Raw genomic sequence first — 144,179 nt, forward strand, 5'->3', positions numbered from 1 at the left:
TCCAAGCACCGTGATGTTCCAGCACTTTCTTTCATGTTCTTGTGGCTTTTTGAAAAGAAAATAAATTTAAGAATGTCTCCCTGTTCCACTTTCACAAAACCTGGAGCTTTTTCAGGAGGAAAATGAGAAATATACAGTATGTGCTGCTGTGTGAAAAGTAAATAATGGAATGAAGGAGGGGGAAACAGCTCTTCTCACCATGTTCAACATGGAAGACCAGGTTTTCGTAGATAAACCTGCAGCTTGTGAGCGTGTGTGGTCGGCAGGATTTCGGTTTGCACCTCAATTTTGTTTACCACCCATGAAATTGCAGCAGCTTCTGGAAATAAGGAGGGACTGACTCATCTTTTTTTAAGGCTGATCACTTTGAGCTCAGGTATCAGCCCAGGTATTGTGGGGAGGGAAAAAAGGTAAAGATTTAAATAAAGCTTTATACTGTATAGTTTAGCCCAGATACTTTGTAAAGGCAAAGCTGCTTACATTTCTTGCTTACAAGGGTCAAGATAAGAATTAATTATAACTGCATCTCTTACTTCCTTGAAATATCAACCAATAATAATCATTTTATAGCTTTAGCTATAGTATAGTGTTACTTCCAAACTTATCTACCCAATCAAGTTTAAACATTCAAATAGCTTCAGTTCAACAGTGAAACCAATGAGAGTAAATTAAATGAATTTTTTTTATAATACAGTCTGTGATATCTCACCCTTACTGAGTTATTGTATATAACCCTATAGAAGGTCTCTGATCCAGTGAGTTGCCTTAAGCTTAATATTTGTCTAAAATGCAGAAAAATGCACATGATTGGATAGAGGATTTACGGATAGAGGATGTGTCCTGTGCATGTTAAAAAAAAAAACTGCATTGAAGTTAGTTCTTTTTACACATTATCAGTTATTTTACAGTTTTTTTTTTAATTACCCAGCCCAATAAAACACATGTGGACCATCTTCACCAGCTGACACCCTCCAGTAAAACATTAACCTTGTATTTCCTCTCTATATTCATCGCCTTTGCAGAGCAGATACAACAGCATCCATCTTTTTATTCTCAGCTTATCACACATGTGTAAGTAATACATTATGTTGCTTTTTTTGCTGTACCAAATGATATCACTGATGCCATGCGTCACTGTCGGGCACTGCGTGATGCATAATCGATAAAGGCCACATTCACAAGGGTCAGTTTGTGACCTGAGAACTAATGACAAATCAGAAGACAAATAAAGAATGTCCGACATCCACGCTCTCAGATCTGGATTGATGTATACAGCATCATCCAAATAAAATGTTCTTGTTTGCTGACATTTAACCAGTCTGTTTTGATTTGATGTGACACTGATCAAGATGAACACACTGACTCAACCGTGAACACACAACACTGCTGCCTGATAAACCAGACAGAGACATAGTATTGTACAAGTAAACTACAGACAAGACAAACGGGGTCACGAGGGGTCAGCGACATCATCATGTCAGTCAGCAGTCATAAGCTCTTATCCACTGATGTTACTGCAGCAGTGCAATTCATTCATCCTCACATAATCTGAACTGCTGAACCAAATGTTAAAAACAAAAAAACAATTCTCCTTTCAACTAACACTCTTTCACATTTTTATTTTAGCTGTTATCTAATGAACTTTTGCTTTCAAAGTAAGGCTTTTGTTTCTATGCTATGAAGCTCTGTGACCAAGACCAGACATGGCAAAAGTACACAAGTCTTTAATCAAGTAGAAGTACAGATGTTCTTGTTTTAAAAGACTGGTAAAAGTACTGACTGCACTTTATTACTCAAGTTAAAGTAAAGAAGTTTGGGCTCTGACATGTACTTAGGTAAAAAGTAGCTTTTACTATTACCTGTTTTTCGCTGGTAACTGGACCTCACATTATATTAATACAAATATCCACTATATAGAACACAAGCAAAGAAAAGATGATGATGATCAGGAATGTCTCTGTTATCAGTCATGTTTACATCACTGACTCCCTCTGTCTCACCCACCTTAACCCCAGACTTTTGTTGCCTTCTGACTTGTTCGTTAGCTTGTTAGCTTTGTAAACTATAGTCTACGTCTGTGGTGTGTGAGAGCCAAAAGATGATACACCAGTGGTCAATTGAAAAAGCTGCTCAATGACAAGAAAGTTTGATGGGCTGAAAACGGCGCAATAAGAAGAAATAATATTGATCATGTCACCAAATAGATTGAAACTGAAGTAACGAGCCTGTTTTGAAAATGTAACAAGTAGAAAGTACCGATATTTGTGTAAAAAGTAAAAAAAAATAAATAGTGAAGTAAAATACTGATACCAGAAACATCTACTTAAGTACAGTAACAAAGTATTTGTACTTCATTACTTCCCACCTCTGACCGAGACTCAGTCATATTCATTTCTTTTATCCTCCACATGGCTTGTGTCTGAAGCACATTTGACACATCCTCTTAATCTGCTCAGCCTCAGTAAGGCATCCTTCCTTATCAAGTGGGTTATAATTAAAGTGTAAAAAGGAAAACCAAAGAAAGATCTTGGCAACTCATGAACACAGGTTGCTTTTCCTTTCAATAGAAACACATCACAATTTGACCTTTACCAATGTGTCTGTCTTCTCCAGATGTTACTCTAAACTCAAACGAGTCCCTGGAATGGCACAATGTGGACCTAAGTGCTATAAGAACTCCAATCCTCTGACATTACGACATGCTAGCTTTGAAACAACACACACATACACCTCAGGTCTCAGAGATAATGCCAGCATGTGTGAGGCAGGAGCGCTCTCTTAGGACATACCAGGGAGCTGGCTTCACTGATAACCTGTGCTGTGTGTGTGTGTGTGTGTGTGTGTGTGTGTGTGTGTGTGTGTGTGTGTGTGTGTGTGTGTGTGTGTGTGTCTCAGTATTTGTCTTTATTTGTCTTGGTGAACAGTTTGATTTCTCAGAGGACCACACACATTCACCCTTGCTTTTTTTATTATTTGCTGCTGTGAACGGTTGCTGCATTGAAATCTCCAACTCTGCTCTATTTTCTCCATCAATCTTCCATTACACACAGAGTAGAGCTCTGCACATAAGATGATATATCTTATTAATGCTGTTTATTTGTAAAAATAATAATAATGAATAAAATCATAATGACTAATACACAATTAAAGGATTCATAAGTGAGATGTCATTTTAGACTAAAGTTCATTCATTCACAGTCTACCTAAGAAATCCCTCAATTCGTCAAAAAGCTCTAAAACCTGAAATAAGTGTGTAAGATATTCTTACCTGGTAGCTATTCCGTACAGATAAAGTATGTCAGTCACTTTTGGCCAGGTGGGAGCTGCAGTTTCTTCCAGTGAAAGGTTGAGAAATTGAGAAAATTGACAATGCTTTTCAAAATCCCAGAGACTGAAATTTAATTTGTGAGTTAATTCAAATATGATCTCAGTGACACTGTAAAAGCATTAACTGGTAAGTCAGCTATTTTGACTGGGCAAGATAACATTAACTACATTAAATTCTGAATATATACTGGTACTATTAATGTTGACAGGTGTGTACTGTTAAAAAAAAAAGTTAATCAGAAGTATTCATACAGCATTGTAATTGTATTTTATTTGGCTGTATAGCATTTTAACAATAACATGTACAGAAGAAAAATATATTAAAACAGAATTAACAGTATATAATACTAAAAGATCCCTCAAAACCCACCTTTCATGGGAAAAAAAATTTAATCTGTAGTTTGAAATAGCAAATATAAATGTTCTAAAGGGCAAAACATAACCGCACACACATACACACACTTGAAACTACAGTACCTACGCTCGATTACATGTGAATAACCCTACAACCCTAAAACATGGCCCTACACTGAAACTATAGTCATGATACCCCAGTATCAGTGCTGGCTTAAACACAAAAGGGAGATCTGATGTCAATCTAAACCACTAAACTACTTCAACGGCACACACACACACACACACACACACACACACATACACACACAAAGATTGATATGTGTGACCTCTCTGCCTTGCCCTCAGACAGGATCAGAGTCTCGTCTTGCAGGAGTTCCGTCTCTCCGTATCTGTTCATCTTAACATGCAGAGGTTCCTTTTTCTGCCGCTCTTATTTGGATTAATGACAGAGGTGGTAAATTACTCCAAACCCCAAACCCCCCTGGCTTGCTGGACACACGGTTTGAGGGAAGGAAAGGAAGCAATGCCACCTGCTACAGTAATTATCAGCTTAACAAAGACTGAAAGAGGTGTGTGTATGTGTTTGTGGGGTGTCAAATGCAGTGTCCAGTTTTCTACTCAGGTTTTTGAGCTTCCTCTGGATTGCTTTGGATTTGATTCTCACTTCCTTTTTTTTTATACCACGAGATAGCTGCGGCAGTGTTTTCTTTCTTATTCTTCCTCACATCTCACAGATCAAAAAGCGTGTCCTCTGGCTTGCTTACTAGCTGGATGCAGCCACTAGGGAAATTTTTCAAAGGCTGGAGTTTAGAAAGTGAATTTTCTTGGTGAACAACAAAACATAAAAGGCAGCCACGGTGGCAGATTAAACAGGCGCTGCTCTGGCTCAGCAGCTATCTCAATTGACCTATATAACATTTCTCCTAGACGTGCGGCTGCCTTTAAGGCTTTTCATTTCAACTGTTTAGGAAGATTTCCTTACGGGTGTCTTTCTGGCATTACTTTTGGAATGAAAAATGACGGTTTATGATTGTATACGAATATAATCAGTGGCATTTTGTGATGTGCAGTGAAAGCAGAGTCACTTTACGTTTAAGTTCAAGTTTACTTCTATATCACTTTTCACAGTGGACATTGTCTCGAAGCAGCTTTACAGAGTTTAGGAATTTACACATCACAAAGTGAATTATTTACTATTACCAGCACATCTTAAAGTGTCTTATGCCTTTTTGTCCCTCACAGCAGTTTGCCACAGTTTTCGTTTCACAATTTTGTCTATTAATGATCGACTTGTTAAACTTTGAACCATTTATAGTTACAGTTAATGATGACTGCAGGACTTCCAGTTATCACTTACTTTTCAGCAGCTACAAACAATCGTTCCTTCGTCAACCGCTCTATTTTTTTTTCTCTTAACAAGACCATAAAACACAGCTTTTCATGCTACAGAGAAAGCAGAAAATGTAAGTCAGGAAGACTTTAACGTAGTTAAACTCCTGACCTTTAAAGCCCTTGCACAGGAGACTGTCCACAAATATGAAATAAGCATGTACGTACAGGATGCTTTCCTTGTCATGCAATTTTTTTTTCATAAAAATAATTTTTTTGAAAATGTAGTCTTGTCCATCTAAATGAGTTGTTACAATAGTCATGATCAGGCCTTTGATTTCAATTACAGCAACATTTTTACAACATTTATATCACAGCACGCATATATATATATATATATATATATATATATATATATATATATATATATATATATATATATATATATATATATATATATATATATATATATATATATATGTGTGTGTGTGTGTGTGTGCTGTGATATGTACACACACAATAATGTATTGGACTTAGACCTCCAGAGACAGAACTGAAATAGAAGTCACTTCAATTATAAAGTATCTTTTGTTATTCAGGAAATGGAGGGTGATGACTAATTTAAAGTAAAAAGGTCAGGATTTAACCAATTTTATTTCAAACCCTATTTCTTTCTCTCTCTCTCTCACTCACACACACACTCTCTCACTCTTTCTTAGTCTTTCCCTCTCATGGACACACACACACACACACACACACACACAGACACACACACAAATACACATGCTTCATCATTAATTCACAAGACATCAGCTGCACCTCCCTCTCCAGAGCCGCTCTCCATATCTCCTCAGGTTATGCATATTTATATACGCACCAGCTCCGTTTCAGCACATGTCATGGTGGTGAATGTTTCTCTTTCTAATGAATGCGTTCTCATCTTTCCATTTCTCCTCTCTCTCTCTCTCTCTCTCTCTCTCTCTCTCTCTCTCTCTCTCTCTTTCTCTCTCTTTCTATATATCTCTTCACCCACACTGCTAGCATATCTGTATGAATTAGGGAAGCTCCTGGAGAAGAGAAAACACTGTTTGCACACATGTCAAAACAGAGTGGCAATATTCCAAACAGCTAACAAAGCTAAGCTAATTCCTCTCCTCCTCTTCCACTTGCTTTTTCTTCCACAAATGATGTTCCAATTTGATTGACTACAGTTCCAGAAAAGAACGATTGTTTTGTTCAATATTTCTGTGGATTTATCAGTTGGCTGAGGAGAGCAGGAAAACACACTCACACATATTGTATTGTTTCCTAAGGTGTGTGCTTCTGCCATCTAAGCCCACAGTGATCACATGTAAATGTTCTTGGGTGGATAATCTCAGACAGCATCCAGACGTGATAATGAGATTGATGATTAAGTTGAATGAAAATGCAAGGGCTTTGTGAATAAGTTGTGTTTGAGAAAACAAGGCAAGTGTAAAACCCGGAAATCGGACGAAAGCCTTTGAGTTCCTTCCTTTTTAGTATAAATAAGGAAGTGAGATTCCAGTTTACTCCCGATTCCGGGTCTTTCTCAACTGAACTCTTCACATGCCATTTATTATGTTACTTAGAGGACTTAATTGAATTCAACTCATATTATTCTGTAGCTATGCTTCTCAAAGTGGCATCCAGGAGCCAAAGCCAGGACTTATTAAAAAAGAATTTATTGCAGTGGTCGAAATCACAACTCACCATTATCAAAGTGATTAGGTTTTATTGAGTTATAGTCTAAAATAGGTCTAAAATAGGTCTATAAATATAGCCAATTGATTCTAATAATAATTTTAGATCAAATGTTAAGGAATAGCTCTATTTCACTGTATAAAAATAACACTAAACATTTAAATAATGAATCTAATATATGAATAGTAGAATTATATTCATAAAGCCTGTACTTTGTTGTTTTTACACTTAAATTTGGCCCCTGGCTGCAATAAAATTGAGAAACCTAAGTATGATGTTTGATTTGTGGAATAAAGAGGGTTATATTTGGGTTTGGTGATTATATTCAAGACGTTTTACCTCACCAGAAAGAAAGCAAAGATAACACATTTTCACATTTTTCTTTTTGTTGAATTGTACAACTAAACACTAGAATTAGTTTTTCTGTCCATATCAGAGAGACTCATAAACTTCATGTATGTGCACCCCTACAGTGGGCGCATCACATCTTACTGTTAATGGTAGCTTAAGGTTGACATTATTATTAAATATTAATACAGCTAGCCTTTTTTTTATGTTTTGCAGAATTTTATAATATACACAAATGATAGCAAGAATACAAATATACAGTGCAGCGAAAGGCAGAAATGTCACCCAGATGAGGATGGGTTCCCTTTTAAGTCTGGTTCCCCTTTAAATTTCTTTCAAATTCAAATTTTACATTTTATTTGTCACATTCACATTCATACAGAGTATAACATATAGTGAAATGCTTTTTTGACTGTCTGACTTGTAAACATGGAAGGAAATACAATATAAAGATAAAAATAAGAGTAAAGTAACATAAAGAATAAATAAAATAAAGTATAAAAGTATATTAAAATATAATCTGACTATAGAGTATAAAGGTTAAGGATATATATATATATATATATATATATATATATATATATATATATATATATATATATATATATATATATATATATATATATACTGTATATATATATATATATATATATATATATATATATATATATATATATATATATATATATATATATATATACTGTATACACATACATGAATTAAGCAGAAGGGACGGATGGATGAATATGTATGACAGATATAGACAGAAGTACAGATTATAGTGACCCAGTATGATTGTGAGTGTCATTAAAGTGTCCATGTGCTGATATAAAATTGTAAAAGTGAAATAGTATAAAGTGATGCTGTGCTAGTCCAGTCCAGAGTTAGAGCGGCTAGGTCCAGTGATCCACTAGTGCAAGTAATGCAAATAATATTGAGTGATTCTACATAATTGTAAATAATAGTTTAATAAGATTTCTCATAACACTTTAGGAAGTTTTCCCTTGCCACTGTCACCACTGGCTCACTAATCAGGGATAAACTTAGGAATAACTTAAAAACTAATTTATGAATTTAAAATGTATATTTGGAATATATTTATTTATGTTATGCTGCTTTGGGGCAATGTCCGTTGTTAAATGCGCTATATAAATAAAATTGAAATTGACTGGAATTAATCTATTATATGAATTATATTTCACATCCATATACAGCTATTTAATGTTGTGGTCTAATGTTACCTATAAACATGCCATCCACACCATATTTAATTTTTTTTACTCTCTTGAAATAAAAATTGCAAAAATATGCAGCTGTCATATTTCTAAGTGCTGACTTGTACTTTAAATGGAGGATCCACCAAACAAGTCATTGTATCAGCTATAATAAAAATAGTGGATTATTGTTAACCTGTGTTGAATTTTACTAATCACTATTAGCTGAGAGTTTAGGAAGTGAACTATTTTTTGCTGGAAAATAAGCCAGGAGAAATCAGCACAATTGTGCCTATTACAGTGTTGCTGTCACTGAAAAGTTACTTTCTTAAACATTGTTTGTTGTCAGTAAACGGAAAAAAATGTTAATCTTCTTCTGAACAGAATGAGGAATGTGGTGAACCGCTAGGCAGGGCTGAGGTTACTAAATCACTCTAAGATTTAAGAGAAGGAATTTAGATGGAGTCACCCTTTGCGTTTATGAGAGCACACAAGCCGACCTTTAGATATTTCCTTTGTTTTTGTTTTTTCCATTGCAAATGCCAGTCACATGGGTGAGCTTTTTATAGTTTCCTTTAAACCAAAATCTGAATTTATATTAAAGGCTCTTTAAGTTAATTACTATTTTATTAGCAGTAATCTTTTGCAAAAATACACAAAACAAGTCTGTCATCTCGATCCAATTTTGCCATGTATGACATTAGCTTACAACTGGCATCCAGTATTTTTTCAATATAATTGAGCTGAACATATAATGTTTACATTGTCAACATAGACATCAGGACAGGATCTACCTACACAAACTTGGAGGAATTAATAAATCAAATAGTTTTTTTCTTTTCTGTAAGGTTTGTATTAAATGTATTAACATTAACATGCCTTGGTTTTTCAGTGGTAACTTTGTGACATTCAAGTCGAATTAACAAAATCTGCAGGGCAGCCTTCAGGGGCAGCGAGTGCTTTTGTTCACTGCTAATCATTCCACATAAATGTAGTAAAGATCATTTGAGATATGCAGGAAGAAATCCTGTAAATGGGCTCTGCATTGTTGCTGCGCAATCACCGTCATTTCAGATATGGCTACTGTAGACCTTGTGAAATTACTCAGTCCCATTGTTCCAGGCTTCTATTCCTCTCAAGAGACATCACTTCACTTAAATGCACTGATGGAAAAGCCTACTCCAGACCCACTCTCTCTTCCTCTTTCTCACTCTCTCTCGTTCTCTCTAACACGCAAACACACACGTACTTCCCATGCTATTTGTAAAATGAGTGTAATTACCCATAGCGATTGGTCATAAACGAACGTGTCCCTTTGTTCCTGAAACATTACTAGGTTGAGATGGCAATTCTTAAATTGAAGTGCTCTTCCCAATCACATCAATGTATGTAGTGAGATTGGATTGTCATTTCTGTAAAGTCTGAGCTTTATTCTCCATTGCTGTGTTATCACTCGTGATTTATAGGGTCAGGTTTTCACCCCCCTTTTGAGTGCATTTCCAATCTCTAAAAGGAACAACATCTGCCAAGCAACTGAAAACAGGCCTTTTAACAGAGCGTACAATAGAAGTAGATTAGATGGTCCAGATGAGTTGTTGTGATGAGCGCACACTGAGTGCTGACTGCTGACTAAGGCATCTGTATTTCCTTCATACAGAAAAACAAAGGTCAGTGACCTAGGGTGAAACGTCACCACATAGGAAAACAGTAACAGAAGACCCAGGAGGTCAGGCACCTCTGTAAATCATCAACCACAAACCACAAGTATTTATTTCCTGACATTCTTATTTGGATATTTATTTCCTGTGACTTACAGGAAACTTTCAAATGAAATGTTAAATTTAAAAAAAATTGAATTGTTAAAAAGCTTTTTCCAGCTTGTATTGTTATTCTACATAGCATACAGGCAAATTCCTTCGATTCCAAAAACATTATCATGCATTCAAGTGTACCATGGAAAAATTGACTGTATAAGGAAATTAGCTGGCCCTCAGGCAATGATGGGATTTAAACTTATAAGCATCTGGTCATAGAAACGTAAACACTGAACTTAATCCTGCCCTCTTTTTTTAAAGAATGTTTTTCATTTTGGTTCATGTTAAATTTAAATCACCATTGTAGCCTGGAAGGTATTTAGACCAAATCCCTGACGGATTAGGCCATGTAGAGCAAATATTAAGCCAATATAGTAATGACATTATACTTTATGGCCTTTAATATTACACCAAGGAACAAATGAGATATTCTGCAAATGCAATTGTGTCCTATATGCTAATTAGGGGGGGACTGCTTAGTGTGCTTTTTCCTTCAGAAAGAAAATGCTACAACAATGTACATTTTATTACCATATTTTTTTGTATCTTTAATATAATGTATCCCTCATCTGAAAATGTCAAAAATTTTACTTAAAATAAATGTAAAGTGCATAATATGTAAAGTATGCATAGTAGTATGTCTTTAAAAGCAAAAGATAAACACTAAATGCAGAAAAGGAATAGAACAAATAGACAAAAACCTGTAAAGATTCATGCTTCTCACTGTCAGAAGGCATCCTATTTCTGTAAGCAGTGCACAACCGATTTATAATATATAGAAAAAGGACTACATGGTGGACATTCAAAAATCAAACCCAAAAGCAGGAGAATCCTTTACCGCATCCCCCCTTTCTCTACTCGAAGGACCCCTAGAGGCGAGAGCAGCGCGCGTGCCCGTGCTCGTGCCGATGCCCAGGCTGAACTGCTGGTAAACCGCACAGCACTGAGAGTCTGTTTCCCTCGGTTTACCTCCAACCTGTAATCTAAAACATAATTAGAGTGGTTCAGCACGCTGAATCAGGTGCACGAGATAGATGCAGGTTGGAGCTAAACTATAGAGGACAATCACAGCTCTGCAGGAGGAGGTTTAGATGTCTGTGCATTGCACAATAGTCGCTTATACACAATAGTGCTGCACAATAAGCCATGGGTAATCGGTATGTCGAGCCTGTTGAGGTGTTTTTGCATTGATATGCATTGCATTGTGGGGTCGGGGGAGTCTTGGGCATTGCTTGGCGCAAAGAATGCGCGCGGCAAAGCTCACTATTCTTTTTTTTCCCTCTCTCTCTCTCTCTCTCTCTCTCTCTCTCACTCTCTCTCTCTCTCTCTCAAGCTTTGCTTACTCTAGCCTCAAAGAACTTAATCAACTCGGCTGAAAGTGGTTTATTACGTGCAGGACTGATGGGATTTGCATACTGCTTGTGACTAAGGATCCTGTCTGAATCGATTTGTCAATCATGACTCATTGTTTGACCGTTGACAAATATTGGGAAGACAGTTGGCAAATACGTGTCTGAACATTGAGCAGTCTTTAATTACACTTCTGCCCCTGGTCTGTCTGATCTACTGCGTGACGATGTGGCAGCTGTCAGCCGGGAAGGTGGGTTTGTTGTTGGAAACGCGCCTGGCGCTCCTCAGTGTGCGTCTTCAGGCTATTAAGGTTTAGAAGAAGTCACCATTCAGGTCAATGTACCTGTTTGCAGCTGGCAACAAATAATTACTTTTAGGTGTTCTCTCAGTTTTTAGGACATTCTGTATCTTTCTAAACTTAACCATTGTTGCGTTATAATTGCACAACCGTGCGCTTTACTAGTTAATTATTATCTCGTACAAAAGTTCAGTGCGCTTATGCATGTTTTGGAATATAGACAATTTCTATATAGATGAACACCATATGATTTTCCAGAATGACAAAATACATACCTGTATAGATGTATTACAGCGCCACCAACCCACTCCAGGGGTGTCATGAATTGCTTAATTCCTCTTTTACCACTGCATTTTTCAACACTGACAATGATGTATGTATTAAAGAACAGCATGTGCATTTTATCCATTTAAAGTTACAGGTAACATTGTGGAACATCTGGGAAACAAGTTCCTGTCATGACTTACATTATTTTAGACAGTCAAATCCATGTAAACACACCAAAAAAAAAAATACAGCTTGTGCTGTTTCTAGGAAATTGGCTGACAGTTAGTTCATATATGATGATCAACACAAACAGGTAATGTAGGAATAAACAGTGTTGTGTAAACTCTTTCCTCTTTAGCTGTGAGCTTTGCCCATTGACAGATTAGCAAAAATTCAAACGAAATGCTCTGTATCTTCTGTTACAGATCACAAGTGCAAAAAAGTGTTGCGTTTTACACACTTTTTTCATGTCCCACATCATTCAGGTCTTAAAATGGCACTGCTTGAGCTATTTGAGATAGAGTGCAGTATGTGACTTTTTGTGTTAAACTGTCTCATCATGGCACAGAATGGGAGCAGATAGACGGTGGAAACAACTATGTCTATATCTGCTGTGTCTACCAGTGATGGCAGTTCTACAGTTTGTCTGTGTTGCCTCGTGATTCTGTTCTGTATATTTCAAGTTGCTTGTATTATAAGGTTCCCTCTAGGTGTTTCGAGATTTGGGATGTCAAAATTTTGACATTCCAGCTAGCAAATACCAAAAATACTCAAAATTTGCATCAGAGATGGTCAGGGAGTCAGCATCGGTGGATGTAATGGCAGATTTATATTATTTGACAATGCAACCAAACAGACACTTAAAACAATGAGCAAGAATCTGAGCTACAGGGCAAAATATACTCTAGACACAGAGCTGCTTAGAAATTAAGGCTGTTAAAAATGGGTGAAAGGAGTGACAAGTAAAAGTGATTAGGACTTTCTGATGTGCTGAGATTGATGGAAAATATATTTCAGCACTCTTTGAGTTATGCAATAACATTTACAGCTCAACAAAATCTAAATTATAGCAATTTACATGATTACAATTGTAAATAAAGAACACTTATAGACAGTAGCCAAACACAGATATGAATTTCTTGAATTATATACATTTTAGAGTGCTTGCAAAAAGTAATAAATAACTCCTGGAGAATGAAGCAATAAAGTTGTGGTTAAATGATTGAACAAAAAGGTCAAAACTGGGGTCAGAATTTTCACATAGGAAACTATGCATTGTGCAGTGAGAACAACCTGCATACTCCATATAAAACGATGAATGGCTCTACGGCTGTCACAATAGGAAGCACTTAAAGGTCTATACAAGTGTTTCCCCATTTCAAAGGCTTCTAAACTAGAACTGTTTCTTTAAGCCTTTTTTTTTTTTATTAAACCATAAAAGGAAATCCACCTACTGAAGAAATCTTTTTGTTTATGACAGTACATCATGTGAGAATGTTCATGCCATTTCCATGAAGTAGCCTACAGTCTATTCATATCTGAAGTTAATAAGCAGGTCTTGTTGAACCAACTTTTCCTGTGGATCCAGGCTACTTCTGTGCAGACTTATGTAGTAAATAATCTCATGGATTATGTATGGATGTATAAACAATTAGAAGAGATTTTGTAGTGAATATCAGGAACATACTTACCTTCATCCGGGTGGACATTCAGTGCCACCCAGATAAGGATGGGTTCCCTTTTGAGTCTGGTTCCATGTCAGGGAATTTCTTCTTGCACTTTTACCACTGGCTTGTTCAATAGGGATACATTAATATGTACTAATGTATAAATTCATATTTTAGAACCTATTTCATTTTTCTGCTTGGGAGAATGTCTGTGGTTAAAAGCGCTCTACAGACAAAACTGAACTGAACGCATTACGCCACCTGTGGTAATTATGATTATGGTCACCTGTGATGATGTTGGTGTATTCTACTCTTTTGGCACGAGCAGGACTTGGACGTAGCCCATGTCTTCTATCTCTCTGTGTTTATAAAAACAGTGTGTGTGTGTGTGTGTGTGTGTGTGTGTGTGTGTGTGTGTGTGTGTGTGTGTGTGTGTGTGTGTGTGTGTGTGTGTAAGAGAGAGTCAGTCACAGGGACATGACAAGCTTATAAACACCGACTCGGACCCAGAGATCTGCTGAGTGTTGTGTTTGCTGGGTTTTTGGAGCGGATGGAAGCGCTTTCCTGGGATTTAGCTCCTGCGATCAGAGGACCACATTTATGGGATTTTTAAGGATATAGCAAAGGCAAGTTGTTATTGATTTACTGCAAATGAATGGGCTGTCGGATAATACCGGGTAGTGAGGTAGGAAATAACACCGGTTTGCCGTGATTGTGGATGGACGCGTTCTCTGTTAGTGCTCCAGCTCTTTATGTTCTTCTCATACACCAGCATATAAACCCCTCCAACACGACGGTATGTGTGCGTGCGCGTGTATTGTCGTACATCGTCCCTTTTTGTCCACAGTTGGTATTTTAGGAAAGCCCTCACCTAGAGGAGTGTCGAGGAGAATCTAGGTCTGTTGCGCTTGTCTAAAAATACCAGCGTCTCCGTGCGTAAATTCCAAATAGCGCATCAGAAAACGAGAAAACGACGACTTGTGGCTCTGTGAAGATGGAAAAGGGTGGAAAGGATTTTGTTCACTCGATGCATAAAATTTAACCATGTAGCTGCATTTCACAGGCACTTTTGCGTAGAATGCATGCAGGAGGATCTGGAGTGCGAGTGAAAAATGCGTCTAGGATTCACAGCATCACTTAGTTGTGATTGGAGTGAAATTTCTTTCTTATCCTCTCTATACACCATAGTGATAGGCAAGGCAGCCGGGCACTGTCTTATATAGTCCGTGTATACACACACACACACACACACACACACACACACACACACACACACACACTCACAGAGAGAGAGAGAGAGAGAGAGAGAGAGAGAGAGAGAGAGAGAGAAAGAGAGAGAGAGAGAGAGAGAGAGAGAGATGGGAAGGGGGGATCCATAAGGGTGGGCTTTGCATATTTCTAATGAAACCAATGAGAATGCCCAGATCCGAGCAGCAGGGCGAGGGCAGAAGAAAAGCGACTGCAGTTTAGAAGGGGTGTGTGTATATGTGAGTATGTGTGTCTTGTGTCTTGTGTGTGTGTGTGTGTGTGTGTGTGTGTGTGTGTGTGTGTGTGTGTGTATCAGTCGGCTTTAAGACGCTGTCATTGCAGTGCAGTGTGCCAGATGTGTGTGTCACTAGCTCGCCTCTGGTCAGATAGTTAAGGACTGGGTGTATAGCGCGCGGAGGTTCTCGCATCGTCCGGACGCATTTCGAACCCGCTTTCACAGGCGTCGACCGGGTGCGCGCACTTTTTCCTTCTCTCTCTTTCTTTCTCTCTCTCTCTCTATCTGTGAACGGGGGATTTACGCTCATCATTGGAGAGGTCGCCGTGTGTGCTGTTGTTGAACAGGCTCTCGTTTCTCTCTGCTGAAGGAAATGGCAAGTCGGGAAAGGGAGAGAGGCGCGCGCCGGCTCGACAGCGCAGGAAACCGGAGCTGAACGCACGCGCGCCGGGCGCCCTGTCTCCTGTCTGGCTCCTCAATCCGCTTCTCCTGCATTATTATTATTATTATTTTTTTATTATTATTTTATTTAAATTTCTTTTTTTTTCCTTCCATCAGAACGACGCTCCAGCGAGCGGATTTTTTTTTAATCACAGAGGATTCTTCTTACTTGCATTTTTTTTTGTAAGTGTTTTTCTTTCTTCATTATTTCCAAAAACAACCACAAGGACGCGAGGATGCATGTTGGATTAGCGCTGATCCTCTTAACGGGAATCTTTGTCAAAGCAAGAGCCATCAAGCCTGGTAAGTGACACCCGATCATGCGTGTTTATTTATGCGCAGTGTTTGGGTTATGGAGGATTTCGAGGGATTAGACTGTGAAAACTGCGGGATGTTGAAGAAAGGTGTGTTTTTTTAAGAGAAGGATCGGAGCTGCTCACCTGTCCGACACACTGCCCAACTTTCATTAAATATATTCCTCCATCAGGCGCATCTTAAAAACAGCGAGCGCGCAAAATCGAGCTTGAGGTTCAGGAGGTTTTAGATCTTCTGATTAGATACAAACTCAGCGATCGGTTATAAACACCGAGATCAGTTTTGAACCCCGTGATTAGTTTTTTAACTTTGTGATCAGCTATGAACACCGAGATCGGTTATAAACACCGAGATCACTTATAAACACGAGATCAGTTATAAACACCAAGATCAGTTATAAACACCAAGATCAGTTATAAACACGGAGAACAGCTTTGAACCCCGTGATTAGTTTTTTAACTTTGTGATCAGCTATGAACACCGACATCGGTTATAAACACCGAGATCACTTATAAACACCGAGATCAGTTATAAACACCAAGATCAGTTATAAACACCGAGATCAGTTATAAACACCGAGATCAGCTATAAACCTCGTGATCAGTTTTAAACAATGATCTGTTCTAAAGCCCTGTGACCAGTTTTACAAAAAACAAGATCAGCTATAAACACCGTGATCAGTTTTTAATACCGTGATCAGAACACACGGATCAGCAATTAACACAGGATCTGTTCTGAAAACTTTGATCTGTTCTAAACCCGTGATTTTTTTTTTTCATCATGATAAGTCGGGGAACCCCGTGATCTGTTCTGAACACCGTGATCAATTTTGAATCCTGTGATCAGACATAAACACCGGGATCTGTTCCGAACACCGAGATCAATTTTGTATCCTGTGATCAGACGTAAACACTGGGATCTGTTCTGAACACCGTGATCAGTTCTGAATCCTGTGATCAGACATAAACACTGGGATCTGTTCCAAACACAGTGATCAGTTTTGAATCCTGTGAACAGACATAAACACCGGGATCTGTTCTGTGATCAGTTATAAACCGTAAATTTAATTCAACGTCAGCGTTATTTGTGTTTCTTTTAACAATAGACATTGTCCCCTAAAGCAGCTTCACAGCGTCTAATCTTAAAACTACTCTAAATCCTTAACCATAATTCCATCGCAGCTTCTTCCTTTCACGTCCAATGAACATTTCCACAAATTGTAATGTATATATATGTTTCTCACACAGACTCGGGGACTTTTTTGTTGTTCTGTTTTGCAAAAAAAAATTTTTTGATTACTTCTAGTCACTACTTAGTAGTTTAGTAGTAACAGAAACGACCGAACAAACAACAAATTCCGTGTAGTTAGATGGATTATTAGTTATTTCTGGTTGAAAATCCCGCATTACAGACTGTAGGATCCTGTTAGTTCATCTTCAGCTTGCTAAAAGTTATTCTAGTTCATTTTATCTCCAAGTGAAAAAGACAAAGTGAACAGAAATACAATAAAAATTTGTCCAAATGTAATCTAACAGGGAAAGATATACAGGATAATAATAATAATAATAATAATAATAATAATAATAATAATAATAATAATAATAATAATAATAATAATAATAATAAAAATAAAGCATACGCTCCATATTTACAATGTATTGTATATTTTATATATATATATATATATATATATATATATATATATATATATATATATATATATATATATATATATATATATATATATATATATATGTTTGGTAGCTGTCGTTTTTCTTAAACATCTGCTTTGGTTTTGCAGATGTTTTTAAGAATTATGTGTGGCCTTGTTCATTCAAACAGTGGGAAAAAAACCACAAACAAGAAATAAAATAGATTAAAACACTAAAAGTGTTTCTCGTCACTTGAAGTGGAGACGTATTTATGATATAAAAAAAAAGTGTTGTTTTATTTGACCTTGTTTATGTTTGTTTGTTTGTATGCTGAAATGCATTTGTACTATTTGGATCATTAACGAAAGAGCGCTTTTCTCTTCTATTAACTGTTCCTACTGATTTTATTAGTCGATTTCGGTTTCCTCCACGTGTTGGGTATTGTGTCGACTTTTCACCGTGTTTCTCAGTTTTAGACCAATGTGGGGGAAACATCCGGATCACCAGTGCCAGCTACCTGACCTCCCCGGGCTACCCAGCCTCATACCTGCCGTCGCAGAGGTGTGTGTGGGTGATCTCAGCTCCAGCACCGCACCAGCGCATCCTCATCAACTTCAACCCTCACTTCGACCTGGAGGACCGCGAGTGCAAGTGAGTGTGTTTGTGTGTGTGTGTGTGTGTGTGCTTGCGCTCGTGCGCCTCCGCCTGCTCGCATGTGTGTATATTTGCGCAGTGAAAGGGCGCCACCTAGCGACCGCTTCTCCTCACGGCCCCGTGGCTGCTCTATACACTAAAGTGTTTCCTGGCTTATTGATTTTGGCTGCTGTGTGTTCAGTAGATGAGTGGTGCATATTAGTTTTGGATGGATTTAATGCTGTCGATCTGTGATGAAGTCTCGGATAAGTGCTTTTACTCTGCTCTTATACAAGTTCAATGATTTTTTGCAGCTATGAAATGCTGTTTGTTTTTGCCGAGCAATTTAGCAAAGATAAAGAAAGAAAGAAAGAAAGAAAGAAAGAAAGAAAGAAAGAAAGAAAGAAAGAAAGAAAGAAAGAAAGAAAGAAAGAAAGAAAGAAAGAAAACACTGCTTTATAAAAAAAAAACGTTCTTTTTTTTTTTTCCAAGCGCCAATTGCATCTTGATGAAGTGCTTGTGTGACTAAAGAGAGCTGAACGCTATCAGTAACGCGAGAGTCACGCTGTAGTCTTTGCTTAGGCGTGCCGCTCTGTCACTCCGTAAATCTTGCTTTCTCTCACTCTCTTCTCCTTTGCTTCCTTTGTTTGAGCCAGAGGGTTCGACTGGAGAGTGGCATTTGAGGACTGTCACCATGTGCTTGTCTCTGTTGCACCGTCCTCTCCACCCAGATAGTCTTCCGCTCTAAGCCTTTTGTGTCCACAGAAAACCTTGTATTAATGGCACCCTTTATCAGAATCGTTACCTTTTTACAGCCCTGAACCTACAGAGATTTACAGCTTCTGATGACCCAGGGTTGTCTGTTCAAAAGGGGATCGTTTCTTCTCTGGGGTCATGTTTCCCTACCCAGAGACACACACACACACACACACACACACACACACACACACACACACACACACACACACACAGACAGTCTTTTAAATGTGAGCTTCTTGTATAGATTGGAGTGAAAAAGGACACATGGTCAAGAGACAATGCTCCCCTAAGCTGCCTAATGAAATTATCCAAGAATGAGTTTCCTCTGTTTGAATATGCTGAGTAAAAGAAACAGTGCTGGAGGCAGTAAGTGGAAAAAAAATGCATTCTGTTCTCAGTTTGGAAAAGATTTTAGACAGCAGCCTTGAGCAATTCCATGCAGTCTACAATAAGCCATTACTGATATTTATGCTTGATCAAATTTGCTACTTGTATACACCCTTGCCTAAAACTGTTGTACATTAATTTGTTTGTTACTCCATTTTTTCTGTGAGTGGATGTTATCGCTAGCTGTACATGCCCTTTCACCGAGCGCCCTCATTACATTTAGAGAAAGGCATAGTGTTTTCTTAGTCATTTGTTCAGTCGTGGCATGTAAACCGTAGTATTAAAGAATATCGTTGGAATGAGGTCTGTGAAATGTAATTAGCTTACACCCTGTCGTTTTGAAGAACATCTCGCCAACTGTGCATCTTTCACCATTTTCTAAACATCTGTGGTCTTATAGTTGATTTGCAAGATGAAAGGCCAAAGTTTAGTTGGGTTTCAGTTCTGCTTGGACGATCTCACCTTCTAAGTAGAAAGGGAATTGCAAATTAGTGTCTTTTCCCACTTAGGAGAGCCACAGATGGAGACATCTATTTTTTCACTAATGCAATTTCAAGTAGAGATGGGCATCTGTTTGGTGGGTCTGGTGTCTGCAGATTAGGGATTGTTTTCTTGACTTTTGCTTTCAGCTGAACACACATTACGAGACCTCGCATGACGGAAACCGTTGATGTCCAAAATGGATTTCTTATCAGATGGAAGCTATAGAGTGAGTTGTTGCAGTGATGTAATTAGCAGCATATGGAACACACATGTTCCTGGTGTTCATGATATGTCCACTATCAACAAAGCAAACAAGAAAAGCTGTAGAACCAGTGATAAAACCTGTGCGTAAGACAAAGTGAGAGAGAGAGAGAGAGAGAGAGAGAGAGAGAGAGAGAGAGAGAGAGAGAGAGAGAGAGAGAGAGAGAGACCCAGAGTGCACTCCGTCAAAAAGATAAGCACTTAAGTGGCTCTCGAAGATGGATCGTTCTTTTTTTCATGTTTGTATTCCTTGTCTTTTCTAAGAACATGCACACCCATGAAGTTTGTGGAGAAAGCTGATCCATAGAGACAAATATTTGAACTGTAGTCTTTTCACAGCGGTGAGCTGCCACCCACATGCCTGCCTGAGTGAGCAGGTTTCCTCTTAGTCTCCTCTGGGGGGGTTTATGCATGTGTTCAGACCTGCCGATTTTAAGCCAATTCTACTGCAACAATTTTGTCTGACGACCTCCCCAACCAACACACACACACACACACACACACACACACACACACACACACACACACACACACACACACACATACACTTGCGGACTCCAGAAGGACGCGGTTTGAATGCAAAGCTTTCACTCGAACGCCCATGGGAGATGTGAGACAGCTTTGCTGGTTCTGTCAGACTGGGACCTTCAGTATCAGGCTGAGAAATAGCTCTTGGCAAGCACAGCAGGTCTATTAAAGCTGGTCGAGTGTCTCTGAGGCTTGGCTCTTGGCACGCTGCATGGTTGTATCTTGTTTTTGTGTCTGTCGTGTCAAAAGCAGTATTCTCCAGGTTCACGCAAGACACGTCATGGATCACTGATGTGTGCAGATTTGCTGACCAGCTGCAATTTTGACATGTTCTGTTTGCACTTTCAGGCACCTGCTTTTAAGAAATGAGGGGACACAATTAGAGAGAGATGAATGAAAGAAGGGGAACGAATCAGGAACGAAAGTAGCGTATGCAGCAGAACATGTCTAAAAATCTGGATTTTTCCAACTGGCAGTTGAGCTTTGTGAGTGTGTGTCCATGTGGGTGCTGGGCGGGGGTGAGTAATATTCAGGGAATGCACGCTTTAGAACAGCCCATTGTAGAAGAAGTCATTAAATGTCTCCTTTCCTCTTAGTGTTTCTGAAGTTCCTGAGACCCCCTGTTGCTCAGCAGAAACCTAACACTCTGAAGCGCAGTCTTTTCTCTGTAACAGGGCCTTGGCTTCTACGCTGTCCTGCTGGTTCAGCCCACAGAGCAGCACACACCCCGCTGGCAAAGCAAACGCCCTCCACTCGGCTCACACACAACACACATCCTGCCACTTGGCTGATGGAGAGGAGGCTGGGATGTGGCACGGCTTTGATTTACAGAGCCCTGGATAATGTAGGGAGATGAATTTAAATGAAACATAGGCCACAGGTTGCTGTAGGCTACAAACCTCCCGCTGTGGATGGGAATCAGTTGGAAGAAATGCGTATAGAGTTTTGTTTGCATGTGTGTCAAAGAAAAGCTCCTTCAGGCTCTGCAACAATTCTCATAGCTCTGTGAAAAAACTTCGATTCTTAATGACATGATAGGGATACATCCGAAGTCTTGTCCTTGCCTGATCGAAACCAAGCCTCTGCCTTACCCCTTAGCATGAAGGAATAAACTTGCTTTTTCAATTTAATAATTTAATTAAATTTATTTATTTTCCACCCAGACATGTCCCACACGACCATGTTACATAGACCTGAGCAATATGATGATAGCAGTGTATATGTGCAAACCTATTATAGTGTTTAAATCATTAAATGCTTTAGATCTTAATCTTTGACAGCCTTAAAACCCCTGCCGTGTTGCCAGAACTCGCTTTCTCAACTCTTTCACGCTCTTGCGCAACCGAGAGCAATCTGGACAGCGTGCTCGTTCATAAGTGGTTGTCACGGTGGTAGAACTAAAGAAGACAGGAATGCAGTGTGTCTCTTTCATCCTGCGCTGACTGGGCTTTATTTTTTTTTAAATACAGGGAATGCTCTGACCTCAGGCCCACGGAGGAGGACTGGGCTGACAGCAATTGTTTCTGATACTTCTAGCTCGGGTTAACAAGCGTAAGCTGTGTAGAGTATCAGGGAAGCTGTGGGATCAAACGCAGGAAGGATTGCGCTGCGTCTGTTTCAGAGCAGCTGGTGGGACGGGGAGAGCAGCTTTCGCCTTGTTTTAGGGAACTAAAACAGGCAGAAGGTTTGAATGCAGCCTCCTGAAGACATGCTACAGTTGTTTGTTCCTATAACAGCGAGCACGCAGCGTGAAGCTGAAGTGTTGGTCGGCTAAATTCGATTGTGCAGCGGGGTGAAAGCAAATTATTAGGCGGTGGGCGGTTGGCAAAGGCGCTCGCTATAGCTATGTCTTTTTCGTTATTGGTCCCAAATCAGATTTATGAGAGCACACATACGCTCACTCATGCACACAACACAGCTGAAGAGGGGAAATCCGCAGAATAATTGCGGTTCTGTTTTAAAGTCATGTGTTTCGATAAAGTGAATAGGCCACATTCTGTCTCTCTTCCTTTTCCCCCTGCCCTCCTTTTCTCCTTACACAGCTCCCCTCCAAGTAGGACAAAGTCCTCTGGTTAATGAAAAGGATTAAAGTGCACTCTGTGTGTGTGTGTGTGTGTGTGTGTGTGTGTGTGTGTGTGTGTGTGTGTGTGTGTGTGTGTGTGTTTGGACTGGGGTAGCTAGCAGTGAAGTGGTTCACCTTGGCTGCGTGTCGGAAGGACAGGCTGATTGAAAAGTGCTCTCTGTCTGCGACATCTGCCGTCCTCCCTGCTGCTCTGTCAGGCTTGATTCATGTGCGCCTCTCTCTCTCCCTCTTGCCATTTCGCTGCTCAGCGTGAGCGGATCCGAGAGCTTGAAAAGAGGAAAGAGGCATGGGAGGTGCGGATAAGAAAGAGTGAAAAGTGTTCAATGGAATATTTAAGGAAAAGTGAAAAGGGGAGGGTGTGGCTGCGAAATGTGCCGGGGGCGGGGTGGGTGAGAAAAAACACAGCAGCCAAAGTCCTGGTTATTAGTATGCATATTAGAAATAAAGACAAAACAAAGAAAGTGAGAAAGGAGGAGTGGAAAAACAGACCGTTGTGCATTTAGGGTGTGACGGAGAAACGAGCGTGATGAATTCACGAGGATGAAAAGAATAACAGTCGTTTATAAAATATGATGCGACTCCACGTTCCCCTTCCCAGCTCTGTTAAAACTCATAAATCTCATTCCTGAAGTTTTTCAGAAATATTATAAAAATTCAGGAATAAAATATTTAAAGAACGTGGGGAGCTTTTTAAAGGAGAGTTTTGGCTTACACTACTCAGTTCTCTAAAGTTTCCGCCAAAAACGAGTCGGACATTCCGTGTCCCAGACTTAAGCTATTCAAACTTAGTGATTCCTGCTGCTTATTCGATTTTCAATCCCTTGCTGGCTCATCAAAAAAAAAAATGAGCGTTGCAAATTTACATGATTAAAGAACAACTAATCCCTCAGCTCAATCTAGGCCTTACTTGTTCTTCCTGCTTTTGAGATAACAAGGGATATCGATGTTAAACCTGTAATTTAATTCTATGTCCTGTTCAAGAAGCAAAGCCTCTGAGCTCATCTTGATAGCATGTAGGTTTATTAGCAACAGGTTTTTCCTTCTGCCATCCATCTCTATGCGCAAATTTTTAGTTGGTCTCTTGGCGAGGATGACTCCAGACGAAAAATTAATGAGGTGTAATTACGATGCATGAAGCGTTGAGTCATTGAAGCTGACTAAGAAGACCCAGAGCTCCCTAGTGCTTAATGCTTCTTCACCCCTACACTAGGTCAGAGGGGCTCTATGTGTCGGACGTTAATTGATGTTGGCCTATAGGAGTGCTATCACGTCATGTTTAGTTTGCCGTCAGGATTGCAAAAGACCCTTTGGGTTTGATTGATGAGGTTCAGTAATGCGATTACCATATCAAGACCAATATTTGGCTTGTGTTTTCAGGTTCACAATGGGATAGAGAAAGGTCTTGAAGACAAAAATGTATGTAGTGCTTTATTTTTGATATAGAAGGACTTTCACTTACCTTTCTCTGTGTGCAACCGTATTTTCACCTATCCTTCGCTTGGGCTGTCCATCTTTATTTTTCCCCTCCCACATTCAGCGGTTGAGTCTGACAACCCTCGACAGACAGTGATGGATGTTTCTAAGGGTCCATCTGATGAAGTCTCTATATAGGCTCTTTGCTCAGACCTCTCAAACACTTAATTTGCTCTTTTCTTTCAGCGCTCACTCTTTTTTTTTTCATTGGGAGGGGGTGGCTGTGAGCAAAGGGTAAAAATGAAGCCACACTGAAAGTCAAGCCCCAAGGTGGGATGCTAGTGTTCTCATATCACGGCTCTTCTTGTCTTTTTTCCGCTTCTTTTCTCTTCTCTGGTACATCTGCCAGTCCTGCTGAGAAGGCTACACTCATTAGCACTCGCGAAGCCTCCAAGTTGGCAAAGCACATGAGGGATTGGAAATACAATAGGTCGTTTTGCCCTCCAAAATTTGGCACCAGGTTTGGCACCAGCCCATTGATTAAATGGCGTCTTATCGAGCCACACACGTATATTCTGTATGTATGTATGTATGTATGAATGATGTATGTGTGTGTGTGTGTGTGTGTGTGTGTGTGTGTGTGTGTGTGTGTGTGTGTGTGTGTGTGTATATATATATATATATATATATATATATATATATATATATATTATTTTTTTTTTTGCACACACACATTCACACATTGAGCAGAGCACACCAGTTGCAGCGGATATGAAGCAGCTCTTGGCACCTGACACACTCAGCAAGGCTGCACTTCACTATCATTCCAAGCCTGGATGAATTCCTCATACTGGATACTGAAAATAGAGAGGAAAGAAGAATAACACAGAGAAAATGAAAAAAAAAAGCCTATTATTCACAGCACTGGACACTGAAAACAAAAAATTCTAATTTAACATTGCCCATTGTTCTCTCTTCCTTTCTTAGTGTCAAATAATCAAACTTCTAAAGGAAACGTTATGTAAACGCATGTTTACATACTAGGGTTTTATTTTTTAAGGATGTTGAGTTTTATTTAACGGAGGGTGGAAAAGTAAGGTGTAGGTCCGTCTCTTTATGCATCTCTTTGCCTCATTAGACATTTGATCTTTGTAAGAATATATTTAGTTGCAGTAGTAGTCTTTTGCTTCACGCAGTACACTTTAATAGTAGATTATCAAAGAACCCCACTTCTCACCATATCATTTGTGATGGTCCAACGGACTTTGTTGTGTTGTCCTCAACATTCTGCTTTGATGTGGAAATCAACTCGGGGATTAATTTTTAAATGTGAATGGAGTTAAATTATTTAAAATGATTTCAAAAACAAAAATGTTTGAAAAAGAGTGTGTCATGTTAACAAGCGAGATTATGTCATTTGGTATAGTCTTCTTAAGCCATTGGTCTTTTGCACGTATGCATGTTTGTGTGTGTGTGTGTGTGTGTGTGTGTGTGTGTGTGTGTGTGTGTGTGTGTGGGTGTAGGTCATTATGCCCTGGGCCCCGGAATTAGGCCTGACACTATCCTGTGCTTGTAAGTTATGATAGTGACCCGGTCAAAGTCACAAAGTCAGAACACTGCCCCAGTCCACCCTCGCTGAATGACTGATCCCTGAGGAAGAGGTGTGGATGGAGGGTTCATGATGAAAGAAGAGACATTCAAGTATACGTCTGTTAATTGAATAAGTGCCATGTGGTTTAAACGCTTACACCACCCTCTCCCTCCCATAGCCATCCATTCTGTATAGAGATGAAAAAAATGTGAGAAAATAGTGACTGAATTAATGAGTGAAAGTAGGCTCAGAGAGGAACAGGACACCAACCCACCCACAGCCTTAGGGTTATCCCTACGTTTTTATTCATTAACCAAACACACACTCTTTCTGTTCCTCTTGTTTTCTCTTTCGCTTTCTTTGCCCCTTTCCCCTCACCCTGAATCTTACCTCTGGTTGACCTCCTCTATTTCTCGCTGACATTATTCACTCCAGTGCTCAGAGCTGACTGGGCAGGGATGCGCACAGAATAAATGGATGTTATGATGTTATTATTTACTTGCTTTTTTATGGGGTCTCTGTCCCTGGATGTTATACATGATACATAAAAGTCTATAGTCTTGGCTTTACGGTCTTGTATTTGTTTGATCTGAAACAGCCTCTTTATTTAATCTGTAGCTGAACATCATGCATTTCATTGACAACCATTTCTGCATGCTGTATTGTTACATCCTGGAAATACAATGGACATAATTGGGATAATATTTCAACAAGTTATACAACATAGTTCTGTAAAAAGGGGAAATATCAATACAGTTTATAAATTATTATCAAACGATTAAAAAAATAGAGGATAGGTTGGTATGAAACCCTTTAAATTAGTTCTGGTGCCATCAGAAGTCACATAATTAGAAGAAAAGAGTCCAACTGTGTTCAATTAAAGGCTCCTAGAGTTTGTTAGAGCATACCTAAACAAACATCATCAGCGTTTGTTTATAAAGACATTCCAAACTTGAAGATCCTGTGGCGCATCATTACATCCATGATCACAGAAAAATTGAAATGTTCATGGGAGTGAATACTTATGCAAAGCTTTGGACTGGATGTCTCAATTAGTTTCACAATTTATTTATTTATTTTTTTCATTTCTTGAAATTAGTTAAACAATCATTTAAACACAATTATATTAATAAGTCTCTGAATACTTTCTGTGCTGCTGAATGGTCAGTGTGACTTGATTATGTTTTACTGACCCTTTTTCGCTTCCTGAATCACCCTCCCTCTGGGTCTACATCTCCACTGGCATGCTGTGAAAGCAGGTTCTGACCACAAACAAGTAGGCCTGTAGAGAAGCTCTGTGTGTTCAGCCTGGGGCTGGGTGTTGCCATAGGGAAGGGGATCCCTGCCTCTGTATCTCCTGCATTTCCTCTTCCTAATAGTGTTTTACATTTGCCTTCAGTGCAACAACAACACCCTTGTTTAGAGCTCTGTACATGGCCTGGATATAACCCTTCTTTTCTATGTCATGTCAGGCCAAATAAGTTCTTACAAGACTAGACTAGAGTTGCTTGTATAAGTCTTGTATTGACACTGTCGATGTCATTTATTGTCTAAATCATAGTGGATATTTTGTTTACATATACCACAATATAAATAACTTTTTTTCAATATAATGACAAAGATTTTAAAACAAAAACTGCGATAACTTCCAGTCAACTTTCGATCATAATTTATAGTGAAAGCAATATCCCTTTGTCATTTATAGCATGCTGGAAACATGACGCAGATTTCCCACCGCTTGATTTTTTTTATAAAAAAATGGGTTCACAAGTGGACACACATCTCTAACGCTAACATTTTATCCTAATAATCCTAATGAATCCAATATTATTGTATAAAAGCGTGTGGTGTTGTGGCGGACTGTAACACACAGGTTAAGGCTGTAGCTGATCTTGTCCCGTTTCTCATCATATCCTGCTTTTAAGTGACAGATTGATGTTTATCCCGTTCTGCTCGGGGGTAGATGACGGGACTTCCTTGAGCTTTGGCAGCTGTTTGTGTGTTTGTGTGTGTGTGTGTGTGTGTGTGTGTGTGTGTGTGTGTGTGTAGCTATCAGCAAAGCCACTTGAAGTAATGTGATCTTAAAATCTCCCATTCTGTGCTCATTCTCTAAAATGTATTTTCTTTTAAATGTAAATGTAAAGCCGTTCTATTCCCCAGCGGTGCTGCTAATTAATGGTTCAGGCTCTTTTTAAAGGTATGAATGTGCGACGTAATGGCAAAAGAGTGCACTTTATGGTCTAATATTCCATCTGTGATTCCTAAAAAGTGGTGCAGCAGGTTTTCTGTATTTCAGGAAAGAACACTAGAATACTGGGTTGGAAATCTATCTCTTGACCCCCATAGTACTCTCCTTTATTAATTTAGTGTGATAATCCTCTATGTTTTTTTCATAGATGTGATATAAATGAGCACAGACAGAGCCAGTGTTGTGGTACCGTCACATTATAGAGTGAAACCCTTTCAGCAAATCCGTTTCTGTCTATCCCTGCCTTTTTCGTCTGCTTTGTCGTGTCACTCATTTCTTAAGAAAAGGTCCTTCTGTGCAGTATTTAGGCTCATAATTACCCATTAATACTTAAACTTCATTAATATGATTGTTGCAAATCGGAGGATCTCTGTAAAGTGTAATTAGGTAGGTAATGAAAGCAGGCATGCTGAATCCATCAATGCTAATCATAATTGCTGTTTATGTAGGCATGGGGTGCAGTCTGCTGTGCTGCGGCTGAAAAAAAATAAACTCGCTCTAAAAATATGTTTGAGGCCAGAAGAGCCATTGGGCCTCTCTGCAGCTGTGCCTTTTTTTCGCTTGAGTAATATTAAAGTTACATGGCTGTGATAAGCGTGGAACCACTTTAAGTATCTTCACCCCTCTTTAGCACACACACACTCTTTTGGCTGCCCACTGAATGCTTTGTACTCGGTTTTAGAAATTGGGAAAGTGCTATGCAGCCCGGCGATCTCTTGGGAAAACATTAAAAAGCATAAAAATACAACCGACTACATCAGTGTGGACCTTAAACGAGCGGCCAGCATGTTACTTATTGCAAAGGACACCTTCGAACTTTTGAAAAGCAGTTCGAGTTGGTCATCGAAGTCCCCTGTGCAGTGGCAGATGGAGATAGCTGTAGTTAATCACGCTGTCAGGCATCATTCTCCCAGGTGCAGTGATGTCCCATCACTCCACTTCATGTCCATCACAGTAACATGGGGACAGACAGCTGTGAGTTCCTTATTGAGCTAACCCGAGTGTTTTAGAGCTTTTGGACAGATTGGTCAGAAAATGCTGATAAATGTTCTGTAACATCAGCTCTGACATTTTTGCCCTCGTTCTAATACTGTATTATTCTTCTTGTGGCAGCAGACCATTGATAGGGACTTGCACATGGACGATCCACATAACATAAATCTAAAATCATTTTTGGGGTTATTTAAAAAAGAATAATCCTGTAATGATTGAAATGGCATTCTGTAATGGGACATCCAGTGACTGCACTTTGCAAATGTCAGTAGGACAGCAAAGTCCACAGGACAAGGACTCACAGTTTTGTTTTGTTTTCACACATGACTAGCTGCATTTTGTCTTATTAACTTTAAAAGAGAGAACTACCGAGGCTTGGAAGGGAATAATGTAACAGGAAGTAACAGATTTCACACTTTACATTTGTTCACATTGAGGGTCAATGATGAATGAATTATGCAAGTTTTGTGATATAAGAGAAACTATGGGGACATGATGTCATAGGAAAATAAGCTACTTAACTTAGGCTACTTTAGTCCATTATTGTCACATATACTTTACAGCATAGTTAAATTATTACATTGCATATCCCAGCGATGCTGGGGTCAGAATGCAGGGTAAACCATGGTACAGCGCCTCTAAAGCAATGAGGGTTAGGGGCCTTGCTCAAGGGCCCCAAGAGTGATAGCTTGGCGATACTGTGGATTGAATCCCAGGCCTTCCAATCAGTAACCCAGAGCTTTAACCACTGAGTAACTACTTTCCTGATATTTTATTTAATTATTATTTACCATAATTTTTGCCTATTTATTATTTATTAATAAATTCTAATAATTTTATCTTATTTCTATTACATTGATTAAGGCTGAAGGTGAAATAAAGTTCTGGTAGTATTCACTGTCACACGATCTATGTTTCTTGCAATGTCATGTCAAGAGGCTTCCTTGTCAAAAATCTTAGACATTTCAAGATAAATTTCTACTTTCTTGGTAGACACAAGAGTTTGATCAATGACATGTGCAGTAGCTGGAAAGCGTGGATCTAAAGCAGACATGGCCGCTCTGGGGTTTTCCAAAAGAAAAAAAGATCAGATTCAAAGACAGATCTTTTGCCAGCATTTCAAAGCTAACCTTTGTCTTCTCAGGGTTTGTTCCAGCTGGAAATTTTTATAATACATGCAGCAAAGCCATGCCAAGTCCTTCAGAGCCTGTCAAATATTACTTCACGGCATTCTGAACTCATAATAGATGCTTAAGGCGTAACGTTTAGCATAAGTGTGCGCTTTTTGACAGCTCAACACAAGAGAGTTAGCCTGAAAGATTGTTTCAATAAGGTCACATTACACCTGACCCCCATCAATGGAAATGGCTTAAGTGATCCGTAGAGTTGCATAAGCCGGGAAATTACCACCAGTGTAATCATATTTCACGTCTTTGGTTGTATTAGCGGGTTTGAATGGCAGTGTTGGGGCTGAGACGGTCTCTCCTTCGCCCCGGGTCTGTGTTATATTGTTAGCCTGTGGTTTATTGTGTCTTCCCAAGGCGAACGTGAGACAGAGCTAATGTTCTCATTTAACATTACCGGATTGCCTGCACTCCAGACTGGCTAATACATCGCAGGGCGCTGAAAGGAAGGTCATGGAGTATTAGATGCATCCCTTTTTTTTTTATTTCCAGTGTGGGCTGTCTATTTTCACAATTAGCATAGTTGCAGGAAGTGGTGTAGCTAACACTGTGTGCCAGGGAGAGGTGGGGGACAGGTGTTAAACCCCACCAAAATAAATTTCGGGTCCAAAGGGCTATGTGTGTGTGTGTGTGTGTGTGTGTGTGTGTGTGTGTGTGTGTGTGTGTGTGTGTGTGTGCTTGTGCAGGTTGGACCAGTAGACAGTCTGAAGGTGGTCTATACTGACAACTATTAGACAAATGGCTATCAGTTTAAGGGCAAAGCTGTTGTCTAAGAGGACGAAGGGGAACAATGAGAGCGAAACATGTTAAAAGCAGCATGTCTGCTGTGTCCTCTGGGCACGGAAGCTGAAACAGGCAAAACGCATCCAGGGCCAAGAGAGAGATACAGATTTGGGACTAGAAGCAGGTGCACTGGAGTGCTGTCTAGGCTGAAAGATCACGCCACTCTGTTTTGATGAGATTGCTTGGCTCTTTTGCTTCTAGGCCCCAGGGAGCGATTCCTTCTTATAAAACAGGCCTCGTTGCTTGCTTTCACTCAGTAAACGCCTTACACTCATCATGCACAAGCTCCATACAGAACTAGAGCCCTGCAGGTGTGTACGAAAGCATATTAGCCAGATCCGTTTCGCATGGTGAACTCCGTTTATCAGAAGAAAGCCAGTCTTATGCCATCAACGGCTCTGTGAACAATCCGGTAATGCCTCCCAGATGATCGGTATCATAACACTTTGAACTCGGTGCTCCTGCAGAACAGCTGAGAATGAAGGAGAGCGGATGTACCAGCTCTCTTCTCGAATGTTTAAAGAAAAAAAGAAAAAAATGGCAAAACAGGAATGTGCTTGGAATGTTTCTGAAACACGTTTCTTAAGAATCCTCATCTACAGCATAAACCCAGAGGCAATATATCCATCTGCATGTCATTACAGTTGAATCACACATCAGCTTTACAAGGTCCATGTGTAAAGACAGCTCATGGTCTGCTTCGAAATTCCCTAAAAGTGCTAGATTTTTCGTGGAGGTGTGAAGATGTAGCATTCAGGCAGAAGGAGTCTTGAAGCTTGCGTTAGTGGTATAGTTATGCTATCTATGTCTGGATAGAGAGAGTTGTAAGAAAAAAGCTTTTTTAGGCACAATTCTTGGTATCAACTGATCTGCTGTGGACTGCCTGAAGGCATTAATTTTGTGGATGCTCAGCAGTATGTGGTATAAGTGCTTGGGGACTTCATTTGTAGTGTGTGTGTGTGTGTGTGTGTGTGTGTGTGTGTGTGTGTGTGTGTGTGTGTGTGTGTGTGTGTGTGTGTGTGTTTATCTATGTACATGCATTTGGGGATGAGGTTGTGCTATAGGGGAATCTCAGAAAGCGTGGAGGGAGAATTATTCGACAAGGTAGAGGAATGAGAAGGGAAAAGACAGGCCTGAACAAGATTGATGCTCTCTATCCTGTGCCTGCAGCACCACTGGTGCTGATGGAGATTTTTCTCAAACTCCGGCATAAAGAAACCAGATCACACTGCCCCCCTGGATCAATCTGCCACTGTCATTCCCGTGTTTCCAGGCAGTGTGTAGATTTTGGATAGTGTGACCAGAAAAGATCTCTAAGCAGCCTTTGATGATGCACCAAGTTCAAACTGGAGGGCATAATCCTAAGAACATATAGAAGATCACAAATCATGTATTTGTTTATAATGACTTCTATTGTCTTGAAGCATGATTGCTATAAAGCAAGAGAGACCTGGAAGTTTGAGGCTTGAAAGAAATGATTCAGAAATCTCGGAAAAAGCCCAGAACTTTTGTTGTTTCCAGAACAGACACTGGTAATGGCCTATTTACTGGTAAACAGCAAGTAATAAATGAAAGAACATTCAAAGAAAATGGCATCTTATTTTCGACACCACTGGTGCTAAATCCAACCATAATGCTGAAACTGTCTCACAGCCTAGAGTGTCTCTCTCAGAAGTAATAATGTGTAAGGCTTAGCCTCAGAAACACATTTGATACCATGATTTCCATTACCTTTTATACTCGTAGCAAAGCCATAGTTAGATATTGTAGAGTTATCATATACTCTGTATACTGTGTTCTTATTTAATCTGTATAGTCTCATATAGTCTGCCTATAAGATAAGTCTATAGTGTTGTTATTTATGTCCTTACTGTTGAGACTCACCAACAGCTGGAATCAAATTCCTTGTGTGTGTCAACACACTTCGACAATAAGCCTAATTCTGATTCTGATTTATGTCTCTAACTACTGGATACAGGAAGTTAGGGAGCTAGATAACTAGCTAATCTAATCATGCACTGTGACTATGGGATTTAATGCAATTTTTTAATATAACTTTGGAGCAAAATGTTCTTTAATTTGAACGCGTGCATAGACCCACACACAATACAGTAGCATGGTGCACACAGCAGAATGTTTAAATGAACCACTCCAGAAAAGCTGTGTGCATGTAAGACTATCTGTGTTATGTATAAGAGTCTGTTGAGTGCAGTCCAAAAAAACTGTGTGTATATGAGACATGGAGTGGCGTTTACCATTTATGCAGTATCTCTGGGTTGTTGCAGTGGTAAAGACTGTAGACTGGTGTAGGAGTGCTGCTGTCTGTTCTGAATGATGAGCTGCACTGAGTCTACTATCAGAGCATCCAGGCGCACACACACACACACACATAAGGGTGAAGTCATCGCTACATTAGCCACCACCCCAGGGGAGCCAATTTCGGAGAGCTGCACACTTCTCATATTCTCAGTCACACACACACACACACACACACACACACACACACACACACACACACACACACACACACACACACACACACACACACACACACAATTATAGCACTCCAGCCATTCAGACACCACATAAAGTCTCAATACTGACAATATGATGGACATCTTTAAGAATATTTTTTACATTTTATAAATTTCATTCAGAACTGGATATTTTTATACATGTTTGGGCATGTTTTAGCTGACAGATTGTATCTGTGTGTGTGTGTGTGTGTGTGTGTGTGTGTGTGTGTGTGTGTGTGTGTGTGTGTGTGTGTGTGTGTGTGTCTGTAATGAGCTCAGAGACATCACATAGTCTATAAGTGGGAATGCATCACACCAAAAGCCCCAGCGGTTCCACGATCCGCCTTCTGCTAGCAGTTAAAGGCATCACAGGTGATTAAATGTCATGGAAACCAGATCTTGCTGCCAGCTGTATCAGACCCACACTACCCCCCTTTATATAAAATGTAATATTACTGTTGAAAAAAAGCGTTTTCATAAAACAAAACAGGAGCACTTGAGGGACAGAAGTGGGCCATCAGCTCACAGTGCTGTATGTGTTCCAGTCTCACCTCGCAGGCTCTGACAGGACCTCCCTCTCTTTCTGGTATTGTGTTACTGACACAAGATCCCAGAGTGTAAGTTTGTGTTTCTGTCTCGCTTTTGTGTAGACACGTGCGTCTGTGTGTGTAACAGACTTCCGAACTGTTGCTGACTTAATTAGGCGGTTTTTCACGTCAATAGCTGTAGGGCTGAAATTCCATTTCAGCCTGGTGTGTGTGTGTGTGTGTGTGTGTGTGTGTGTGTGTGTGTGTGTGTGTGTTTTTATGGACAATCCAACCCAAGAAAAGAAACTAATTTTTGCTTTTGTTTGATAATATCATCAATAATATTGGCACCCCTAATTAAAATGAATGAAAATCTCTAATAGTTTGACCTAATATTTTACCGTGTTTATTTGAATATAATTTTTTTCCCAAAAAATATATTTCAGATTTTGTTACATAGACATTATGAGATATGACATCTGACATTTTTAAGAAAAAAAATTGTATACTTATTTGTAATGTAAAACAATTGTGAATAATTCTGTTGCTTTCTCTACATTCCTGATAAGACCCAAAGATGATCAGACATCATGCAATTATTTATAATTATGCTTACTTTTGCTTTATTTTACTCCTAGTAGCACACTGACACACACATACACACACAAACAAAGGCATTCTAGGAGCTTTGGCATGGAGCAGCTGTGTGCATTGTTTAGAAAGCTGTGAGACATCTGCACCGAGCACATGTACTTCATCACTGAATGCTTTCTGTAACTCCTCATCCTGCTAAAGTGGATTAACTGTAATTTAGTGCCAAAAGTTTGATTTAGTTGTCAGCATTGTTGAGAGTTCAGCAGTTCAGTAGTTCAGTTTGGGAGAGTCGGCAGCTGCAGCTTTAGTCATTGTAGGTGTTTATGTGTGTGGTGTGTGTGTGTATGTGTGTTTATGTGTGCAGTGTGTGAGCATTCCCTGCACTCATCTCAGCTCTAAAAGTGGGACACTAGGTGATAGATAGACATCTCTCTGTTAAGTGATGTGGCTTTAATGGGATGCCAGATTGTTTCACATGGCACCTAATTAAAGTAATTAGAAAAAAAAAATACAACTCAAAGACTAAACCACTTAAAACTTTTTTTACCTATACAACAGCATTGTTGAATTTCCAGGAGCTCAAACAGGATTGCTAACTCAAATCGCATATGTTTTATTAATAGTAACTGTAAATGTGTGTGTGTGTATATATATATATAATGACTGTCATTCTCCAGTTAATAATAAAAAAATGATCGCTGTCAAATTGCTGTGATATAAAAGGAATGAAGCACTTGACTCATGGCCTGTAATAAAAAAAAATGTGCCACATCCCAATCTTTTTTATTTATTACTTATATAAAAGTATATAAAACCGACATGTTAATAGTGTGGTAAAAGAAATAGTTTCTAGCCAATTGGATTTGATTGGAGCTTAAAATAATAATAATAAAAAAAATATCTTCTCATTTAATAGCTTGATTTTGTCTTTTCATTGAGTATTAAAGTAAACGCAACTGTTATCCATTTGGTCTTTTTTTTTGGGAATGGGATGCCTGGATATTTCAGTGTAATTCTAATTATATAATAAAATCACATAAGAAGTCATGTATTTTTTCCTTTTTCTCTGTAGATACGACTATGTAGAAGTGAGGGATGGCACCGATGAGAGCGGGCAGCTGGTGGGCAAGTACTGTGGGAAGATCGCTCCTTCTCCTTTAGTGTCCTCTGGCAACCAACTCTTCATCAAGTTTGTGTCAGACTACGAGACGCACGGCGCTGGCTTCTCCATCCGCTACGAGATTTTCAAATCAGGTATGTCAGACAAATCGTCTTCAGTTGGTTTTCTTTCTGTCATGTATCCTTCTGCGTCCGTATGACTATATGGGTGGTGCACTTCAAACTGATTCACACTCTGTCTTTATTTGTGCTGTGGGATTCTGAGGATTGTGTTCCTGGCATGCCACTTAATCAATGGATAAGACACAGCAGTAAGAAGTAAAGACTTTCTCCTCTTCCTGGTTCTAGTGCCTGAAGAGATCAGATCACATGATAGTTCTGCGAACATTACAAGTTCCTTCCTTTAGCAAAATCATATCTTTCCGTGCAGCGTCCTGCTCACTTATTTGTTGCCGGTACGGCCTCACATACACATGAACGCACACAATGGATGACTTATCAGATGAAATTTCCTGTTGTTCAGCCCACCTTCCTGTGTTTAAAGGACAAGCAGGCATAAAGTCAGGGTGGGTGTGTGTGTGTGTGTGTGTTGTTGTGTGTGTATCTGTGTATCTGTGTGTGCATGTGCTGTGAGACTATAACCCTAGCGAGGTGCAGCAGATGCCACTTTTGTTAATTAACCCCACTTGCTCTTGGGCTTTTTCATTTGACCTCATGATAAAATGGATGCTTTAGCAGGGTTTCTTTTAATCTTTATAGTGAGTCTTTGGCCTTTATTGTGCAAGTGTGAAGCAGCTGGTGCAATCTGCTTTTTTTTTTTTCCTTCAGTCACAAAGAGGGCACCACCAACCAGTACACATACACACCATCACACTCACTGAATAGAAGAAAAAGTCTAAATAAATCTAGATAAAAGAGTCTGACACACTGTCATGTTAAACACACAAATATTTGTGGGAAAACATTTTACAATTTTAAAAACGGTTTACCTCAGAAAGTAAGAAAAATGAGAATCTGTATTTAAAGATTAAAAGATTAACTGTGGCAGAAGAGCATTATGAATATTTTAACAGTAGAATTATGTAATAATTTTATTGTGAAATTCACTGTTTGAGGATCTGTAAGCATGCTATTTTTAATGGCCTCATGGTCTAATCTTTGTAGGAATATCATTTATGGCAGAATAGAAAGGTAATAAGACTACAACATTTTTTGTGGCACTTGAGCTGTAGCAATATTCAGACCATTACACAAAAAGGCAGCAAGATCTGAGCCTTTTCCAATTACATTAAGGCTGTTTCCAATAAAACAATGCCACAACCACTCTAAGTTAACTTAGACCTATAGTCTATTTAATTATTAATCATAAAGCCTATACCCAAGTTACTACTATGAATAATTTTGTAAATAAATGTCTTGTGAGTAAGACATTTATGCTAAAAGTGTAGATTTGCTGACAGGTCGTGGGATTTTAAACGGTTATGAATGAGCATATTGTGTGAAAGTTAACTGCTTTGAAAAAGAAAACTGTCTATATATTTATGGTATATAAATAAAATATATTTTTTTATATCATTCAGCTACTTTAAACCTTGCACATTAACCAGTGAGAACTTTAAAGATGATAATAATGATAGGTATACAGACTATAATAATAGAAACATCTATCTATTAAATATTACACAAAAAATCTCTCCCTCCAGGCACAACTTTCCCACATTTAGCTTTGCAGACTTATAAAGATCTGTGAAGTTTGGTTAGCGTGTGTATATGTAGTGGTGAGGGTGCACGATCTTTTGTTCTGTATTTTGTTCTCCGTTCTCTTGTTCTTGTTTTGTTAGCTTATCAGCACTTGTTTGTGCTACTGCTCCTGTATGGATGAATAATGCTGTTACACTTGGAGACGGCAGTGTTTTGCTCCGTTGCTACTGTCTAGCAGTACGTGGAAGCACAGTTAAAAAAAATCAATTTATATAAATCTCAAGAGGATGAGAGACTCAGCACTGAAATAAGATAAGGGCAGGAGCAAGAGTGTAAGAGGGTGAAATGAAGCAACTTTCAGTCACTTCAGACATCTCATGAAAGCAGAAAAGCAAGTACGAGAGATTAAGGAGAAACAGATTAGCAAGCATTGGATTGCCAGTATTAGCAGACTAGCGTCAGGTGTGATACAGTTTATGTGTGTGTGTTTGTGTGTGTGTAAATCTAATGATTATACACAGCTGTTAGGATGTGATGAAAGTGCTAGCAGGTGTGCACGCATTCAAATGAGGCAGAAAAGTCCCAACTACAGTGATTAGTGCAAACAGTTTAAACAGTTTTTTACAATTTGGACAACTGACCTGTCCAAGGTCACAGACTCTTTCTGTCTTTCTTTCTCCTGCATAAACACATACACAAAGGACCTATTAAAGGCTCAGTCACACATGTTGGCAGTCTTCCTTGGAGCCGTAATGTGGTAGAAAGTCTTAATTATTCACAAAACAATCATTAGCATGGAAAAGAGATGAGGGAAGCAAAAAGGTCAGTTAGATGGGGTGTGGAAGCAGGAGGTGGATTGGAAATGTGCAGGTTGGAAATTGGAAAGAAAATACTGTAAAAGAAAATATTCCTTTGCATAGCATAAACAAATCTGATGAACATAGAGAGCTACAGGTTTCTTAATTAGCAAATGTGGACACAATATTCTCTGCTGGTTGAAATAGTGCGTTAGTGTTAAATGTAGCCCAATGAAATGCGAACAGCATGAAATGTTAACTAGCCTTGCTGTCTGCTAGACAAAGATTTTTTTTTTCAAGAGGGTGTAATGCATGTTGCCCTCAGTACCTCACCTCCACCCCCTCACCAACACTCCTGCAGAGAGAGATAGGTAAAACTGTTTACAATCTATATTCAAATACGCTCTGCACATTCATTTATTTCATTCCGCTTGCTGGTGTGTAATATGGGACAGATGCTCCAAACAATCACCAAATCCCTTTTCCAGGTTTATCCCAGGTTTACCTCCCATCCCAAACAGCTAATATGTTCTTTATGGATTCCTTTGCTTGCACATCTCTTAAAAAAAAAAAGTAGGCACTGTACTTATCTTGTCATCCCGTCTTCCGCGAGCATCTCCTAAAAGTACCCCGAAGTAGAAAAGAAACATACGCTTTCAATTGAAAGCTCAGTACCGCATCAGTCCTGGTAAAGCCGGCAAAGAGGCCAGCTTCGCTTCACGGTTGATGATGGCTGGCAGGAAGGGGTAAGAGCACGGATGGATGGATGGAAGGATGGATGGGTGGGTGGGTGGGTGGGTAGGTAGGTAGGTAGGTAGGTAGGTAGGTAGGTAGGTAGGTAGGTAGGTAGGTAGGTAGGTAGGTAGGTAGGTAGGTAGGTAGGTAGGTTGGTTGGTTGGTTGGTTGGTTGGTAGGTAGGTAGGTAGGTAGGTAGGTAGGTAGGTAGGTAGGTAGGTTGGTAGGTTGGTAGGTAGATACTTGCTTCTTGTACCAAAAGACCATTTCCAATATTGTTTTGTACAATAATCTGAAGTTGATGCCTTAAACCAGATTTTTTTTTTTTATTCGGATGGACTGGGTTCTACCATACTAGCCCATTTATTCCAGCTGTCCTTGAATAGATGGATTGATGGGAAGAAGGATTAATGTGTGCTCTCGCTATACCATGGAGAAAGGCAGCTTGATGCAACCTCTGGTTTGATTTAGCGGTTTATCATTCTTGTGCTATCTCAATGTTTTTACGATGGCACCTGTGTCAACACCGCTGGCTGACTATTCTGTGTGTGTCTGCGTGTTGAGGGTAGTTTATTCATCATACCCAGTCTGTTCAGTTTTTACGTGCTTTAAGGGCCAGCGGTATAGGTCACATCTGGCAGAGCTTCTCTGTCGTTCCACAACACCCCCAGTGCCACCGTTATAGTCTTCCAAACATCACACACATACCAGAACACAAAAAGCAAACACTCTATATGGGTTCCTAGCTCTCCATTATTCTCAAGGGGCACCATCAGCAAGACTGACTAATTGTTGTGTCAGCAACATAATCTGTGTGAGCACTGGGTGATGTGTGTGTGTGTGTCACTGTGTGTGACTCCATGTTAACGTTTGCTGGAAAATGTGTTCAAATTCTATCCTGCTAATTCAACGGCCGTTAACCTTAGCGTTGGCCACAGGAGATGAAAGCTGGAGTGTGTGCATGTGTGCATGCATGTGCGTGCGTGCGTTCGTGTGTGTGTGTGTGTGTGTGTGTGTGTGTGTGTGTGTGTAAGTAAGTATGTGTGTAGTTAATTATCCACCCTACAGACATATGAAACATAAACATTGGTGATTACTTCACCTGCCTCAGAAAGCATTAGCACCATTTTATCGCTGTATTGCTGTTCTGCTGATGCTGCTTTCCGTAACAATTTGGACTCTGTATCACTCGTTAAGACATGGGCTATACCTTTTGCCCCATTCCTCCAGGGTGCAATTTAAAGGGGATATTATTCCCATCATTGATAAATGACATCCCTTGCAAAAAAAAATAAAAATCGACCTTATGTGTAGCATGCATGTTGTCCATTATTAACTTTCAGAAAACAGAGCAAACAATATAGAATATGACAAAGTTTATACATCTCAATGGAAATTCTTAAATCTCAAAGGAAATTCCTGCAGCATACAACCAGACCATACTTATGTTACATTACTAGGCTAGCTTGATATCAATCACAGAGGGTTGTATATGATTGAGTTTAAGTGTGTAAGACAACATGGTAAACAAAGGTGTGTATGTATATATATATATAATTATTATATAAAAAAAAATTTGTAGGTTTTTTTTTTTGTTTTTTGTTTTTTTTTAGTTTAGCTTGCACCCAACTAGATTGTCTAATAATAGTTTTTCCGAATATCATTACTTATACATTTCACCAAGAAAATGATTAATTAGAAACTATCTGACAATTTTTATTTTTCATTCATTTGCTTTTTGGGATTATTAGCCAGATAACTAGCCAGTTTCTCGTAGAGGAAGATGAAGTTTAGCTCTGTTTACCTATAAAATGCCATTTTTGGTAGGAATCTAATAATATTTGAAAAACACATGGTAGGTATACTAGCTTGGTGCAAGCTATGCTTAGAAACAGTGTCTTTATCTTCTGTGTTGTTTGATTTGGCTTTACAAGATGACCATTAAATGTTTAATTTAACACTCTACAAAAAACATCGTTCAGACTAAAATGTACTGCTCTGAAAAAAACATTAGGTTTTAAATTTCAGGGCACAGAGCCTACGCTCTAACCCTGGCCTGCAAACTATCTTTTTCACAAGTCCTCCTCACTGCCTGTAAAATAAACTAAGCAAATTCCACAGAGATGGAAGCCTGTAGCCATCAAACCACCAAGTAAATATAATCCTGTGAGGACAAAGCAGTAAAATAATCCTTACAATTGTTAGCCGTTAACGTTGGAATTAGCACTAAGCTGCTGTGAATCCACTTAAGGTTTCTTATTTCACAAGCAGCTCGGCTCAGTTTTTATATCCTCCCATAAATTCAAGTGTTTGCGTAAAACCTGGTTGTGGTTGTTTTTTCTGTCTAGTTTGAAAAGGTGGGAAGAGAAGGAAAGACTGTCTGTGTTGAAGAAGTTGATGGGACACCCTTGCCTGGGCTAGTCTCACAAAGCTTTATTTATTTCACTCGGTTTTACATCATGCGCCGAGATTTATTTTTTTTTTTTTCATTTTTCTCCTCTTTAGCCACCTTCACTGTCTTGTAAAGTTTGTCTGAACTCCTGGTGAACAACTGCAATAGGAAACCGAGCTATAAAGAACTACAGAATATGAAATACCTTTTTGTTTTTCAGTAAAATCTGTAGTTAACTATTGCATGTCTTTTGGACACACTGTGTTCCTAGCAGCAGTTGAGAATTATAAATCTAGACCATGCACCGAGATTAAGCATTGGCTAGTGAAGTTTAGACACACTTGATTTAGCATAGATAAACTCATCCATAGGTTAAATGATCAGATTTGCTATCTTAATCTCCTGAAAAGTGATAGTTCTCCTGTCAGCGCACAAACAGAAAGGCTTGTGGTGTCTCCAGCTGTGACCCCAGTGTGTCCCCTAGTGTAAAGTGTCTGAGCAAAATGGAAGAGGGAAAAAAGAATGGGGTGATAACATGCAATTACTGCCCAGGGAGAGAAAAATTAGACAAATCTGCAGAGAAAGTACCAGAGAGAGGTACAGAAAGAGTGAGAGAGAGACAGAGAGGGAGAGAAAGGGAGAGAGAGAGAGAGAGAGAGAGAGAGAGGGAGAGAGAGAGAGAGAGAGGAGAGAGAGAGAGAGAGAGAGAGAGAGAGAGAGAGAGAGAGAGAGAAGCAAAGGCAGAGATTGATCTGGTGCAGAGGAAAGACATATTAGAGAAGTGCTCTTATCTTAACAGCTTTCCCTTTTGACACAGCAGGCAGCCACCCTTTTCTTTTTGATTGCCAGCAGTCTGACTGCCAGTCGAGAGGTCAGTGGTGATTTCAAGCTGGACATTAATGTAAATCCACTCCATTTGTGTTGAGGTGTGTTTTGGTCTCTGAAGGAGACACTAAAAACCTTGGCATGAAAGAGTTCAGCCATACCATACCACTCTCAAGTCAAGCACTCTGTCACGGGTTTCCTTCTCTCTTAGCAGTTAATTTAGCGTGAATAGAGGTAAAAGGAGATTCGCAATGTCAAAGCCCTTTTTCAAATGTTGTACTCAACAAAAATGGCATTTGAAACAGGGATAAAAAGCACAATAAGAGGAAACCTGGTCACACTGCAGGCCACAGGGGTTAAGACCATAACTGTAATGTCCTGCTGTTTCAATCCCAAATTTCAGCAGTGCACTAAATGTCAACTTACTTTAGACTTAAACTCCGACACCGGCCATTTGCTTTAGAGGAAAGAAGAACACAACTAAAGCAGAGCAGTGTGTTGATGGTGTGGTGCAACTGTTGGAGTAAAACGCCTGTAGAAGTGACATACAGAGGAACCAGTCTTCCACATCCACTTAGCCTGAGACTTCTCATAATACCACAAAATATCCTCTCTCTCTATTTTGTGTCCGTCTCTGTCCAACATTTCATCACTGTCAGGTAGAGTGTGTACAGTAGTTCATTAAAGGATGTTCAATGAGCATGTTGTGGACAAGGGTTAAGTATAAGACTATCCACTAAAGTGAGACAGGACACATGAAGGCCAGAGGTTTTCTGTCTCAGTGTTGGTGGAATTATGTGCTCATCTTACTTATTATTTATTATTCTTACCCATAGCTCTGATTATAAAGGTAAAGGTTTTTGCAGTATAATGTTCCCTTGAACTAGGAGACCCAAGCCTGTTGCAGCATGACAACACCCCTGTGGACAAACTTTATCAATATATGCTTTGCCTGGATTGAAGTGTAAGATCTTCTGCTATTCTGCTATATTGAACACCTTTGGGATAAATTTGAAACGCTGACTTCACCTCAGATCTCCTCACCTCACCTTCATCAGTACCTGACTTTACTAACACCCTTGTGGCTGAATGATCACAAATGTCCACAAGCACACACCAAAATCTAGTGGAACATCTTCATAGAAGAGTGGAGGGAATTATAGGAACAAATGTATACTAAATGTGGAATGTGATGCTCAAAAACCACATACCATACTTATAAACAGGTGTCCACAAACTTTTGGCAATATAGTGTACCCAGGAAGGTATCATACAGCTCGACCAAGATGGTCTCAATGTGTTGCAGTAACATGTACAGTAAGTAAAGTATTAAGCTAATAATTTCAGTCGGAGACCCAAAGAGACTTTGTGCCATTAATAAGATACTGATTTAAGAGTGTTTAACGCATGTTAGACAATCAGTGTTGCAGATGAAAGTTGGCGCAATTTTGTTTGGGTTAGTGGTTGGCATGTTGATTTGGTTTTACATTCCACTTGTCAAATAATATTTTAGTTGCTTTAAAAATCAGAAGAATCTAAGTAAACAAGTTCAAATCATATAATACAGTGTATATCTAACATTAAAGTGTATGTTGGTTTACCATACAGTATATGCTTTTTGGTCAGTCTAGACAGTCTGGTCTGACTTTTTCATTTCCATTTTCCAAAGTGCTACATACTGCCGGATCTCTTCCACCGAAGAGAAGAACCACAGAGCTGCCATGCTATTAGGAGTGGCAGTAATATGGTGTTAGTAGTGATGCTGTCAGCTCAACATTATTGTGCAGTGAGACTGTATTTCTTTATTCGTGTCATGAGTCGTGTGCTTTGTTAAAATATACTGCGTTAATCTGGTGTCTGAGATGTAAACCTAACGCGATGATGTGAGGTATGTGTGAACTTCGGTGACAACCCGCACTGGCAAAAACTAAGCCTCTAGAGGTGTTTGAGTAAATATTATGACGTGCCAATATAAAAAAGTGTGTAAGCATGCATGTAGAAGGCTTTAATTTTCTTCTCTCATATGTTAGGCAGGCTTGTAATGATGTGTGTGTGTGTGTGTGTTTGGGCGGGGTGGGGGAGATGTTTGGGGGCTCTGCGTTAGAAAGCAATCTAACTGCCATGTTTACTTTACAGCTCTGAGAGTCCCATGTTGCTGATTGAAGCCTTTCACTAATCGCTCCGTGCATGCACACACATATATACACTTACACACAGTCTGCCCCTAGATGATAGAAAGCCTATAATGAGCCATAATCATTTCCTTTCTCATAAAATCTGTTTTGCTGTGTTTTCTTTGGATTTGAGAAATTCAATCTCATATGAAAACATAAACCATTTTCTTTTTTATAACTCACCACGCCCATTTTACTCCAAGGCCTACATGGCAAGACCTACATGGTGGCCACTTTATCTGTACACCATAAACAGTGTTGTTGTGGATCTACACAATATGGACCACCACGTATTTCCGCTGCTGTTTACCCACCCCGGGTTCTTTTTGTCTTGCCTGAACAAAATGGCAATAAAATGTTTCTTTTCTCTTTCTTCTTTTACCCTCTCCCCTCCCCAACCCTTTCAATTGCCCCCCCTTTTAGGTCCAGAATGCTCAAGAAACTTCACCTCTAAGAGCGGGTTCATCAAGTCACCTGGTTTCCCAGAGAAGTACCCTAATAACCTGGACTGCACTTTTATGATCTTTGCCCCCAAAATGTCTGAAATTATCCTGGAGTTTGAGAGCTTTGAGCTGGAACCTGACACACAGCCAACCGCTGGGGTCTTCTGCCGGTATGACCGCCTGGAGATCTGGGACGGTTTTCCTGGAGGTGAGAAAACATGAAGCAACTTGACCTTTGTAAAGCAGAAATGTTTAAATAACTTTAATATCATGATGATGAAATAATGTCACAATCTGAGATACACACAACCTCACACTCTTTGCCTTACTTCGAGTAACTCTTTGGCCTAGTTGTTTTTCCTGTCCCTAACACAGCCTCTCTGTCCTTTAGTTAGTTTTTTTGGGCTGGCTCTGGCAAACACAACCAATATATTGTAGTCTGTCACTCCGACATTGGGCTAGAGGTCAGCAAGGGAGACCTTGCCCTTGCAAATATGCACATTTTATCAGCGTGAGTAGATACTATCGCTTGTGAACAATGCTCTGTGATTGATCTCTGGGGAGAATGGAAGGAAACTCTGGCCTCAAGCTGATGACGCAAAGCAAAGCCCCTTGAAGCTGTGCTCCAGATCATGTCCAACACACATAAACACTTCTTCTATACACAGAGCGACACATATATTGGCCATATTTAACTTCTCAGACATTCTAGGATAATTTTCCCCCTGTGGATACATTTATTTTGAGAACAGATGCATAATCCTCGATGTGTACCCTGCATCTAAGGCACTTGACAAATATAGGCCATTTTCTTCTGCTGTAATGGAGTCAGTGGAGTGGCTGCTCGGCTCCTTGAGTGCACATAAGCAAAGCATCATGTAACGATCTGTGTGTGTGTGCTTTTAAAGAGCCTCCATTCTTTTTATTCCATGAAAGATTTTGTGAAATTGTTCTCTCCTTTTAGTTTGCTTATAAAAAAAAATTCACATTCACAGCTCTGGAGGCTATGTTCAGTGTCTGGTGCATCTGATTTGTGAAAACTCCCGCAAGGTAGAATGAGCAAACCGGCTTCCAAATCAGGAGTGAAGACTGCGAATACCTGAAGGCTTGTTCCAGATTTCACTTTATTATCACTTTTTATTTTTAGAGGTGCAGAAGCTGATGGAAAGGTGGCACATGTAATGAGAAACAGAGTGAACTCTCAAAAAGAGACAAACACTTCATTTTTCTAGTACAATGCTACCGAGTTTAATAAAGCAACTGCAGTTGACAGATATCGACAACAATCAATAATTAAATCTGTACTGAGGGAGTCATGTTGATTATTTTTAGTTTTTTCAGTGAAAATATGTGCCTGGCTACAAAACATATTAGAACCCATGCCACAAATCTTGTGGTTAGCAATTAATGCTAAATGTAATTACAGTAATTATAATAAACAGGACCGTTTTTTTTTTTTTCACAATTTACCAACACATCTGGGAAAATGTTTCTAAATAGACATGTTGGTCTAGTTTCATTCTGGTTTTACATATTCATATAAAAACTCCACACCCTAGCTTGTTTATTAACCTCAGTCATAAGCTAGCTTATGCGTGGTGAATGTACTTGCTAGTTGCCTAGCAACAGTTCTCTGTAAGCACCTAAAGACTGTATCCTTCAAAGTCAAAAGGATTGCATTTTCATATTATATGCAAAAATACCTCTTATTAACATTTGTGACCTTTCAGTACTTTTAAATATCCCAGCAGATTTATCGATCTTTGCTCAAATCTAAAGAATGGTTTATCGCAATATAGAATTTGGATTTCGCAGTATAGAAAATTCACATTATAATGAAAGAAATTGTAGCACATCATACAAAGAAAAAGCATAGGAAAATGACACTAGGAGGTCATGCCAGTATCCAGTGTGTGTTCTATTGGACAGAACAAAAGGTTGATTGAGGTGGAACTACTGGGTTTACAGGCAATGCTGAATGCTCTGGCCTTTGGTTGCTACTTGTCTGGCCAACTCAGACTGCCATTGCATTACCTGTGGAGCCGCACCGATCAATAGTGCATTAGGGTGAAAAGAACGAGATGGATCTCCAGAGGGAGAAAGCCATCCCGGATTCCACGGTTACACTTAAAGCAGAATGCGCCTGGCAAAGAGAATGGTTTCCAACTACGAAATAGAACAGTGATGTTTTGTTAATACTACAATTTTACGCTGAAATACGTATATATGCTGAGAAAATTCTGCCACTCAGAGCCTGACTGTCTTTAACATTAACCACTCCTCTACACATAGAGGGTTTTGTGCTATCAATACAAACACACGTTCACGCAGCTGACAGTGTTTTCTTTCATCATTAGAAGTGTGTGTGTGTGTGTAGCATGTGCCGAGCGATGCAAGAGTCTGTCACTCGCCTCAGATCACAGAGCTGCTAATCAGAGATAAGATTTAAAGAGAGAACAAATCAAGAAAAAAAACAAGGAAGAGAAACGTAATGAGGACAGACAACCGGGCTACCTACGTAACCCTCTTTATGTAATTATACTTCTTATACTTTTTATCAGTCTGTCTATCTTTCTCCTCCACTTAAATCTCTTTTAACTACTTTTTCCACCCAAACCCTCCTCTTTTTTCTTTTCTTTTTTTTCTCGAGACCCACACGTTGACTCTGTTCAATGTAACATGTCTCCAAACCTCTGTTTACAGCTGTCCTTTCAAGCCATTTTGTTTATCTTGTTTTTCTCTTTTCTCTTGGAGAGAGGTTTGGGAAGTCACTGGGCTGTGACCAACGTTGCCCCAGAAGCAAATCAAGACTGCTTTAACAAAGAGCCCAGGAATTTATGACCGTGAAAAAGCATTTGCCTTGTGCTCAACAGCACTTTTCTGTTTTAGCCTTTAGTTTTACGGTGACAAACAGGGTGCAGATAGTGTGCAGTCAATTTCCAGGAAGTTAAAGAACGTCCTTCAGAAAGTGTGTCCTTCAGTTTGGTACAGAGTGGCCTTAGCAACACAAATTCCTGACTGAATCATCTGACACTATTATTTATATGAATCTTTGGCCTTGAACAATAAATAACTCATTATTTTATTATTTATTCGACAAGAACGTGCTTCTAGCTATATGAACTTTTATAAAAGGTTAGAACTCAACACAATACACCCACTCTTATTCCTTTCTCTGTGTGCAGTTGGCCCGCACATCGGCCGCTACTGTGGGCAGAACACTCCGGGCCGAATTATCTCATACACCGGAATACTGGCCTTGACAATCAACACGGACAGCGCTATCGCTAAAGAGGGCTTCTCCGCTAACTTCACCGTAGTGGAGAGGACTGTGCCTGAGGGTGAGTAACCACAAATCATATGTGCTTTCTGGTAATTAATGTGTTGTTTTTTTTTATTCATCTCATTTTACAAAAAAAGTAATAGAGATAAATAGGAAAAGAGGCTTTCACAGTCCAGTTCACACATTTACAAAAACACGCCGTAAACAAACAAAATGTCAGCAGTGAGTTCATTTCTAAAGAGTCATCTAATATCGACTGTGCAATTCTGTGGAGCACAGTTGCAACACAGAACGAGATGTTTAAGCATATGAAGCATGTATGAGAATTTAGCATGTGCTTCACACACACACACACACACACACACACATACACACACACACACACACACACACACACACACACACGCTTTTACAGATAATAAGGGAGCCTCACAGGAAGTTATTAAATGCTTAGCTGCTGCACTCTTTCATTAAGTGAATATGTAAGAAGTCATGGCCTATCTACACTGTTTTATGCAGCCTGTCTTTTACACACACACACACACACACACACACACACACACACACACACACACACACACACACACACACAGTTCTCAGACAGCTCTCTGCTACTATTTTTACTCATTATCACTGATAATTCCTCTCCTCAACCCAACTAAAGAGATTTTCTGAATCAATCATTTATTTTAATTTCCCAACATACTACCACCATGTACACAGCACAACCATTCTGCTTTCATCAACAGATTTCCCATCCAAGCCAACTCTCTGTTGTGGCTAAAATCATGGTCTTATATACTCTTTATATGTCTTCCAGACAGGATATCTTGAGCACTACCGTTAACTAAATATTTTTTAGCAAATAATTTATTATAATTTATCAGTATAGGTGATGATGAATAGAAGCTAATGTTTATATACTGTATATGAATTTTTTTTTTAAGATTTTGTTATTCAAAGCTTTGTCTTTCGCTGTATGATTTCAGCCCTTCCCAGGGAACTATTTTGGTTTTTGGTGAATTGGAGCTGTGAGATGCAGATGCAAGCTATCAATTATTTAGCACCTCCATAAATTAGCATTCCACTGGCCTTCTCCTCTCTTCGGTGCTTAAACAGGGCACTGCCGAGGACATGCTCATGTAGTGAGGGGAAATAGCTGTGGGTTAAATGTCTATTTGTGAGAGAGAAATGTAACAAGGTTTATATGCTCAATTGGGGATTTATTTCTCAGCAATTTTTATGCATCCATAAGAGAAGCTGAAATGTATAATAGGAAAATGAATGCATAACTATACAATAGAGAATGTTTCAGATATACATTACATATATTTTCCAAATTGCAACAAGTTAAACAGCTAAACAGATCTGAACAATTTAAACTCATGCGAAATTCCCTTATTGTTCACCATTACTTTTTTGGCTTTTAATATATACATTTTTTTTATCTGTTTCCTGTATTTGTGTTATTGTTTTATTTTACTGACAGAATCGAACACATTTTTGTTGTTGAAGTGAGTAAAACATCAAAATTTGAAACATTTAATACGCTTCTTCAATCAGCAGGCGAGAAATCAGTATGTGCACACTCCACTCGCTTTTCATATTGTTCTGTACCTAATGTAGATTATACCAGTGCAGAATAAACATTATTGTAACAGGTGTAATGTGATCCTGGCTCTATGCCAGGGAAGATTTTTCTTTTTGAAGATAAAGAAAAAGGGAGGGAGTGGAAATTGTGTGTGTGTGTGTGTGTGTGTGTGTGTGTGTGTGTGTGTGTGTGTGTGTGTGTGTGTGTGTGTGTGTGTGTGTGTGTGTGTGTGTGTGGAGAAAATACGGAGATGAACTGTGCTAACAGTCAGTGTGCGCAGCTCAAACTGCTGTCTATCAGATAACACAGATGCTCTGTCCATCTGTTACCAGTAGACAGACCAGCGTCTCTGAGCCACGGTGTGTGTGTGTGTGTGTGTGTGTGTGTGTGTGTGTGTGTGTGTGTGTGTGTGTGTGTGTGTGTGTGTGTGTATGTTTGTGTGTGCATTTGTAAATGCGGGTTTAGCTGCATAGTTAGGCAATGTGAAAATGTACCCACACTACATAAATGTATGTGTGTGTGTGTGTGTGTGTGTGTGTGTGTGTGACTGGGTTTTTAGTCTGGGCAATTAACTGCAATGTTAATTAGTGATAATAAGTGCATCATTGTGCATATGTATTCAGACTAGTAAATTAGCCTCATGTCTCAGATCATACTTCTCTTCCCCTTTCTATGGTCCCTGGGTGTCTGGATAGTGACCCTTCAGGGTCAGGGGTTGAACTCTGACTGACCTTTTTTGTCCCTAGTCACCAAGCCGGCATGCCTCTGGTCGATTGCCCCACAACAACACAAACAAAATGTGATGCCCACAGTCTGGGTGGCAGGGCGATCAAAGTGATATATGGTCCTTTCCCTGACTCCTCATTTCAAAAGCAGAAGCCTAAACAAATAGCTTTAATGTTTGCCAGATACATAGTGTGTCAAAAACTTTTTTCCTACCAGGTGCAATCGTTCATGTTCTGTATAACCCCTCACTCCACTTCAAGCTTAAGCTTGAATGTTTTATGAACAAAATTTTGTGTTAATATAGTACACTCCTAGAGTGCATTCCCTTGAAACCATTTTTCTCTTTATAGTGAAGGGGAGAAAGTTTGTATGTTATTCTGGTCACCAGAGATGGAAAGTGATGCATATATGAGTGGCCTGTTCCCTAGAGGACGGCTGTGCTCCGAGTTCACATGGGATGTGTGCTTTATTAGGAGCTCGTCTCTAACTTTTTTCTTTGCCTGTTTTACTTTCAGACTATGAATGCATGGAGCCGTTGGGTATAGAGTCCGGCGAGATTCACTTGGAGCAGATCGAGGCTTCGTCGGAGTATAATCCCAGCTGGTCTCCACAGCGTTCTAGACTCAATAACTATGAAAATGGCTGGACGCCCTTGGAAGACTCCAACAAAGAGTGGATTCAGGTATCTCAGGATAAACATTTATACAGGAACCAATATTCCTGTTTTGATTAAGTAAAACCGAAAGCATTTCTCCTTGAGAAAAAAATGTCTGCCAGCAATTTTTCTGCCTTTTATGTTACACACAATGTCAGGTAGATCGTAGACCTTCAAATCTTCACTTTTTTAGTGTTTGAGGTATTTCTCTGATAAACCAATACCAGATTTAAAGCTGTGACCACAGCTATGTCATTCCATATTGAAGACCGGTTATTGTTAGAATAGCCTTTTGTTGACTGCAAACCCACTGAAGTCTTGAAGGCCACATGATGATCCTTAGGCTGTACATTTCTTTAACCGCAACAGTGCGTATGTGACGCACACCATCTGCTTCGGTCTGTACTCTGTATGGATTTGATCTAGAACAGGAGAGGGTATATTTTCTCTCAAACATAACCTTATGCAAAAAATCTTTCTTGGATGAAAATGTTCAGGAAGGGATCATTGTCTGACATCAGGGTACATGTTTTTTTTTGCTGCAAGTTTCTGTTTTGCTATAACTCATGGCCCGCAGGCATCGTCAAAACCTTCGCTTATTTATTTTCCAATCTTCACTTTTCCGGAAAGTTTTAGGTCTCATTCCTCAGGGGGCTAATATCCGAGTCGGCCCTCAGTCAAATATTTGCTGGGGGAGGTCTACAAACAGTCCATAAAAGATCTTTTCCTTATTGCTATCAAAATATTGTCCTGGAGGCCTCATGTTCTAACTTGCAGACTAATTGAATAAATAGAAGGAGCGCTTGGTCCAGCAGGGAAGAGGAACCATGGTGTTTCAGCCTTTAAATTCAGGAAGAGGGTCTTGAGTGCTTTCTATAAGGCAGTTTTGTCCTGAGGCCGCCATGTTAAGAAGGGGAATTCCTTCATGTGATATAGAGAGAAAAAGGAAAAGAGAGAGAGGGGGTGGGTGGGGGGGCTCTAGGGTACAATGTGAAGCCCAGACAATAAGAGGACTGTCTGCAGTCCTTCTGTTTCCATCTCTATCCTATCACTAGCTGTCTATCTTTCAGGTTCTTCCCCTATTAAAAATGTCTGCCTTGAAAGACTCTTAAGCCTTGTGGTTTATTGGATCCTTTCAATATGTCATTGATTGGATCTTCAGTCTTACAAAATGGACCACATTTTAGACTACTGTTTCACTAAGATGTCATCTGAAAACAATCGATAATTGTCTCTGTTTGTTTTAAAGACCATAGCTAAAAGGTCTAAATATTGGCCCGATTACAGCGTCGGTTTGTGGCAAGATTGCAGTGTTATGCTAAAAAATTAGACTACTTAATCTTTAGTCACTAAGATATGGAATGTATCTAAGTGCAGAAGAGATCCGAGATGTCAAACTATTTATTCTTTACATTGGCTGTAGATGGGTTCCATTAAAGCAAAGCTATGCAAAAAAAAAAGGTTGCCTCTTTCAATCAGCGTCGTGGTTCCACACCGTTTCACACTTGCCATTTCATATTTTATCTAGCGTAATTAAGCAGCCCTCTCTACTTACTGGAACTTGTTTAGTCATTTCTTATTTTAATGAAATTCTAAATGGACTGTCTCCCGCCGAGTACAAGAGGCAAAATCCAGCAGCCGCTTCAAATCCGCTGAAGAGTATTGATTAGAGGGGGTACTTTTTGGCAGGAAAATTTCAGGCAAATCAAACGTATTCTGTTTCAAGCCCCTGATCTGATATTCCCATGCTACTCCCTCTTGGCCAATCAGATGTCAAAGTTTAGCACCATGCATCTGTTTCCAAGGGAACAAAGCTGGAGCACTGCTGAGAATGAGTGAGGTTGAGTGATTTATAATTTAAAGAACCCCCCTCTATCTCTCTCTCTTTTTGTCTGTTTTCAACCTGCACTCGGTGAAGTGGTTTAATTATAAGGCTTATTAAGGGAGACGAATTCTTCATTAAGCCTTCATTAAGCTTGCTGTTGAGCCACAACAACAATCTCTCGCTCTCTAATGGTGCGTCGCACTCGGCATGCACAAATCGCACACTCCTCCTTGCTTCACCTCTTCTCACTTATATCAGCAGTTTTTCGTGATTCCATTAATTCTCCCCAATGCACTTTGCAGCATATTCCTATTTTATTCATGAAAGGCAGATTGGGATTCTTGTATTTATGTTTCTTTCACTAGGTGGATATTTTGAGCTTTAAACCCTGCTCACATTAAGCACACATCACAGATGTTTTTTTTGTTTTGTTTTTACATACTGCACACCAAAACATAGACTTCAAGAATGAAGTCTATTTCCACACATTGTTCTATCAAAAGGACTATATTTTTTCGTTTTAATGGGAAGATTTTGCTAAAGCGTGACAGAGGCCAGGGAGGCACCTGCATCTGTATAGCACATTAAGATTCTCCAAGGAGCAAGTTTGTCTTTTTGAGAGACTTTGACACATTACATCCCAAAAACCAAAGAACCATTTTGCAAGGCTTTGGGAGAGACAGTTTCATGTCCCATGAGAATGCAGAGTAATGAGAAATTGGTTTTGTCAAGCAGCAAATTTTCCTGCTGGAGCAAGACCTGAGTGTCGGTACAAAAGCAGTCGGAGATCTTAAGTCCGACTAGGTTACTCTGACAGTCACTATTGATCAAAACAGAAGCATGAATAATGCATTTTATCTGGGAAAAAGTCAACTGTCAATACTTGAAAGCTTCTCCAATGCCAAGCTTTTAATGGTTCGACGGAGGTTTCACAGAGTGAATAGCTTGTTTTGTTCCATTAATCAAAACCTTTTAAAAAACCCTGTCCAGATCTCCATATTAGCATATATAAGCTAGCCTTTTGAATACACAGTATTTTATTTATGTAGATGATACCCTGCCACTGTCAAGAGCGATTTGAACTGAAGAGAAGTCAAAAGCTATATTCATCACGGAACAAGATCCCACAGGCTGATTAAAGGATACAGCTACTGCTATAAATGAATAAGTAGCTTTAATACGGTCTGATCTTTAATCAGCTGTTAGATGTTACCTAAATAATCATATATATAATATTTAAAGCGCTTATCCAGATATAGTGTAAATGTATCTGCTTTAAAAAAATATTTTTATTCAATAGACATTATTTTACAATCGGGTCCAAATCTAAAGAGACTTTTCAAAAGCCTTACCGGAGAATGTTCAGTTATCAGAACTAAATCAGAAAGAAAATAGTTCACTGAAAAGAATTAAGACCCATGTTTTGACATAGGCTTCTCATATTCTCCTGAAGTTGATTGCTAACCGGAGAACAGTTATCAGCAGGAAGCCAGCGCTGCTTGATTGATGGAACTGAAGAGAGAAGGTGCCAGGTCCTGAGATGGAAATGATGACTGAGTGACCCCTCTACCCAGCCATTATGCCATCATCCTGACTACTGGATGTATTTTCCTTAAAAAAGAACCAAGATTCCAGAACAGGCCTCTGAAACAGGCACTAATTACAGACTTCCCTCGAAGAACACATTTCGTACAGGCTTTGAGCACTCGTTTATGTCAAAACGGCTGGAGATTGAGCGAGAGAGGGAAGGCACAGTGTGTGAGTCGGTGTAACAATCCCAGTCGACCGTATCCTGTTTTTCTTTCCTTCCATCCAAATGTGCTTTCAGTTAGCCGCAGTCTGTGAAGCGCTCCTACGACCATTCTCTATTGTTTTGCTTAGCTTTTTCGCTCATCAATTAAAGCTGCTTCTATTTTGAGCCAGGACCTGTCCCCTCGCCAGCTCATGAGTAATTACACAATGTGCTTGTAATTAACATAAGAATCTCTGATGATGAAGCCTGTGGAGCTGGTGTCAGACTGAGTCACCCTGCTAGCACCACACCTGTGCGAGTCGCATTTTATTACTCTGTTACTAGCTAATGCAATGTTGTAGTGCTTACTTATCGTACTGCAAACACACACACACACACACACACACACACACACACACACACACACACACACACATATATATATATATATATATAGTAACTATTTGAAATGAATTATGATTGATTTACTAATCTGCTAAAGGGATACAAAAACTATTCACTGAAAGGGGTTAGTATTAACAGTTTTGCACCCTTGGTTAGGTTTCAGTATTTAGCTTAAGGGAATACCTGAAACTCTTTAACAGGTCATGAAAGGATTGTAAGTTTATCACTGTTTTCAATGCACTATAGTCAAAGAAAACGGGTTGGAGTCATTTTATCACATCAGCATTTTTAGGAGCATTAAGGTATCAAGGTTTTATGATCCAGATGGGAGCAGAGGTCTGTAGATAATACCCAATAATATCAATAATACAAGAAGAATCACAGTGCTCATACCAAAAGCTGCCTAGACAGCTCAGTTATTCATCCATTGTGCTTGAGTACTGATGCAAGTAAGATCTGCGCACTAACCGTGTAATAGTGTTCAGTGAGCCAAAGTCATTACTGAAAAGAAAATGCCTAAATACAATATCATAATATTAACTGATGGCTTCATAGTTCAGCTAATCACCTGGAATAACAAATCAGCAAAGCTTAAAGTTTGGGTACTGCCCTTTAAAACACACTTCTCTGGAAAAGTGAAGATCATTTTTATAAGCATTATTGTTTCATTCTCGAGCCACAATTGTGCATAAATTTTCGCTTATTAGCCCGAAACTTATCGTTCCTCATTGTGTCAGAAACAAATTATTATCTCACAGGAAAATATGTATAATTGAATCCCATTAAAACGAGGCACTAGTGTGCTAAAAATAACACCGGCTAATTCCTGCACTTAGATTCAATGATAAATGAAAGGAATTGACTATTGGTCTTGCAGTGCACACTAATACAATTTTCATGAAAATGCGAATTAATTATACCTGTAGTTAATGGAATTTTAGAGCAGGCTGTCATGACAGGCAGGTGGTAACGGCTGAAGCGAGAGAAAGAAAAGCATGGCTTGATGGATGAATCGATCTTTGCCCCATGGTAGCTAGCAGGCTAGGTTTGTGTTTGCTTTGTTGAAGCATTTTGTTGCCCTGCCCTTCAGTTCTTCTCCACTTACTGCTCATGTTTGACCTCTTCCAGATGGTATTTGTATTTGAGAAACAAAAATACCACAAAAAAAAAAAACAATTTGTGATTATACTGATCAGCAAAGCTGAGGGTTTGTTGTTGTTCTTGTTGTAAGTGAACAAAAAAACAAGTAGAATAAAATTAATAGAAAATCAGTATAATTCACAATATAATTATGCATTACGATTACATATACACAAACTGCTAGTTTGTCTAGCGAATGAAACTCCCTTTCGCAAACCTGATTAGCAGAAGGATAACAGTTGGGATCAACTTTCAAAGCACCATGCCTCTTTAAATTCCCCAAATTAAACCAAGGCAGACGTGACCTGCTAGACCAGAAAGACTCTGTGCCTAATGCCACACACTCACAATAGAGAAGGAGTAATGGGTGTGTGGTGGGGTAATGACGAATGTTTAATAAGCGTAAGACTAAGCGTAAGACTACTACTACCTTAAGGGAGGATTATAACATATTCATCTTATGCACTATAACCAGAGTAGTCTCATCAAACACGGATGCACGAACCCCACACATCACACAGCCCAAATGTGGTGAAAACACACTCTCCTTGTTAATCTAATTGCACACTGGGCTTAGCTGGCAGCCTACAAAGCAAATCCAGACTAATTCTGTTCCCACTTTTTGGCTTTTATTTAGCAGTGTAATGACTCCAGTGCCTGTTATTCTGCGTGTGGAAGCAAATGTAGTTTTTACATAATCATTCTGTGCCAGATCTCTACATTATATTTACGAGACATTTTTCAATTTAAGTCTACTTTTTATAAATGCCTACTCAAGATTGAGCTTCCTAATAGTATTCATTTAAATACAAAAAGCTATAAACTTATCCAGTATTTTTATATTGAGAAGATGACACTTATATATCCTGTAGCAAAATGACATTTCTATCCAATTAGATTATGAGAGGTTGCCTGTGGCCACACATGCCCTCTTATTAAATAATTAACAAGCAAAAAAACAGGATTTTTTTCCCACAGAGCAGTCATGGAAATGCTATAAATCATGCACAAGGTCATAAACACATTTGGGGCTTCACAATTATAGGAAGCATGGTATGCTACGGTTTTTAATTGAGTTGAACTTCTTTGTGGGTTTAATTAAAATAATTATGCGATATGAAATTCTCCTCAAAACCTATACTGTGTTAGATTTTCAGGCCATTTCACAGGCTTTCCATCTTGCTTAACTGCCTAACGTCTGAAGAAAGAGAATAGAAAATGATGAAAGTTAGGTGCAAGTTGACCAAAATTGTACAAGCGGACTTCAGGGGTCCAACTCGCTCGCAACGATTATAGCCGCTAGCAATTCCGACTCCTGTCCATAAATCCCATTCTGTTTAACAAAACACACTTTCAGCCGTGATTGATGTTTTTACTCAACAGCAGTCTCGAATGTTTGACCTGACGTTTCCCAGGCTGTACACCGAAAGTGCATGTCCAGACATAGAGACATATTAGTGTGGCCATGGCGTTCTCTGTAAAAAAGTCAGGGTCAAGGAAATGCGTAATATATGCCCCTTTCCTTATAAGGTACTCTGGTAGTGTTTTGGATTGTGTCCTATGCATTCGCTCCAACATCTGGGAGTTTGCGTCTTAGGTAATTAGGGATTTTCAGCTGTGCTAATGATGTTTTCTGGATCGCCATAGCACACAACATGATGTTGGGAAATCTGTTGCAGATTTTGATACTGTTCTTGCTACTTCACTCACCCAATTTTTACACAACATTTTTTCATGTTTTACAAGTACACTCTTGTTTATAGTTCTCTCTTTTGCACATTGTACTGTATATTATACAGTAGGTTTACTGGTCGGTGCTATTTTGTATCTTGTGTTGTTTGTTTGCACTGTCTTTGTTTTGCACTGTTTGCACTCATTGTACACAATGCACATTATGTGGCGAGGACACTTAATTTAGTCCCTAGCTCTGTGTTCTGTTAAGTAGCTCTATGTTGTGTGTTGCAGCTCTATGTTGTTTTATGTAGCACCAGAGTTCTGGAGGAACGTTGTCTCATTTTACTGTGTACTGCATCAGCTTTATATGGTTGAAATGACAATAAAAGCTTGACTTGACCTGACGACCAATTTCTCTCAAAACCTAAATATGTATCTTCTGGTTTAGAAATATGTACACAATCAAGAAATAAACCAGGTAAACCAGGTGCATTTATTTCCCAGTTACGTTAGGGTAAAGCTTATTGTTGCTCTCTGAGAACAGCTATAGTGAAAAGCACTACAGTATTCAACAAGCAATGTAAACAGTAAATAAGTTACATACAATAAATACAATCTAGGTTATGATAACAGTCTACAGGTAAAGGTAAACAGTCATAAACATGCATACCATTATTGCAAATGTTGATTAAATTAAATGAATAAAGCAAAAAAAACCCACAATGATGACAATAAGTTGACATAAGTTGACAAACATTATACAATTAGAACAGTATAATGATTTTTGTGTCATGTACCAAGAACTCTGAACAGCATGTTTTAAATATAAATGTTGGTTGTGTGCCAATAACAACAGTATAGAACAGTATAATGATTTTTTTTTAGTTAATATATACAATGAATTGCACTAAATGCACTTATCTGCTGAACTTATTTAAATATATAAATAATAGTAGGCTTAGAGATAATTGCATTTTAAATGCAACTGTTTATTTATTAGGTGGAGACTGCCAAGAAACATTTAGGAGCTGATTTCAGATAAAGCTGTTCATTAATCTTTTTGTGCATTAATAAAGATAGGAGTGTGATTGTGGCTCCTTTATGACTTCTGTAGTTCATGAACTGAAAATAGAAATCTTAGATTTTCTGGGTGTTCTGTAGAAGTTGTTATTGGCACACAACCAACATTTATGTTCAAAACATGCATCTCATCTGTTCAGAGTTCATGGTACATTACACAAATGGTGACAAAGCACAAAGGCGACAAAAAGCAATATTACTTCCAATGATTGTGTCCCATCTATAGGTATGTACCAATTGTAAAAAGTATTAGACATTATCAGCAGTCATGTTTGTGGCTTTTCTGCTCTTTTGTATAGAAGATTTTTTTCTAATTTGACTTGAATAGCCCTACATAGCCAAAATGAAATGCCTAAATTGAATCGCTTGTAAAAGAAAAATGTGGCTAAAGTTGTTTCCTGACTGGAATCTCAAGGCCACAACGACCTTATCCAGGCCACAACGACCTTATCCAGGCATCCATCTACTCAAATAGACATCACACAATCCAATTTTGTGTTTGTTTCCACATTTATTATTAATACTCTAAAACAAAAGATTATATTGACTGCATTTATGCAGCAGACATATTTTGAGATTTTCTTGAAAACTGGTTTTGCTGTGAGAAAGCAGCAATGGCAAATCTGGTTCAAGTTGAAATTTACATTATACCGTCTGTAATGAGGCATAAAGTAGCGAACTGGACGGTTTGTGCTCATTTCCATTTGTTTTTGTTCTTTGCTTGGATGTCCTGGAAGTTACAGTAGACGAGTGTTTAATAAGAAATGAAAGCCATGTCAAGAAAAACAGCCAGCAATGTTCTGCTTAAACCCAGCCAGGATTTTAATGTGCTGTTACCATGGCTGCTGTGTGATGACTACAGCACTTCCAGGAGCCTGATGTTTGAAACAGGTTTCTAAACCCATACTGGAAGCTTTTGTGTGAGTTTTAAACTTAAAAATGTGATTATTTTAACTGTTAACATTATTGAATGGCTAGATCAGATTATAATAAATGGTTTTCACACGTTCCGGCTATTTTATTTAAAAGTGTGTCACAAAACAATGCGCAGAAATGTTGAGCCTTTAGGAGCAGTGTGCTAGTCTAGCTGACTAGCTCATTTAGCTAGTATTTGTAATGAAAATCAAGTCGTAGCATCTAGGGTAATCTAGGCTATCTAGCTGTAGTTTTTGGGATGACAAAAGGACATAGGGTTTCATGAGATTGTATGTAAATACATGGACTGTATTTATTATTATTTTACTTTGTGTTCTGTGTACATTAAAGTCTATATGTAACTATAATCACCATACAGTCAAGAAGTAAGTATACACCCAGCGATCAGGCAGAGTCAAGAGCAAAAACTGCAAAATCAATCTCTTTTATAAGCAGAGGGTAAGAAGGTCATGTGCAGTCTCTCTCGTCTCTCCTAACAGGGCAGGCAAGACAGAATGTGTTTTTCACGGATATAATCATATCATAAAACACATATGCAGCAAGAGTCTGTCTGTGTCACTAGTTTAACAGACATGCTTCTGCTTTGTCTGTCTTAAATCTGAAAGACTGCAAAGTCTGCAAAACTAGACATTTGCAAACAACACACTCAGACTTTTCCTGTACATTTAGATTCTGCCAGTAACCCATATTTTCTCTCTTGCTCTCTGTCTCTCTCTCTCTCTCTCTCTCTCTCTCTCTCTCTCTCTCTCTCTCTCTCTCTCTCTCTCTCTCTCTCTCTCTCTCTACTCACAGGGTATCCCTCCATAATGATAACAGAGCTCATGATTAATTTATGAAGCATTCATCTTTTCATACAGCACACATCTGAAAATCTCTCCTCTTTTATGCATTTTTACTGCTTTAGTCGCTTAGCCAGACAAGTCCCATATCTCCTGGTTATCCAATAAACTCCTGCATCTTATCACAGGAAATTAAATCGTCGCCAGTGCCACCATTTATTAAGCCCAACTTCATTAAATCAATCTTACCTTCTAGGTGCCTCGCTTGGTTATAACAGTGTCACACTTCAGGCATATTTTACAGTTGAAGTCTTTCATACTTTCAGGCTGTTGACTGTACAACTCGCTCGTTCTTTCCTCAGGTTGATCTTGGGTTTCTGCGTTTTATCTCAGCCATCGGGACTCAGGGTGCCATCTCTAAGGAGACAAATAAAAAGTACTATGTGAAGTCATACAAGGTGGACGTGAGCTCCAATGGGGAAGACTGGATCACGCTGAAGGAAGGCTCCAAACAAAAGGTACAAGCTCTATTTGGACACTATGACACTTATAATGAAAGGTCATCTTATACAATAGCGCTACTGAAAATTTCAGTTCTGGCTGGTCAAAAGGTGATCATTAATTTTTTAATACCAGCGGCTCAGAGTGCTGCTTCAGCAGAGTTCATGTTAATGGACATTAGACATTACACATTAGAAGGAATCTCCATTGTCAGGTTTTTTTGCATAGTCAGAAATAAGTCTGTGTCTTTAAGTCTTTAGGATAAGAGTTTTGCTGTTTCTCTATAGGATAAGCTGTGTTTTTTCCTTATTAACTTCAAAAGATCAGATATGTAAAAAGCCTGGGGAAGGAATGTCTGCATATGGTTGCTCTTATATAAGTGATAACCAGAGATGGCAAAAAGTACACACATCCTTCACTCGAGTAGAAGTACAGATACACTTGTGATTAAAAGACTTAGTAGCCATTACTACTACCTGTTTTGGTGTAACACTGGTAACTACACCTCAGATCATATTAATATATTATTACAAAAGAATTAAAAATTTTGTTATCTGATGAATGTATCCAGGCTGAACATCCACCATATAGACGACAAGCAGAGAAAAGATGATGAAGATCAGGTCATCTCTGTTATTCTTTATTGCGCAAAAAATTATTATTGCTCAATTGCTGTGGTATAGGAGGAACTTGCTTATGTGAACTTGTTGTTATTAAAAATGTTAACTTCAGGGTGGTAACAGCTACATACCGGTCTGCATTACACCAACCTGTTATTGATTATACAACAGCAGATGGGTATATATACTATATCAGGAAATTAGATATGGAAAGATATTATCCAGGTAGCCATTTAAGTTTAATGCATCTTCTTATTTATAGACAAAACTGACTTTTTGTTTTTGTTCTTGATGGTTGGATTGTGCATTCACAATACTGTACAATTTGTTTTTGCTTGTTATTTCCATGAATTTTGCTCACATTTGGGTTATTGGATATTTCACTGCATCAACATACACATGTGTTGGATCGTTACGATCTTACTATTACAATAGCGATATGACAAATTTGTACAAATATTTTAAGTTTTGCGCGGCAGGCACAATTTGACCCTCATCTACGTGCCCACTGCAGTATACATACAGTATCTCACAAGAGTGAGTACACCCCTTACATTTCAGCAACTATTTTAGTATATATTCTCAAAGGACAATACTATAGAAATGAAACTGGGACAGTAAATCTATACTGCTATACAAGCTGCACAATGACTACTCTAAAATATATCCAAGTTTCATTTTTATAGTTTTGTCCTTTGAGAAAAATATACTAAAATGGTTGAGGGGTGTACTCACTTTTGTGACATACTGTATATACTGTATAGTTTATACAGTACAGTAGTGTAAATTTGGACAGTTTTGCTAAATGATGTACTGTAATTTGTTAAATTATTCTCCTGGGTGGGCTAGGCCATGTCTCAACTTTTCAAGTTACAATGGGGTCATCGAAACACATCTCCATTGTAACTCGGGGACTACCTGTACTTTTTTATTGTTCAGCTATGATTAAACAATGCTCAGAAATATAAAGAAAGTTCTTTGCCTTTAAAGTTTTAGTTGAAATGGTCTCAAGCTCTCAGCTCGGCAATTTGCTATATAAAATGTGCATCTGAAATTCTAAGTCGAAATCACGCTGATGATTTTTGCACATCTCTCCTGCAGCCTGGTATAGATATTAATTCAGAACAGTCTGCACTGTACCGTTTAATGCCTATTTCTTAGTGTCATTGCCAACAGAGTACTCGTCTGTTAAAGTATCCATGACGTATCCGTCTCCATAAAGACCACCATGCTTTCTAACGTCTCTCAGACTCCCAATTTTCCCCCCAGCCTGGAATGCGAACTCTTTCTGAGACCGAATGAATTTACAAGTGCAGTAAAAAAAAAAAAACAACAACATGAAAAACAACTACAAAACAACCACAGTAGCCAGACAGGCGGTGGGAGATTTTTATTTAGAGCTTTTTTTTTCTGATTGTTGAATGATGTCAACATTTGTGTTTGGGATTTCCACACTTAACAACAAAGCCAAACAACAAAGGCATTAATAAACAGAGACTTTTGAATGAAAGGACAGAGGGAAAGAGTTGTGTGTTTGAGCAGCTGGACAGAGTAGTAGAGCTGAAGGGGTCAGGAGTAGGTGTAGGTCTTTTATCTTTCTTTTGTCTTTTATTCAGTTAGAAAGTGTTTAAAACATGTTGACCTAGCTCTGTGTGTTGCTAGTGTGTGTGTGTGTGTGTGTGTGTGTGTGTGTGTGTGTGTGTGTGTCTCTGAGCATGTGTGTCTCAATTGTCTATTGTTGTTGTCTGTAAACCCAGAGGCCCAATTTCTCTCCTGACCCCCCATTAAAATCACAATTCCCTCTTTATAAAGACTTTACAGTTCTGACCATTTTCTCTCTCTCTCTCTCTCTCTCTCTCTCTCTCTCTCTCTCTCTCTCTCTCTCTTGCTCTCTCTCTCGATGCTCTAAAGTGCTTTAGTGAAAAAGGGGCCCATTTGCAGAGCGCTGAGGTTGCAGTTTGCCTCTGTGCTTGCCACTCGCTCTCCAAAAAAGGCTTTTAATAGTTGGTGCAGTTGGATGGAGCATTGGCGTGACATTTAAAGAGAGCCCCTTGTGTTGTTCTTTGCCTCACACTCACACATTTGACAAGCTGCTCCCAGAGACCCTGAGATATCAGCAAGAACAGAATACAGCGGCATAGAATAGATCGCAGGTTCTGCGGTCTCATGGCTCCAGACATCCTAAACACATCTAAACACATTTGTGTGTACAAGTGCACAAATTAAAGAGCTCCGTGTGAATGGATCTCGCATCTCATCCACATCTCATCTCATCTAGGGCCGAGTAACAGCATGTCAAACGGTCACAAGCATTCAAGACCCTATGATAAAATAGAATACAAATACTCTAAGGTTATGTTTAATAAGAATAAGCCATGAATCCAGACAATTGTCTGTGTTAAGTATATTTAATCACATGTAGACTGAGAAGGGTGTGATGTTTTCAGAGAGGAAATACAAAGCTTTTCCCTCCAAACCCTTTCCCTTTCCTCTGGCATGTCGAATTTTCCTTCCCTTTGCTGAACACACTATAGCTGTCAGTTCGGTCTAGATCTGGGAGACATAACGATATCTGACAAAGCCACTAAATGAGCCGTACTTAGCAAAGTGACCACATGTACAGAACCATAATTAGACAGGGTTTGAACTTTTACTGCGGTGTTTGAACCGCTAACAGATAGAACAAAGCCTCCCTGTGTATCTCTCTACAGCTGGCAATGTTGGGAGCCCAATTTATAACCAGCATTGAATTATGGAACTGTGTAAAATTCAGTATTGATATTTTTTATTGTCACTCTTAATATAATTCGTGTGCAAACAGTTTCTTTATTTCCTTGCCTTCCAGCAGCCAATGAGAGAAGGGTGGTAGGTAGAAAAGACTGCAATTCATTCATCTTGGAAACCAATAAAAACAGAGAGTAATGTGGCATTTATAAAACCTATAGTTAAATAAATGAACTGAAAGTGGTTCGCTTTAACACGGACTGAACCTCTTGTTCCTGTTTAATCCATCAGCATATTTTATTTAACCTGTTTAATTTATTTTTAAGTGCTTACTTGGACAGATGCATAAACACCCTTGCCTACTAATACAGAAAGTTGTTTGAATGTAAGAAAGTAAGCACTGAACAGTTGCTGAGCCAGTTATACTCTAATGTTCCCGAAATAATGTTTCTTGAAGTGAGCTAGAAAAGGGTTTGCTCACATAATACTCAAGATTAGGTAATAAATTAAACATAATAGGGTGTGGGGTTACAGGAATATAATTAACAACCCAATACAGGGTTAACCATTTTCATATGTTTAAAGATATTATTCTATAATACAGGATTCTAGCTGCTTAACATTTCTGGGTTTTCTTTGTCGTATTTTCATGATGCACTACGTTTTTAATGTTTTAACTCTTTTGAATGTTAGTCATATTAGATTACACAAGTCATACAAATTATACATATAAATGTGTGATTTGCTTTGGAACTACAGAGAGTCCCAAAAGACTCCATACATAGAGGAAATTAACACATATTTTGGCAAAATGTAACTTTATTTGCAAACCAAGCGCATGATTGTCATTTCTTTGTAAACACCCGCAGAGTTGTTGCTTGCACTCATGATGAATTCGCATGAACACATCTGATGTTAAGGCATGTAATTGCAATTTGAGTGTGTTTCGGTAGATGATCTTTTTTGCTGTATCTTTTCCTGGTACATACACCATGGACTGCTTTTCTCAGAGGAATTCTTATGGTCTACCTAAAAAATATTTCTAATATAAACTAAATATACTTTGCTAAGAAGTGTTTCTGCTCTGTATAGAGACTTTTGGGATGTAATAATAGCTGCTGTTATCACCAACAAAAGGTTTTTTTGTCAATACAAAAAAAATCTTTTTTTTTAGATGATGCTCTTCTTTTTAGGACATCTTTAATAAATGTTATATAAAAGCATAAATGTAAAAAAAGAACTTTATGTGATTCTGAATCAAATGTTGAATAATCTTGGAGATTAGTTGTTTTGGGTTGAATAAAGCAGGTTTGTTAATTTTTTTGTCTTTTGTCATCCTACAATAAACACATTGAGACTGATACACATTTAGCAAAAAATGTTTCTTGTTATAATTACTGCACCATCTCCCACTTCAATGTGTTGAATGTAATCCAGATCGGCGGCTATGTTTATTAGATAAAACGTGACACAATTTTCAGGCTTCTAGGGACAGTCCTTGATGAATCCGCTCCAGAAAGCATGATAATAATTAATGTGGGATTTGCTACTTCCCTGGCAGGTTTTCCTGGGCAACACGAACCCCACAGATGTTGTGAAGACCTTGCTGCCCAAACCTACACTGACACGTTTCGTCCGGATCCGGCCCTACACATGGGAAACGGGCATTGCTCTGCGATTTGAAGTGTATGGCTGTAAGATCTCAGGTGAGTTTCGAGGCGAGTTGCCCGAATCCTCAGCTCATATCGATTTAACTAAGCTTAAGCAGCTGCGAATTGTCAAACATATTGTTTATGTTTAACAATTTAAATTAGATTAGCAGTACAAGACAGAAGCCATGCTTGGTCCATGTGCTCCTCTAAAGGGCAATAAATCTCTCATCTAAGTTGTTTACATTTCTTGCACACTCCTGGCATGTGTGAGAAATGTTTACTCTTTGCACTGAAAGATTTGTGCTGTTTTTCTTTTTTTGACTGGAGGATGTGGGGGTTGTTTCTGCATTATATATGGAACCTCATGTGCTAAAGAGGATTACGCTTTCAAAAGTCCTGTGTTTGGATGTTCTTCATTTAAAATGAATAGTGTCTATGGCAGGCATGGTTACTTCTCCTTCGAGAGAGTAGAACATTCTCACTTCTGCTCTCTTCTCCCCTCTGAACCCACTAACCCTCCCCAGAGCTTCGGCTTTTCCACCAGACACACTTGCACACGCATGTTACATTCTTATTATAAATGCATGGCTCTTCGGTCACCACTCACACAGTCCCAGCTGGCTCAGCTCTCATTTGCATGCTCATCTGCATGTTTTGGCATTGCTCCACCCTCAGCAGGGTTTTGATTATGAAGCCTTTCATGTCATCAGCGTCTCCCTGCTGAGACGTGTGTGTGTGTACTATCAATCTAATGTACAGCCTACATTTAGTGGTTCTATTTTTATCTTCTGTAACCTTCTGGGTGAAATTTAGTATTGGTTGTGTATGTGTGTGGGTGTGTATATATACTCGGTTTGATGAAACGCTAGCGTCCAGCTGGGGCAGCCATGTTTAGGGTGGATAAGTGCACCACATCTAAAACACATCATAAGAGCTCAGGCTTCTTCATGACATCATCAACGTGCTGCGGGTTCCCTCTAATGATGCGGCCATCTTGGAGCATTCACAAACTTCAAAAAAATTGGGAAAGCCTGTTTAAGCATAGAGCATGTCATGCCTTTGAATGCATATGTATATAAATAATACATTCCAAAAATATATTTTTAAATAGACAAATCTTATATATTTCTACACTGACAAAATTATGGTTTTGATAATACTGTATGTGCAGTATGAAGCACGTGGTTATGATAATATGTATATGTATGATAATAATAAGAAGCACTTGTAAGTATATAATTTTATCAAAAAATCATCCAAAACTTTCCATTTACAAGTGAACAAATGTAAATATTTATTTTAATTCTAAAATGCTGAAATATATGTAAATAATGTAACCTTTGGGAATTAAAAAAAAAAAACCCTCTGGAAATTCTTTCTAGTTTCAGTAATCTTTACACAGTACTCCACCCATACCGAGTTAATGGCCCTGCATGTGAAAGTTAAACATACAATCCGAGCATGATTGTCACAGTATATAACAACAGAGAGATATGCGTTAAAGTGCAGGAGAAGGGTTTGATGAGACGTCATGTGTAACAGTCATTCCACATCCACATAGCCTTTAATAACCTTCTTCTACTTGTTTGTAAATAAGGCCATCTGTGCGTGCCGCCACCCGCTTCACACACCCACCCCAATCACTGCAGCCGGACCGGCAACTCACGCAATGACACACACACACACACACACACACACACACACACACACACACACACACACACACACACACACACACACACACAAAACCAACCACCAACACACACACAGTTTGACAACTTCCCACCAAACACTTCCAAAAGAATCTTCATAAACATGTCTACAAAAACAAGTAAGTCGATGGTTTTAAAGGGATTCGTTCAGCACTATGAGATGGCTCAGTGTCTTTGGATTCTTAAAATGTTATAATTTGTCTGGAAGGATCTGAATACATCTAAACTGTTTACTAAAACAAATTTACATATAGATTGTATTCTTTAAACTTAATTCTTAAAAAATACCAGATAATAAAGTGGGAAACAAACATAGACAGAACATGTAAAAGCGTTACATCTGAGAACATTTAGTTGTAGTTTTCTATTTAAAAGACAAATTCCCACACTGTGAAATACGTATATATATATATATATATATATATATATATATATATATATATATATATATATATATATATATATATATATATATATATAGTATGTATACAAAAAAAATTTTATATTTTTTTTCTCCTATGATACTTGGCCTAAAGGGCATATTTGGTACATTATCATTTCTATAGTAATAACGTCCATCATTACAGTGAAACGAAACATTGTGCAAATATGAAAGCCAGGAATATATTTTAATACTGAGCCCCCAAGTAAATTCCCACATAAACTGCTAATTCCTATGTCCTGTAATATCCCACCATCATTTGACTTTTTATTTTTATTTTTATTTTTTTTTGCTTTCTGTAGCTCACACATCTGGGCACATCAGAAAATCGCAGGGAAGCGTGCTTATCCGTTCCAGAGCTGCACAGACAGCATTGGTATTTCACACTGCATTAAGCCCATCTGTGACACATCTCATAGTGTTTCTGATGCTTTCCCGATTCACAGGAACTGAACTGATTTTAGATTGTAATATTGCGGCATGTCTTTTTTTTTTTTTTTAAGAGTGGCTTATGATGCATGGAGAGCCCATGTAAGTGCAAATGTCTTTTTAGACACAAACAATTACATTAAGGATAGTATATAAGGGCTCCTTCAAGAAGCCTTACATTGTGCAATAATTGTAAACTTACAAGATTCACCAAAGGTTCTATACTAAAAAAAGGGAAAACAAAAAAAGGACAAGCCAAATAGGATTGGGAGAATATCAAAGACGAAAGAACAGGGTTGGAGGAGGGGGAGAGAAACCTGGTGCATGAAAACTAGAAGCTCAGATGTGAAAGGTAGAAGCGCCAGAGGAGAGGGGAGTTTTAATTAGATACCTGGAGACAAACACCGCAGGCGGGTGAGTTAATATGCACAGAGCAGAAAGGAGAGAGCAAGAGAATGAGAGAGAAAAGAGGAACTGCTTATCTGCGTATGCTGTGTCTTCATTTTCTCTTGGGTGCTGTCTCTTTGCTCTAATTTACGTTTCTGTCTCTCCAGATGCCTTTCTGTACTCCATCCCAGCCTTTTTTCTTCTAAGCGCACTGAGACAGCTGTAGAAAGCCAGTAATACATTCTGTCTCCATGGTTCCCCGTTCCAATGCGTTTCATGAGCTGAGAACATTGCTGTGCCCAAGTTCCTCAGTGTTCGCGTCCACCTGTGTCTCACCTCATCCTTCTTTCTTTATCTCCATGCAGAATATCCATGTTCAGGAATGCTGGGAATGGTCTCTGGCCTAATCACCGATGACCAGATCACCGCTTCCTCACACACAGACCGCAACTGGGTGCCGGAGAACGCTCGACTCCTGACCAGTCGCTCAGGATGGACTCTACTTCCACAACCGCAGTCATACATGGACGAATGGCTCCAGGTGGACCTGGGTCAGGAGAAACTCGTGCGCGGACTGATCATCCAGGGAGGGAAGCACCGCGAGAACAAGGTCTTTATGAAGAAATTCCGTCTGGGCTACAGCAACAACGGCTCTGACTGGAAGATGGTGATGGAAGCCAACAGCAACAAGCCCAAGGTGAGCGGAAATGCAGCTGGAGTTTAGCGTTTAGTGCAAATTATTTCAGCCTATTGACAGTATGCTGTAAAGTTTTTAAACACAGTTCCCTTAAAAAAGTGCTTTTTTTTTTTAAACAGGAGTTGCTTAAGTATTGCCACCCCTAATATCCTTCCCTAGTGGGGAAACTACAGCACCATGCCAATTGAATGTCTCACAAAATGTATACTTAAGATGCTTGCAACATTTTGGACCAATTTCCCATTTTTCTCTGCAGTCTCTTTTATAGTTTTTTCATTTTTCATGTGGACTAGTCTTTTCAAAATAAAATAATGGTATTCTGACTTAAATTACCTTTAAACCGTTGTCCTTTTCCACTCACTGCATAAAATGTATCAAATGTTTTTTCCAATTTTGGTAAGTAGGATGGATGAGGGGGAATGAGGAAGAAGGATTTGCAGCAGCTGACTGTAAATGTGCTAATGCCTCATTGGTATGCATTGTGCATGCTGTTCAGCCACGCTGCCCTCAGGAAGAGAGTGAAGAGACGAAACACCTCGTGCCTGTCAGAATACACCAGCAGAGATCTAGCACAGGGGCCTCTGTAGCTGATTTAAAGGTCCTAGTTGTACAGTACCTCCTTTAGATTCTCTCTCATCCTCTACTCTGTCCTCCTATCCGAGCTTGAAGGAGACAGGAAAAGTTAACAGTGAAGCCCATTAATTCTCTTTCACGCTGTTACTGTTGTAGACCTTTTCATTATGGGAGCATGCGTTAGTCTCTTCAGTTCTTTAATTCTCTCTCTGTTTCTCATTCTTATGTGATGTTCCACTGTGTATATGGAGTCTGTTAAAACTGAAGTGAATGGCAATGAGAGATTTTCTCAAAAGAGAGAGAGAGAGAGAGAGAGAGAGAGAGAGAGAGAGAGAGAGAGAGAGAGAGAGAGAGAGAGACACCCTGCTGCGTTGGTAGCTGGCGAGCTTTTGCTTTAACGTTCCCTTCAGATGTCAGTCACTGTTTGGATTAAGAATTTTCGTTGTTTTATCCCCAGTTCTGTCCCACCGCTTCGTCCTTTCACAGAGATCAAGAAAGCGCTCAAACGTATGGCTGAATTCACGTGTATGCTCTATATTATACTGACTACCTCTTTTTCTTTCTGTCCTTGTGCAGCTTTTCGAGGGGAATATGAACTACGATACACCAGTATTGAGGACAGTGGAGCCCATCTTGACTCGCTTTATTAGAGTTTATCCAGACAGAGCTACACCAACAGGCATGGGGTTGAGACTAGAGCTGCTCGGCTGTGAGTTTAAAGGTAGGCCTACATATAGTCTACTCTATTTGTCTATGTCTCTCTCTCTCTCTCATTTCCCTCATAATGTTTTACTTGTCTATGTGAAAAGCAAACAAAAAAAGTTGCAGACTAAAGGGCTTTAAAATTAAAAATCGTAACAGTGTAAAATCACGCTGTGTGGTCCCTCATCATGGAGGAATAAATACAGATGCTGCTTGGCTGAACTTGAGCGGATACACTCGAGAGGGTAAAAAGTAAAGCCTCAGGGCTTCAGCCTTCTTCAGGATTAGTGCAGTTGTCCCACACATTCCCCATCAAAGGATTTCTTTTGCCCAAATAAGCTCCAGCATATGGCCCTCGCTAAAGACAGACCAAATGACAGGGACCCTCTAAAGAGCAGAAATGATATACAGTCCATCCTCTGGAAATCCCATCTTTATATTTTAAAAGGATAACTTCACCCTGAAATGTGTTTCTGTTGAAATATCTGTAGCATGTTTACTGGTTGTTTTTATGTTATTCCCATGAGAGCTTAGCAGTAATGTGTTGCACTGATGTCACAGGGGGATGTTGAACTTATATTCCTACTTACCATTTTCCAGTTATATGAAAGATAGCAAATGCAATGGTCCTAGAATGCAATACAGCTGGCCAATGCAGTTATGCTGAGTTGCAGCAGAGCCAGGCTAGTTTGCAATCCACAAGATGATAAGCACAATGGTATTAGCAAGAAGTTTTAAATGCTGGTATGTTTTACCATGTCTATAAATGAGGAGGTAATAGAGCTGGACAGACCAAAGTACTTAAGTGCTGATGTACCACTCTCTATTCATAGAGATGAATGGGGCTAATTTCTGCTGCATTACTATTAGTACATGAACGGCTGTGTGTGTAACATAGGTAGTAGCGAAGAACTAAATAGTCAACTCAGAATATTATTACAAGATAATGAATGTTGGCTGCCAGGTCCCCTGGTGGTCTAATGGTTAAGATGCAGCGCTCTCACCGCTGCGACCCGGGTTCGATCCCCAGTCAGGGAACTATCCCCAGCCACTCTTAGTGCCGGTCCCAAGCCCGGATAAATTGGGGAGGGTTGCGTTAGGAAGGGCATCCAGCGTAAAATATGTGCCAAATCAAACGTGCGGAGGATCCGCTGTGGCGACCCCTAACGGGAGAAGCCGAAAGAAAGTTTTAATGAATGTTGGCTGCCACTCATGATACTGTTTCTATGAAAAAATACAAAAGTAATGAAGGATGGTGGATACAAATACTGGCCTTCTTCTTCGTTTTTTTCTCCTACTCTACACACTTTCCCTCCTCCTTCGCTCTCACACTTTGAGCTTATTTAAGTTTGTTAGGAGTACATTCTCTGTTGAGACAGCATTAAGTGGATTTACATATTGGCTTTCTTGGAATCACTGAAGCTGGCTTATGTAAGCTACGGCGTCCCACTGTGGGCTCTAGCTGGATGATAGCTTGTTTTTACTGGCAAAGCCAATGCACACACTCACGCACCACACACATACGGACAATTCACAACGGTTTATATATACTCAGTCATTCTCTCCTTGTCTCAGACACACGGTTAGAGTATAGCATATCATGAAATATACACACTTGGGTGTTATCCGTATCTGTAAGAATAACAGCAGGGTGCTAGAACGTAACCAAAGCGGTCGCAACTGATTTATGCATTTGAATGTTACTCTCATCTCTGTGATTTTTTTTTATATACAATGTATTAAGAATTAAACATAAACACACTTTTTCATGGGCCACTTTTAGTCGACTCATAAATCTGTAGATATATGTAAGGACTTGCAGCTTCTTTTTTATGTAGGTAACTTATTGGAGTCTCTTTTTTGCCATTTAAGTTACACACTGTGAAGTGAACATTCAGTATGTGCCTAAGAAGTAATTTTGGAGTTACAGCGGGAAATGAATTTGAATATGGTAGTTTTACACAGAGAAAAAGAAAATCTGTCGAATACTGTGACTTAATAAATTTAAAGCATTTATATTTAAAGATAAAGCCATGTTTCACAAGATTTAATCAAGCAATTTCAAAACATTTTGTAACAGAAACAATCCATGGCCATAATTTCAACAACTAATGAATTTAGTAGATAGCAGCTCATTAGGGAAAGCAATTTTTTCGCAGATTTTTGTAGATTCATAGGGTGTGATTTGTTTTCCAAAGGGTCTGATCAGCAAAGTAACTAAGAGAGTTAAAAGATTCTTAAACAGAGAAGCATGCATTTTTCCCTCTCACTTTATTTAGTCTCATCTGAGAATCTGTTGAGTCTTTCACAAATTGTAGTTGAACATCCCTAATGTGTGGACTGTGCAGTACAAAATATCGGCTTTGATTGTTCCAGCTACTTCAAATCATGCATGCAATTTAAACCTGCGTTTAACAACAAATCTAACAGCAGGAAATTTAGCCCGTCAAACTTTCAGTAATCCCATCTAACCCCTCCTTCCTGCGCTCACTTCCTGTTCTCTCTCTCGCTCTGTCCTCTCTTTCTCTCTCTAACTTGCTGAAAGCCTGGCAGGCTCAGGAGCCCCTCATTATTAGTTGTGAGTAAACGGAGGGAATCCGGCTGTGAGTATAAGCAGGCAGAGCCACAGGCAGCAGGACACGCATCTGACTAATGAGAGACCTGAGTCTGCCTCACATTCACACATACAGACCAAGCCCTGGGTGGAGCTGCTCAGACTGCCAGGACACATAGCAGCAGAGCCAAACCCCAGCACCTAGACACAAGCAACACACTGGCACATATATCACACATACACACATGGCTCAGGAGATGCTTCTGGTGCTGCTACTATGCTCTTACTAGCTAGTGTGTGATTTGGGTGTTTTATCATGTCGTGCCTTTTCTTTATTTAGTAATGCCCTTCTCTCTATATATATCTCTAGCACCCACTGTGCCTCCCACCCTGCCCGTTCCTCCAACCACACCATCGGACGATTGTGATGATGATCAAGCCAACTGTCACAGTGGAACAGGTGATGACTACGAGCAGAAAGGTGCTAACAGCAAAGCCTGCGCCCTTCCTTGCTACACCTTGCTACTAACTGTATTGCACAAAGCATGTTGCCCTCTACTCATTTTCCACATGCTTAACCCCAGGCACGCAGGCTAACCTGAGCACATTCAAGGGTCATTTCTTCTATAAAGTCACCTTTCACTAATAATTTGTGCTACATGAACAAAAGTATCATTTTGACACTTGAATGTGATTCCAGCTACTATTTATAAGCCGTCTCTGTCCTGTTTGCAGCAGCTTCGCTGTGTTGTGTTGTGTTGCATTGTGTTGTGTTGTATTGTGTTAACATCTACCTATTATGTTGAAGGCATGGGGTTATTTTTCACTTCATTGCTGGATACAATCATGTAGAAAGTTAAATGTGCAGTTTTTAATTTTGTATAATGTAGTTTTTCGTTTATTTCCAGACTATTGAGAGTCCTATGTGTTAAACCACTGTTAACCCAAAGGTCATTTGTAAAGTTAAAGGTCATGATTTAAAAAATGCTAAATATGCATATTTAGTAGTTTTTGCATCACTTTAGCATATTGTAATAGATCTGAAAAGATTCATACTTTCTGGATTTTTTTAAAAAAAAATTCCAGTCTGTAAATGAACCTCACCCCTGTTAAGCACTTAACATTCACTAAAAAAAAAGAAAGATTATGAAAGATTATGGAATACCTAAGTATGGAAGTTGGAGTGAAGACAAGTGACTGTTAATGGTTTCGCCATGATTGCGCAAGGGCTCTAAAATTACATACTGCTCCTTTAATCACTTAACGGGAACCTGCAACTTCGTTTTCTGACAATTTAAGTAAAGTCGAGTCCATATCCAGCTGTGTGTCTGATTTCACTTTGTCTCTGGTGCAGGTGGCACTACTGTTCCTGAGACCACTACAGAGATGGGCCCCATGACAGGTGAGAGAGATTAACAGTTCTATGTGCTTTCACATTATTTGTTTCTTCCATTACATACTGTAATACACTAGTCCTTTCTTTTATCTCAGCAATAGGTAGACATGAACGTTTATGAGTTGCGTTATTGCTAATGAGTGCTGTAATAATCCAGCTTCATCAGCATTAACGCAGTAAAACTCTGTGTGGATATAAATTGAGTGGGAGGACAGAACAATTCAGTTCTCTCTAATTAGGATGTGTATGTGTGGGGTCTGATGATGCATGCTTTTTGTTATGCTAATTTTGCTGGGTCCTTACAAGGATAGAAATTATTTTGACCCTGTAGGAATAGTCAGAAAACTCAATGCAAGCGTGTTGTCTAGATATCTTACTACTGAATAGGTACTTCCATTCCATTTCAAATGCGGTTTATTTGTTATGCAAACGGATTTAAATATTTTTGGACTTCTGGTGAAACTTCACCAGAAGGAAACTTCTGGTGCCTTCCGCTGCAGCAGTACAAATCCTCTGGAGATGGGAAAAAAGAAATAACTTTTAATTGGATAGCGGTGTTTTTTTTGAGGAACAGTGGCAGGGAGCCTTAGCTGTGGCTTTTAATGGAAAAAATTTTCCTCTTCACTGGGCAAATACTCTGCAGAAGCCACTCTGAATCCGCACGTTATTGCATTTCATACTGTCTGGAGAAAGAAAGGCGACAACATCGTTTGTCTTTTATATCTGTTATTTTTTTTTGTCTGGATTTTACACCCCCCTATTCTCTTGTCTTCCTGTCTTCCCTCCTGTCTCACAGAAAAGAGTGTGCCCTGTATTAAACAGCCTCGATTTCACACCTTCTGCCTATTTCATCAATATTATGCACATATAAATATCACTCACAAGATTTTGCATCTGCATAATCAGTGACAGCTTTCTGCATTTTTTAAATATTTTTTTTAATGTATTTTTTTAAAGAATCAGTTTGATTGTATTATTATGTCCCATTTGTAGCAGGGTGTTCTACTGCCCCCTAATGTGAAGCTTTTAATACTGCAGAAACTGGGCTTTTTCTCAGATGTTGAAAATTTAGTTACTCTGTATATAAATAATACTGCATAAGGTTGTCTTGGTTATTCTAAGCATTTGCATTTGTGTGTTACTAGCATTCTTGTGGTTTGCGTGTGACTTTGGCTGGGCGAACAACCCCTCATTCTGCAGCTGGACGTCTGAAGGCAGCTACAGGTGGCAGATTCAGTCCAGTGGCACACCCACATTAAACACCGGCCCCAACATGGACCACACAGGTAACACATAAAGAGAGTGCAATAAAACACATGATTCAAATCATATCTCGGTTCATTCCCATTCCCTAAACGTTATACCGATTCCATTCAGGTGGCTCTGGAAACTTCATTTACACCCTTGCGACTGGAGCGCAGAAGAAAGAGGTGGCGCAGCTTGTCAGTCCAGCTGTTACGGGTCAGGAATCAGATCTGTGCCTCTCCTTCTGGTATCACATGTTTGGCTCACACATCGGTACCCTGCACATCAAGCAGCGTCATGAGAGTGGGCGAGAAACAGCTGATGTACTGCTCTGGACTGTGAGCGGACATCAGGGCAACCGCTGGAGAGAGGCCCGTGTGCTGATCCCTCATTCAAGCAAACCCTACCAGGTGTGTGTAATGGATAGACATACCAAAAATGATATCAGCGTGTAAGAAAAATGATTCACACTTGTTGACTAAGGCATAAATAGCAAGAAGAGATACTGCGACACTAAATAATGAATCTCTAAACGTTTGTTTGTGCAGGTGGTGATAGAGGGTGTGGTGGAGGGACAGAGCTTGGGAGACATTGCTGTGGACGACATTAAAATCCTGGAAATCAACATGGTGGATTGCAAAGGTGAGTCAGACATAAATCTCATGAAGATCAGTCAGTATCTAGCATGTTGATTTGTCAGTACGATAGATTGAAATGCACTTAAAATATATATATGTATATACACGTTAAAACAAAGCACTGATTTATTTAAGTGGGAAAAGCTTGTTAGCTGTCAGTAAATATAACTGTCTTCTGTGTTTTGTGTTTGTGTGTGTGTGTGTGTGTATGTGTGTGTGTGTGTGTATGTGTGTGTGTGTGTGTGTGTGTGTAGACCCAGATGTCCCTACAGAACCCATGCTGGCTGAAGACTTCGCAAAATTCCGTAAGTTTCCTGTTTTTGTTACTATGACGGCATTTCAGTGCAACATAATTTTTTTTAATAAATACGATAATAAGAGTAAAAAATAGAACTACAAGAATAAAGCCAAAACTAAGAGAATAAACTCGTAGCAGCACCGGCTGAAGTACTGTCATGCTGGTGTTACAGCAGATTCTGTGACCATTGTATTTTGTGACCTGAGAGGGTGCTATTGCTCAAATGCAGCTTAAAATTGATGGCCCAAGATTCTGTACACAAACAGCGTCATTTCAAACATCAGCAGCCACTAGGGGTGTAACGGTACACGCTTGGCGAACTGTCAGTTGCAGTGCTGAGAAGAAACAAATTCGTTAATTGATCTGTACAGAAAAAACTCATTTACAGAAAGTGCCTCTATTGTGCAGTCTGAAATTGCAACCAGTGGTCGACTCTAAGGATATTCGAAGAGGAGATGTGTTTCTCAAGAGAGAGATACACCAACGCTTCAGTCATGCTGCTACGACGTTATCATTGTAATGCCATGACTTTATTCTCGTAATTTCAACTTGATTTCGAATAAAAAATTTTAGTGCTACGACTTTATTCTCGTAATATTAGATTTATTCGTAACATGGCACTAAAATGTCTTCATAAGCTACACCATATATAGACGTAATAGTAATTATTACAAACTAAAACAAAGTTGTATTGATGGTGTTGATGTGCTAGGAAAATTTCAAACACCCGAAGACACACACACACACACACACACACACACACACACACACACACACACACACACACACACACACACACACACACACACACACACACACACACACACACACACACACACACACACACACACAAGTTAATGTATATTGCCTTATCTGCTTATTTCCTACTCCTTCATGCTTTACTAGCACCTCACTTCCTGCTTATTTATCACCACCCCTTATATACAGACTGTCCATGCATGTTAAATAGAATTGACAGGAAGGGAGTAATGCCTGTTTTGCAGTCATGTTTTCTGATTGGTTAATACAGATAGACTGTATGTAATTCAGAAATTCAGTTTGACTTTTCTTTTTTTTTTTAACAGAAACCATTCCAAGCAGGTTTAATTATTTATTTTCATATCATATTGTACATGTAGTACCTTGGAACTTGCAGCGTTATTCAAAGTGTTGATCTTATTTTCACTAAAGTTTACTGACTATTGACTGAAAAAGTCAGACCAGGCTGAGCCAAACTTGACAGATGGGACCATGGGCATGATGTTATACTGTACATAACCTTGCACAAAAAAGAATAAAATCCTTTAACACATTTGCAGATTTTTATGTCTAGTTCCTACAATTTTCTCTCTAGTTCTTATCTCAGTTATTGCAATTTCTACTCAAGTTTACTTCATCTGTGAATAATTTTTCTACTGTTTGTTTTCTTTCTCTAGCTGTGGACATCACCAACTTTCCAAAGACTGTCGAGAACAAGGATATCAGTGGAACAGGGAACATGCTGAACACTTTGGACCCCATTCTGATCACTATCATCGCCATGAGCGCCCTGGGCGTCTTCCTGGGCGCCATCTGTGGCGTGGTTTTGTACTGCGCCTGCTCGCATGGCTCCATGGCCGACAGGAACTTATCTGCTCTGGAGAACTATAACTTCGAGCTGGTGGATGGCGTCAAGCTAAAGAAGGACAAGATCAACTCACAGAACTCATACTCAGAAGCGTGAGGCGCCAGCCAATGCGAGGACAGCTTTCCTCAGGGAGGCGGGCAAACAATAAAAATAAAATAAACAGACTGACGGCGCTCTCCTGTTGGATGAGGACAAGTTTCTGAGAACCAATGAGAAGAGAACAGGGACTGAGCCGTGTTTTTCTCAGGAGCTGCAGTGAACAGAACCCACCAGTAGGGGACACTGTGTACAAAAACATTGAATCTGAGGCTGAAGATGAAAAAACGAACAAACAAAAAGAATATGTACAGAGGATTTAGATGATTATTTTAATTTTTTTATTTTATTATTTTTTATTATTTTTTAGTTGCTCATTTTTACAATCGGATGCTGGTGTTGAGACCAATATATGAAAATGTTATACGTATTTATCATTTTGTCTGGAAGGATGAAAAACATCTTGAACATTTCTTTTATTATTTTTTTTGTTTGTTTAAAGAAGATGTGAAAAAAATCCAAAACGAACCATGTCTGATAGCCCATAATGGGACACGTATCTGACAGCGTGGTTCAGTCAGTGCCTTTGGTACATCTTTCTTGGCCTCATTTCTTAAGTTGTAAAATTTTTCTTTCATCCTTTTTTGTTCTGGAAACAAAGACAAACACACAAAAACGAAGGATGAAAAAGAAAACGAATAATAAACAAAAACATAAATGCTGGTCACCTGACCCTGCAATCATGACCCGGTTTATTCATTGCGCTTTAACGTTGAGAGCCCACATATTGTACATACAGTAAGTTTTAATATATTTTATTGCCCTTTTCAAAGAAAACGAGTAAAAAAACAAAAGAACAAAAAAATAAGCTGCAATATCCCTTTTTTTCTTTGGTGTTGTAAATACAATCGTCTGACTGTTTTGTGAAGGTGAAAAACGTGTGCTTTTCGTCTTGTTTGGGTTGCTTTATCACCTTTCCCAGAAATGCAGCTAATGTGTTAAAACGCTGGTGGTTCACACACACGCAAAACACAAACACGCACACACATAAACACAAACACTTATTCTCTGACAAATAAAGCACCTCACTTCACCTACATCTCACATACATTTACAAGTCCATTCAATCCATCCAGGTGTTTTATGATCATCCATAAGGCTGAAAGAAAATCAGGTGTTACCCATTCTTTTTTTTTCCCCCTGTTCTTCTTTATTGCTCAGTTTTGCCATCATGACAGAAATGAACAAACCAACATCGTCATCTTCACCTCGATTCCGCATTTTTAAATCACCCTCTCGCCTCGAAATGCACTTTGTCGTCATCTGTCTTGCGTGAGTGACCTGAATAAGAATGGTGCTATCATCTTTGTGATATTTGGCAAATCGTCATAGCTTGTCTCTCATCTCTGACCTTGTTTTCTGGACGAACTCGTTCTCGGTGATGTCACGTTTGCCTCGTGTTTGATTAAATACAGTGATCATCACTTTGCCCATTGCATCTGTACCAAAGGATTTTTGCCTCAAAACACACAGAATAAACAGCATACACAATACAGAGGATGTGCATCAGCTCATATTCAGATAAGGCACTGATCTTGACTAAAAAAGAACAGCATATTAGGGACTGGGACTTAATCCAGCACGTGGAACGCTGGCTCATCATTCAACATCTAATAACAATATAAAACCTAAGAACTTCATATCACACATTCTGTATCACACATAACCCAGAGTACTTCACTTTCTCATTCCCTTTCTGTCTCACTTTCTTTTACACACACACAAACATATGCACACACATACGCACGTACACACCTAAACTGATTCATATTTTAAGGGTTTCTTGGTATGTTTCTGTGCTGTGCTGTGTTCTGTGGCAAACACGTTTTTCTATTCATTTCTCTCCAGTAGTTTGCAATGCCATGACCCCGTTTCTCAATGCTACCTGTGTGATCACTGAAGCTAAAGGCCGACTAGCTTCAGTGCGGTTTTGATGAAGAAAGCATACTGTAGCATCAAGGGAAAAAAAAGAAACAATGTTGCACTGATAGATATATTTAAAGAGGTTTATGTGTTTATAGCATTCATTTGTACAAAAACGAAATCTTCATTAAAAAAAAAAAAGGACAGTGTTCATTTTTTTTTATAGTTTCAGAATAAGTAAATAATTCTGAAATATATGGTTATTGAGATGTTTTCATTATTGAAAAAGGTATACAAATTTCCTATAGTAAAGTTCCCATTTAGCTGATTGATTATCTTTGGTTTTGTATCGTCAATCGAAATTTGTGCTTTTTTTTTTTTTTCCTTTTTCTTTTTTTTTTTACACAAGAAGAAGGGGAGAAACTTTTATTTTCAATACTGATTCTGTAATTGCTGTTATAGGAAGGAAAATCTGAATAAAACAGCAAGGCCTTAAAAAAAACTGTCAATCAATGTTTTGTATTTCAACACTCTGCATCATAAAAAAGAAAACAAATCTACAGTGTCTATTGTTCTCTCAACAGCTTAGCTCAACATACATTCCAAAGATTCAGATCCAATAAAACCTTTCGTAAGACATGCTGGATGGCTTTTTATTTCCTATGCATAATGGCCTGGAAATTACACCCATCCCCCCCACCGCCCCACCCCCCATCTTAAAACTTTAAGTTCTTAGACATATTTAGTCTGAGATGTTTATGTGGTGTAGTCTGTCATGAATCTGGATGCAAATAGAAGTTTATTAGTAAAACAGACAAAAGACAAAGACAGAGTTGAAATCAAAGGGTCTGAAGGTGAAGGGTTTGGGTTATCAACAAGCACAATGTCTAAATTTATTTGTATTGTGCTTTCAGCCACAGAGCAGCTTTAAAAAAAATCCAGATGTAGGTTGTATGAGAAATCCAGAGGCCACAGTGGAAAAGAAGAACTGTCGAGAGGAGAAAATAATGATTGGAACCAGACCTATTTCACAAGTGATACCAGACTGAAGGATTATTCTAAATCAATACTGTATATAGTTATAGTAAAGACAAATGTGTGTGCTAAAAAGGATGTTAAGTGTGTGCATATTGTGAACCCTATTACAAACTCCATGAGTCCACATGAGATCATAAAAATACCCGTGTTCAATATCATAGCACCTGAAGCAAAGCACTTATCCCCATAACTATATATATATATATATATATATATATATATATATATATATATATATATATATATATATATATATATATATATATATATATATATATATATACACACACACACACACACACACACACACACACACATATATATATATATATATATACAGTACAGACCAAAAGTTTGGACACACCTTCTCATTCAAAGAGTTTTCTTTATTTTCATGACTATGAAAATTGTAGATTCACACTGAAGGCATCAAAACTATGAATTAACACACGTGGAATTATATATGGAATTATATACATAACAAAAAAGTGTGAAACAACTGAAAAATGTCACATTCTAGGTTCTTCAAAGTAGCCACCTTTTGCTTTGATTACTGCTTTGCACACTCTTGGCATTCTCTTGATGAGCTTCAAGAGGTAGTCACCTGAAATGGTCTTCCAACAGTCTTGAAGGAGTTCCCCGAGAGATGCTTGGCACTTGTTGGCCCTTTTGCCTTCACTCTGCGGTCCAGCTCACCCCTAAACCATCTCGATTGGGTTCAGGTCCGGTGACTGTGGAGGGCAGGTCATCTGGCGCAGCACCCCATCACTCTCCTTCTTGGTCAAATAGCCCTTAATGCCTTCAGTGTGAATCTACAATTTACATAGTCATGAAAATAAAGAAAACTCTTTGAATGAGAAGGTGTGTCCAAACTTTTGGTCTGTACTGTGTATATATATATATATATATATATATATATATATATATATATATATATATATATATATATATATATATATATATATATATATATATATATATATATATATATAGTATCTCACAAATGTAAGTACAACCCTGCATCAGCAACCATTGTAGAATATCTTCTCTAGGGAAAATACCATAGAAATTAAACTTGGATATACTTTAGATTATTAAATGTGCAGCTTGAATAGCAGTCCAGATTTACTGTCCTCTGAAAATAACTCAACATACACCATATTGTCTAAATAGCTGGCAACAAAAGTGAGTACAACCTAAGTGAACTTTCCAAAACTGTGTTCAAATTGTCAATATTTTGTTTGAGTGCCATTGTTATCCAGCACTCTCTTGTCCAAATTATAAGATGAACAGCACAACAATGGTATACATTTATACAATTACTGAATAATTACTGAAAACTAAGAAACTGTGAGATTTCGGGTAAAAAAATGTTTTGTCAAAAAATATTTTTTCATTGATTACTCACCAAAAATATATTAAGATTTTTTTTTTATTATAGATATATAATATATATTTTTTTTTACTTTGTGGAGATTTTAAAGCCTTAACTTGAACTGAAAAGGTCAACTAGTCACATATTTTTCATTAGAAACATTTGTATTTAATACATTACATCAAATCATATTATTTGAAAATCTTCTTGGAATGTAATACCTTTCAGAAACACCAGAGGCTGCTCATGTTCACCTCTCAATCTCCTAACAAAACAATTATTTTATATTTTATATACTGTATATTTATCCTCAATACATCACTGTGACCACTAGCAATGAACTTCTTTATTAAATAGTGTTAATTAAAGCATCACTTCTATCAGACAGAATTGATTCACTACATGTAAATTAAACATGTATGTAATGCACATTGTAACTACTGAAAAACCTGATAACTACAGTGAATAATTATAAAGGTGAGGGCAGCAGGGAAATTCGCACTAGATGATCAGTAAAAAAAAAAAAGCTTCCTGGCTTTAAAATGCAACAATAACCATAAATTCTTAAATGTGGCCCTGTCCAGGCTCACCAGAAATGAACTATTAAAGATATGTGAGTAAAAAGTAATAAATGTAAATAAATGAGATTTAGAGCATGCAGTTATAGACTTATAGAACTTATAGATCAGGCACAAACTTATTTGCATTGGATGAGGTGGAAGATAACAATAATTCCAAGTAATTTAAATAGATATATATTCCTAATTGCTTTTAAAAATATGAAATAAACATATTTCCTTACCTAAATTCCTTGTTGAATTAATAACTAGCTATATTATAAACATTAATCACATTACATGCAAAATAATCTGAAGCGATAGTAACTCATAATAACTCTTTTTTTTCTTAATGCTGTCTTTTAAAATGCAGGGCATTAGACATTTACCCAATATTTTATTTAGAAAGTTGCTATTTTTAACATCACGCACCTTTCAAGCTTCAAATTGAATGGAATGTGTTATCTCAACAACGTACAGTATAAATACAGTATATTTGCATATTTTTATTTTTTTTATCTTTAAACAAATCTAACAACTATCAAGAAAATGTTTATTAATTATTGGATATAATATAACATTAGCTGATTATATTTAACCCAGCCATTATGGATGCACAAGCCAGTGCATTCGTAGTGCCGGTCCCAAGCCCGGGTAAATGGGGAGGGTTGCGTTAGGAAGGGCATCCAGCGTAAAACATGTATGCGGATCACAAATAAGAATTTCATACCGGATCGGTCGAGGCCCGGGTTAACAACGACCGCCACAGGTATCGTTAGCTGACAGGGTACTGGTGGAAATTGGGCTACTGTTGGCCGAAGAAGGAGAAGGAGAGGAGGAAGATGTCTACAGAGACGGCAGGAAAAGGAGCAGTGTAGGAGAGTGGAGGTTAGGGTTGGTACTTTAAATGTTGGTACTATGACGGGTAAAGGGAGAGAGATAGCTGATATGATGGAGAGGAGAAAGGTAGATATGTTGTGTGTTCAGGAGACCAAGTGGAAAGGGAGTAAGGCCAGGAACATTGGAGGTGGGTTTAAACTGTTTTATCATGGTGTGGATGGAAAGAGAAATGGTGTAGGGGTGATTCTGAAGGAAGAGTACAGTAAGAGTGTAGTGGAGGTGAAGAGAGTTTCTGATAGGGTGATGATCGTGAAGGTGGAAGTTGAAGGGATGATAATAAATGTCATCAGTGCCTATGCTCCACAAGTTGGCTGTGAGATGGAGGAGAAGGAAAGATTCTGGAGTGAATTAGATGAAGTGGTAGATGGTGTACCTAGGAAAGAACGATTGGTGATTGGGGCAGACTTTAATGGGCATGTAGGTGAAGGGAACAGAGGTGATGAGGAGGTGATGGGTAGGTATGGTTTTAAGGAGAGGAATGTGGAAGGACAGATGGTGGGAGATTTTGCTAAAAGGATGGAAATGGCAGTGGTGAACACTTATTTTAAGGAAAAGGAGGTTTATAGGGTGACGTATAAGAGTGGGGGAAGGTGCACACAGGTGGATTATGTGCTATGCAGGAGATGCAACCTGAAGGAGATTGGAGACTGTAAGGTGTTGGCAGGGGACAGTGTAGCTAGACAGCATCGGATGGTGGTCTGTAGGATGGTTGTGGAGGCGAAGAAGAAGAGGAGAAGAGTGAGTCAAGTCAAGTCAAGTCAAGTTTATTTGTATAGCGCTTTTCACAACAGACATTGTCTCAAAGCAGCTTTACACAAATCAACAGTTAAGGTGAATGGTGTGAATTTGTCCCTGATGAGCAAGCCGCTGGCGACTGTGGCAAGGAAAAACTCCCTTAGATGTTATAAGGAAGAAACCTTGAGAGGAACCGGACTCAAAAGGGGAACCCATCCTCATTTGGGTGACATCAAGAGTTTGATCATAAATCTTTTAACAATACAGAAAACTGGAGAGTGAGAACTAACATGATTACTGGAGTATAAGATTATAAGTGATGTTCTTTCTGCAGTCTTATACAGTCTATATGGTTAGTAGCTCCCAGTTTTATAAGCTCAGCATTTGTGATCATCACAGATCCAGCATCAGCTTCTCCATGCCAGAGCCTTTAAACACTCCAGGACGTCCAATGTCAAACTCCACACATGTAGCGGGATCCAAATGGCACTGGTACGTCTCTAGATGGTTCGGGATGTTTGCGAGTTCGGCATCTACTTCTTCAAAGGTCCGTAATCATCACGAGGTGGGAGGTGACTGAAGCTGGCCGAACCTCAGGGTGTCTCGGGATGGGGAGAGAAAGAGAAGCAGTGGAGAGGAATTAGCGTAGCTGCTGTTCATGATATTAACAGCACAAGTTGATAATGTGCATGTGATCAGATGTTCTGGAGCACAAAGTTATGATATGTGATGTGTGTTATGTGTAGGCTTTGCTAAAAAGATATGTTTTTAATCTACACTTAAACTGGGTGAGTGTGTCTGAGCCCCGAACACTGTCAGGAAGACTATTCCAGAGTTTAGGAGCTAAATGTGAAAATGCTCTACCACCTTTAGTGAACTTTGCTATTCTAGGAACTACTAGAAGCCCAGAGTTTTGAGATCTCAGGAAGCGTGGCGGATTGTAGCGTGTTAATAGACTGGATAGATACATAGGAGCCAAAACAATTAGTGCTTTATAAGTGAGAAGTAATAGTTTGTAGTCTATTCGAAACTTAACAGGAAGCTAGTGTAGGGACGATAGGATTGGGGTTATGTGATCATATTTTCTTGACCTTGTGAGAACTCTGGCTGCTGCATTCTGGACTAACTGAAGCTTGTTTATTAATGACGCAGGACATCCACCTAGTAATGCATTACAGTAGTCTATTCTAGAGGTCATAAACGCATGGACGAGCTTCTCTGCATCTGATATAGACAACATGTTTCTTAACTTAGAAATATTTCTAAGGTGAAAGAAGGCTGTTTTTGTAACTTGGTTGATATGATATTTGAAAGACAAGTTGCTGTCTAAAATAACTCCCAGGTCTTTTACCATTGAACTAGTGGTTACAGAACATCCGTCTAAATGCAAGTTGAGATGCTGGAGCTTCTGTATACTAGTTTTTGGGCCGATGAGCAAAATCTCAGTCTTATCAGAATTTAAAAGTAGAAAGTTGTGGGTCATCCAATCTCTTATTTCCTTAACACACTCAGTTATCCGAGTTAATTGAGCTGTATCGCCTGGTTTAGATGAGATATATAGCTGAGTATCATCAGCATAACAATGGAAGCTAATTCCATGCCTTCTAATAATATTTCCTAACGGAAGCATGTATATTGTGAAGAGCAGGGGTCCTAGAACTGAACCTTGTGGCACGCCATAATTTACTTGCATTAGCCTGGATAGCTCTCCATTTAAATCTACAAAATGGTAACGATCGGACAGGTAGGATTTAAACCAGTTTAATGCCTGTCCCTGAATGCCGATGTAATTTTGTAAGCGATCTAGGAGGAGAGTGAGGACTGAAAGAAGAATAAGATGGTGGAAACTGAAGGAGGAAGAGTGTAGTGTGAGGTTCAGGGAAGAGGTCAGACAGGGGCTTGGTGGTGGTGAAGAGGTGCCGGATGATTGGGCAACTACTGCAGGAGTGATGAGGGAGGCAGCTAGAAAAGTACTTGGTGTGACATCTGGAAATAGAAAGCAAGACAAGGAGACATGGTGGTGGAATGAGGAAGTGCAGGAGAGCATAAGGAGAAAGAGGTTGGCAAAACAGAAGTGGGATAGACAGAGTGATGAGAAAAGTAGGCAGGAGTACAAGGAGATGCGGCAGCAGGTAAAGAGGGATGTGGCGAAAGCCAAGGAAAAGGCATATGAGGAGCTGTATGAGAGGTTGGACACTAAGGAAGGAGAAAAGGATTTGTACCGATTGGCCAGGCAGAGGGATCGAGCTGGGAAGGATGTGCTGCAAGTTAGAGCAGTAAAGGATGGAAATGAAAAAGTGTTGACTAGTGAGGAAAATGTGTGTTGAGAAGGTGGAGGGAGTATTTTGAGCAGCTGATGAATGAGGAAAATCAGAGAGAAAGAAGGTTGGATGATGTGGAGCTGGTGAAGCAGGATGTAGATAGGATTAGTAAGGAGGAAGTGAGAGCAGCGATTAAAAGGATGAAGAGTGGAAAGTCGGTTGGACCAGATGGCATACCGGTAGAAGCGTGGAGATGTTTAGGAGAGATGGCAGTGGAGTTTTTAACCAGATTGTTTAACAGGATTTTGGAAGGTGAGAAGATGCCTGAGGAATGGAGAAGAAGTGTAGCAGACCTGCAGTAACTACAGGGGAATTAAGTTGATCAGTAACACCATGAAGTAATGGGAAAGAGTAGTGGAAGCCAGGCTGAGAGAAGAGGTGACCATCTGTGAGCAACAGTATGGTTTCATGCTGAGGAAGAGCACCACAGATGCCTTATTTGCTTTGAGGATGTTGATGGAGAAGTATAGAGAAGGACAGAAGGAATTGCATTGTGTATTTGTGGATTTAGAGAAAGCGTACGACAGAGTGCCAAGAGAGGAGTTGTGTTATTGTATGAGGAAGTCAGGTGTGTCAGAGAAATATGTGAGGGTGGTGCAGGACATGTACGAGGACAGTGTGATGGCAGTGAAGTGTGCAGTATGTACGACAGACTGGTTCAGGGTGAAGGTTGGTCTGCATCAAGGATCGGCCCTAAGCCCTTTCCTGTTCGCAGTGGTGATGGACAGGCTGACGGATGAGGTCAGACAGGAGTCTCCCTGGACTATGATGTTTGCGGATGATATTGTGAGTTGTGGTGAGAGTAGGGAGCGGGTTGAGAAAAGCCTGGAGAGCTGGAGATATGCGCTGGAGAGAAGGGGAATGAAAGTCAGTAGGAGTAAGACAGAGTACATGTGTGTGAATGAGAGGGAGGGCAGTGGAGTGGTGCGGTTGCAGGGAGAAGAGCTGGAGAAGGTGGAGGAGTTCAGGTACCTGAGGTCAACAGTGCAAAGTAATGGAAAGTGTGTTAGAGAAGAAAAGAAAAGAGTGCAGGCAGGGTGGAGTGGGTGGAGAAGAGTGACAGGAGTGATTTGTGATAGTAGGGTATCTGCAAGAATGAAAGGGAAAGTTTATAGGACTGTGGTGAGACCTGCGATGTTGTATGGATTAGAGACAGTGGCATTGAGTAAAAGGCAGGAGGCAGAGCTGGAGGTAGCAGAGCTGAAGATGTTAAGGTTTTCGTTGGGAGTGACGAGGATGGACAAGATTAGAAATGAGTTTATTAGAGGGACAGTGCATGTAGGATGTTTTGGTGACAAGGTGAGGGAGGCGAGATTGAGATGTTTTGGACATGAACAGAGGAGGGACATGAATTATATTGGCAGAAGAAGGCTGAGGATGGAGCCACCAGGTAGGAGGAAAAGAGGAAGGCCAAGGAGGAGGTTCATGGATGTGGTGAGGGAAGACATGCAGGTAGTTGGTGTAAAAGAGGCAGATGTAGAGGACAGGGTGGTATGGAGACGGATGATCCGCTGTGGCGACCCCTAATGGGAGCAGTTGAAAGAAGAAGAAGAAGAAGAAGAAGAGCTGATTATATTTAATCTGCCAAAGTTACAGCCTGTACTTGAAGATTAAATGAAAACTGTGTATAATAAATATATAAATATAATAAATGTCACCCAAAGTCTAAACACATTTAATACATTGCAAGTTGCTGAAGGAATAAGCAAGATTTTTTTTGCCAAAATTATGACTTTTGGTTTACTTGCCTCATACTGTTTATAATGTTCACAAGCGCATACATTTCACAGATATTATAAGTTACATAGCAGTTGATATGATGATATCGCTTACTGCAATATGTTAAAAGAGTTACATTGGTGCTTTTTTACCTTTTATCCTTTGATGAACTACATTATTATCCTATAGTCCCTAATCCTTAGTTTATGCATCATGCAGGCTTTAATTAATTAGTATTACAGGAACAAAGGAACATTTCCATTACACGCTTTAATAGTTAGTTGACACATGTTTATAGGCTAAATTCTTTTATAGCCCACATTAAAGAGCTTTTTTCATTTCAAGTGTGCACAATGTTTTACACATTTTGTAGACAAGTAGTTAGTAGTTTAATGTAGTTACTCTTACACATTGTAACAAAATAGTTAAATTTATGGTTAAAGCAGCAGGCAGCTGTGGTTTCCAAAACTGTAGGCAGTATTGAGGTTTAAGTTCAAGTTTATTTCTGTAGCGCTTTTCACAATGAACATTGTCTCAAAGCAGCTTTACAGAATTTAAGAATTATAGAACAAAAATGTAAATATAAGTGCGTTATGTGTATTTATCTCCAATGAGCAAGCCTGGGAGACTGTGGCAAGGAAATGCTCCCTTAGATGGTATGAGGAAGAAACATTGAGAGGAACCAGACTCAAAAGGAAACCCATCCCTATTTAGTAAGTAGCATATTTCCCACCATAAACATTTATAGTGTTATTCTTAATTACAGTATTGTACAGTTAAAACCAATTAAATTGAATTAACTTTTAAGTAAGTTAACAGCAACACATTAATTTACAGAGGTGTGCTGTAAAAAATGCAATTCCCAAACTATTTAGATGTTTTTTGTTACTAGTGGCTTCATTCATAATTTCATTTTGGAGTAAAATGAGTGGCTTGAATAAATATCTATTTACTACTTATGTAAAATAGAAGGAAACAAGCAAAACAGATTTCTCTCCGGAAAGTCACTTACATGTACTAAAACTCTTTAACCAGTAGGGGGCATCACAATGTAAAACATTTACATTTACATGTACATTTATATTTACAGTGATAAAACTGATAGATAGATAGATAGATAGATAGATAGATAGATAGATAGATAGATAGATAGATAGATAGATAGATAGATAGATAGATAGATAGATAGATAGATAGATAGATAGATAGATAGAGTAAGACACAATGCATTATAAATGGCTAGTCTGGCTGTGTAGATGCCTCAGTTGATTGCACTGATTCATATATGCATGCATTCAGCTCATTATCTAAATTTTTACTATAAATATTTCGTTTAGTACTCAGATTTATACTCATTAAACACTTTTTATGATAAACTTCAGCTAGATTTAAGCATCTAACACAAGTAAATATGAATAATTAATTCATTGTTAAAAGTGAATAACTGTTACTTTTGGTGGTACAGTGTTAGTGAGTAGTGTTGCTACAATCAAGATTGAATTTATTGACTCTCTGTTGCTTTTCATTATCTTTCTGTGTTCTCTGTTATTTCTTCACTACTATTATGACATGTACACTATTTATATTAGAAGTTTTCCCACTGTGGGACGAATAAAAGTATATCTTATCTTATCTTATCTTATCTTATCTTATCTTATCTTATCTTATCTTATCTTATCCTATCTTATCTATTTAATGATTTATTTATTGTATGAAAATTCCCGTTGCACAAAACATCTGTACTGTATTGGTCAGTGTGAAAGTGTCACTGCATCAACTGTGTTTACTGTCTCCTCGTCTTATGGTGTCCTTTGTTTTTACACTGAATGTTGCACATGTGCACTTGATGTTGTTAGTTTTGAGTTTTGCATATCTCTGTGTTCCTTATTGTTAATTTATGTTGTCTGATGCAGTACCTTGGATCTGGGGGGAACGTTGCTTCTTTTCACTGTGTTCTGCGCTGTATATGGTTGGAACGACAATAAAAGCCTACTTGACTTGACTTCACTAATACTACTTCTGCCCCTGTGATTGTATATTGAACTTTTAGTATTTTCATTAAATGTTTACAAATATGTCTATTTTCCAAACAAACAAACAAATCCCAGATCATCAATGTGGTCTCAGACTTTTGGACCCCATTGTAAATCCACTAGGGGGCGCGGTGTGGATGACTCAGTGTGTCTCTCTCTCTCTCTCTCTCTCTCTCTCTCTCTCTCTCTCTCTCTCTCTCTCTCTCTGAAGCAGCACACACAGACACACATTTATGAGGACCGGTGGTTGAGTGGTAGCGGTGGTAAGTCAGTAAGAGTGTTCGAATCCGCTTTGGGATGAGAGGAATAATCGTTCTGTTGTGTGATTACTGATTGGAAGCGGTGATCAAGCATAGGTCAGTTCGGCTCGGATCGGTTCTATTCGGATCGGCTCGGTTCCGCGGGGGGATTTCAGCTCGAGCTTTATTTCCAGTCTGGATAAACGGAAAAGAAACGCGTATGAGGCCTCGGGAGTGAAGAACAAATGGTGAACCGCTTTTCCCTCTGCTTTTATTTTACTTTTATTTTGTTTCCATGTTGTAATTTTCTGTAGTTTTATTTGGCTTTATGTTGTCCATCATCAAGAGAGCTGTTCCTTTACCGTGTGTGTGTGTGTGTGTGTGTGTGTGTGTGTGTTGAAAGCTTAATGGGGACCGAATGTCCTTTAAGGTTAAAAATATCTGACTGGTTTGACTTTAGGGGGACATTTGGCTGGTCCTTACAAGTAAATTGTTTCAGCTTTTAATATAAAATAACTAAAGGAGGGAAAATATTTACTTCTGTTTCAATAAATAAGCAGTATATTGTAGGTCCTTTCAAATATTGGCTACTAATACGTGTGTGTGTGTGTGTGTGTGTGTGTGTGTGTGTGTGTGTGTGTGTGTGTGTGTGTGTTTTAGTTAAAAGCTTCATGGGGACCGAATGTCCTATAAATATAAAAAAAATATCTGACATGTTTGACTTTGGGGGGACATTTGGATGGCCCTTACCAGGAAATTTTTTTGTTTCAGCTTTTTAATTAAAATAACTAAAGGAGGGAAAATATTTACTTTTGTTTAAAGTAATAAGCAGTATATTCTAGGTCACTTTCAAATATTAGCTTCTAATACTAGGGTGAGTGTGAGTGTGTGTCAGTGAGTGAGGGTATTACATTTAGATACATTAGTAATCAGCCGAGATGAGGGGCATGAATACTGTGGTCTGGACAGATGTAGTAAAAAGGGGGTGTCCAAGTGTTCTCTCTTTTAATGAAAAAAAAGTCCAGTAGTTTCTTCTTCCCAGTGTGTTCCTCTAAAAGTAGGTGAGCTAGATGAGAGGTTTTTAGACTGGGGTCTGTAATTTCAATTTAGTTACACTTGGGTTAAAAAAAACCATGAAATCACAAACTATTATATGTATGATTGAATGATTAAACTCTTAACCTATTATTGGACTGTTTGGTTGCTCACGAATGAAATCAGTTTCATTCAAACCTCTGTAATTCAAAATCAGTATAAAATGTCATTGTAAACAGAAATAATTGAAAGTTATTGTTTATGCTAATAAGATATACGTGACATTTTATTTGCGTTAGTGGTGTCCTGAATAATTTTTACACTGAAAATTAATTACTTTTTAATTTTTTTCGTTTTCCGTCACACCTCTATTCGTGTGTGTATGTGGTTGTATGGTTTTGTCTGTGTGTGTGTCTGTTGTGAAGCTTATTGAGCCAGCTAAGTTTAAGGTGTTCCACAATAAATAATGGATGGAGCACACATAGAGTGTTATACGGTGTTACATGGTGTAATAGCCTCTTTAATGGCAATGGAGCACAGGTTTGTGTGCAGGGAGCAAATCTGACAAGGAACTAGGCTCCAAAACAAAAACAACACAAATGTTTGATCACCTTCACTGCATAACTGAAACAATAACATTCGACTGAGTCAAATCTGAAATGTGGACACCAGATATTGCACTAGCATTGCCTCATAACATTCAGTGAAAGCGATAGATATATAAATTAAGTGGTGTGTCTGTCAGAAATAAACACCTATTTTCAGTAGGTTGAGTTGATGCTGATCATTACCAGGCCTCTAGAGCTTTGGTTTAGTCACACCATGTTCATACAATAAAGTGCTAATCAGTGAATTTGAGCTGGTCAGTAGCCTTGGACCTAAAATGTACCATGCACTTCAAACAAATTCATATCTCAGGAGGCACGATCACTCAAACGCTGGCAAAAATTACAAAGTTGATTTCTGTAAAGACAGAAGCACCGATCAAATATTGGTATTTTATCTAATTTCTAGTTGCTACTGTCTGATTTCAGGCGTCCACTGGGAGGTATGAAACCTATCCATCGTAGATAAGGGGGTTCCAATATTTCTTCTTGTGTTTGTTTAACTAGCCGTTCAGTCCATCATGTAATTTTATGTTATATTTGGCCTAGACTAGTCAGATTTCCAGGCAACAAAAACATTTGCCTTAAGTCTAGATCTCCTGCAATGATTCATTTAGGTGGTTATAGTTATCATCTCAGATGTTTCTGTCATTATAATATAAGCTAGTCTGGTCTCCTCTGTTGAAAAAAAGGCATTAATAAAATGCTCCTTTAATAAATGTAGAACATTTTTCATTAATCCTATTCGTGAAAGTCAATATTTATTTTGATCAAATATCTCAATTTAATATCACATTGCTCATTTATCAAGCCCAAATTGTTTTCCATGAACAATGCAATCTGTGTGGAAAATCTCCTTTGAAACCCCAGACACAGATCTGATAAAGATCCAGTCACACAAAGCTTCTGTGGGCTTCTGTGGCACATTTAAGTGCTCTTTGTTTTAATGGTTTAAAAAGAGGCAAAGATTAACTGTCACTGGACAGCTTTTAACATGTCTTATGTCAAATGGTGTGTTTCTGCAGGGGAAAATTAGACGTTTTTTGGACAGTGTTTCTTTTTTTAAATTATTTTAATTTTTTAACTTGTCCAACTTGGAAGCTTCTCCGGTTGATGATTGGAAAAGGTCTCCTAAAAGAGTGGAACTTTGTCAGGAGTTTTTGATGAATTCTGAACAAGTACTTCCTTTTTTATTATTGTAACAGGTAAATGTTGTAAGTCAATGTGGTTTAGATATTTGTTACCACCTTCTGTAGCTTGAAAAGTGTCTGGAAACTAAACCATACTACAATTTCTGATTTAAAAAAGTATGTAAATGCTCATGTTTCTGAAGACAGACTGAAAATTTAAACGGAAGACAAATATATATGTGTGTAGCTGGCAAACACTAACTTTAACTAATCAAATAGCTACTTAATAGGTTTATTGCTAAGGTCGTTAAAGAAATCCTGGTGACATGCCGTTATGTTATATTTCTTTTTATGTTACATGTGTAAACCGTTACATGTCTCATATTGAAAGTATACGGATTGGAATTGGCAGCTCAGTGGTTATGACTCTGGGTTACTGATCGGCAGGTCTGGGGTTCAAGGCCCAGTATTGCCCTTGAGCAAGGCCCTTACCTCTCTTTACTAGAGGGGTCCTGCATCATGGCGATGTGAGCTCTAAACCCTTTCTTCCTAATTCCACAAGGATATGCAAAGAAGGTATTTCACTGTGCTCTAATGTACAATTAAAAAGCTATTTTTTTTTTTGAAACTATGTTTCTTTAGACTCAGCCACTGTGTCTTTAAAAGCACACAAGCAAAAATAAAACAACACTGACTTAAAAAAAGTTTACTTCCTGTCAGTTCCAAAGCTCTATCGCATCCCAAATGGCATCAATCCAAGGATGCAGAGGTGGGGGTGGTGATTCAGTGACTGGAGCTCAGATCAGGAAACAAGCAGTGACAGAGCACCGTTTCAGCTTTGAGAAGGATGTCTGGATGTCTAAAGTGTCCTTCAGAGCAGCTGATGGACTTTGCTTTTATCTGGCAGTGACATTATGTATTGAGGTGGTGGTGGGAGGTATGAAGAAGGTGAAGGGCAGGGTTAGTGCAGATCCATATCTTTGAATTAAGAGAGTGGGTGTAGCCCTTCCGAGATAAACTTAATTGCAGGAAAGCATTTGTGTGGCGTATTTCTGTATGTGTATTTTTGTGTGAGTCTAGATTAAGCCCACTGAATGAGACTTCAGCTGCTGCACAGAAGCACTTGATATTCTCAGGGTGACATCTGCTTGCACACAAGTGTTATTTGTTGAGTGTGTGTGTGTGTTTGTGTGTACAAATCTGCTTGTGTTTATCCTTTGTTAGTAGCTTGGTGTTAAAAGCTACAGGTGTTATTGGTTTTAAAGAAGACCACTGGATTGCTTGTGTTTGAAACAAAGCTCAGGGCATTTTCTGGAAGGTTCTTTAAGTCTTATGAATATTTATTTCAAAATGTGACAATTTTATTCCCCCCTCGCTATTTCCTCCATTTTTCATTCAGCATCTTCTGTGCTGCCTGTCCACGAGTTTCGTTTATAAACATGCCGTATGCACAAAACAAAGCTGAAAACGTGTGTACGGGAGAAAGTGCGTACCTGTATGTAAACTCTGAACCCTACAGTCTACACACGTTTCTAGCCCTGCTTTATGTGGACGCCATGTTCATAAATCAGTAATAATGGGGGGAAACACCCTGAGCTTTTGGAAACGTGCAAATAATTTGCCTCAAAGCTTTTTTGTATTTGAATTACTTAAGTTACTCAAGGAATCGTTTCAGCCCTAACATGATAGCCACAAAAATTCCCTATTATCTATAATGGTTGTAGACTTCTACACAGTTTCTGGATTCAAACTTAATAAGTACAGATTATTGCCTCAGAAATGCTATATATATATATATATATATATATATATATATATATATATATATATATATATATATATATATATATATATATATATATATATATATATATATAATAGAGAACAGAACCTATAGAATTATTTTTGCTATGGAGTGTGCAGCATACTCTGATTAAAAACAGGATGTACTATAGACTTTTCCTGCCCAGTCAGCAGGACCACATCTGACTGACCACACATCTCGCAATGGTTTGATCATTGGGTGTGGACTTTTGCACCACTCGGGAGTCTAAATATAGACCGATGTTGTCAAATATATAACTTTTTAAGGTCAGCTTTCTGACAAATTCAGTGCAGTTGTTTATAGAAGCTGTAGTACCAGGGTTCATTGACCACAATTCTCTGCAGTAAAAAAAAACAAAAAAAAACAAGAAAACACTGATTTGAGGACATGCATATTTTCCTTTTGCTTGATACACAATAGTTCAAATATTTCTGAAATAGCTATAATCATTCTATAGTATTTCTGTTTCTACTTTAGAAACTTTTCAAACCTTTCGAGTCAGCTAACCCAGGCTGCAAAATACTTCAAGTTTGAATTTTTGCATTTTTGTGGCATTGGTTTGTTTTTCTGCCTTGAAATATGATGGACTTTCTTATGATATTAGGATGACAAATTCCTGTTGCTTTTTGTTTTGCTATTTACAACAAACCTAATTAGTTCTGATTATTTTGTGTATCTTTGATCATCACATGTCCAGAAAAACACTAAAGGTTGTGATATTTTCTTAATTTCAGTGTTTTATTTAGTGTTTTTATATTGTTTGTTTGTTTTTTAATATATGTTCTAATTGTTGCTAGCTAAGGGACTGGTTTTAACCAAAGCTAAAAATATGAATATTGTCAAAATCTCACTTTGTTTTTCATCTTTCTTTTTTTTTTATTTCTACAGATACCATTAAAGAGATTTTGCAAACATTGTTTAGCAACCATACCAAATGCTGTGATATCTAGAAGTGTTTCGAACAATGTTTAAATGAGATTCCCTTTTCTGTGTAACTGGTGAACATGTCGTTATTAATTAAAATGGATAACCCGTAGGTCAGGGTCAGTGTTATCACAGATTTCCTCTTCACTGCTTTTTCTCACAAGAACTGCGGCTTTAGAGACATTCCTGTGGGCGAAGAAATTTCAGCATTCTACACAAATATCGAAAAGGCCAGTAACTGTGTCAGTCACAATGTGGCTTGTGTTCACGCAGACCAGAAGCACATCACAAACAAAATTAGCTTGAACTAGGTTTGTGTTGTTCCGGCATGTGGTCAGTGCTCTGTTGTCCACTCTCACATTTGAAATGCTGCTCTCCCCCAAATACCATGCATATCAAGGACTCAATGTAATGCATAATAGAGACTTTGTTGTTTCTAAATGTTCACTGCACTCGAACTAGCCTTGTTTGCTAGTTAAATAACGGTATAAAATATGCTGCGCTGTGATAATGAAAACCTAAAGTTCATCTCTGTCTTCAAGACCAAGACATCTGAAAGTCATTATCATCAGCTTTGTGACTTTCGTCTAAACACAGTTTGGCTGAAGGGTGTCTTTAATGAGATCCTCATGGCCATGGGGGAGAAGGGTGGATGGGACAAATCTCCATAAAACGTTAACCACTTGTTTAAACGAACAATTACGAACAGAATTTAGATCGAAATGTACTTATTTAATATTTATTATGGTTAAATAAAAAATACATTTCAGTGAGTCAATTGTATGGTGTAAAAATTAATAAAAACATTATAATATGCATTTATGGTTGTATTTAGAGTTGGCATTGTTATGATTCAGATTAACATTTCAGTGTGAAAAAAAAACCTTAAAACACTGTTTGGTCAAAATCCACCCTACAGTTTGAATATCTAACAATCAAATAGAATTTTCTAGATTTTAATCTGTTGCGTTTTTCACTCTTTGATACAGGCTATTTGACAAACATTAAATTTCCTGCCTTTGTACAGGTTAGTTCATGTATGTATTTCTGTGTTAGAGACCCCACCTCACAGTTCAAATTACTCCTTCTACATAAATCATTTCACAACGCATTATTTACAGTACGTGAAGACAGATGCAATGTGGCTGCCATTTCATCGTCCGCTTTTTTGCTCGGTTTTTATGCCATGCTAAATTTCCCCTCAAAGAGTGCTGGATATCTTTTTCCATGTCCTCTCCTGTCTTCAGCAGTATAAATCAGGGAACTAGTTTAATAACAGGGACAGATGGGTGTGTGGCTGTGTCTTTCCTTTTCCAGACTGTAAATCTTGAACACCGCTTCAGCAACATTTACATATCAGATTTATTCAGGCCAAGACGCTGATTACAAACATTTCTTAATCAGGTCTTCTTGTTTTCTTTGTGGTTCTGCAGTATCACCAATCCAAATGGTTCGATGAAGGTAGAGGGGTTTTTGGCTGAAAGGAAAGGGCTGCATTATTGTAGATCAGCACTCTACTGTGTACCTTTTAAAGACAAAAGCATGGGCTGTTAGCCAGCATGTGAGCAGTTCTCATCTCGGAACTGGTGGAAAAAAGTGGGCTCAGCAGTTTGTGAGCTGACTTTACGCAATCACGCTTACACCATCAGTTCTTAGCAATGGATAAAATTAGCTAACAATTTGAATGAATTAATCCACAAATAGTTTTTACATGCTTTTAGATGGTGTTTACTGTTAAAGTGAGTTTTAATAATTCATTTATTTATTCACATTAACCACCCACTTTATCATATCCATAGTGAGCTGATAAATTTGAGCGTTGGGGTCAACCCGCTTTATATATCTGGCACTCTCAAAACAGAGTGAAATTAAACAGTAGGCTGTCTGAATACATGGCTGTGTTTAGAGATAAAACACATTTCAATATAAGTACACTGAGCTGCTTATGAGCTTGGAGCTTCTTTGTAATCTACAGCAATAGGACAGCAATTGTATAGACTAATAGTCATTGACGAAAGACAGCTGTCCCTTTCTATGCTTTTAGGTACACTTGGGAACATCACATGAAATTATAATCCATGTAACCAGTTCACATTTCTGTCTGTAGTTTTATTTAAGGCCATGAGACTCTTGTCTCTGCTGCTTAGCGCTACATAAAGTATTTACAATGTCTTTCAGGCAGCTGTTAGGAAACAGTGTTTATTCCTGTCCCGGTGACCCCTTGCCTAGGTCAGGGCTTAGATTGAACCATTCACTCGACATACCACCCTGTTTTTCAGAGCATGCACACAGATGTGGAGAATCTGAGCTGGAGCTTCTTAAAGAGGGATCTGTGAAGCATAAACCAGAGCGTCCATGATGTTATTTTTATTATGATGCACATATCATATTGCTTTTTTCCTAGAGCTGTCTTTTTATTGAAATCTGCCCCTCACTGATCCTACTGCCCTTCATACACTGCCTCATGTTACTAACTTACCATTGTATATATCCACCTGATTTCTGTTTATAGTAATAGCCATATATTATGTTCATAGTACATATCCTTTTGTAAAGTTCTGTTTATAGTAATAGCCATATATTATGTTTATAGCACATACACATCTGTAAATTACTCCTATAATACCATTTAATTTAATTTATGTAACTTATGTAAACACTGTATATTCTGCACTTGCTGCTATTGCACTTCTGGTTAGACCTAAACTGCATTTTGTTGCATTGTACTTGTACATGTGCAATGACAATAAAGTTTAATCTAATCTAATCTAATCCAATCTAAGGCTGCCTAAATGACTGATCACTAAAATTAAAGTCAGCTTAGTGCTAGGTTAAATCCATGTTTTTAACAAGATGCAACTATTTGGGGTTTTATAGGAGGAAGATTTAGGAAAAATAAAGCTCCACTGAATATGGAAAAATATCAGGTTTTGAAAAATGCATTTATGTATATACAGTGTACATAATATATATCCAAATTATATAATTATTTTGTAATGAGATGCATACAAATAATTTTTTTTTTTACCTGGACACTTTTTTTTTTTTTAGGAACACCAGTACCCCTGCACAGTATTTCAGTCAATCTTGTAGTAGCTCAGTGCGCATCAAATCAAGAGCCTCATTTAAAATGTGATATCAGTGGCATTTACAATCACATACATTTGAATTCCAGATGGGCTGGTTAGAGAGTTTCAAGGAGAAGAAGAAGGATCTGATCAACATCCCATAATTTACCCATAATGGTGCAAAAAAAGATTTTTTCTTAATACCATCTCTAAACCATGCATTTTTCCGAGTTGCCTTATATACATATGCTGGCTTGTATTTTAACCTCCAACTCCTTCTAATATGTGACTTTTGGAGCATTAAATGAGAATGATATTTAGAAAGACAGCATAGAAACAGAAGCTTGGAGGGAGTTAGAGACAGGAAGTGCTGTATTTTGTCTCCGAGAACATTTTTTATTTATTTATTTATTTTTTACTTAGACCTGGGTGTCATTCCAAACGTCTCCAGATTAAAGTGGGTGGTAGGTCATGCTTGTGTTGGCTCTCTGTGCAGACAGAAAGATTTGTGGGGTTTGTGGTGCTGTTCTGGTTCTTCATTTCTTGGTCCTTGTGTCAGGGAGGTCGCTGCTAAGACAGTGGGTTTTTCATTTTCCAGTAAAGACGGGCTTGATTTCAGAGTCCTTCAGTAAAAAAAAAAGCCCACCATTTCCTGTTCATACTTTTTTTTTCTTTTTTTTCCCCCTTCTTTCCATACTGTGCAGCTCTACTCTGCAAATTTTCAAGCTGAGTATTTGGCCCTCCTCTCTGCTTACTCCACAACTCTGTCCAAATTAATTACTGTAGATTTGGCTATAGACTGCACTGCTGAGTAAGGAGGAATCTCACAGCACTCTAATCACTGTAAAAGGGTATATTTCCGAGGGAAGTCGGGCCCAATTTAATCCTTTTATTTTTTTATTCAAATCCAGCTCCTTGCTAGTGTTTTATTGAATGATTTTTAGTGACCTCAATTCCTCAAGGCCCCAATTTTGCTACAGTATTTTTTTATTCATTTTTTTTTAAAGGTAATACTCTGAAAAACGTGTACATGTGTAATTTATTTTGGGTCTTTACTAAATATGTAATAAATTTGAATAAAAAACATAAAAACTTTGTCAAAAACACAAGTGTATGTTAACGGTTCTATGTTTTCTAATACGTTTAAATATAAAAAAGATTTTTTATGAAAATAAAATGGTTAACTATTAAAATAGAAAGAACACCAGACACACCAGATTGTATACCTAAAAATGTTTCCACTCTCCTGGACATATTTTTGCCCTATGCACGTTTCCCTCCATATGCATCTTAAACATGTTGAAGGAAAGCTAAACAGATGAACAAAGTTCTCAGGGGAGAGTTTCCATTGCATTCCTTCTTCTCTCTAGCTACTCCAGCTGCTAAACCACATCGAAACTTCAGGTTTTTTTTTTTTTTATTATTGTTGCCTTCCTGGTGTTTTACAAGCACAGCTGACATTAAAGTACTTAATTCAGAACCCGGAGTTGGTGAGGTTTTGTTAGGGTCGGTTTTAATTAACTGATGTTTGTTTAGTCGTATTCGGCTGTGAGGTTAACTGAAATGAACTGTGTTTCAGGGTAAAAAAAAAACTTGGTTGAGGGTAAAGATTGCTTAGTTTGTCACTGTACAAATATTTGGGCAAATTTACATTTGATTATTTAAGAATTTTTTTACATTGTTTTGCAAATTGTTTTTATATGTACTGCAATAAGCTCTGTTTCAGTATTCAGTATTCATGATTGCTTGACTGAATAATATCAAAAGGCAGCATTTTCAAGGTCTTTTTTCTTGGACACATTTCTGCTATTTGCGGCATAAGGATATAATATAATAATATCTTCTTCTTCTTCTTTCGGCTGCTCCCATTAGGGGTCGCCACAGCGGATCATCCGTCTCCATACCACCCTGTCCTCTATATCTGCCTCTTTCACACCAACTACCTGCATGTCTTCCCTCACCACATCTATGAACCTCCTCCTTGGCCTTCCTCTTTTCCTCCTACCTGGTGGCTCCATCTTCAGCATTTTTCTACCAATATAATTCATGTCCCTTCTCTGCACATGTCCAAACCATCTCAATCTCGCCTCCCTCACCTTGTCACCAAAACATCCTACATGTGCTGTCCCTCTAATAAACTCATTTCTAATCTTGTCCATCCTCGTCACTCCCAACGAAAACCTCAACATCTTCAGCTCTGCTACCTCCAGCTCCACCTCCTGTCTTTTACTCAATGCCACTGTCTCTAATCCATACAACATCGCAGGTCTCACCACAGTCCTATAAACTTTCCCTTTCATTCTTGCAGATACTCTTCTATCACAAATCACTCCTGTCACTCTTCGCCACCCACTCCACCCTGCCTGCAATCTTTTCTTTACTTCCCTAACACACTCTCCATTACTTTGCACTGTTGACCCCAGGTACCTGAACTCCTCCACCTTCTCCACCTCTTCTCCCTGCAACCGCATCACTCCACTGCCCTCCCTCTCATTCACACACATGTACTCTGTCTTACTCCTACTGACTTTCATTCCCCTTCTCTCCAGCGCATATCTCCACCTCTCCAGGCTCTTCTCAACCTGCTCTCTACTCTCACCACAAATCACAATATCATCTGCAAACATCATAGTCCAGGGAGACTCCTGTCTGACCTCGTCCGTCAACCTGTCCATCACCACTGCAAACAGGAAAGGGCTCAGGGCCGATCCTTGATGCAGTCCAACCTTCACCCTGAACCAGTCTGTCGTACCTACTGCACACTTTACTGCCGTCACACTGTCCTCATACATGTCCTGCACCACCCTCACATACTTCTCTGACACACCTGACTTCCTCATACAATACCACAACTCCTCTCTCGGCACCCTGTCGTACGCTTTCTCTAAATCCACAAATACACAATGCAGCTCCTTCTGTCCTTCTCTATACTTCTCCATCAACATCCTCAAAGCAAATAAGGCATCTGTGGTGCTCTTCCTCGGCATGAAACCATACTGTTGCTCACAGATGGTCACCTCTTCTCTCAGCCTGGCTTCCACTACTCTTTCCCATAACTTCATGGTGTGACTGATCAACTTAATTCCCCTGTAGTTACTGCAGGTCTGCACATCTCCCTTATGCTTAAAGATAGGTACCAGCACACTCCTTCTCCATTCCTCAGGCATCCTCTCCCCTTCCAGAATCCTGTTAAACAATCTGGTTAAAAACTCCACTGCCATCTCTCCTAAACATCTCCACGCTTCTACCGGTATGTCATCTGGTCCAACCGACTTTCCATTCTTCATCCTCTTAATCGCTGCTCTCACTTCCTCCTTACTGATCCTATCTACATCCTGCTTCACCAACTCCACATCCTCCAACCTTCTCTCTCTCTGATTTTCCTCATTCATCAGCTGCTCAAAATACTCCCTCCATCTTCTCAACACACTCTCCTCACTAGTCAACACATTTCCCTCTCCATCCTTTATTGCTCTAACTTGCAGTACATCCTTCCCAGCTCGGTCCCTCTGCTTGGCCAATCGGTATAAATCCTTTTCTCCTTCCTTAGTGTCCAACCTCTTATACAGTTCCTCATATGCCTTTTCCTTGGCTTTCGCCACATCCCTTTTAACCTGCTGCCGCATCTCCTTGTACTCCTGCCTACTTTTCTCATCACTCTGTCGATCCCACTTCTGTTTTGCCAACCTCTTATCCCTAATGCTCTCCTGCACTTCCTCATTCCACCACCACGTCTCCTTGTCTTGCTTTCTATTTCCAGATGTCACACCAAGTACTTTTCTAGCTGCCTCCCTCATCACTCCTGCAGTAGTTGCCCAATCATCCGGCACCTCTTCACCACCACCAAGCCCCTGTCTGACCTCTTCCCTGAACCTCACACTACACTCTTCCTCCTTCAGTTTCCACCATCTTATTCTTCTTTCAAACCTTACTTTCCTCCTCTTCTTCTTCGCCTCCAAAACCATCCTACAGACCACCATCCGATGCTGTCTAGCTACACTGACCCCCGCCAACACCTTACAGTCTCCAATCTCCTTCAGGTTGCATCTCCTACACAGAAGATAATCCACCTGTGTGCACCTTCCCCCACTCTTATACGTCACCCTATGATCCTCCTTCTTCCTAAAATACGTGTTCACCACTGCCATTTCCATCCTTTTAGCAAAATCTACCACCATCTGCCCTTCCACATTCCTCTCCTTAAAACCATACCTACCCATCACCTCCTCATCACCTCTGTTCCCTTCACCTACATGCCCATTAAAGTCTGCCCCAATCACCAATCGTTCTTTCCTAGGTACACCATCTACCACTTTATCTAATTCACTCCAGAATCTTACCTTCTCCTCCATCTCACAGCCAACTTGTGGAGCATAGGCACTGATGACATTTATCATCATCCCTTCAACTTCCACCTTCACGATCATCACCCTATCAGAAACTCTCTTCACCTCCACTACACTCTTACTGTACTCTTCCTTCAGAATCACCCCTACACCATTTCTCTTCCCATCCACACCATGATAAAACAGTTTAAACCCACCTCCAATGTTCCTGGCCTTACTCCCTTTCCACTTGGTCTCCTGAACACACAACACATCTACCTTTCTCCTCTCCATCATATCAGCTATCTCTCTCCCTTTACCCGTCATAGTACCAACATTTAAAGTACCAACCCGAACCTCTACTCTCCTACACTGCTCCTTTTCCTGCCGTCTCTGTAGACGCCTTCCTCCTCTCCTTCTCCTTCTTCGGCCAACAGTAGCCCAATTTCCACCGGTACCCTGTCGGCTAACGATACCGGTGGCGGTCGTTGTTAACCCGGGCCTCGACCGATCCGGTATGAAATTCTCATTTGTGATCCGCATATTTGATTTGGCAAATGTTTTACGCTGGATGCCCTTCCTAACGCAACCCTCCCCATTTACCCGGGCTTGGGACCGGCACTAAGAGTACACTGGCTTGTGCCCCCCTAATGGCTGGGTTATAATATAATAATATAATATTCCAATATTGTGAACTGTAATAAAAGCTTAGCTATTCATTATGACATGAAAATGGAATGCCATCACAAGCAAGTTTTTTTGCTAAGCACATAAGAATAGCATCAGCGTAATGTCAGAAAGCTTAGACCTTCTGCAGTAATGCCATTGAGACCTGAGCTAATCTGGTCTTACTGACCGACATGCTGTCTGCCCTTGGTGTATAATGGGCTCTGAGCAATGGATGAACACTCACACACATACACACCCATATATACAAAGTAAATGATACATCAAAGTTTTTTTGTATTAGTTAACTCGAATTTATGTTGCTCGTGAATTATCATATAGCTATTTTTACATTTCAAACTCAAACTTTTAAACCGGGCATCAAGTAAAAATGATTTTGGCAGATTTTTGTTTACATATGTACATCCTAAAATATGTTTTAAGCTAGCTAGCTTGCTAACACAGAGAGGCTGGTCTCTCATCTGTCTTGACTAGCCTGCTAGCAGAAAAATGCCAGTGGTTGAAAAGACTGTTCCATAATTATATAATTTTTGTGTATTTTCTCTGTTTTTTCTCTGTTTCTTTCTGTTTTTATGTCTCTTAAATAGCTTTCTAGCTGAACACTAACGGATGGTTTTGAAGTAGTGATTTCATTGGTTAACAATGTGTTTTTCTGTACTTTATGCAATTCAAAACGAGCATAATGGAATCAATGAATAGTCTTTAGAGTTGTGTAAATGTGAGTATTTTGTCTACAGATCTGTTTTTGATATCCTGCTCTGTTTAAGCCAGAATGCTAATGTTATCTATTTAGTCGCTAATTTTATGTGACTTGCTATTTCCCTTTTTCACAATGACTATTTCAAACTTGGTTATGTCAGAGAAGTTAGTAGGCTGATTTTGTTTGTTTTAGTTTTCCCCAGATTCTTAATTATTATCTCAAAAATCCATATTGTATCTCCTTGTTTATAGTAAATTAGTATTCCAATGGTATCAGTGCAATTTAGTGCCTAAAATGTGGTTTCGGGACTCAGCTTTGAATGAATCCACAGGCTTTGGATCGCACAGCGTAGCCCACTTTTTAAAAATATTCTTCCGCAAGTAGCTTTCAAAGTGCATTCTTTTCCCATTTTCAGTTTTTTTTTTTTTTTTTTTTAACGAACAGTGAAAGAGTTGTTTTCCCAGTGAGCTTGTAAAAAAAAAGGCACCCTCTGCAGCAGCCATGTTGAAAACACTAAATCGCTTGTGTATGGTTGCGGTGAGTAACGGAGTGAAATTCTTCCAGAGCTGCCTCACCTCTACCCGTCGAGTGTTAATGTGAACCACATGTGTTGTGTTCAGCAGAAGAGGAGTGTTTTCACTCTGTCCCAACACACTCCTCACCAGTTTCTGAGCTTTATGCTTTTCATTCAGACGTAGCTGCCGTGTTTTGCTTTGTTTGCCTGTAGACACGTCAGAGTTTCGTCGTAGCACATGCATACTTATTTACACTCCATCTGCATGGCATTATAATGTGGATTTCTCTTTCCAGTCTGTTTTGAGGGTTTCAAGAGGGTTTGCATCTTTACTCTCCCTTTGTGTTCGTTTCGGGGGCTTCTGTGCCACAGTGATGCAGTTCAGAGCATCTGAAAGACATTTCCTTAGATACATATTAAGTTGGGGTAGATGTGTGTGGGGAAAGGAAAATGTTTGCCCTTCTGGATTATGTAAGAGTTTAGTGTTATATTCATTTATATAGTAGTGACTATTAGTGCAAATGAATGTTAAGAAAACCTCATTTTACATTTTTTGTTATAACCATATTCTTTTATTTGATTCAAATATTGTTTCTGTGTTATAAAGTATGCACGTGTATATATACATATCAAAGTAAACGAATTCATGTCTGTGCTCAATGTAGATACATTCCTGCTCAGCATGATTGTAAACAGTGTGGGATTTTTTTAGTTACAGGAAGCCAATGGTCAGCTCAGCATCGTCTAGCCATTGTCTTTTGACCTCTCTCATCCACTTGGCTCACTGTTTTTTGTTTTGTGTTGTTTTTTTGCACCAATCTTTTTCAACTCTATCAGCATATCAGCAGTATTTCAATTTTCTAAAGCAATTCATGGCACAAACAAACAAATTCTAACATCACATTTGTTTTTCCTCCTTCTGAGATAAATGATATGATTATGATAATAAGAATGTGATTATTTAGATTTTGATGAAAATATCATTTATATGAACATGAACCGAAGCGCTTGACCTGTGTCTGTATGAGTTCATGTAGACAGATATCTAAGCAAAGTGTTTCAGAGGCTTTAGGAGGTGAATCCAGTGTAATGTGTGTATGCATAACTCTGATATAAGCAGCCCAACAGTGCAATTGAATTAGATACTGAGTAATCCGTGTGACCCATACGCAGCAGAAATCAATAATCTTTTACCCAGAAACATTGTGTATTGAACTTTCAGCCCATTTGAGTATTAAGCAGAATTTGTGTGTGTGTGAATGTGGGGGGTGGGCTGAGCTATGGGACAGGACATAATAATAAACGGATGTCTTTGATCTACATGAATCTAAATTATTTATGGCACCAGGTACATGTTTTTATGTACTGGCTGTTAAGTGTTTTTGGGTCATGACAGCATTACTATAATGTTCTCCTTCACTTTATACATTTCATGCTAAAATGAATCTTTCTAAAATTTGTTTCACACTCTTCTAAAGTAAACCTGATTGTTGGGTTAGTAGTGTGTTGCGGTTTATGTATTATTATGAGGATTGGATCTGAGTGTGGGTGTTTTTATATACTAGTCAAGTTTCTTTCAACTGCACAGAGTGAACCAATGAAACAATCACCCAATTATTAAAAAAGGAATAAGAAGCTTTATCAGCTTTTTTGCCTGTTTGGTTTGTTACAGCTGCTCTGCTCTGCTCACACCGTTCCTCTCCCCTTTTCCTTAATTTTTATTACCAAAGTGTGAGGTTTCTGAAATAGGACAAATGGGCCATCTAACTTGGGTGGCCATCTAAATATGCTCGGGTTACCAAGTGTACCCTGTGTAATAGCAGCAACAAATGCTGCATGGTCTTCTTATTATTTGTATTTAATGTGTTGCTTTCTAAGATGTAAAAATACAACATATGACATAATGGATAAAGTGAGACATGGCACATATATTAGTGTTCTGTATTATTTAAAGACTATAATCACACTCTTGATGTCACCCAAATGAGGATGGGTTCCCCTTTTGAGTCTGGTTCTTCTTAAGGTTTCTTCCTCGTAACATCTAAGGGAGTTTTTCTTTGCCACAGTTGCTCAGGCTGCTCATTAGGGGTAAATACATATCGTTCACCTTAACTGTTAAATTCTATAAAGCTGTAAAAGTGCTATAGAAATAAACTTGACTTGACATATATTAGTTATTTTTGAATATATTCGAAAATCAGTTAATTTTGAACACATTTGCTAGGTGATTTAGGTGTGTGTTTGTGTTTGTGTTATAAATAGGCACTAATTATCACATCAGTTTGTTGATGAAATTATCTAATATAAAGTTTCTTTTCGCTTGTAGCTTTCTATAAAATTGGTAGTCTATCAAAAAAAAAAGTGAATTAAATTCGCCATTCATTTGTGCGGATGGCTTGTTTTAAAAAAAAAAAAAATAACAATCTATCCAATCGCTATGGATAAGAGTAAAGTCATATTTATATCAAAACCAAACCCAAAATTCAAACAAACATTTTAACAGACAGAAGTAAAGCGGTTACATTTTTAACACAGGATTTTCCATATCAGTAAATGTAACTCTAAATGGATAAAATTTATTTTTGTTTCTTTTTAAACTTGTAAGCATTTGAAAACCACTGTGATGTAAGTGGAATAAAACGTTTGTTAAAACATATCAATTTCAGGGTTGCAACGTTATAAATAATAAATTAAATAAATACATTTCTGGAATTGATACATTTCTATAAAACTGAATTTTGACAGCCTTTGCGATACTATACTACACAAATACAATTTTTATAGAATTTTTACTTTCAACAACTCTCCATAAATCTTCCCCAAAAACTTCTGATTCTTAATGTTCCAGTATGTGACAATTTTCAGATTTCTCTAAATCTTTCTTAATGATTTTAACTCCATTATGTATATAATTTCAGCATTTCACCAAAATTGTAAATTGCGAAAACAGTTCTTTACAGTGGCTCCTGTAAAGAACTGTTTGACAGGAAGCAACATTGTTTAGGGTGTGTCGAGTGTGGGTTATCTGAAGACCAGGCAAAGTGTGTGTAATTTTATACTTAGATGTCAAATTAAGATTCCGTGTACCACAGACTCTGTGCTATTTGGTGATGTGTTGAGAATTTTGAGCAATTTTACTAACACAGATCTGTCCACTTGTACTCAAACTTGGTGTAAAGTCAGATGGTGGTGTGATTTCAGCTAATTGTGCAGAATTTCTTTTTTTAAATAGCTAAAAATCAAATAAGTAAAGCTGAATAATGTGTAACACTATCCAAGCCACACTGCTGCATACCAATGCACATCTAATGAGTCCATTTGTTTCATGGAACCCCTGTGTAGTTTTCTGTGTTATACCCCTCTGTGGTAAGTTGCATTTCTGTGTAACGGATCGTGTTTCTCTGCCGATTAAATTTGTAAAACAGAAAAATCTAGGCAGATACTGCAAGTTATCCAAGCACCGCATGTTTTATTCTATAGTGACATATCCATGCTGAAAAAAGTGAACTATTTCAGGAGGGAAAAAGAGCTGCTAAGAAGGACCACTTGGTTCGAATGTCATGTAAAAAAAAAAAAAAAAAGAAGCTGGTTCCACTGAAAGCAGTGCTGCTAGGTAAAGGTTTCTAAGTGTAGCTTATATCTGTTACACTCTATAACTCACCTCTGACCTGGAAGCAGTGGTATGCGCTGAAGTTATTTATGAGCTGTCCTTGTACAGACCATTAGGTTATGAATGGACACTGACTCATGTGCATTAACGTTTTGTTTAAATGTAGTTTGTTTAATTTTTTAAGTTAAAATGTGATATTGATTTAATATTTTTGATTATGGGATGGAAAGCATTTGCTGGTTAAACAGTTTTGTAGTGTCAAATGAGTGATGTGGGAGAACTCGGGCATGAAAAAATCTGGATCGAGTCTCGGGCATTACTTCATCACTAGTACTGAAATAGCCTAATGGGAATGTATAGGTGTGGTCATGTTATTTCATAACTCTATTCAATAGAACAGACAGCATGTGACGTTTTTCTTTTTCCGATACACAAGCTTTAAGTATTTACCAATTTATTACTATATTGTTTTTTGACATTCAAATCTTTAGAATGAATGACTGCAGAATTTGTATTTTAAATATGTGATAAGAAAAAAACTGTTAGTCCAGTACAATACTTTTACTGTAATTGCCATGTGACGTGCTTTATTATAAACCATATACAATGCTTTATGCTTGTGTTGCGCTGTGCCAGCAATTACAAGCAATTCTGACATCATAATAGGTTTATTCTAGAATTGCTAATATGTAGCCCAATACAAATACTGGGTTGTGCGTCAATGTAATTTTTTTCTTAACATTACACCATTATGCCCGGTTGCCAGTTCAATGTAAATTAAATGAACATCTGATTACAGTAATAGCACACAGAAAATATACAGGCTCACTAATCTTGTCATTACACAGTTAGGAATTTGGGCATAGCTTTTTTTATCTCATATAATTGGGATAATCATTTTAACTTAACAAACTGCAGAAAGTTATACAAAGATTTTAAATGTTGTTTGATCTCAATTAAATAGATATGTTTCACCCAAACTATTGGATATTGCATATTTCATTCACAAAAGACTGTCAGAACATTTTGTTTTTAATTTTTTACATCAGACAACGGTCAAATATTTGATTATGTAGTTTATGTAGTATACATTTTTTCTGTAATATTTCATGTCATTAAATATACCCTATGTGGGGTGGCATTATTAACCATAATGTGCTTTGGATGTTCTGGAAACTTGGTAATCTGAGAAACATAAGAATAATACAGATGTTTACATGCATTTTCCATCAAGCCACAACATCACATTCTACACACACTGAACATTAATTATTCACTCATGTTTTTGCACTAACATTGTTGCTGTGTGTGTGTTTTGTGTATTTTAAGTGCTGAGTTCTTATGCTATTGTACTTCCCCCTTCAACAATAAAAAAAAAAGTTTTTTTTGACTTGAGGTCGATCTATTTATTCTTCCAACCATTCATCTATCCATCCATGTATTATTATATCACCAAAGTAACGAAAATCTACTTTTCCTTTGTTTGTTTCAGATGGACCTTAAACTACTTTTTATATCAGCATTCTTAGGCATCATATGCTACAGCAGTGCCCAGCCAGGTAACGCTACCAGTTAACAATCTTACATTGAAATAAATTAGTTCAGTTAAAAATCTAAATTGAATTAAATTAAAGCTGATTAAACTGGAGTTCATAATGATCCTTCACAAACCATCTCTCTCTTCATCTGTCTCTCACTCAGTAAGAGTGCATGCCTTCGAATGTGATTTTTTCACAAGAAACCAAAGTCTCATTATGTGATGGAAACACATCCCACTCCCTCTTAGCTCTAATTACCAAGGACCACAAAGTCCTGAATGAAAGAACACAAGAGAGGCAGCGCTTTTTTGTTTTCCCAGCATGACGACAGTTGCTGAAACTCATCCACAGTGCTTTTGTTTTCGGCAGAGGGGAACGAGTGCATCAAGGCTAATGCCGAGTCCTGCGGTGACTGCATCCAAGTCGGAGCCAAGTGTGGGTGGTGCACAGCTACAGTAAGTAGTACTCACATGTTTAGCTTATCTGACTCATTCGTTTGTCACAGATGTTCGAAAACCGTTAGAGGAAACAGAAATTCTTGCTTGATAATGCACAAAGCATGCTCATGAGTTATCTGTGCCACATAGAGACTCACACAAATCATCTCCACATCCTACTTATTTTAGTCAGTGAATGAATCTGTGGCGAAGTTGTGAATGAAGAAAATGAAGATTTTATAAACAGATGATCTCAGTGTCTGAGTCGACACCATCAGCCTGCGCCATGTTTCAGCTGTTTGAAGTATGAATTGAATGTTCCGGTAGCACTTGAGCTTTATATGGTCTAAAAGCAGAGTTAAGAACACCAAGCACAGTTTCTTGTGCTTTCCAAGTCTGCTACACTTAATGGAAAAAATGTGTTTTAAGCTGCAGGGCCAACAAGCCGCTGTACCAGACATAGTGACGCAGATTCTGAGCACAGATACTCAACACGTCACAGAAAAAATAAAGAATAAAATTGCGATTTAGAATAACGTTCCAAATTTCCAGATTTCTAATCACATATATTTGTCAAACCTTTAAGAATATTACTGATTGATTTACTGAAGTATTGACTTGTTAGTTCATTGATTATTTCTCTATATACTTACTTATCTCGTGATTTCTGCCTTTCAGGAATTCCTGAAGCAGGGCGAGCCCACATCAGCACGCTGTGATGAGCTCGAGTCCCTGAAGAAGAGAGGATGTTCACTGGCCATGATTGAAAATCCTCAGGGAAAACTGAAAATCCTTAAAAACAAAAATGTGACCAATCGCATAAAAGGAGGCGAGAAGCTCAAACCTGAGGACATCACCCAGATCCAGCCACAGAAACTGGCGGTCAGCCTGAGATCTGGTGTGTGTTTTGATTTGAAAGCCAGATTCTATAATATAAATCTGTAATTCTCTGATTAAAGCATGTAGTAAAATACAGTTCAGTATAAATAGTGATTGATTATCGTGTGTGTGTGTGTGTGAATATGAACATGTTTCTTTTTGTGTAGGACAACCACAAACAATTAATCTAAAGTTTAAAAGAGCAGAAGACTATCCCATTGACCTCTATTACCTTATGGACTTGTCCTATTCCATGAAGGATGACCTGGAAAATGTCAAAAACCTGGGCACCAGCCTGATGCATGAGATGTCCAAGATCACATCAGACTTTAGAATTGGTGTGTTTTTAAATCATTTTGCTTTTTAAATATCTGTATGTCTGGGTTTTTTTGTGTATATGTTTTGCTTGTTAATACCCATAAACACATTTTTATTTATATCCAAAATCATAAAAAAGGAGCAGAAAAAATTTATTAAGCATGCAAATTTCTCTAAATTTAGGACTATAATGGGTGGGATTAAAGTGCATTAGATGTTATCGTCTGTGATATATGAACTTGTACTGTATCTGTTAGAATATAAACAAATGCGGTAGTTACTTAAGTTATTCCTTGAGACTACTTTAGCAAGTAATCTATTAATAGTATGCAAGTGGGTAAACACAGAGACAGGGGGGTGGGTTGGGGGGCAGAATAAACCTGAAATGTGTTGGTTTGTGTGTCAGCGTTTTGTTATTTGAGGTGAATTACAATGAATTTAATTATAAAAAATTAATTTTATGATTTGAAAACATAAAATTAAACCATGATTGAACAATGAATCTGTTTTAAACCATGAGTTGCCAGAAACCTACAAATCACCTCACACAGTCTTCTACAACTCTGTAGTATTATTATTCAGTTCCCATTGGCACTGAGTTAGTTCTAGTTCACGTTTCTGATCGAGCAAGAGTGTTTTCTTAAAACACCAAGAGTGTTTTATTTGAATGTATTTAGATCTTTTACAGTGTGTGTCAATTCGCTTATTTGTGTGCGCCACATAAAATCCCGCTTTCTAGTTTTAAACTTTATTCAATATGACAAACTTTTCTTTTCAGGGATCTAAACTATTTAATTTAAACCTAAAAAGTCATTAGAAGAACCTAAAAAAAAGTAAGACGTAAGGCCATTTTTTCTTACATGCAGCTTTAACGGGAATATACAAATCATTGTAAGCCAGCGCGCCAGCTAGATTTGGGAGGTGGCAGCTCAGTGGTTATGGTATTGGACAAATCCCAATACTGCTAAACTGTCCCCCCTGGGCCCCTGAGCATGGGCTTAATTGTACCCTTAATTGCTCAGTTGTATAAAAATAAGATAATTGTAACTCCCTTTAGTGCATCTGCCTAATGCCATAAGTGTAAATGCCATTCTATGAGTCACCGTTTTAAGTGGCGCTTTTTTTGGATCTGTTTCTGCTAATAGAGGAAAATTATACAGAAAATTTGTCCATGTGGTGTCCAGAATGTCATTTACTGGATAATAATTTCTTGTTTATAGAACTGTTAATAGACTGTCTATCTGCAGTGCATCACAGCTGCTTCTTTTTTGTCTAATGCTGATATTTGGTACAACTGTGCCTGTGTAAAGTAAAACATAAAAACTAATAGGAAATGTTTTGCAGTTGTGAGAGTGAGGAATATGGAATATGAATATTGATCCAATGATACAACCTGAGAGTAAAAACTTTGTAATACTTTTACATGTCATTCTGCAGATATTTTGCTGACTACAGTGCAAATCAAAGTTTTTAACATGTGGAGTTTTGTAGGTTTTATTACCACCACAATTTATTCATTTTTAATTAAAAAGGAAAGAAAATGAGACTCGTTTTTTTTCTTATTTATGTAGTTTTATATTATTATTGCATTATTAATGAGAAGTGCACTTTACTGGTGATAAAGTATCTGTTAGCTACTGATGTTATCTCTAAAATACATGCATGTTGTGTGCTACAAGTGAATAATAATTGTGACAAAAGTTTGTTTCACAGTTTTAATACGAAAGAATTTAACATAAAACCATATTTTATAACAAAAGAAAAAAAAAGTAAGTTTTTTTTTTTTTTTTTTTTTTTTTTTTTTTTTTTTTTTAAGTTTGAATCTGTACATTTCATTATTTCTCCATCAGGTTTTGGCTCGTTTGTGGAGAAGACGGTCATGCCCTACATCAGCACCACCCCTGCCAAACTTCTGAACCCCTGCACCGGGGACCAAAACTGCACAAGTCCCTTCAGCTACAAGAATGTGCTGAAACTTACGAGCAACGGTAAGCAGTTCAACACACTGGTGGGGCAGCAACATATCTCAGGCAATCTGGACTCTCCAGAGGGCGGGTTCGACGCCATTATGCAAGTCGCTGTGTGTGGGGTGAGTATGGATGTCTAAAAAGCATTTTACCCTCTTGATCTTTTTTTAAAGGTTGCAATGCCTTGCAAAACATTTGTTACCACATGCGTAGCATTTAGATATAGTTTTATAATTATTGACATTTATTAAACATAGTTACCATATGTAACTTTTTTATAATAACTTTGTGTATCTGCATGGTAGTAAATAATAACAAGATTGATATACATATAATTTGATGCATTTATGATTATTAAACTAAAAATCGTATTTTTAGTAGGTATATCTATTTAGGCACATATAAACAGAAATATTTAGCTGTTAGATGAAAAAATGTAATTGACATTTACATTAACATTTAAAATATATTTGAGGAAAGCTTGATGTGTTCGAAAAGGTTTTTAATGTGCATCGTGTGCTTGACATATGAATAAGGAATGTATTGTTTGGTGTCCAACATAATAAGAAAGAATGCTAAAAAGTTGGATAAATTACAGCTGGTTTGTTTGTTTTGGGAGAAGAAAGTTTATCAGGTATTTGTATGAATATGTTTAATAGAAAAGTATGTTGGTTTTGAAAACGATCACTCTGTAAGAGTGTTGAATAGAATGTCACGCACAGTGATTAGGTTTGTGTTGGTTGGATGACTGTATTTTTACACTCTTTCTTTATCAGGAGCACATTGGCTGGAGAAACGTCACTCGTTTGCTGGTGTTTTCTACGGACGCAGGATTCCATTTTGCTGGAGATGGAAAACTGGGTGGAATTGTGCTGCCTAATGATGGCAAATGTCACCTGGAAAACAACATGTACACCATGAGCCATTATTATGTATGTACTGTGTGTAGCATACATTTGGTGATATATTTGAATAATTCTGCATTCGGTCATTAATGTATTGGTTTATTGATCTATTTGACAGGATTACCCTTCAATAGCACATCTGGTGCAGAAACTAAGTGAAAACAACATCCAGACCATCTTCGCCGTCACTGAGGAATTTCAGCCTGTTTATAAAGTAGGCTTCGTTCATTCGCTCAGCAGCGTGCAACTGTGTGTTTGTGTGTGTGTGTGTGTGTGTGTGTGTGTGTGTGTGTGTGTGTGTGTCTGTGTGTGTGTGCTTTGAATATATTCAATGTTTGTTTATTAGAATTTCTTCTCGGTTGGAAAAGTCCATCTTTTTGAAGTTTGTGAACATTGTTTATGACCTCTGCCTGTGTTCTTATGACTTTCTGCCTTTATGTAATTGACCAAAATTCTGTTTTCAGTATATACTCAATTGTACTGCATGAACTTCATTATTAACACACAATAGTTTGTATTAATATATTCTTTGATGTAAAAACTTGTAAAGTTTTCTTTCCCCCAAACATGCCAGGACAAGCAAATGTTTATCCTGTCAGTGAATAAAATTAAGCATACACTTAGATTTAAACCAATCTAACCAAACCAAAATGTAAACCAAATTAACCCTATTTAACATCATACATGAGGCTGAAAACAAGTACCAATACTAACACCTAGAGTTTAACAATTTATCAGCTTTCAGCGATCTGGAATTTAATCATTATATTATTTATTAAATTATAATAATATTTGCTTTATTCTGGACTTCTGTTTTTACTTATATATTGATTATAGGTGTATTTTAATGTCCGTTGTATAAACTGTTACTTATATGGAACTATTACCTTAGCGTATTCGTGATGAATTTTATATTTTATAGCCAAAACTCATTTATAATTTGCACATTAGATATTTGTCTCTAGTGAGACTCAAATTCACAAGCAGTTTAATCTGGCCTCTTTTGGAATTTTTAATCGCTCTGAAAATATTTTCCATCTCGAGCTTTTGCCACACATTTCAAAATCCCTATTTAGGATTCCTGCCCGGAACGTGACCGAGTCCTTTATAATATACAGTACAGACCAAAAGTTTGGACACACCTTCTCATTCAAAGAGTTTTCTTTATTTTTATGACTATGAAAATTGTAGAGTCACACTGAAGGCATCAAAACTATGAATTAATACACGTGGAATTATATACATAACAAAAAAGTGTGAAACAACTGAAAATATGTCATATTGTAGGTTCTTCAAAGTAGCCACCTTTTGCTTAGATTACTGCTTTGCACACTCTTGGCATTCTCTTAATGCCTACTTTGAAGAACCTACAATATGACATATTTTCATTTCACTTTTTTGTTATGTATATAATTCCACATGTGTTAATTCATAGTTTTGATGCCTTCAGTGTGACGCTACAATTTTCATAGTCATGAAAATAAAGAAAACTCTTTGAATGAGAAGGTGTGTCCAAACTTTTGGTCTGTACTGTATATATAATATATATAAACTTTTGGTCTGTACTGTATATATAATATAAATAAACTTTTGGTCTGTACTGTATATATAATATATATACAGTACTGACCAAAAGTTTGGACACACAAACTTGTGTGTCCAAACTTTTGGTCTGTACTGTATAAGTTTCATATCTGTCTCCATCCTGTGGCTCGCCCTTTAAAACATTTTTCAGGGTTTTGTTTTGTTTTATTTTCCTCCACAGGAATTGAAAAACCTCATTCCAAAGTCTGCAGTGGGAACATTGTCCGCGAACTCCAGCAACGTGATCAACCTTATTATCGATGCATACAATGTAAAGTATTTCAGCGTACTCGTTTCCAATCTTTTCTTTATTCTCCTCTAAAGCAACTTGCTGAAACGTTTCCTTTTTGTCTTGGTGTTTTATTTTTGTCCCATAGTCTCTGTCTTCAGAGGTGATTCTTGAGAACAGCAAGCTGCCTGAAGGAGTCACAATTGCATATCAATCACGCTGTAAGAATGGAATCGTGAGCACTGGAGAGGACGGCCGCAAATGCTCCAACATCTCAATTGGAGATGAGGTAGAAGAATAGATACGCGTCTGTAGAGCATTGACAATTTTATCAGTGTGTGAGCTTTTGCTTTTTTTTTGTCGTACTTGTTTTCCACTCCTGGCATTTGTATTTCTTATATAGGTTGTGGGTTTGATCCTGGTACTGTATGATACACTCTGGGGGGGAAAAGTTATTGGTTTGAAAATTCAAATCATAGTTTGCTTATAACATACACTTGGGTCCAAAAATGTGGTATTGTGTGATCAGGTTGTTGGGTTTGTGTGGTTTTGAAATGGACATACTTTGAAAAGATTTTTGTTTCTAAACAATATAAATACTAAAGTTTATTGTACACAGTAGTACAGCATACATATGTCATAGTATCGCATAGTTTATATTGTCAATATTTTATGTAATTTTTAAATATAATTCTTAATCAAAGGATATAATTAGCTGATTGTCATTCAGTTTTCCTCTTTTTATGCAGGTCTCCTTCAGCGTAAACATCACAGTTAATGGCTGCCCCAAACAAGGCAAGTCTCAGATCTTAAAGATCAGACCTCTTGGGTTCACTGAGGAAGTGGAGATCGAACTGAGCTTTATCTGTGACTGCGATTGCCAGAAGAAAGGAATTCCGAACAGCAATCTTTGCCATAACGGCAACGGCACCTTCGAATGTGGTGCCTGCAGGTAACGATTCATTGACACGAAAATATTTGGGGTCGTAAATCTGTTTTGTTTTTACTTTAAGGAAAAGCAACACTCACAGAAATGTGCACCCTGTCAGCTGGAAAAAGCTGATCAAAGCCTAAAAGTTATGTGGCAGTAGCACAATGCATAAAGCAGGCAGATACAGTTTAAGAGTTTTAGGTAACGTTCCCATTAAAAATCAGAAAGAAGAAAATGTGATCTCTGTAATTACGGCATAAAAGAACTCCATACAAGGCATTTCCACCCACAGAACTGTCACTCAAACAGCCTTTGCCACAGAAGCTTAAATCAGCTGTGTCCAAAAATTGAAAGGAACAGCTACCCCTCTGTCTATTACCAAATTCTTGATACTGAAGACTCTTTCCAGAATTGCTGCAAAACAAAGTCCTTATAGAAAATACTATCACATAAACATTTTAACATTATAAGCTTCTTCTGTGGAGCTCATTTGTTTCATTAGGAATGATAAGACAATTGTATTAGAACCAAAGAATTATTATTTTCAGTGAGTCGAAGTCAGAATCTAGAGCTGCTGACTCTTATAGAATATTAATCAGCATTTACTGAGGAAATTTTTTAATTTAAAACATAGTAAAAATATCATATGCATATGCTACGTGATGTGTGCTTACGAATAGTGATGGCGGTCAGTTGTGTGTAGTCTGGTAGAGTAAATATACACTATAGACTTTAGATTCAATTATATTGATCAATTACACAATAAAGTGTATATTAACAAAAGTAACAAAAAATCACCTTACATTTCCAGCTATGCATAAAATGTTTTCTTTTACTTAAACTAAAATACCCACACCGGTTCCTGCATAAAAATGCCCAGTGGTCAAAGCCATGAAGATATGGTTTACATTGGTTTAAGTGGAAGCTCTTGAATGACTGAATATGGAGCTCTGACCTCAACCCCACTGCACACCTCCTTACTCTACACCAGTACATGACTTTACTAACACTCTTTTGGCAAAATTAGCACAAATCACTACAAGCACACTCCAAAATCTAGTGGGACATCTTCTCAAAAGAGTGGCGGATATTATAAGGGCAAATGTTGAATGGGGTGTTCAAAAAGCACATACCAATCATATGCCATATGTCAACAAACTTTTGTCTATATAATGAAGATTGTTTGATCTCTAAGGGAATTTGTTAATAATTGTCTAAGTTATAATCAGAAAAAGACATTTTAGGAGAATTTATAACACATAATTAAACAATCACTGGAGATGTGTTTTAGATAGTCAGGAATAAAATGAAGAATGCCTCGTTAATAATCTACCCAATCTGCCTCATTAATAATCATTAATAATCTAACTCAATTTAACGCAGGTAAACTGCACAACGTTGAGATTTCTCGTTTCTTTCTCAGGTGCAATAAGGATCGAATTGGGCGAGAGTGCGAGTGCTGGAAAGACGAAGTGTCCAGTGAGGACCTTGAAAAGACATGTCGCAAAGACAACAGCACCGATCTCTGTAGCAACAACGGCGAGTGCGTGTGTGGCAAGTGCGAATGTAAGAAGAGGGACAACCCGGTGGAGTACTACAGCGGCAAATACTGCGAGTGCGACAACTTCAACTGCGACCGCTCCAACAACAAGCTCTGTGGAGGTACTAACTGCTCAATGGCTCCATTTATAAATACCGATTCATCAATGTACTTATTAATCTGCTAATCTCTGTTCTTGTGTTATTCTAGGCCATGGCCGCTGCGAATGCCGAGTCTGCATTTGTGACGCTAACTACACAGGAAGTGCTTGTGACTGCTCCTTAGATACATCGACATGTCTGGCCTCCAATAATCAGATCTGTAACGGCAGAGGCAATTGTGAATGTGGAACCTGTAGGTGCACTGATCCTAAATTCCAGGGACCCACATGTGAGATCTGCCCCACCTGTCCAGGAGTCTGCACTGAACACAAGTAAGCATAGGAAAGCCACAATTTAAAGAATTCAAGCCTAGATCTAGAAGTGTCTAACAGATAAAACAGTCAACACCTAAACAAGAGTTAACAAGATTCATTTTAAACAGAACCAAGTTGAGAAAGTTATGAATATCATAAATGATCTACTTGATCTACAGCATTTCATTATTTTCATTATTGCTGCCTTTTGCCATTTTCTTTTTTAAATTTTTATTATTATTAGTTGATGTTAGGCTTTTCCTCCAATCATTGATTCACAGAACCTTTTGAAATAAGGCACATCAGGACGATTCTGGTCTAAACTCGTTTCTATTAATATATCAGCTTCTAGAATGATGTACAATTGTTATTCTTCTGGGGATTTTCTCTTTATTCATATAATTTTTTTCTTCAGGTTATTTATCATTTTAAGGGTATTGTTTGCTCATTCTTTATTTTGTTCCATTTAGTTTCCTTCCTTTATTTTGCTTAGAGTAAGAATGTTGAAAGAATTTTGCTATTGTTGGTGTTGGGGACATGTTTTTGTTCTGAGTTTATACAAGCAGCCCAATGAGTTGACTGTTTTATAAAAAGGTTTTAAGGCAAAATGTGATTTTTGCTTGTGGATTCTCTTTGATCAAGCCAGAAAGATTATATTGTCTCTCATTTTCCAACATTCAGTGTTGTGTAATCTCAGGTCTCCGTTGTAGGTCGGTGTTTTTTTTATTGAGCGTGTGTAGTAATGTCTTAAAATTTTTATGTGGACAATTCCTGGACCGTCGCTGCAATCTGTTTGAGCTTTTGTTACGATCACTGGAGTTGGCTTGTTTTTCAGGCTGTTATTCCACAAAACAAACTTCTATACATACACGTAACTATTAATGACAAAGTTAGTTCATTGTTTACTTTCTTTAAATCAAGTAAAACTTTTTACCAAGTTTCTCACCAGCTCTTTTTCTTTCCCTCAAACATAATATGGCAAAAAATGTTAATGTAATGTTACCAAAATAACCAATAACTATTGTCTAAAGGACTTTTACTTAACTAGCAGTCAACACACAAGACTTGTTATGTATGCTAAATAAGCCCAGACTCCATATACAATCTTGATTTCTTACAGAAATTTTAACCATTTAACCATCTGTACATTTTTCTTTGTGAAATAACATCATTTTTTAATCCATCTTTAATTAGTCCTCTTGATTTATCTGTTACTAATGAAATGTTACTTTATTAAAACAAACACATTTATACAAAGCCTTTCTATTACATCCAGCACTATTTTCATAGCCATGCTGTTATGCTAAATAAACCCTCGTGCTCAGATTCTTGAATTCAACAATGTGGTGGTATAGGCTTATACCGTATAGCACTAACCACAGACTCCATACTCGTTCCTATATATGTTTATCACCAATATATGAGGTTATATGTTGAGATCTTTTTCATGCGTGGAAGGAGAAGAGAGTGTGAGATTGACAGATCAGATCAGGGACAGCAGTGTTACAGCTGCTGTAGCAGTCTGTGGTAGCAAAGCTGGAACTCAAGTTTCCAGATGAAGTTCTCTTCTGAGAGTTGGTAGTTAGTTATAAATTAAAGTCATGAGTATGAGCAACGGAAGTCATGTCATGTTTCTTCTTTTGGTTGCTGGCAGCTTAGATTCTGCTGTAGTGTATGGAGCCTGGGGAATCCCAGGACCTGGAATCTGTGGCAGAGAATAGAGATATCTAGAGAGTTTGGACTGACCTTTTTAGCCTGTTTCAATCAAGAAATTAGTGCAAACCCAGAGAAAAGTGAAAGGGGAATAATATGAAAAGAAATTAAAAGAATGAATGTTTTATCACAGTCAGATGAATAACAAACAGCACGTTGTTTCACAGGGCGTGCGTGCAATGCCGAGCCTTCGGTACGGGAGAAAAGATGGACACTTGTGAAAAAGAATGCGACTACTTCAAAATGATTAAGGTGAAACACACAGACGCCCTTCCTCAGCCTGTACAAGCCTTTCCGCTCATGCACTGCAAGGAGAGAGATGCTAACGACTGCTGGTTCTACTACACCTACTCCGTCACGAACCAAACCGAAGTCCATGTGGTCGAGACTTTAGGTAACAAACAAATAACGAAGTTGTTTCACTTTATTACGAATTTCTTAGCCAGAGAATTTCTGTACGCTTTTTGTAGGGCACCTCAGTAGTGTACACTGCCAATCAAAGGCTTTTCCATACAGTTGATTTTAATATCTAATCTAAAATAGTATGAAGAAGTCATGTAAAGTAGGCTTATATTGTCATTCCAAGCATATACAGTACTGTACACAGAAACAAAGTTCTCCCAGGACCAAGGTGCTACATAAGCCCACATAAAAAAATTAAATAAAAAAAAAAACCACAACACAGAACTACACACATTAACTAGGACATTACACAAAGTGCCAAATTTATTGCAAAAGAAAACAAAATAAGACAGAGAGACAGTAGACACAGTAACACTGCAATACCGACCAGTACAGAGAATTTGTGATACAATACAAACTAATTGTCCATATAATATTAAATACTGTATGTATGTGTTAGTTTTGTGCAGTGAATATTTTAACAGCAATTATGTGTGTGTGTGTGTTAGTCCAGTCCCCTTGTACTTAGTAGACAAGCGATATCCTTTAATGCAAACTTTTGGTTATTATGTCAGGAAAGAATCCAAATAATAAAATGTAATAACGATGTCACGCTACTGAAAGTGTACATTAAAGAAAAATGATTTAGCAAGTGTATTTTTAAACTTTAGTTTGGTCACTAGAACTGAATTGTGATGGAGAAGTGAAAATTTGCTGAATCATCATCTCTCTTCCAACATCCCCCCCCCCCTCTCTCTCTCTCTCTCTCTTTTTCTCTAATCTTTTGTTTCCTAGAATGCCCAGCTGGTCCTGATATTATCCCAATCGTAGCTGGAGTGGTTGCAGGAATCGTGCTGATTGGACTAGCCCTTCTTTTAATCTGGAAATTGCTCATGATCATTCATGACCGTCGTGAGTTTGCCAAGTTTGAGAAAGAGAAAATCAATGCCAAATGGGATATGGTAAGAAACTGCTCATGCTATGATTGTATAGAGGATGATTTCAGTGAAGTGTGTTGTTCCTGTACATACAACAATGACTACGTTGGTCCAAACCCATTCTTGTCTTTAATTTATGGGAAAGTTATTTAAAGGCTTTGAGTACATTTTTGGGTTAATTCTTCTAGCAGCTGTATAACAGACATGTTGGATTAAGAGGCTTTGGTACTTCAAGGTGTGGCCTGTTTGGAATAGTTTTGCAAGCCTTGGTTACTCTGTGCTGCCCTCTGCAGGTCGGAAATAAATAAATGTTCTTTCAGCATTTAAAATATGAAAAAGCTTTCAAAAATTAAGTATTAATCATAAATGTAGGCAGTATGATTCGTCAAAGCTCCTTCCTAATGTAGCAGGGTGTCTGAGTGACATGGGCAGGGCAGTAAATGGGCATGAAGCTCTTATTATGGCAACACAAAGGTCATGGTGTCAGTTTCAGTTCAGCCATTTTTTCTGCCATGGCCTGTGATTAAAATGCCTTCAAATGCTGTGTGTGGCTTGTAATAAAGGTTGGGACAGTTATATTGAGTGCTCTGGTTTCCATCATGTTTTTTAAGCACCACTTTTCATTCCTTTTTTTTCCCATTATTTCAGAGCGCCACATCCTAACCACTAGACCACCAGGGAACCATTATTTTAATTGTTATATTGCTTTAAAAAATTCTGGGTGTAATTTCAGATAACGTTAGGTATGCTATAGGGCTCCTAGCTCTGTTTACGCTTTAGATTTAGATTCAGAAACTACATTTGAGGGTTTTGTCGAGATAGTAGGCCAGTTAGGCAATAAATAAGTCCTTATGTTGAAGAATACTGTTGAAGGATTTATCTATATATTGACCAGTGTGTGGTATTCACTGTTGGATATCACATTTAGAAAGGATTTCTACATCTTTGGCTAGACTGTGACTGTCTGGTCTGACTCATGTGTCTGGAGGGAATTTTCAGGAATTGGAGTATTGGCTAACAGTGATAACATCAGAGATAATCCGAGAGTGGGTTAATAGGGAAAGAACAATGGCATGTGGATCTTTTCACATGGTTTGTTCAAAGAAATTAAGCTTTCTGCGATTGCAGTACTATAGCTATGAAACTGTAATTATTATTATTATTATTATAAGTATTATTTAGTAACTGATTAAATCAATTCAGTTATCCAGTGCTTTAACAATGAACATTGTGCCAAAGCATTTTTATAGAACTGAGTAGATTATTAAATAGAAATTTCGATAAATTTGTCCCTATCACTTTTATCCATTGCTGTCCATTATTATTATTTTATTATCATCATTTTTATTGCTAGTAGCTGATCCTGTAGCTGAGCCTGTGTTCATGCTGTTGTGGTTATTAGTAATAGATTGATTCATAAAACTTTATTGTCATTGCATAGCTCAGGTACACAGCAACAAAATGCAGTTTAGCATGTACCAGAAGTGTGAATAGTGGCATTGTGCAAATAAATAAATAAATATATATATATATAACAAATAAATATAAAGGCTATGGGCAGTAAAAAGGTGCAGAAGCTGTTAAGCATGTGCAGTAAGAATATAAATCTTTTTTTTTTTTTTCTTTTGGCTGCTCCCATTAGGGGTCGCCACAGTGGATCATCTGTCTCCATACCCCCCTGTCCTCTACATCTGCCTCTTTTAAACCAACTACCTGCATGTCTTCCCTCACCACATCCATAAACCTCCCCCTTGGCCTTCCTCTTTTCCTCCTTTCCTGGTGGCTCCATCCTCAGCATTCTCCTGCTGATATACCCCATGTCCCTCCTCTGCACATGTTCAAAACATCTCAATCTCACTTCCCTCACCTTGTCTCAAAAACGTCCTACATGTGCTGTCCCTCTAATAAACTTGTTTCTTATCCTGTCCATCGTCACTCCCAACGAAAACCTCAACATCTTCAGCTCTGCTACCTCCAGCTCCACCTCCTGTCTTTTACTCATTGCCACTGTCTCTAATCCATACAACATCACAGGTCTCACCGCAGTCCTATAAACTTTCCTTTTCACTCTTGCAGATACACTACTATCACAAATCACTCCTGCTATCACTCTTCTCCACCCACTCCACCCTGCCTGCACTCTTTTCTTCACTTCTCTAACACACTCTCCGTTACTCTGCACTGTAATGGAATGCACATTACTGCCCTTGCTCCACACATGCTGGACACCATCTGAGCCAAACAAGATGATCTTAGTCTCATCAGACCACAGGACATGGTTCCAGTAATTCATGCCCTTGGACATGTTGTAAACTGTTTGCTGGCTTTGTTGTGAGCCAACTTCAGAAGAGGCTTCCTTCTGGGACAACAGCCATGCAAATCGTGTGCGATGGCCATGTTGAAGTGTGCGGCGTATGAGCTGAGCACTGAAAAACGAACCTTCAGATTCTGCAACCTCGAAAGCAATGCTGCAGCACTCATGAGTCTGTCTTTTTGAAGCAGCTTCTGCACCTGATACACAGCACGAGGACTCAACTTCTTTGAAGGACGCTTGTGAGTCCTGTTCTGAGCAGAACCTGTCTCGGAAAACCTCTGAATGACCCTGGCTACTGTACTATAACTCAGTTTCAGGGTGTTACTGATCTTCTTATAGCATTGGCATCTTTGTGGAGAGCAACAAATCTAATTCTTTAATCCTTAGAGAGTCTTTGCCATTAGGTGTTGACCATCCAGTGGTCAGTATGAGAGAATTGTACTCAAAGTACCTGCTCTAATACAAGATACACAAATATGTTTGGTCCTGTCAAGCAGACAAAAACATAAACATGATAAATAGGACATGTGACTTTGCATAATTACACGATGTACAGCTCTTATCATTTAGGGTGTACTTACTTTTGGTGGCAGCTTTTTTGACAATAATGGCTGTACGTTGAGTTATTTTTAGGACAGTAAATCTGAACTGCAATACAAACTGCACATTGACTACTATACATGGATGGATGGATGGATGGATGGATGGGAAGAGAGAGAGAGAGAGAGAGAGAGAGAGAGAGAGAGAGAGAGAGAGAGAGAGAGAGAGAGAGAGAGAGAGAGAGAGAGAGAGAGAGAGAGAGAGAGAGAGAGAGAGAGAGAGAGAGAGAGAGAGAGAGAGAGAGAGAGAGAGAGAGAGAGAGATGGTGTACATAAATATGAGCAAATCTAGGGTGTGCAGTAAATAATTTGTAATTATATACAGTTTTACAGAGATAATACAGAGAGTCGGAGAACTGCATGATGATTACTGGCAGTAAAATACAGTAAAGCATTAGTCTGATATCAGTGTTCTAGTGGTGTAGAGTTTAGTAAGGTAATATTTATGTGAAAAAAAAGCTGTCCTTGAACCTGCTGGTTCTGGTGCAGATGTTCCTGCATCACCTTTCGGATGGAAGGAGGGTAAACAGTTTGTGACTGGGATGCGATGAGTCTTTGATAAAAATTGTGCAACCTGTGCATATATCTACTGTAGTGAAGGTGCACAATGGTATGTATTTAGATGCCTATGATGTATTGGGTGGTTTTCACCACCCTTTGCATGGCTAATAGTAGGAATTGTAGTACAGTCAACCCTCGGTAATTCGCGGCTCGGAACATTCGCGGGTTCACATTTGAACCTAACTAGCAGCAAGTTGCGAATTATCTTAAAATTCCGCAACTCCGTGTATTTATGGTTATTTGTGAAAGTGTGCTTTTGTTTTTACACTTCATTTATCCTTCCTTCTATCGATCGGACGAATATTAAGTGCTGACTATATACTTTGATTGAGTGTACTGGGTGAAAAAGCCCAGTATAGAGCTGCTTGTGCGGGAGTGGGAGTAGGTGGAGGGGTATTTTCATATAAACAGAGCCTGTTCTTTGGAAAGAAATGATTTGGTTGCTTAATCTGAAGAGGAGTTTGTGAAACTGGAGGCATTTGCGGTTGATCGCTTTCCTGTTGCTCATCAGTCAGACGCAGGTTTGCTGTAGTCTGTATACAGAGTGATGAATGACGTGAAAACGATTTCACTGGTTTCAGATGTCGTTATATAAGAACATCCTTTGATCTTTATTTAATTATGCTGTGGCTGTATTCTCTCTGATGTAATAGTTCCCAGGACTGCAGAATAATTCTCCAGATTTACAGATTAATGCAAAAAAAAGGAAAGGATAGAGATTTTTTACGTGTTTTTTCAGACATTCAGAGAGATTTCACAGAAATGCTTTATAGTATTCATTAAGGTCAAGAGTGTATTTAATACGGCACCTTTAAGTGTTCCATTTTCCATCTTGTAAATTGCATTGAAATAAGAGAAATAAGTAAAAACAGTCAAATGTTTTCCTTTTCTTTTTAGCTCCTCATTATCATTTTTCTGTTTTTCATCACTTTTGCCTTTTTCCATCTCGCCTTCAAATTCTTCCTGTGCCTTTTTTCCTTCCTTAGCAAGATAATCCAATTTACAAGAGTCCTGTTAATAAGTTCCAGAACCCAAACTATGGACATAAAAGTGCAGCTCTTTAAGTTTGTATCACTTCCCACTCGCATCTGCATGGTGTTTGTTTTTGGTCTTGGTCTTGTGTGTGTGTGAAATTGAGATTTATTCTATTGCTCTGTGGCTTGTGATCTAAACCTGGATTCATTTTTAACCGGAATCATTTACAATGACTAATTTAATAATAATTCATAAAATAATAATTCAAGAACTTTTTGGTTTTTGTTTTGTAAACTCAAAGCAAAAACACTGCGATTCTTTATTAGTGTTGGATGATATCGATACACACTGATAATATTTCAAACAAGTTACATTTTGCTTCGTTTTTTTGTTGTTCAAAATATAGAACGTTGTTTAACATTACCATGGTTTTTATTGTTTACTTTTATTAGAATAATCTACATTATTTACTTTTTTTTTCCTCACAATACCCTATAAGAACCTACAACCTTTTTTTTTTTTTACACACATTTTTTTTATATTTAAGTTTTTTCGCTCTCGTGTTTGTTCAACGTGTAACGAAACCAAATCTTCCTTTTTTTAAATCTTTTTATTTAGGGCCAGAACTTTCAGTTTTCTTCTTGTTTTTTTTGCAGACCTCACCATTCGCTTTCATTCCCGCTTGTGTTTTTTTTTTTTTTTTTCTGATTGATACTCTTTCAGAGTTAAATATTGTGATACATATTGTGTATCATAGAAATGTTATTAAATATATTGCAATTCATTTTTTTTATCACACCTACACAACCCACTAACATGTCTGTTAGCTCATCATTATTCAGTGTGTCTTGATGAACTAATCATCTGACCGAAGCTTGTACTTTTGCATCGGTTTTTGTCTTTAATTCATAAACCTTACCAAAAGATATTTGTCAGGATGAAACTTTAGATCACTGAATCATCTAAATCCTGTTACCCTGCCTGTTTTCTGCTTTTCGCAGGGTGAAAATCCGATCTACAAGAGCGCCGTCACGACCGTCATCAATCCGAAATATGAAGGGAAATAATGCCCGTCCCCCCCTGTGTGCTCCGAGCAGTATTCTCTATTTCTCTTTTCATATTTCTCCCATTTAAATCTCTTTTTCTTTGTTGTAGAAATGTGCATTTATATTGTAGCACTGCGTTAGCACACAGCATTTTGTGCCTGCTCTGTTTGTTTGTTTTTTCCCAAACCTGTACAGTTTGTAAAGACTTTATCAGCATCTCAAGTATTTGTTCAGAGATACTGTTTGTATTCTCTCCCTTATTTGTTTCACACATTTTGTGTGGCAAACTCCTGAAACCTCCGTGATATAATGACAGCTTTTAACCCTTCATAAGCTTTACATAAGGTACAAAGTGAACCATTTATAACAACAATTATCCACATCAGTCTTCATTTCTGTTAGAGAATTCTGCTGCAGCGTTTCACCGAGACTGTGTAACGTCTGACATGACAATCAGGAGTCTTTTCTTTTTGTCCCAATAACTAGAGACGCTTGCTCAGCATGTATTCGGAGGCATGTTATGTGCTTTTATGTTATTTTGTTTTTGCTTTTTAGTGTTTTGAAATATTTGTGACCTCTGCAACAAATCCATGCCACGCTCACAGACGCTTTAGGGGCATTTCGGTCGGATTCTTTTTCTCGTTCTAACCGTCTACCGCAAATGATATTATATATCAAGCAATTTTGCAACTTTATGCATATCTGACTTTAACCTGTGTCTGATCATTTACTTCACTGAGAGTTGTTTGTATGTAGTTCTGAAATCAGTATTCCTACTGATGTCTGTCCTTCAAGCCTCCGAAAAACAAAAATTAAATGTGATTATGAAAGAAAAATCTGGTACACCATAAGCAAATGCCAGTTGCAGATTCAGGAAATGAATCCTAAATTGCCATTGGTATTATAATTGTAAGATATTATAGGAAAACTCCTATTTTGCCACTGTGTTTAAAAACATTGTGGGCATGTCAGACTGAATAATGAGTGTATGATTGACATGGACAACACACATCTAGCTGATTTACGTCAACATGCAAGTTTAAACCTTATGCATATGCAAACAGATTCATGCATATGCAAATGTTTTTCTTTAATATAGCGAACTTTTCTCTCAGCAGAAGTGTTATATGAACACATATCTCTGCTTTAAATGTTTTTAAACCACTGATGCAATTCTTTTTAAAGAAGAAACTACTAGGTTAGTGAAAACGTCTATGGTACACGGTTGTGTGGTAAAAACAACCACACAAGCTATTTGTGGATTATGTTTCAAAGTGTTTGCTTTTAAAATGAAGCAATTGGAATCGTCTTTCTCGCTATTACCGAGACATATAATTGAAAAATGTAGACTTTTGATGTATAATGCAGTATAATGTCACCCTGCAATCCCGAGCAAATCCTTTGTTTTTAAGTGCCTTTTCAACATGTTCACTGTTGCCATGCTGTTTTGAATGTATTTATTAAAACCCAACTCTTAAAAACATTGTGCTTATTTATTATTGTGGATTATCGTTACTCTGACATGAGATGGAAGAGTCTCTACTGTCGAATTATCCTTAAAAAAAATTAATAAAAATAAATAAATAAAAATAACAGGAGCTTGAAGCACTGCACATTTAGTTTTTCATATTCTGTAAAGAGAAAGTGTAGTGAGGCAACTGATCCGGTAGAGGGCAGCAGAAGGACAAAAGCACTACTGTTAGTTGTTACTTTTGTGCATGTCTGTCTGTGCTGGACGAAGGGCCTCATTTTTACTGTGCACCATCACAATAAAAAATAAAATAAATTGTGAATACATGGTATTATAATTATTTGGCAGAAACACTAATATCCACAAAGTTATGTGACAAAACGAGTGTCAGAATTGAATTACGAATTGTATGTGATAGTTCCTTTTTCTTTGGAACACTGTGCACAGTAATACTGTATATGTAGACATTCTGACCAGGAACTATTTCACTTTCATTTCTGAAGGCTCTTAATGTGGAATATTTACTGATCTAAAGCATTACTTTATGCCAGACAATTACAATCTGACACTGATATGAGCAAAATTTTAATCTTAATAGAATCTTCAGCTAAATACAGATGTTATGTGCAGATTCCTTGACAATTGGATTAAACCATTGGCCATACTAGTAAATCAATAATTCAATTTGATTTGTTCAGTACTTTAAGCATTGGACATGGGAAATTGACTTTACAGAAATAAATAGATTAGTGTAGTAATGCTGGTGAAGAAGAAGAACTCCAAAATACAACCCAAATTATACAGGAAAGAAAACACAAAAGTAGAAATCGTTCCTGAAAAAGATTAATAACTGTTTGAACTGTTTCAGCTGATATTTCCTCACAGGGCCAGCTCTGCTTAAAAGTCTATCTTGCAAATGTCCTAAGTAAAGCTGTGACCAAACCAATCACCATCAGCCAGTGTAGAATGAAAAAAAAAAAAAAGCTATTATATAAGGATATATTTGTGCTCTCTGACCATCCAATCAAAAGACCTGAAAATGCATGTTATTGGATCCATAATGACATCACAGAGCTGCTGGATGTTACACTGTCTAACATACAGCAGCTCCGTGATGTCATTATGGAGGTGTGGAAGAGGATCCCTTTAGAATTAACAGTTTGGGCATCTGTAGCATAAAGTACATGTTGAAACAATGTGTTGGTGACACTGGCGCCATCTAGCGGGTATCCAATAACATGCATTTTCAGGTCCTTTGATTGGATGGTGTGTCCAGACCTGAAATCTATTGAGCACCTGTGGGGCTCCTCAAGCAGAAGGTAGTGAAGTGCCATGTGTCTACCTTTTGCTTAAGGAGCCCCACAGGTGCTCAATAGATTTCAAGTCTAGACATATACTTGGCCACTAAATCACCTTCTCCTTCAGCTTCCTCAGCAAGGCAGTGGTCATCTTAGAGGTGTGTTTGAGGTCATCGTTATGTTGGAAAATGGTCATTTCTGAAGGGCATCCAGTTCTGTTCCAGAATGTCACAGTACATGGTGGAATCCATGTTTCCCTCAATGAACCGCAGCTCCCCAGTACCAGCAGCACTAATGCAGCCCCAGACCATGATGCTACCACCACCATGCTTAAATGCAGGCAACTTTCTTGGTACTCTGCACCAGGGCATCGCACATGCTGGACATCGGCTGAACCAAACAAGTTGATCTTTCACAGAAACGTTGAATGGTTATCTCAAACACAGCTTCACTGAACTTATATGAGGAAGAGAAGAGTTAATTAGGGTGAATCTCTGACATGTAAACAGGTTTGATAGTAACTTAATGGTGCAGCATGGCAGTGTTTCCATCATATCAGGTGACATGGAGTCAGTGCATTCCCTCCATAGGTATCAGGTCAAAGTCTTAGTCATATTTTGTTGTCCTCCTGTTTTCTTAGTGACATCACTTGATTTTTCTTATCATTGCTATACTATTAATCAAAACAGCTTTTCTTCTTCCGACAGTCCCTGCACAGATCTCAGCCTGATCTGGCAGATTCTTTATCACAGATGGGAGTTGATTAACTGAATCAGCAGGTCTTGTGCTTTGCCTGGACCACTCATAGCACACCTTCTGACACTGCATTCAACCTTGGGGTGGATCAATAATCATCTTAATCATTCGTTTTTTTAATTTAATTTAATTTCTACAGCACTTTTCACATTCAACATGGTCTCAAAGCAGCTTTACAGAATGTAAAAATGATAAAATAAACAGTCTAATATAAGAGAATTGTGCAAGCCTGGGGTGACTGGCAAGAAAAAACTCCCTCAGACATAATGAGGAAAGAAACCTTGAGAAAAACCAAACTCAAAAGGAAACCCATGCTTCCTCATTTGAGTGACACCAAGAGTGTGATTAGAAATCATGAAAACATATTTCTCACTCTCTGGTCTGTAATCATCTTCCTCAATCATCTTGCAACATGGCTCAGGTTCATTCTGTACAGCATCAGGTGGATCTCTCCATTCTTTTTCCACAAAGATCATTCAGGAGTTCTCACATTCCAGGATCTTTTAAAACTCACCCTCCTACATCATCCTCTAGCCACCAGGGACAGATTTAAAATAAAAGCACTTATGAAACGACTCTGCACCATTTCACCTCAGATTCAAACATAACTTGACTCGACTTCTCTGTACCCACCTGTAAGCACTTAAAAGGACACATTAATCTTTGTGACATTTTTTCCGCTATACTAATGATGCATATTAACTCCTCTCAGTAGATCTTAGTCTTCACCCATTTGGCATCTGATAGCAACCAAGCACTAAATGCTCAGACGCTCTTTGTTGTTTTTAGTCACACCACGTATACTCACTTTCCCTTCTAAGATCAGACTAAAACAAAAAGGCATAACTGAACCGTGGGAAGCTGAGGCAGGTGTGTTAGCAAACAGAGGAAACACGTCTCTCGTTATGTTCATCCAGTTGAGTGGTGTGACCCAGTTTACATCGCAAGTTCAGTTTGAGGTGTTACAGCAGCTGTTGGAACAAACTGCACTGAATTCTTTAAGAGCAGTACCAACTCACAGGGGAAGAGACACAGCAGACTGCCAAGTCGCTCGGTATTAGTTGCACTGAGTTAAATGCTACAAGAAAGCAGACAACAGGACATACATTGTTGGCATTTCTTTAATAAACATTTGCCAAAAAAACAAAAAACATTTAGTACAAAAAAAAGAAAAAAAAAAGAAAACCATTGCCACGCCTCTCCTTTTTTTTTTTTTAAATTGGATTAAACTGGTCTCTTTGTTCCATTTTTACAATGGCTGTAAATAACGGCTGGTGGAACTGGTGAGAAAAATACAGCTTTGTTTCATTCAGTTGTTCAGTAGACAAATCAGTTCGAAGAAGCCTAATGCCACCCAAGTGCTGCCACTCTCACTGGAGCTAAGTGCTTTTTTAAAAAGCCCCTCCAGTGAATAACGGACCGAGCCCACCAATGTTAATTCATTTAAGGGGAGAGAAAAAAAAAAAAAAAAACACCCTACATTACTGGTCATTTCAATTTGTGCAGATACAGCACAGCATCAAAATCATCTTAGTCGTTTCCACCTACTTTACTCAGTAGTGCAAAACATAGTAATACTAGTCTGTCCTTAAGCAATGAAAGGCGCCACTAAGGTACAGATAATAAAAACACTTACCCAGGCTGGTAAATGTACACTCAAAAAAGATCAGATTTTATTTAAAAGACAGCAGTTTGATAGATTTACCAAATCATACAGAGGGGTAACCAATAGAAAAAAATGGGTGAGGAGAAAAAAAAAAAAAAAAAAAAAAAGGAATCCCTCTCATCTCATACCCCTTTAGCTGTAGCTCAAGCCACAATACTCTAACAAAATGCCTGCCTGCATCCACAATTAGAATCATTACAAATTAAGTGTGCCTCTGTGGTGCACTCAGTGCTGGCATGATTAATTGCAACTGCTTCTCTCGTTACAGTCGTCCTTTTCTGAGGTGCACATCTGTCACTGCGTGGTGCCTCCCGTTTCTGGGAGCCGATCAATATGGGAGTCCCCTGCCCCGTAGTGCTGCAGTATTCAAATGGGGGACGTACCCAAGAGGAAGGGGTGGAGCCCCAGACTGTGATGGGGAGCCCCACACTTGGCCTGGGGGAGGTGGCGGAACTGAAGGGGGTGGCGCTCCTCCGTCCTTCTGCCCAATAGCAGGGTTGTAGAGATGTATACTAGAGGGGTGGGAGGTGCCCTCTATAGTTATGGGACTATGATTATACTCAAAGCGATGGTCCTTGTCTCCACTAAATACCATGCTGCCACTGGCTCCTGCAGAAACTCCACTCGTGCTGCCACCCGGTGCTGCTCCATGAGGGAAGGGCACTGGGGCAGAGGATGTGGCGTGGGCATGCGCATGAGGGGGTATTCCTCCACCTATCATGTGGCTGAGGTAGCTTTCTCCGAAGCCTGTTGGGGGAAAGGGTGGAGGAGGCAAGTGGCTTCTTGGTGGAGGAGGAGGAGGATATTCAGGCTCAGGCGGCCGTGCCGCTTCTCCTAAAGATGCGGAAGCGGAACAGGAAGAGGAGAGGAGAGTCTGGCTTTCAGGGGCTTGCCGATAGTCCAGGTCTGCACACGGAGGAGGTTCTGGGGGTTCTGGTGGCCTCTGATCAGGAGGCAAAATGGAGATAGGCTCAGGAGCTCTGGAGGATGATCCGTTTCCCTCAGTCGCTAAAAGACGAGAGTAAAAACAAAAAAAATGATTTCATCACCATGACACAAACAACCAGGGTTAAAAGTTAATTGTTTTAACAGCTTATATTTCATAGTCATTATTTGAACATAACTTCGGAAAGCAGTACTTTAATTCCAGTATCACCTGATCAAATAATGGCCTTTTTCGTAGTGCACACTTCTGTTTTGATGAATTTGGACCTTGTCATTTCGGTTTTATTTCCTTAAATATTCCCACACATTTGGTCACTGTTTCTTCTAAGACAACAAACTGATCACGTCTTATGCTTAGTAATGATCCATGCGGAGCACATGCAGTTGCAAGCAATGACACACATCATATGACACATAAGGACACTTTTATATTCTGTATTTCGTGATGAGACCTTTTCATGGAACAGATTTAGCTCAGTTACAAAATCAGAGACAGTAGATTCCTTTCATAGACACGCTAAATAAGTCTCCTTTAACAATACTTAATTATATCAGCATACGCATGTCTGTATTTGATCAATAGAAGTCATACTGATTAACAGTCTAAGAGTATGTGAAAATGCCCTGTGAAAAGATACAAAAAAAACAATGCCATCTGACCAATCGGTCTGGACATTATGACCACCTGCTAAAGGAGCTCGTCTGTTAGATCGGACCACACAGACCAGCCTCCGCTCCCCAAATGCATCAAATGAGCCTTGGCCACCCATGACCCTGTCGCTGGCTCACTACAGTTCCTTCCTTTAACCACTTTTGATAGATACTGACCACTACAGACCAGGAACAAGGGCTGCAGTTTTGGGATTACTTTTGCCACAAATAAAAACAGGCAATCTATTATATATGACCAACAAAAGAGAGATGGCTTTACCTGGTGAGACAGGGCTAGGCTCTGGTGGCAGTTTTATCTCTGTGGGGGGGAGCGGTGCAGCAGCCGTCCCTGCCGCTGTCGAAACGGTTGTATCCGCCCCCTCTGTTCCGAGGGCTTCTGCCCCCTGCTGGACCTTGAGAAACTGAGCGAGCAGCATAGTAACGGCCGTTTGCGTAGCTGTGGCAGAGACGTCTCCGTCGTGTTTACCCTGCTGCTGAGGAGTGGGGGGTGATGGAGGCTTGGGAAGCGGTGGGGTTCGAGGTGCCCCGCCCACTGCTGGAAGAGGGAGTGGGGGTTTGGGGGCTTTGGACTGCGACTGGGCAGGAACAGGAGGCTCTGGTGGTCTCTCCGGCTCAGCTGCCCCTGGGAGAAGAGCCTTCGCTAGGTGCTGCAGTGCTTCTGAGTTTAACTTGAGGCCCGCGGCCTGGGAGAGCTGCAGAGGTCCCGCTGGGGTGCTCTTAGACTGGAGCAAGTTCAAAAGTACTGCCAACTGCTCCTGGGTCAGCTGAGCAGTAGGGCCTTTGGGGTCTGAGGCAGACATAAGAATAGGTTTCTTAGGACAGTGGCGCAAAATATATGGCAAGTGATTATTTCCAGATTTCCATCTTCTTTTGGACATCTGATTGTCTCATATTTACAACCCGATTTGTTAATCAATAGCGGACTTAATAGGCAAATACCATGCAACTCCAATACATGCTAAACGATTCTGGTAACGTTCAGAGCTTAGAACAAATTCACAAATATTTAGAATATATACACACAAATTCCATAAAAAAACGACTCCTCTAGATGTTTAACTGATATACACCAAAACATTTGTGTAAGCAGAGCAGAGGGGGTATTATGTTACCCAGGATGGCAGCCGCAGTGGCACTGGGCCCTTTGTGTCCTCCAGCAGAAGGGAAACCCTGAGGCGTGTTACTGCGGCTGTCGTCTAGTCCCAGCTCTTTCCGTGGAACTTTTGGAGCAGCGAGTTCTTCTGGCATCTGCTTCTGCCGCCGACGTTTTTTGCTCCACAGCTCGTGACAATCCTGCCACAGAGGGAGACTGGAGGCATAGAGAATGATAGTGTACACATGAGAAACAAGTAGGACAAAGAGAAAAAGTCCAGACATGAGTTTTTAAATCAAGGATGGACAACTCTTAGTATCCCACCTTCTCCACTATACACACACAGGTACAATCTGGTCAAAGTTGGAACAATTTATATGTATTTCATAATGCACAGATGAGAATCACGTTTTTTTTTCATGCCAGCTTATATGACTATGTTCAGAAAATTCAGGTTTAGTTATACAAATATAAAACTAAAGCTTAAGATTAATTTTTTCTTATTAACTTCTTTCAAATTAACTTGACTGAAAACCTTCTCAAAGGCAAAACGTTTCTCAAAAAAGGTAGCTGTATTACAGTCCAGCAAAATATATTGCATTCTGACAGGGTGGACATTTTGGGGAATTGTATCTCCTGATAAAAATGTTTTGAGTGTCCAATCCTGTGTGACTTGACCCCAGCGATTATAAAAAATAAATAAAGATTCTTCCAACATCAAAATGTATTGAATGTAATTTGTTGTTTAAGCACTGATCCCATTCTGGACTAACAGTTTAAATACAATGGCAAAAAAAAAAAAGTAATTATACAGGATTTTTTTAAACTAAATGAGATAGCACTCGTACTCTGGTGGAGGCATCTTAGTTGGGTCCACATCTCTGAGGAAGTCGCTGAGGAGCGCCTGTTCTGCGGTACAACGCTTACTGGGATCCAGAGCCAGCATGTGATCAAACAGGTCCAGGGCTGTTAGAGGAATACTAAACACAGCAGAGCAACAAGATGAAAAACAATTCACTTCCATTGAAGCAAAACACCAAAAGAACAAGCTGCTTTAATTCCTGCTGCGAACCTTTTCCAATTGTCTGCTAAGTTGCAAAAACAAGAGCAAGAATGACGAGCGTGTATTTTTTCCCCTCGTGTACTCATTCTCTAAGCTAACTAGCCAATACAACTTCTCTTTCTTGCTGACGAACTCCGCCGCAGAATCAGCTGACGCGGCCCGACCAGAGCCGACAGCCAGCTTAAAAGTTCTTATCCTTCTTTCTTAATCTAGCCTTATATATTACATTGGTTAAATATGTTGCTAATTTTGAAGGAGAATAAGAATAACTTTTTCAGAGCGAATGAGAATAACTTTTGCAACTGTATTGTTAGCGATCCTTTAAACAGCTGTAATTTAGAACAGCGATCCACAACTTTTTTTGCACCACGGACCGGTTTATTGTCGGACAATATTTTCAAGGACCGGCCTTTAAGGTGTAGCGGATAAATACAACAAAATAAAATGATACAACCGGCATTAAAAACCTGGTAGTATTATTATTATTATTATAAATATAACAATAAACGTGAATCCACTGTGTTGTTGTTTGTTCATTTTGCTAGTTTGGGGGTTTGAATTTAGCGGTAATGTATTGTGTGTTAGCGGCCGGCGCAGCCCCTTTAAGAAGGTGGCGGATGGAGGTACGACATGTGACCGAGGAATCATGCATCAAGAGTGAGTCATAGACAGATGTGGCGGAAAGAATCCGGTAAATATACAAAATAAAATTGTTTAGAATCAGATAAATAAAACGTAAATAATGCAAGTTATGTTTTCTTTCTGTGCGGCAATTGACCCACGGACCGGTGCCTGCCCATGGCTCGGGGGTTGGGGACCACTAGTTTAGGCTACAGGTACACACAGGTACCAAAACCTGGTAACAAGTGCAGTAATTGAAAAGGCTTGTGTTGTTAAATAAATGCCTAATTTAAGCAATGTTCAGTATCACATTATTAATTAACGGTAAGATTTAAGAGATGAAGGGGGACGAAAAACAAATCGCTATCGTATATCGGCTGCCCTGATTTCTAAATATTGGCATTGGTCGGAGAAAAACCCATATCGGTCGACCCAGTAATCTCGTGCCGAAATCACAAGTTTCTACTTGTCCATAAAAGACACTTAATGTGCTTACTGATTTTACCAGAAATACGCAAAGTCTCGGTGTAATATTAAGCAAGAGAGATAATTAAACTTAAAATAGGCAGATCATTTCAATGGAACGTATTAAAAGATGGCTGAACATTTACATAAGAGGGCTGATCCAGGGTCTGCTAAAGCCTCTGATAACATGGTGCTGTTGACATCTCGATTCTGATTGGTTAGCTTAGTCACTGCTTTGACACTAGCAAGAGCACTCTGCCCTGTCATTTTATTCCTGCCACAGCATCGACCACACCCCAAAGTCAACAGACTTGTGACTTTAAAGACTTTACACTGCATGTGTGTGTTAAATGTTTACTGGATCTCTCCATAAAAAAAAGTAATCAAGTCTATTCTCTGTATTAAAACCCCATGTGCTGCTACTCACAAAGCAAACTCTTCACGGAGCCTGCGTCTGTACTGTTTCTTTGGTTTCATGGTGTTGAAGTACGGCAGTTTGATGACGTCGGGCCACGCAGCGGGACAAGGACTGCCACAGATACGGCTGAAGAGGAAGCGAGATGCTGTTAGTCCATAACATCATGCTACACCAAACCAAACTAAGGAACACGCACACACATCATAAAAAGGTTATTACTCTGAAGGTCAAGTCACCTAATTAGCTCCAACTGAGCCAGTTCTTGGTTGGCTTGAAAAATAGGTTTCTTGGTGAAGAGTTCACCCAGAATGCACCTGGAACAGAATAAAAACAGAAGATATAAACCCTGAAAATGATCATGGTGAGTATGCTATAAAGCTCTCCGTGACAGGGTTCATCTCTTACCCGCAGCTCCACACATCAATGGCTGGTGTGTATCGCTCTTCACCAAGCAGTAGCTCAGGTGGACGGTACCACAGAGTGATCACCTTATTGGTGTAGGGCCGGCTAAACAAAAATGCATGTTGTGAGGCTCCAGAAAGTGTCTTAGTTTTATCTTTATTTGTTATTCTGAATATGAGAACACTGACCTTTCCTCTGAGTTGTAGAGTCGAGCCAATCCAAAATCCGCCAGCTTTATCTGGCCCCTAAAGCAGAGAGAAAACAAATTGAAGTGTGTCGGTTGGGACGCTGCCGTTTGGTGATACACAATCACCACCAATTTTCACACTATAAACAATAACGAGTTTAGCCGAGCCAGGAACAAACTGTCTATGTTGTGTTGTATCAGACTTTTAGAAGCACACTGACTTGTTATTGAGCAGAATGTTGGAGCACTTGATGTCTCGGTGCAGAAAGTTCTTCTTGTGGCAGTAATCCAGACCCTCCAGCAACTGCCGCATGAAGGATTTGATGTGGCTCTCGTTGAAATGGACTAGGCCAGACTCCAAAAGCCCCATCAAGTCATGGTCCATATACTCAAACACCAAGTAAAATGCCCCTATCAGACAGGATTCACACAAACACACACTTCAATAACAACAGAAATTTTTCTGTCTCATTGTGTGCTTTATTCATCTTTAATTCGGTGAAGCGTCTGCTGCACAAATCCATGTATAAGCTCTTACTAGAGAAACAAGAACATGACATGGGCATTAATATAAACCTGTCACTAATGCAAAAGAAGTAGCATTTTTCAATAGAATTTTCAAAGTTTTTTTATATATATATATATATATATATATATATATATATATATATATATATATATATATATATATAAAAAACTTTGAAAATTCTATTGAAAAATGCTCCTTTTTAGATGTAGTCAGCAATACCAGAGTTTATCCAATAAGAGCCAATAATCTACTCCCCCTCTATATGACAAAGTCTATTGTTGATTTAGATTACTTAGACCATATCAAACAATGGATATATTTTTAATCATTACCACATGTACACAATACATACCTTTATCATTCTTAAAGTCCAGAGCATCTTCTTTATCTGTGACAATCTCCTTCATATTGATGATGCTTTTGTGGTTGAGCTGCCGCAGGATCTTGATCTCCCTGATAGCCGTGATGGGAAAGCCCTCTTTCTCGTTGTCTAATCGCACTTTTTTCAGAGCCACCATCTCAGCTTATTTATAAACAAAAGGGTAAATTAAAAAAAACAGTCAACACTATGATTATAATTCCGGTTAATGTGAACAAAAAGCACTAGTGTACTCTACTAGACGATGCTAAAGCAGTCTGTTCTATTTAAACATTTAAATCAATGGAAGAAATACAGTTTAGTAAAAAACCTACCTGTATCTTTATCCTTGGCTTTGTACACTTGTCCATAGGTACCTTCTCCAGTGATCCCAATGATTTCAAACTTGTCCACACATCGCTTTCCCCAATCGATCTCCGTCTCCTTAATCTCACCGAAGCGTGGGCCACATATTCTACACACGCAAGACATTTAATTGGGAATTAGATTTGGATTTGTCTGGATGTGCAATACAACTAATTTGTCCACCAAATGTGCCATATTTATTTATTAAAAATAAATTAATTAATATTGGCGCCAAAATACCCCATAAAGCACACATCTGGCAATTAAAACGGTCCGTGTGGAAACATAGCAAAGGTTCTGTTTGGTGTCCTGATGATTTACGTAAATTAAAACACCGTAATGACTTTAAAACATTTACAAAAATAATGCGTTCATGCGCTATGTTGGGTTTGGTTTCACTAATAATAAGCATGCGTTTGCATAAAGCATCAACATTTGTCCATGTTGATTAGAGTATTAAAGTAAACTTGAAAAAAGTATTAATTTAAGGTACATATAGAACAGATAAAAACTGCTAGTGATTAAATATTTTAATCGATTGACGGCCCTCCTGGAGTAATCCGATTACAAAAGTTCATCGAGGCAAATGATTTGCCTCCATGCTTCATTTAGTCCATTTAACTAAACACAGAGCACTGTGTTTCCCACGGACCATTATTACCGACAGACCGCCCGCTAAACTCTGAAGCGCATTGGACAGGTACCACAGAAGACGCTGCAGAATGTAAAAAATGGAAGAACAGGGGAGAAAACAGCAATGAGGGAGGAGAAGATTCAGACTAAAGAAAACAAAGTTTTTAAGTTTGGGATCATTTCATATTAAAACAAAAAGAAAACACCAAACAGTGTGGTTACCGTTTTTAAAGTCATTTGAAATCGATTTATATATAAAAAAAATTTCAAGTGCGTTCAAATAGTCCCTCCGCAGTGGCCGTGTAGAGCAGGTAGTAGAGCACGTCTTTAAAGCTAGATTTAATATACAGATTTAGTGCGTGGAAAAGTTCAAGCTGCTTTTCCCAGTTACCAGAAAACCACATCGCTATATGGTGCAAGATTAAATAAATAAATCCGAGTGAGAATAATGGGTTTCATTAAAAAATAAATTTCTCAGGTCCCCTGGTGGTCTAGTGGTAAAGATGCAGCGCTCTCACCGCTGCAACCCGGGTTCGATTCCCGGTCAGGGAACCATCCCCAGCCACTCTCAGTGCCGGTCCCAAGCCCGGATAAATTGGGGAGGGTTGCGTTAGGAAGGGCATCCAGCGTAAAACATATGCCAAATCTAACGTGCGGAGGATCCGCTGTGGCGACCCCTAACGGGAGAAGCCGAAAGAAACTTAACTATTAAAAAAAAAATTCTCTTAACTACTAATCTACACAACCACTGCAGAGGATGATTACTGCATGGATAATTACGTTTCAGCTGGCAACAAGTTATTTAACCCTAACTGATGCAGGGAGTAGCTTCTCAATTTTTTTTTTACAATTATGTAGGAAGACACATCCTATGGTCATGGAAAAGATGTTCATCTGTTTTAGAAGGGTCAAGAATTTTTGCCACGCATCAAGCAAAAAAAACATCTAAGGAGATTTGCTGAAACTACTACAATTCTGTTAAGAACTGTTCAATGCATTATTAAAAACTGGAAGGATAGTGGAGAACCATCATCTTTGAGGAAGATGTGTTTGTGTCACTTAAACGTTTGGTGAAATCAGACTGTAACAAAGAAAAAAAACAGTAGAACTCACGGCTATGTTTAATAGTGAAAGTAAGAGCATTTCCACACACACAATGCGAAAGGAACTCAAGGGACTAAACCGCTGTGTTGAGCCTTAAAAAAAACAGTGAGGCTAGTCAGGGAAAAGGGCTTCAATTTGATAGAGCATAAAGAACTCTAGCGCAATGGAAGAAAGTCATGTGGTCTGATGAGTCCAGATTGTTGAAACGATTCCACGGCGAATGCGTATTTAAAGTTAATGGCGGTCTAACGAAATATTATTGTGTGTGTTTATATCGCATGGGTAGTGTATTATAAAATATTATTATATATTATATATTTAACCAAGCAGGCACTTTATTTAAAATGGGTAAATATTTTTACTTTTTAAATGTTGATCACAAATGTTAATAAACTGCATTAATAAAAAAAAAAAGAACGACATGCAATTTTATGTTTTGCATTTCTTCCCCATAAGTGTACGGAAATTTTACTGGACCGTGAATAGTGTGCCGTTACACCCCTCACACACACACACACACACACACACACACACACACACACACACAGTTTCTCAGAAAATAACAGTTTTCGACATTGACTACTCCAAGATATATAGAAGTTTCCTTTCTATAGTATTGTCCATTGAGAAAATATACTGAAATGGTTGCTGAAATGTGAGGGGTGTACTGGGACACATGACCTTTCCTAGCACATGTGGTTCTTCTCCAAACTGTTACCACTAAGCTGGAGGCACACAATTGTATAGAATGTCTTTGGATGCAGTA

General features: G+C 38.5%; 3 protein-coding genes across 9 annotated transcripts in view; 2 read left to right on the forward strand and 1 right to left on the reverse strand.

The window, feature by feature from the left end:
• Positions 1-14,181: 14,181 nt before the first annotated feature.
• Positions 14,182-81,372, forward strand: nrp1a (neuropilin 1a). Of its 3 annotated transcripts, XM_083545409.1 has the most exons (18): positions 14,182-14,319; positions 15,735-15,920; positions 18,055-18,235; positions 35,640-35,821; positions 44,734-44,961; positions 47,939-48,094; positions 50,869-51,035; positions 60,942-61,097; positions 65,986-66,130; positions 69,412-69,743; positions 70,893-71,037; positions 73,943-74,053; positions 74,927-74,974; positions 76,114-76,254; positions 76,346-76,623; positions 76,762-76,855; positions 77,106-77,156; positions 78,586-81,372. In XM_083545409.1, exons 2-18 carry the CDS (start codon positions 15,854-15,856, stop codon positions 78,870-78,872), a joined length of 2,769 nt encoding a protein of 922 aa, XP_083401535.1. In that variant the 5' UTR covers positions 14,182-14,319; positions 15,735-15,853; the 3' UTR covers positions 78,873-81,372. The 3 variants fall into 3 exon arrangements, with proteins under 3 accessions (XP_083401535.1, XP_083401536.1, XP_083401534.1); XM_083545410.1 differs by lacking the exon at positions 14,182-14,319 and having other exon boundaries at positions 15,035-15,920; positions 73,943-74,032; XM_083545408.1 differs by lacking the exon at positions 14,182-14,319 and having other exon boundaries at positions 15,117-15,920.
• A 10,170-nt stretch (positions 81,373-91,542) lies between these two features.
• Positions 91,543-144,179, forward strand: part of itgb1a (integrin, beta 1a) — a 140,943-nt gene continuing 88,306 nt past the window's right edge. The window contains exons 1-17 of one of the 5 annotated variants that reach the window (XR_014534261.1): positions 91,578-91,900; positions 111,568-111,634; positions 111,983-112,068; positions 112,729-112,948; positions 113,097-113,267; positions 115,098-115,336; positions 115,991-116,146; positions 116,238-116,333; positions 117,885-117,974; positions 118,081-118,221; positions 118,682-118,884; positions 120,287-120,525; positions 120,614-120,836; positions 122,699-122,925; positions 123,729-123,895; positions 128,332-128,409; positions 129,322-129,539. Coding sequence is in view for 4 of the 5 variants with exons in the window: in XM_083545871.1 (XP_083401997.1) it covers positions 91,898-91,900; positions 111,568-111,634; positions 111,983-112,068; positions 112,729-112,948; positions 113,097-113,267; positions 115,098-115,336; positions 115,991-116,146; positions 116,238-116,333; positions 117,885-117,974; positions 118,081-118,221; positions 118,682-118,884; positions 120,287-120,525; positions 120,614-120,836; positions 122,699-122,925; positions 123,729-123,895; positions 128,332-128,409 (2,406 nt within the window). In the remaining variant the exon portion in view is untranslated. Of the gene's footprint in view, positions 91,901-111,567; positions 111,635-111,982; positions 112,069-112,728; positions 112,949-113,096; positions 113,268-115,097; positions 115,337-115,990; positions 116,147-116,237; positions 116,334-117,884; positions 117,975-118,080; positions 118,222-118,681; positions 118,885-120,286; positions 120,526-120,613; positions 120,837-122,698; positions 122,926-123,728; positions 123,896-128,331; positions 128,410-129,321; positions 130,848-144,179 lie in introns of those variants that run through there. The other 4 variants (XM_083545871.1, XM_083545872.1, XM_083545873.1 and 1 more) reach the window with 4 other exon arrangements.
• The window catches only part of cdk13 (cyclin dependent kinase 13), a 16,400-nt gene continuing 6,217 nt past the window's right edge, over positions 133,997-144,179 (reverse strand). The window contains exons 4-14 of the mRNA XM_083544274.1: positions 141,646-141,785; positions 141,305-141,475; positions 140,645-140,834; positions 140,425-140,481; positions 140,240-140,341; positions 140,071-140,148; positions 139,844-139,960; positions 138,116-138,247; positions 137,287-137,483; positions 136,434-136,961; positions 133,997-135,565 (exon numbers count right to left, since the gene is read on the reverse strand). Of these exons, the coding sequence (XP_083400400.1) occupies positions 134,886-135,565; positions 136,434-136,961; positions 137,287-137,483; positions 138,116-138,247; positions 139,844-139,960; positions 140,071-140,148; positions 140,240-140,341; positions 140,425-140,481; positions 140,645-140,834; positions 141,305-141,475; positions 141,646-141,785 (2,392 nt within the window). The 3' untranslated portion in view covers positions 133,997-134,885. The remainder of the gene's footprint in view (positions 135,566-136,433; positions 136,962-137,286; positions 137,484-138,115; positions 138,248-139,843; positions 139,961-140,070; positions 140,149-140,239; positions 140,342-140,424; positions 140,482-140,644; positions 140,835-141,304; positions 141,476-141,645; positions 141,786-144,179) is intronic.

Source organism: Silurus aristotelis (assembly GCF_946808225.1).
Source record: "Silurus aristotelis genome assembly, chromosome: 1".
Lineage (NCBI taxonomy): Eukaryota > Metazoa > Chordata > Actinopteri > Siluriformes > Siluridae > Silurus > Silurus aristotelis.

Bases quoted from the DNA above. Each gene is read 5' to 3' on its own strand.
- nrp1a (XM_083545409.1), top strand. From the start codon at position 15,854: ATGCATGTTGGATTAGCGCTGATCCTCTTAACGGGAATCTTTGTCAAA. The intron at 61,098-65,985 runs GTACAAGCTCTA...CTTCCCTGGCAG, and splicing joins AGGAAGGCTCCAAACAAAAG to GTTTTCCTGGGCAACACGAA. The intron at 69,744-70,892 runs GTGAGCGGAAAT...GTCCTTGTGCAG, and splicing joins CCAACAGCAACAAGCCCAAG to CTTTTCGAGGGGAATATGAA.